Below are 143,191 nucleotides of genomic sequence, written 5' to 3'. Positions count from 1 at the left end.
GATATGCCCCATTACAGTATCATACAGAGTAGTCGCACTGCCCTAAAAATCCTCTGTGCTCCAGCTAGTCATCTGCCCCTCCCCAGCCCTTGGCAATCACTGATCTTTTTTACTGTCTCCGCAGTTTTGCTTTTTCTGGAATGTCCTATAGCTGGAATCATATAGTATATAGCCTTCGCAGATTGGTTCTTTCACTTAGTAATTCACACTTAGGGTTGCCCATGCCTTTTCATGGCTTAATAGCTCATTTCTTTCGAGTGCTGAATAGTATTCCATGGTCCAAATGTACCTATCCTTTCTTCCACTGAAGGATAACTCGGATACTTTCAAGTTTTCACAATCGTGATTCACACTGCCATAATCATCCATGTGCGGATTTTTGAGCGGACTTAAGTTTTCAGCTCCTTTGGCTGTATACCAAGCTGCATGGTTGCTGGATCATATGGTGAGAGTGTTTCTAGCAAAACAGTTTTGTAAAAAACTGCCAGCTGTCTTCTAAAGTGGCTGGGCTGTTCTCTCTCCCCACTGGGATCTCATGGTGGTTCACATCCTCGCCAGCATTTGGTGTTTGGGATTTAAGCCATTTTAATAGGTGTGTAGTGGAATCTCATGGTCATTTTAATTTGGATAGTATGTTCTGCATCTTTTTTAACGCTTTTTTGCCATGTGTATAATATGTTTTCTTTTGTGTCTTCTTTTTGCCCATTTTTTAACTGGGTTGTTTGTCTTTGTATTGTTGGATTGTAGACTCCTACAATTGATATATCTTGGGTGACAGTGATTTATCAGATATGTCTTTTGCAGGTAGTTTCTCCCAGTCTGTGGCTTGTCTTAGTGTCATCAGTGTCTTTCGTGGAGCAAAAGATTTCATTCTGCAGGGATCTGGACTGGGACTAGATTGGACCCATAGGTCAATGTGTGTTGATAATGGGTCACAGGGGAGAAGCCTCTAGGCATCACTGAAGGACACACTGAGGGACAGTCTGCCACCATACGGGATCTGGGAAGGCTGATGTCTGGCTGGCCCAGGAGAGAGGACTGATCTTTGCGTTCACGGGTGCTGTCTCCTCTTCCAGCCACCGTTGGGCCTGAGTCATAGCGTCGTGCTCATACGTCTCCCTTTGCATCCTCGGTGCAGCTGCGAACACACCTCTCTACACAGACACACTCCCACACGGGGGCACGTCACTCCAGACACCCAGCGAGGCTTCCTGGGACACCACGTCCTCCGGCCTAGACGCTGCCCGCCCAAGGAAAACGCAGTCAGGGTTCCCGCCCAGACCGACCAGACTGATTAGTCCTTTCTGCTCTGAAGGCAGAGACCTCATTTTATGGTTACATACCCAGGCAGAACAAAAATAAGGTACGCATTCCAGAGAGTTGTGTCACCCTGCCCAGAGCTGGGTAAATACGGTCACTGGGTGGTGGCCTAAAATATTGTCACTCAAACACACGGGGCCTTTTGTGGGTTTGCCCACATGGAACCCTCCCTTTTACCTCGTGTGCTCTCCAGGGGCCTGGAGTTCCTGGCTTCCACCAGCCTCCTTCTCCCAAGCGAGGCTTCTGTATGTTTCCTTCTAAATCCACATTTCTCCAGGATAAAATTAGATCAGAGATCTGGGGCTGCTGGGAAGCTGTCTTGGGTGTGGGTGGCTGTGGACGGTTGATGGTAAAGGTAAGTTAAACCAACGCTAGTAACGGTTTGATGTGGGAGGCACGCTCTCTTGAGAACCGGTTATGTCTTTCTCTGGCTCCCGCTGATATCTTTCTGTTTTTCTAGTGGATTCTGGCTTCTCAAACCAAAGTCTCAGTTTTCCCTCCTGGATAAATCCCGCCCTCCTGCTGCTGTTCCTGATAAGTAATTCCTGTTCTTGGCTGGCGGCGCGGACCCTGAGGCCCTCAGGCACAATTTGCCCCCCACACCCTGGTGCCCTCTGCCCAGCACAGCCTCTTTGGTGGCCATCAGATGGCCATGTACCGCGGGGTCTCCTGCCCCACTAGACAGCCCTCCCTGCCTCAGCAGCCACCAGACATACTCATTCTGCATTTCACATAGTAAATACCCCCGAACCAGAGCTGTGAGCGGGTGCTTTAAACAAAAGCCAAGGCTAATACACATGTGTTGTCCTGTAGACCGCCCCTGCCAGGTGTGCCTGATGCTGTGTGTGTGTTCATGTGGGAGGGGGCCGTGAGACCTCCTGCAATGAAGCTGTAACCGTTAACCAAGACACAGGCCCCACCCCTCCCTTGGCCCCCAAGAAACCCCAACCAAGAGCCACAGTTTGAGATGGCCTTTGGCCTACGTGACAGCTTTCCTGGGGTGACTGGCCTCCCCCCAGGGGAATCAGCAAGACAGGCGGTCACCCACTCCCTAACCCCAGTCCTGGGAAAATTCGACCTGAAACCTAATTAATGCCCTGGCTTTGTGGGAGATGCGCCCTCCCTGGGACTTCTCCGGGGTTTTCTCCTTAGTGCCCCTCTCATATGACCTGCTTCCAGTTCTGGCCATCCTTCACCGTTTTCCATCAGGAAATTTCCACACACTCAAGTCTTTCATGAGTTGAAGGGACAGCTGAAGGGACATTGAAGTTTCCAGGATCTCAGGAGGAATCACACTGTAGCCCACGTGTGGCCTTCCGTCAGCTCTACGGCTCCACCCTCCTGCTCCCAAAACAAGTTATTTGGCACTAAGCAGTTCACCTTGAACTTGGGCTGCCTTGAGATCTAACCTGCTAGCCCAAGATCCATTTTTTTAAAAAGTTCAAGTTTTCCCACGAAGAAAAGTTCTAGGGGAACAATTCTTCTTTTGAATTAAAAGTGACAGCATAGGAAAGATAAAGCAAGGTTTTGAAAGTAGGAAAGTGTTACATTCGCCTGCCACCAAGAACAATTTGGGGAAGTTATTGTGAGCCTCAGTTTTCTCATCTGTAAAGTGGGGCCAATGATATCATTTTTTTTTCCCCTAGGTCATTCAAGATTCATGGCACATAACAATTCCTCAGTGATGTTTGTTCCTTTCCCCCTTTCCTGGTTAATAAGAATAACACTGTGTGATCAAGAAAACCTGGGGTTTAGTCCCTGTGCTGTCATTACCAGTTGTGTGACTTTGGCAAAACTACTTCACACACCTGAGCATCGGGTTTCTCTCCTGTGAGTGAGAGGTGCAGATGGACTGATCTCTGGATGGAACTTTATTTTACTATTAAAGTTTTGAAAAGAATTGTTTCCTTCCTGGGCATTTCAGTTTTAGGATTAAAAGAGTCTGGAGAGAGAAAGAAAGAGAAAGAGAGAGAGAGGCATCAGCTTTTCAGGGATAGGTCTCTGTTGCTGTCCTGCTGGGGTCTGCTAGAGTCACTCAGCATTTTCGGAGTCAGTCCCTCCACCGTGGGACAGCAAAGAGGTGAAACTAAAGCAGGACAGGGGGGCTCTGATGCTGGAGGTGGGGGGTCTGGACCAAGAAGGGGAGCATTGAAAGGAAGTCAGGAGAGAAAGGTAGGCAGGAGTTCTCCAATGGCCAAGTTACTCTTAGAGTCTCCGAGTCGTGCAGCTAGTCGTGCTCACTGGACACCTGCTCTAATGCTCCCTTGTCACACATGTGGAAATGGCAGTTCCCAGGCTCTGAAGAATTCACCGAGTGAGTGCTCTTTCCTGGGAGCCCGGTGATTCCCCCTCACCGTGTCCTCCCCACGGAAGCAACTTCTCTCTCAGTGGGCTGTGACTCCAAGAAGGGAACCTTCAGCATATGTTCTGACCCCAGCAAACGACATGGCTAGTTTTCTTTAAAAACCTTTCTTGAGGGGCGCTGTTAGCCTCATGAAGTTTCTAACAGAGAACTGTTTCCATTGCCCAGCGCTGTCAGTTGCCATGAGTACAAACTTTCATTTTTAATGTGGCATGATTCACAGCAGTGCTTGGTTTAAAAATGGGAGAACGTCTCTTCTGGCAAAAATCGTAAGAGGGAACTAAATGGGGGTAGGAAACAATCATTTCTTTAAAAGAAATAAAAAGAAATATTGATTAGGCTTTCATTTACTTCAAAAGCGTAGCCCATCAGACCAATCGCCATTGCGATTCAATTTCTCTATATTGTTCTGAGTATTTTAGACATTTCTCCCTCTTTCTGTTCTCTAAATAACCGCGAGCTCTTCCAAAGCAATTAACTGTGTGTGTATGGGGAAGGAGCTAGAAAGATTGTGAGAGAAGCCCGGAAAGGCAGCTGCCGGTACGAGCCATGGAGTCTCCTCTGGCCCTTTCTTCCTTGGGAGACACTGATGAAAGAGACCCATCCCCTTGGCAGTCCCTTCCCCTTCTCCTGCCCCACTCCCTCCCACACCCCCTACTCCCTCTTCTTTTCCACTCCTCAGGGGTGGGAATCCTCCTCCCCAAGCATCGAGCATAGACATGAGTGCCCCACACGGCCCCTAGCTATGGCCAATGACAGAGGCTAACGGGTAGCGGCTTTCCAGGGACCCTAAAGACCACTGCAAAGGCCTCTTGCAGTTTGCTTGGAGTAAGTGTGAGAGCCAGCCTGAGTAGAGTGGTAAAGAGGTGACAAGCACTGTCCTAAATGTACAACAGCCCTGAGAGGATGGGACTATTGTTATTATCCCCATTTAACAAGGGAGAAAGCTGAGGCACAGAGAGGCTAGGGCAGTTGGCCCAGGTCACACAGCTAGTACAATGTGGAGCCAGAAGAAGAAGCCGGGCTGTGCTCCAAAGTCCATGCCCTTTAAGCACCACCTGACTGCCCCCAAATGATCCATCGTCCAAAGTGCCTGGTGCATATACGCTGCGTGTGGGCAAGGAGGAGATGGGGCAGAGCACGCATACGCCGCAGGACGGGGTGGGAATCAGCTCATCCCTGTTGGCAAACTATGGGTCCGTTTCTTGCAAAGTTAAACGTGCGTGTGTTAGGGAACCCAGCGATGCCACTTGCAATCCTGTACCCAAGAGAAATATGCGCATGTAGCTGCCAAAAGACATATATGAGAATGTCCGCATGTTCATAGCATCTGTCACAATGGCTACGTCCAGCAAGCCACCCAAATGTTCACCGACAGATAGTGGGAAATCCGTTATAATAGAGCCATCCAGTGAAGTACTATACGGTGAGAACGGACAGACTACACACAACGGTTAGGGTGAATGTCACCACCAGTGTCGACAGAGAGCAGCCCGACACCAAGAAAGATAAATTGCATGTTCATGTCCATAAACTTCAAAAACACTCCAAGCCAGTCCCTGCTGGTGGAGCTAAGAGTTGTGGTCACCTTTGGGGGGAGGGCCTAGAAAGGGGCACAAGGGAGACTTTTGGGGGTGTTGGTAATTACTGTTTTTGGAGGTGTTGATAATTGCTGTTTACGTGCTAGTTACATGGGTCTGTTTGTGAAAATCCATCAAGCTACGAGCTTATGGTCTGCATACTTTTCTGCATGTATGCGTTACTTGCATCCAGAGTTAACTTTAAAAATAAAATGTCTAGTACAGTGCCTGCCAACAGAGAGTTGAGCAATGTGGGTCTCTTGCTTCTCTCCCTTTTCTTTGCTTGCCTGAGGGTATCTGGATGTTCCTGGCCAGTTCCTCTCCTCCAGGCACTGGCCTTCCAAGGACATCCCAGGGCCTGGGGCCCGGGGGTTGCTGGGAGAGGATGCGCAGAGTCTGAGACCTGACGGGTCTATGTAGGAGACCCTCTGTCTGGGTCAAGGGCAAGAGAACACCCATTCCCACAGTGGGAGCTGTGACGTCCCTGCCTCCACAGGTGTCGAAGCTGGCTGTGGTGCAGTGGAAAGAGTTCACAAGCCAGGAGAGCATGGTTCAAATTTAGGCTCTGCTGGAAACATTCTCTGCCATTCAGTGAGTCACTTCACACAACCAAGTTCTCACTTCCTCCTCATGACCTTCTTAATGACCTAATCTATTTAGAGGTACAGTGTTTGCTCCCAATGCGATATAGACAAGGGGACTTGATAATGACAATGTGGGGTTAGGGTAAAGAGAAGGAAAACCCAGCATGGTTACAGCTGGGCACAGCCATGCAAAGAATCCAGCAGTATCTGTGTTCTCCTGTCTTGGAGTTGCATGCTCCCTCCACTTGCCTGATTAATAAAGGCGTAGGCTTAGCTTTTGTTGCTGTATGCCATCGGTCCCTGCGTGTCCCAACAGATGAGGCTGCAGCCCTCAGAGGCTTTGGGATTTGGGCTTACTGCAAGCCCCTTCATGAATACCACTTCCTAGAGTCACTGAGTCTAAGAGCAGTACCAGTGCGGCGGTTTTATCAACGGTAATGCCCTTGCTTTTGTGAGCGGTCAGAGCTTTCTAAGGGATCTCAGAGAACTCAGAGATCTCAGAGAACGTGGATGTCTCTCCTGTGGCCAAGTCCCCTCCAGAACACCCCGACAAGGTCTTGTTCTGCCTCTGTTTGAAAATCTCCAGTGCTCGTGAACTTGCTGATTTTCCCATACTGCCTTCCGCCCAGAAATCCTGAAAAGAGATCTTGGCCTTATCATTGGAGCAATAAATATGAGACTGTGCCATGATGTTCAGAGGAAGAGGAACTGGGAGGGAAGGATCTGGTAAGAACGGTGTAGCGCTCACCCTGATGCCCCATCTAGTAGAGACTTTCAAATTCCCCGCCATGGGGACCCAGGATGTCCCAGAAAGTACTGCTTCTGAGGATGCTTGTTCTGAGATGGGGTGAGGGAGGGCCTGGTGGGGGTCAGCATGACTGGTAAGCTCTGGTTTTCATGACATCCGTGCAGGAAGACGGCTGGGCTGGGCTGGGCACGGGACCCAACTGTATCAGGAAGGTGCGACTGCCTCCTACAGCTGTTCTGAGGCCTTCTGGTCCCGGAACTCTTTGACACCATTCAAAAGTATTCAAGACTCTAAAGAGCTTCCCTGGGCTCTAGCTATCAGTATTTAAAATAAAAACTAAATTTTTTCCTCCAGTATTTATTTGGTAATGTACTAAAAAGTATAGGATTGTCTGGATTTGAATCCCATTTCTGCCACAAGCAGGTGCTGGACCAATTTTATTTCTAATGCATAAGATCTGGAACCTTCTATGGTAGGATTCAAACCAGGGCCTCGCTTTCAGCAGCGAGCACTACAGGTTAATATTATGACATGCATAGAGGCCTCCCAGGGCTGTTTCACTTTTGCAAATGGGATTAGAAAAGTGCAGATCCTGGTAACAAGATGAACCATTGTTTTAGAAATACCAACTCCCTGGCCTGAGAACAAGTGCCCCCCATCACTGAGAGACCGTGGCCGGTTTTTTGACCTCCCAGCTTCATTTTGCCTTTTCTGTAAAATGAGGTTAATGATAATACCAGCCTCACAGGTTAGCTGGGCAAATTAACCAAGATAAGGCGCTCGGCTCTGTATCTGGCACGCAGTCCACACTGGACAGATGCTATCTATTATGACTTTTAACCAAAGGTTTTTGATAGCAGGTCTGAGTCACACCTCCAGAGCTCAACCTTCTAGAGATACCACAAGGGTACTTGTTGCTGACACGACACTAACTGCCTCAATGAGCCAACCTGTGGGATTCTAGATCACAAGTAATTGTATTGCTAGTATTTTCTTTAGGTGCCTGCGTCATCAGAGGCAAAGTGCACAACTGGCCAGTGTTCACAGACCCTTTGAGGGTGTGGCTGCTCCTTGGACACTGACTGCACCTGTGGGCATGCTGGGTTCCCTCGGGGCTTTGTCACACGGCCCCGGCAGCTCTGTCTCACCGGCCACGTGAGCAGGATGGCGGGCTCTGGCCACACCTGAGAGGGTGAGAGGCTCTGAAGCCTGCCTCACTGTGCCCAGCACAGGGGGGCCCTCCTAGCTGTGGAGAGTAATGGCATCTGGAACTATGACCTGATAAAGTGAACAGTAAAATCCTGAAATCCCATTTTTGGCCATGGTTCATATTGCTCCTACTGCTTCCCCTCTCCTTCCTGATAGTTCCTGTGTATGTTATCTTCCCCCAAGGATCATTGACTGATAATCCAAAAATTAAAAGACACTTCACCCGGCTTTGGGAATTCTTGTCTCCAAGACAGCCCTGGGAACCTCTATCATAGGACTGGCCACTATCGGCTTTGCAGCGAAGTCAGCGTTACTCAGCAATGCCACAAGCATTTGTTGAACTCCACCTGTTGGTCAAACACTGTGACTAGGTACAGGGGTGAAAGGGTGGGCCACATCTAGGCACAGCCCATGGAGCTGGGTCTTGGGGACACAGAGACAGCTGCTCGAACAAATGAACAAATGACCGGAGTGCAGTGGTGGGGGAGGGGAAGTGTCTGCTGGAGGCAGGGGTGGAGCGGATGGCTAGGCCTGCCCCCTCCATGCTGGCAAAGGACAATATCCCACCACCTTGCCCTTGCCTCCACCCCTTCAACCCCTGCCGTGTGGCTGGCTCCTCTGGTCATTGGGTTTCATTTCAAGTGTCACCTCTGCAGAGAGGTGCTCGGGCCCGTGTGGACTGCAGTAGGGCCCTCAGTCCGGTGCTCTGGTACCCTGGCACTCTTTCTTTCTCTTTCAGCATATCTCATTAGTTAAACATCTCATTTATTTGTCGTCTTGGACTTGCCCTCGCGTCCACCCAGCAAGGAGTGGCCGAATGACCAGCAGAGCCTCTGTGTGAATGAATGAACGACAAACTCCGAGCAGTTAAACTAAATCATTAGTTGGAATCACACAGATGATTTGGAAAGGTTAAAAGTAGTTCGTGTGACAGATGTCATTACCGTCTTTGGCCTATGAGAAGTTCTTCATGAAAATCTTAGGGGTCTTCTATGATTCTAGAATAAAGTGGACTAAAATTAACATGAAAGGATTTCGTGACAAGGCCCTATAATTAGAAGCATACATCTTAGTAAATATGTAAGCTCTAGAGACTTCAGGAAAAAGTGACTATAGTTTTGATGGTTTATCCCTTCACCTACGTGAACGCGGGAGGGTCAACCAGCTGGGGGAGGAGATTATAGGATAGCCTGACAGCCACATGATGGAGAACATGCCCACAGAGATACATGTGCATATAACATATTTATATGTAAATATGCACACACACACACACACACACACACACACGGAAAAATGGTAAAACTATGGGGAGACTGTTTAGCCAGTCCAGTTTGAACTGCACAGATATCCTGAGAGGTCATTTATCGCCCCTGTCCTAATTTTTAGGTATACCTGCAATGATGTATTCTGGAACATTCTTACAACTACCAAATAGTGAGTTCAATTAGCTGGCAAAACTGTCAAGGACATTTGCACCATTATTGCTGACTTCGCCATGTTTTCGCAGTTCTGGAGACTTGTTCATGCAGGAAACATATACAGAGCCCCTGTCCAGTGCCGGACCCAGTGTGGGGACCAGGCATGCAGAGAATTTGCACTAATCACAGAGATGGGTAAATAAGGGTTGTGATGCAGGGCGGTGTTGCTCAAGCTCACTTGGGGAGCCAAGGGGGCAGTGGAAGGGGTGGTAGCCATGGGGTTCTTAAAAGGCTTTCTGCAGGTGCTCCCATCAGCGGCACTTGAAGGCTAACACGGGGCTTGCTGGACGTGGTGTAGGAGGGCCTGGGTTCGGGGCGGGGGGACGGCATGGCAGGCGGAAGGAACTGCATGTGCAAAGGCAGTAGAGCAGAGACAGCTTATGGAGTTGAAGGTGCACAGAGGTCGGCAGGAGTTAAAGGTTTGTCTGCAGAGGCAGGCTGGGCCCCACTGGCGGGGACCTTGTGTTTGAAGCAGGGAGTTTGAACAGTGTCCTGAAAGTTAAGGGGTACCACTGAGAGATTGCTGCCAATTTTCCTCTTAGAAAGAAGCTTTTGGAAGCTGGGAAGACCCCCACCATGGAAGAGATCCTCTGGGGAGTGGAGACCCAATAGAGGAGCTATGAGAGGGTCAAAAGGGGGACGGCTCAGCACATGGAAGACAGATGGGATGTGAGCCAGAGGCTAAGAGGAAAGGAGGGGCCATGGTGGGGCAAGGGAGGATGAGAGCCACTGTGCACGAGGCCCATTCTGGGCTCCCAGGCTCCGCAGGGACAGAGCAGATGGCTAGCTCTGCCTTGTGGCTCTGGTATCTAGTGGGAGGACCCAGACAGGAATAAACAAGCAAGTCAGCAGGTAATATAACCAGAGCTAAGTCCTCAGGGGAAAAATAAAGATAGCAGTGCTGGCAAAGGGGCAGGAAATTTGAAATTTTAGACAGGGTATCCTGTGAAAATTTTTAGGGTATGGGGAAGCCAGCGCAGTGGCTCTCTGGAGGGGGAGCATTCCAGGAGGAGCAAACAGCAGTGCAAATGCCCTGGGGTAGAGTTACCTGCCTGTTCCAGGAATTTCAAGAGGCTCATGTGCCTGGAAGAGTTAGGGAGGCAAATAGCAGGTGAAATGAGAGACCAGGGGGTGACGTAGGGACCACAAGGATTGTGAGGGGTCTTATAGGCCATTGTAAGGACTTCAGCTTTTCCTCTTAGTGAAATGGGAACCAGTGGAGCATTGTGAGCTGGGAAGACATGATCTGACTTCATTTTTATAGGCCAGTTCTGGCTTACGGTCAAGGACAGACAGGAAGGGGCCAGGGCAGAAGCAGGGAGACCTGTCATAGCAGTGGAAGTGGAGGGAGTAAAAGTGGTCAGATCTGGGTTTATTTTAAAGGTCAAGGCACCAGGCATTGCTGACAGATTAGATGTATCTAGAAGTTAAGGTTGACTTCAAGAGTCTTGTCCTGAGCAGGCGGAAGATTGGAGCTGCCACCTTCCAAAGTCAAAAGGTCAGAGGCGGAGTTGGTTTCTGAGTGGGGATTAGGATTACTATAGGTTTTGCTTGGGAGAAGTGACATTTGAGATGCCAGGTGGAGATGTCTAATTAGCAGTGAATTAGACAGTCTGGTCTCGTCTGGCCTTCAGATGGAGCTATGGGACAGGACAGGTAGGAAGGCCAAGCAGGCAGCGCCCTGACGGTATCATGATAGGACCATGCTCCCATCTCGTAGGGCGTCTGAAATTCTCTCTTTAATGTCATGGTTCCTAATGGAGCTGCCCCTTCTAATCATTGAGGCTTTTTTAAAGGTACAGATTCCTGGGTCTCCCTTCAAACAGGAATCTCTAAGGTGGAACCTAAACCTAAAAAACTTTTCAAAACCCTCCGCGAGTGACTGTGATGGGCCCCGTGGGATAGGAAGCTATCATGGCGGATGCATGGTATTCTACGTTTGGCCAAACCCATGCGATGCCAGCAGTGAACCCTAATGTAAACTATAGACTTTCCTGGACAAAACAAGAACAAAACTAAGGGGTGGAAGTTTATGGGGGAGGATGGAAAAAAGAACACAGCAATTTAACTCACTTTAGGGTGTTAATGACTTCTCAATGTCATTTGCTTGAAGTGTGCCTTGTAGCAGGCCCTCAGCAGGTGCTAGAATGGGGGAGTGAACAGAATGGGGCAATCATTGCCTCACAGAGCTTCCGTTCTAGAAAGCCTGCTTGAAAAGCCTTGTGAAGGGAGGGGAAAGGCTGAGTGCGTGAGAACTGTGCCTCAGGCTGATCTGTCTCTTCCTGAAGAGAGGCTCCTGGGGCAGAGGCTGGAGGGTAGCAAACCGAAAGCTAGATGCCAGGATACAACCCGGAAGAAGAAGGGCGTCTCCTCCGCTCACCTTCTTGCCTCAGTTGACTATGTACCACCTTTGGCCTGGGTAGCCCCATTTCTTCCTGTACCCCTCCCAGGAGTCTCAACACCTCAAAGAATTGAAAGCAGAGTCTCAGAGGTCGCTGTATACCTATGTTCATGGCAGCATTACTTGAATCGCCAAAAAGCTAGAAGCATCCCAGGGTGTCCGTCGGTGAGCGAAAGGATAAGCGAAATGGGACATTTTCGTACAATGGAATATTATTCAGCCTTAAAAAGGAAGTTCTGACCCATGGAACGACATGGGTGAAACTTGAGGCTCTCACATGAAATGAAATAAGCCCTCCCAGGACAAATACTGTATATGCCTCTTACCTGAGGCCCTTAGGGCAGTCAGACTTATAGAGGCGGGAAACAGCGTGGGGGTAGCCAGGCATTGGGGGCAGAGGAGAGTGGGGAGGTATGTTTCCCGGGCATAGAGCTGCAGCTGCGTGAGGTGGAGAGGGTTCTGGGGGTGGGTGGTGCTGGTAGTGGAACAACGAATGTGCTTCCTGTCACCGGACTGCATCTAAAATGGTTAAAACGGTGAATGGTACGTGACACGACTTTGCCGTGACTGGAAAAAAAGGAGTTAGGCACTTTCACTAAGCAAGCGCAGAGCTCCTATTTCAGGTGGGGCTGGTGGGGGCGCCAAGGCAGGCAGGTCTCTCAGAAATGAAGCCTCAGGGCCTGTGATGGAGAACCCCCACCCCCCGCAACAGCGCAGGGCAGCCATAGAAGGGAGGGGGCTGCTCCCCTTCCAGCCTCTTCTCCCGGCTCTGCCGTGCTCTCTCTCCTGCTGCTCGCCTCCTCATCCCCCAGACCCCGCAGGGTGCTCTATGTACCTCATGCCCTCCCTCAGCTGTTCTTTCCTCTTCAGCCTCCCTGATTGCTGCCTCTTCTTATAGCCCCAAGGTCCAGTTTGGAGGGCGTCCGATGGGTCATCCCATTTGGGGGGAACAAGCATGTTGTCCGTGTTGGATAGGCTCGTGGGTTGGGCCCCTTGACCCAATCAGCTTTGCCAAGTTAGTGGGCTGCCCCCTGCCCTGGCATCCACTCCACTCTCCTTGGCAGAGGCTGTGGGTGGCAGGGATGACAAGCCTCGGTGCTGGGACTTACCAGAACAACAGTAACCTCATGGGAAACCTCCAGCCTAACGCATTCTGTGTTCATCCTGAAGTCAGCCGTTCTGTCCCTTCCCTCCCTCTCTGCACAATCTTCCCATTATTTGTCTGTCTGCTGCTCATTCACTCCAGAAATAGTAAATTACATGCAAGGCGAGGTCTACCTTATTCATTTTTATATTCCTGCCTCACCACATGGTAGCATGCGAATGTTTATTAATAAACTAGTTAATGGGGAAATGAAAACATAGAACGAGCACCAGATTTGGGATCTGAAGACCCTGGTTGAGTCATCCAAGGTCATTTTCTGCCTGTGTGACCTTTGAAAAAAACGTCTAACTTCTCTGGGCCTCAGCCTCAAATTCTGTGAAGCAAACGGGCTAAGAATACATCTGCTGCCTCCTCCAAAAGGAGTTGATTGGCTGTCTTTCCAGCAGAATTTGTCTTTAATATGCTAATGGGCCTTATGAACTTTCCAGAGAAAGACTAAAGTACAGAACCCTTTCCAAGTTCTGCTGGTCCATGTGGTCCTTCAAATATGGAACATCCCATGGGGTTTGGGCTGGGAAAGATGAGAGGCCTAATTTGGGATGCATCTGACCTCTAAGGGCTGATTGAGCCTCAAAGAATCTCAGACTTCATATGAGTCTGTTTGCGGCAATTTGTTTACTCGCCCAGAATAAATTGCTCTGGATTTTAGATTTTGAATGCTCTTAGCTACCTTTGGTCATTTGCTGTCTGTATCATACTCCTAGTTGTCTGGGGTTCATTTCCTTCTGTGTGTTCCTTTGTGACCTGAGGGTAACCAAAGCCACTGAGTCAGATCCTGTGAAGTTTCTACCCCTTATCCCGGGACGGTAGGGTACCTCCTGTTATGGAGCATGATAAGGCACTGACATGGCCCGCCCAGGCTGCTGACACACCACGTGCGGGCGTCTCAGTGGGCAGTTGCTATCTAGGAAGGTCCCTGAGCTATCATTTCGCTGCCAGATCGTTATCTCTGCCATGTAATCAGTGGGAGGCGCTATCTAACTTGTGGGTTTATTGTAGGTAAGTCAATTATCTTTCATGATTCTGATTAATGGCCAGGTATTATAACTGAATGGGGACCGAGGAGCACAGTCATATCAAAATATGGGGCGCTCAGGGCTTCCAGAGGACCTAGGAAGTATTCTCCTGGGGGTGCTCTAAACAAGTATAGTGGAGGTTAGGGCACCCACCCCCCACCATGCAGCTGATTTCTCCAAAACTCAACTACTCACATCCTACTGTTGACCAAAGCCTTACTGGTCATGTAAATGGTCAATGGACCCGTAATTGTGTCCTACAGGCATTGTATACTGTATTCTAACAGTAGGGAAGCTAGAGGAAAATATGGTATGAAGAAAATCATAAGAAAAGGAAAATAATATTATTTTCAACAAATTTGTTGGAAAAAATCTGCTTATCAGTGGACCTTTGCAGTTCAAACCTGTGTTGTGCAAAGTCAAATGTATAATAAACTGGGTGGCGTGAAACAATAGAAATGTCCTGTCTCGGCAGCCTGGAGGCTGGAAATCCAGGTGTCTCAGGGTTGGGTTCCTAAGAGCCTTTCGGGAAACCTGCTTCCTTGGCTCTTCTGATTTCTCCAGCTTCCTCAGCTTGTGGCTGTAACTCAGATCTTTTCCTCCAGCCTCATGTGGCCCTCTTCCCCTTGTCTGTGCCCAGAGTGTTCCCCTCCTCACAAGGACACCAGGACTATGGGGTTAGGGGCCTACCTACCCTGATGACTTCATCTGAACTTGATTATATCAGCAGTGGCTCTGTTTCCAAAGAGGACATTCAATGGTCAGGACTTTGACATATCTTTTGGGGGATGTGATCAGAATTGTAACACCCCTTATAGCAAGGAAAAGCATACTCAGGGGTCAGCTACAGGTGATACGGTATGGTTAGCCCTCGGAGCCCTGCCTATGAATAATGGGTTCAAACCCAGCCTCTCCTGGGTTTCCAGAGGAGAGAGTCTGGAGTTCAAGCATCTTTAGCACAGAAGACAGAGCTGAGGCCAGGAATGTCAAAGGTACTGGAAGCTGTCTTTATAATAAGAATACATTCTCCAGTCACCATTATGCAGGGCTTGGGAGCTACTGGACACCCTCTGAATCCTGCCTCCACTACTTGGTAGCTTTGTGACTCTGAGCAAAGCCCTTAACCACTCTGAATCACGGCTTCCTCATAGGGAGATGGACAAGACACCAATTCTGTACCAGTGGCTCTCACCCAGGAGAGATCTTGTCCCCCAGAAGATGTATGGTAATGTCCGCAGATTTTTTTTAATTGTCACAACTGAGGGGCTGCTCCTGGCATCTAGAGTGGAGAGCCCAGGGATTCTGCTAAGTATCCTACAAGGCAGATGACAGCCCACACAACCCAGAATTACCTGGCCGCGAATGTTAGCAGTACCAAGGTTGAGAAACTCTGCCCGTCCCCTGGGGTTGATAACTGGCTTTGGAAATGAGGCATGCGGGCTGACCAGCACATCCCTGGCATTGAGTCAGCCCAATAAATGGCAGTCCTACACATCGAGAAGCAGGGAGTTTCTGACAACTCCATAAAGACATTTGAAGTCACTAGAGTTTTCGAGTATGAAAAGGAAAAAAAGATTCTCTAGCTTCATGTAGTCCCTGAATTATGAATGTTTGAGAAACATAAGAAAAGCAAAATGTAATTGACTCACATAGATGGTAAGGCATATAGAGGGGATAAAATATTAATGGAGTGCTTATAATATCACATCCTTTTACCCATATCACCTCATTTAATTGTTTTAGCAACATTATGAAGTAAGAATTGCCCACCTCACTGCACCACCCCTCCCTCCACTGCCATTTTATAGGTGAAGCAACTGAAGCTTATGAGAGTTTAGTATCTTGTCCGTGGGTCTATCTTTGAGTGGTAGAGCTGGTATTTGAGCCCAGCTCTCTCTGTTACCAAGCCCATGACTCTCTGTTGCCCCTATCTGACTCACACAGAATCACTGTAACTGACAAAGGTATTAGTCATGAACCCAATGGTTGGATGCCACGGAATGCAGGCAGGGAGACCCCTAGGAGAATCCAGGAAGCGGCAAAGGTGCCCTAGCGATTCCTCAGGATTTCTATCATTCTGAGATCACCTCTCCTCTTTCTTGCATTTGAGGCCAGGCCCTTCTTGATGTTCTCTCTGGTGATCCTCCCAGCTGAACCTGGGCCTGACCTTCAGGAACAGGGCAAAGTGCCAAAAAGCAAGCCCATTTACTTTCCCACAGCTTTCCAAGCTTCCCAAGCTTCCCACAACAATCTTACTCCCTCCAGGTAGCAGAGTCCTGGGGTACTACAAAGAGGAGAGCCTATAATTTAACCATAGATGTGACAACAGCAGGACAGAAGCCAGGAGTGGAAACATCAAAGTGCACTTTGGTAAGGTTGTTGAATTTACATAAAATGATACAAGATCACATGAAAGTAGTCATAAGGATGTGTACTATAAACCCTAAAACAACCACTAAATAACAATACGAAGACTTAGAGCAAATAAGCCATTAGAGAAAAAAAAAAGAAATCATCAACAGTAATAAGTTCACCAAAGACCTACAGATGGCCAGAGAGCACATGAAAAGATGCTCCCCATCATTAGTCTTCAGGGAAATGCGATCAAACCCACAGTGAGATAAGAACTTCACACCCACCAGGATGGTTGTAGGCAAGGAGGCAATCGCTAACCCACATTGGAGAGAATGCGAAGAATCAAAAACACTGACGCTGCACTAGCAGAAATGTAAACTGGGGCAGCCACTCTGGGACAGTATGGCAGGACTCAGAATGTTAAACACAGAGTTAGTCCCTGGCCCAGCAATGCCATGCCTAGGTTCATGGTCAGGAGAAATGAAACATATGTCTACACCAAAATATGAATGTTCACAGCAATAGTATTCATAATAACCAAATGGTAGGAACAGCCCAAATGTTCATCAATAGAAAATGGATAAAGAAAAAAATGTGATAGGTCCATACAGTAGAACTCAACCGTGGAAAGGCATGAAGCACTGGTACATGCTACAAGATGAATGAATCTTGAAAACACTATGCTGAGTTAAAGAAAGCCAGTCATGGAAGGCCATACTATGTGACACCATTTACATGAAATGTTTGGAATAGGCAAACCTACAGAGACAGAATGTAGCTTAGTGACTACCTAGGGCTGGGAAAGGGTACCAGAGGGAGGATTTGGGGGTGATAGCTAAAAGACATGGGGTTTCTTTTTGGGGTGATCAAAATGTTCTATAACTTTTGCACAATTTTGTGTATACACTAGGAATCACTGAATTGCACACTTTCAATGAGAGAAGTGTATGGTATATGAATTATACCTCAAAAAAACCATTATAAAAAAGTATAATCAGTTCAAAAGTAGGCAGAAAAAGAGGGAAAAATGGAAAAGGAATAAGTAGAACAAACAGAAAACAAACAATCAGATGGTCAACTTAAACCTAGTCATATTGGGATACCTGGCTGGCTCAGTCCATAGAGCACAGGAATCCTGATCTCAGAGTTGTGGATTCCAGCCCCACTTTGGGCATAGAGCTTACTTAATAAAACTAATAATGTCAGTAACCACATTGAATTTAAGGGATCTAAATGTTTTGATTTGAAGGCAGAGATTGAGAGATTAGGTAAAAAAAGCAAGAAGCAACTATAGGCTATCTATCCAAGAAGCCCACTTCTAATAGTGGGCTCAAAAGTTAAGTTAAAAGAATGATGGAGAAGGATGTACCATGGTAACACTCATTTACAAAAAAGCTGGGGCAGATATATTAATATCAGACAAAGTAGATTTCAGGGCCAAGAATATTGCCAAGGACAAAGGAGGTTATTTCATAATGATAAAATGGTTAATTCATCAGAAGGATATAACAATCTTAAATATTTATGGGCCTGATAACAGAGCTTCAAATTACATGAAGCAAAAACTGATAGAACTCCAAGGAGAAATAGAAAAACCTCAGTTATATCAGATATTTTAAATTAGCCACTTGTACAATAACGGAGAAGGACGTTCGGACATTGTCTAATCCAGTCCACTCACATTAACTGATAAGGAAAAGGGGACCCAGAGAAGTCAACTGAGTTATCCAGGGTCACAGAGTTTATTTGTGCCAGAGCTTGGCCATTCACCAAGGTGCCAACCGGGGCTGCTCAGTCCTGTGAGAGTCCCTGTAGCATGGAGACTCACAAATTCAGCCTAACATGGCGGTGAGAGCTCTACGACCATGAGTAGGAGGAGTCCCACTAGGTAACCAGTCATGGCTACTGATGTGGTAAGAGACTATCCATTAATTCTTTTTCACAAATATTGATGAAGGCCTAGGCACCACTGGAGGGGTTTGGGATACAGCTATGGAGTCAAACTGCCTTTCCTCAAGGAGGCTACATTTTAGTGAGGAAGAGACAGACAATAAACAAATATCTAAGCAATAAGTGCTTCTAGGATAAGGAAAGTGGGGTGAGTGGGAGGGAGCAGACCCGAGCTTTAGGAAATTGTGCCCACCTAGTATTTCCCCCCAGAAAAGCTAGTTCTGTGAGATGTTCCACATTAAAAGGCAAATAAGTGCTTCCTGTACTCTTTCCTCCCAGAGATTCCCTATGCATGCTAGTAAATTGAAGGCCCTGAGAAGTCCTGCAATGATGAAACTCATTTCAATTTCTTTAATCTAACATTTTCCAACTATAGAATGTCCATGGTACCTCTTGGGCTTGGTATAATATCTCCCTTATGTACTTGTATAATATCTCCTTTATGTACTTTCTGGGAGCCGACTTTCCAACTTTTTGTGTCTCTTAACTTATTCCTCAAAAAAGACTTTTAGCTGGGTTTCTGGGTGGCTCAGCTGGTTAGGTGACTACCTTCAGCTCAGGTCATGATCCTGGCTTCCTGGGATCGAGTCCTGCATCGGGCTTCCTGCCTGGTGTGGAGTCTGCTTCTCCCTCTGATCTTCCCCCTTCTCATGCGCATTCTCTCTCCCTCTCCCCCCCCCCCCATCGTTCTCTCTCTCTCATAAATAAATAAATCTTAAACAAACAAACTGTAGTTTCTTCCAGATCAATCCACAAATGAGGCCCTTACAGCCACCAGAGAGGCAGCATGTGTTGGGAAAGGGGCCTAGGGGGCAATTCCCAGAAAGCTTCTTGGCCTTTCAAGGCCTCAAAGATAAAATGAAGATCTAGACTCTGTGTTCTCAAATTCCCTCCAGCTCTAAAAATCTACGGTTTTTTGGCTGCGTTGTTAGGACTGTGGTCAGTCCTGGTTATTCATGTTACAGACGCTGATCCTGCCACTCTGGTGTGGAAAAGAGGTTCAATCTCGTTTACACTCAGACTTAGGATCAGTTGGAAGTACTGTCTCTAAGCTGAGCACTGAAGTCATCTGGAGGCTTAATAAACACCCTTACTTAGATCCCATGCCCAGAGTTTCTGATGGAACTGGTCTTGGGGAAGGGCCTGGGCTTTGGGATTTTGATAACTACCCTGGGATTCCTAGGTGCTGTGAGGTTAGGAATCACTGCCTTTAAAATGCAGCTTTCCCTGGGCAGCCTTTCTTGTATACCCCCATGGTCTATTACCATATCTGAGTACCATCTGGGCATGGGAATGTATGACTATATGAACAGTTGTATCTTTTTCTATAAATACAAGATAGCCACAAAACAACCCCTCCCCCCAAGATGGAAAGCAATATAATTAAATTCTAGCTAGATCCTAGTGCCTGCCAAAATTCTGAGCCTGAGGTCAGCATTTTCTTATGGAATGAGATGCACAAATGTAAGAACATATTCTAGTCATGGTGGCCCCAAACTGAGAGTTTCCCCCCAACACAACCACAGTGATGGTCAGAGAAATGAAAAGGGACAGATTCCCCAATATATTTAATGATGCATCTGGAACCTCCTCAATTCCTCTTTCTCACTACCACTGGATCACACTTTGGGGAATGCTCTTTAAGGCCTTTAATGTTATTTCTTAAGGGAATTATTACTGGAAGTGGGGCTGTGAGGTCAGGGACCAACTTACCAGGACCTATTTTTCCAGTATTTAGGAGAAAGTGTCCCCCCACCCCCCAACCACCAAAAAGCATCAGAAAGAGAAGACAAGGTGAGAACAAGAAAAATGCCTAGTGAGGTTGAACCTAGCAGGGCATCTACGGTGGGGACCAGCTATAGCCAGGTGAGCCAGAAGGGGAGGTGAGGCAGGGGAGGGCTACCTGCTGCTCCCGTGTGTATGAGAGCCTTTCTCCCAGCTCCAGCCAGCAGTGCACACTCAGCCTGGCCGATGGCCTGGCTGAAGGAGCCTGCTCACCCCACCCCCAGATGTATAGGGTCCAAGGGCATTGCCATGATTTATCCTAAGATAGGATTAGTTGCCTCATTCCCTGTTCTGGCTTTGGAGTGTTCTGTGCTAGGGAGAAGCCTCCTAATTAGGCATTCAGAAACCCAAGAAATAGGCTCTACCAAGAAGAATGTTTTTATAAACCCTCAAATTTAATAAGCAAGAAAGAATAAACTGTTCTGTGAAAAGGGGAAGTCTGAAACTAACTGGAAGTGTTGCTTTCAAGAGGAAATGAAGCAAACGGGAGCACGAGTTCCCAAATGTGATGATGATAATCACATCACCTTTAAAGATTAATGAGTATTATTTTCTGTAACAGCAATAATTCCGGATGGGGAAAAGGGGAAGGCAACACAGTGCTTCTGATGGTAAATGTCCTCCGTCGTGGTATTAATGAAGCCACCTCCTTCTGTTGGGACTTTGCTACAATAACCTCCAGCCAAATGCTCCATAAGGAATCAAAATGCCAGCTGGAGAGGCATTTACCACATCCAGAAAGGACAAAGGCCTTCAATTATCAGCCATGAAATGAAACAATGTATCAGCCAGTAGACTATGAGCTTTAAAGGAGAAATCTGATGCAAAGAAACACAATCGGGTGCTGCCAAAGTTTCATTCCTGCCTTTCAAGCCGCTTGCCTGGGAGAAGGCCAAGTCCAGTGAAGGCAGAAGAAACACTTCTGAATTCCCTGGAAGTTGTGAATGGAGGTGTCTGTTTTTAATTGGTATTGAGCTCTGTCATGGGGGCTGATGCTAAGCCATTGAGTAAAACCAAATCGGATGCAGGTTTGCATGTAAAATTGATTGGAAACTGTTTCCTCCAGTGTCCATGGAGCTAACGGGAAGAAATACGTGCCTCTATTATGTTGGCAGTCAGGGAGGTGGTGGCAAATCTATCAGCAAACAGACCCATGGAACCTCAACGGGGAAACTTTTTTTCACTCTCTTTTTTATTTAGTTTACTGTCATGGAAATGTTTGTATTAATCCTCCCTAAGAACTTCATTTTGGAAAAAAGAAAAAGAAAAAGCTTACACAGAAGTCTGAATAAACCTCTACGTATTAAAGAAGAATCAGTATTCATTACCTACCAAAACAAGAGTACCAGCCCCAGATGGATTCATGGGTGAATTGTACTCAATATTTAGGGAAGAAATGATATCAATTTTCTACAGTTTCTTCCAGAGGATAGAAGTGGAAAGAACGCCCCTTTAACTGATTCTATGAGAGCAGCATTGCCCTCATACCAAAACCAGACAAAAAATTACATTGTTTTATGCAAAGGAACATTTCTGTAGAGTCTTATGATGTCAGTTACACCGGGGCATTATTTTGAGACCAACCAATTGGAGTTTAATGATAAAAAGAATTGAGTATTTCAAGTGTTGACATTGAGCTTTTTCAAAACTGGAATTTTTTTTATGGCTTTTCAAACCAGAGTGGAAAAGCCACTGAAGCATCCTACAGGTTTTAGTTTCTAATAAGGCAAATACCTATTGCTATAATCCACATAAACAAAAGCCCCCCCCCCCTTTTTAATGGAAAAGTGTTCTTGAGACAAAAAGTTAGAAAGCCACTGTGGAGTATCCCTCGCTGTGATAGGTCCATTTCTTGCTATGACTTCATAAGGAGTCATTGTTATGGAATTCCAAGTACCTATATAAGTCCCTGGCTCAGCCTAGATTTTTCGTCCTTCTAGCTTAGGAAGCTGGCTTTTGGTCACCTGAGGGACTTTCACCAAAATTAAGTATTTTCCTTTTTGACATTTTGTTTATTTTTGCTTATTTAATTTTTTTTCTTTTTTATCTTTCTTATTTTTTTTAATCCTTCTAGTTAGAATTTTGTAATTTATATTTTTTCTGTTGCATTTCCCCTTTTATTTTCTTTTTCCTGTTTTCTTATTTTTCTTAACCTTTTACTTTTCCCAATTCCTCCTTTTTAAATTTCATTTTTATGAGTTTTTTCTTTATTCTGTTCCATCTTTCTCATTTTTAAATTCTCTTTTCTTTTTCTAATTTCTTAATTGTGAGAATGCATATTGAGCAGAATATATGATGTTCCCTTCTACATGTCCACGGAATGTGAAAACCTCAAGAAACTCTTTGTCCTCGGTCCCATCAAGGGAGATAGAGGTGATCATGAAGGTTCTGTGAGTGGTCATGGACCACGAGAAGGAACTAATGCTTTGCATAGAACCACTCTCTAACCACAAGGAGCCTGGGCAACGGAGTTGATGGTGTCCATGGGCTACATGTGGGAAAGGAGCAAGGACTCACAGGTGGGTCAGAAGTATGATGAAGTGATGGTAATCTCTGTGCTCAGTCCTGTACGTGATCTGAACCAGATGGCCCCCCCCACCAGCCTGAAGCCCCACCCTTGGGCTGGGCCCACCCACAGCTGCCATTTATACTCATCCTGCAAGGTACGGCATCACACCCGAAGCAGTGGAATTTCAGTAAGCCTGCCATTTCCACCTCTACCTTCCAGTCTGAGAAGAGTCAGGGCAGCAAGACAGAAGAATCGTGGCTTGAGGAAGACCGGGAGTTAGGACAGAAGGCCAGCAGCTCAGCCAAAGCGTCTGCTAGTCCCCTACCTGGCAGAGAAAGGAAGACCATCCCAGCAGAGTCCCCAACATGGCCTTGTAGCCTCCCTAGCATCTACACACCAGAAGCAGTGATGAGTTCCAGATGGAGCCAGCTCCCCCTTCCCTGCCATTGTATCCCCCAAAGGAAATGCCACGCCTTCCACACTGGCAACTGAGATAGGTGCCTGACCACCAGAATTTGCCTGATGGTATAACCCCATCCTCTCCCTCTGGCCATAGCCAGGGCCTGCAGGGGGTCACTGGGAAGGGAAAGGTCCTTCACCTTCCTCCGCACCTGTGTCGGAGGGCCGCCAGAAAGACTTGGCTTGCGTCTGAGCCTGGAGACGACCAGACCTCAGGTAGCCAGAGCAGTGACAGAAACAAGACATGCAGGGAGGGCAGGCGTGCTCCCTGAGCTTCCCATGGGGCATGAAGATCGTGAGCTCCACGGAGCCTGTCAAGGGAGTATGGGAGATGGGCCAGGTACTGGACACAGTGCCGGCAGGAACTAAGCAGGACGTAACTGATGCCATGCGCTCACAGCCTGCCGCGAGAGGACTTTGTGCATCCAAAGAGAGAGGGGCCTACGTGCTCTGCCTTTGCTCACAGGGTTCAGACGAGAGGATGGCTGGCACCTCCACAGCCTTCACAGGCAGTCTCTATTTTATAAGAGAACGGCCCTGAATGCTTCGAAATTCTCTTGTGATCCAGCTGAAAAAAAAAAAAAAAAAAAGCCTTCAAACCACTTTCTTTGAGGGAAATCAAAGCCTGGTGAGATCACACTAAGAATGGGACAGAGGTCAATGAATTGTAAAGGGGACTACCTTTAGGGCTATGACATTGGCTTTTCTTTCTGGAAAAACAAGGCCTGAAGATCACATCTATCTGATCGATATTTCTGGGAGACAACCTTTTCAATATTTATAAACCTCTAACAGTGTGTTCTCTCTCATAGTCCCGTAGAGTTGGCTGGGCTCAGCTAGGTGGCTTTCTCTGCTTCTTGTGGTCTCTCCTGGGCTCACTCCTGTGGGTTCATCCAGCTGGTGGCTGGGCTAGGGTAGAAGGTCCCAAAACGGTCTCTTTCAGCCATGTGAGGCCTTAGTGTTGATTGTGAGCTGGAGTGCCCCTTCCCACAGCAGGAAAGCCAGAACTTCCCTCTAGCATGGCAGTTGGAATCTAAGAGGAAACATTCCATGGTGACAAGATCCAATGGGAAAGTGCTTATCAAATCCTTGCTTGCCTCATGTTAGTGTCCCACTGGTCCTTGCAAATCACAAGGCCAAGCCCAGAGTCAACATAGGAAGGAATCACACAGGGATGAGAGGACTGGGAAACACGACTCACGGGGAACCGTCAATGTCACAGTCTACCCCATATTGCTGTATAGCAGAGCAACAGGCTTATTTAGAGAACCCAGTGAAAATGGTCCTAATGGTAAGTTTTACAGCTGAGGGTCTGTACACAGAGCAGCAGAAGAAATGTGAAGTCTGACAGTATATCCATTGTCACTGTCCATGGGGTCCATCCATGGTCATTCTGGGCCATCAAAAGCCATGACTCCCAGGGAGGCAGGGTCTGATTTAGAAAGTTCAAGTGTACTGTCAATGGCTGTGTTTCATCGGTTTGGGAGCCCAGAAGCTGGCTGCGGTGGAGAGTGACAAAACTACTGTTGATGTCACACGAATATTCAGGACAGAATCTAGCGCGGTCATTGCCCAAGGGTTGGTGCCAGCGTAGATGTCAGTAGCCTGGCCAAACCCCTTGCTGACTGGGAAACTGGGGCCTCTCTGCAAGGACTGAGGTTTTGGGGGTTGGGGCATCTTTCCTTATCCGTCTTCAGGTGTCATCCTTGCCTCCCAAGGAAGTCCCCTACACTCAGTTATTTTTAATGTACAGCTGTACCCTCTTCCCCTTTCCTTTATTCTAACATGTTCTGCTCTTGCTGATTTAATATCTGCATTCTGCTGGCCTCTCAGCCCTGGGAATAGAGAAATCATGTGTTTTCCTCATCACCATATCTCCAGGGCCATGGAAGTTGAAGCTGAACATCGAAAACTGCTTTCCCTTCGTTCCTTCCAGCACCTCTCCCTTCCCCTGAATCACTGTTTACCTCTGAAACCACCCACTAAGAAGCAGGACAGCGACCCCCACCACTCTGTCCCTCTGACCAAGGCCCCTCTGTTGGAAGGAGCAGCGGCCACAGGGTATGGCCCTCAGCAGGAATGATGGGACCCTTGCCCTCTGCCAGACTCCTGTCACACAGATGTCAGCCAGACCCTCGCTTCCTGTCCTTGGAAGCTCAACCTTCCATTCCCTGTGTAGCAGGACCCCAGCCAAGTTCTCAATCTCAGTGGGGATTCGTGAAAGTCAGACATGTCACCAGGTCACCCTGAGGTTTTTGTTCCAGTGAATTCCGGATCTCTCCCTCCTCTTGCATGTTTCAGCTGCCCCTGTCTCGCCATCCCATAGCTGCCCAGAGAGGCTCAGCTCCTCTACCTGATTTCTCCTGAACAGCACTCAGTCAAGGCCATTACCTTTCTTATTAGAGGTTCAGGGTATAAGTGTGGGGGTTCCATCAGAGAAGAGCACAGCAGATAAAACAGACTGTCAGTCATCATTAGTCTTAAAGCCTCTGGCATCCCCTTTCCCTTGGCCCCATCCCTCCCTCACTGGGAATGTTCGCTGCTGGTCTCTTCTGTTTCCTCCAGACTCAACTTCTTCCTGGGTCCCTTTGTTCCCCTTCACCTCCCTCCGCCTCACCCTGGCTCATCTCCTCCCAAAATAATCCTGCCTCCCCTTCTTCCTCCTCGTCTTCCTCCTCTTTCTCCTTCTTCTAGTTCAAAAAGCAGTCTTTTATCTTTTGAAGGTTTTTTCCCAACTTTATTAAGACATGATTGAAGAACACTAAACTGCACACATTTAAAGTGTACAATTCTCTGTTTTGACAGACATACACTCTTGAAACCATGATCTCTCCAACAACATTTCCATGACCTCCCCGCCCAATTTCCTTGTGCCCTTTTTCATCCACTCCTTCATCCATCACTACCCCCAAGCAATTGCTGATCTGCTTTCTCTGCTTATAGATTAGCTTATATTTTCTAGAGTTTTGTGTAAATGGAATCAAGCCATATGTATTTTGTTTGTTTTCTTTTTTTTTTTTTTTTTTGCTTGGCTTCTTTCATTCAGTATGATATCCTTCAAAAATGCGTGTGTTAGAGGTTTGTCTTTATTGCTGGGTAGTAGTAGCCTGTCCTATGGATATTGTTGTTTATCCATTCATCTACTGGTGGACTTGAGTTGTTTCTGGTCTTTGGCTTTAACAAAGCTCCTAGAACATTCATGTACAAATCTTTGGGTTTCATGCTCTCATTTCTCTATGGTAAATACCTACGAGTGGAGTGGCTGGGTCATATGACAGAAACTGCCAGACTGCTTTCCAAAGTGGTTATACTGTGCCACACTCCTACCACCAACGTGTGAGTTTTAATTGCTCTATATCCTTACCAACATTTGGTATGGCCAGTCATTTAGAATTTCATCATGTTGTTGTGGTTTTGTTTGTTTCAATGCACAGTGGTTTTGCTACCTCTTGGCTTCATTTCTACCATATGTTTAGATTAACCAGATTAATATATGCTTAGATTAGCCAGGTTATGCCTGCTGTGCAAGTGAAGTTAATAGTGTCCCTTTTACTCTGTGAAGTGTCCTGGTTTGTATAATAAAATATGTGATTTCTTTACTTCTATTCCAACTGGTCATACCCCTAGGCTGTCTGTCCACAGCCACAAAGGCTCATCAAGGCATTATGCTCAACAAAGACTTTCCTCCTCTACAAAGGATTTTCATGCTTTTTCTGAACATTTGTTCTCCTATCACAACAGGATTCCAGGAGGAAAGGATTGGCATAATGTAGTTTAGTACTAGAGTTGCAGAGTGGGGTGGTGGATGGAGGGAATAAGAGGAGAGAGTCAGACCAGGTCCTGATGACATTTGAGTGGGATGCAGCCATGCTTGACATAGGCTTTATTCCTTAACTTTTGCACACAAGAACACAGAACCCTCACCTTTTTGTTTTGTTTTGTTCTGTATAAGCTAGTGTAACTTGTATTTCAGTCACTTGCGATTAAGCCCTGACTAGTATGCACAGTAGGGGAATGTGCCCCAAAAGTTAATAGCTTTTGCCAAGCCCTGGCTGCCTCTCATTTCACATCTAAAGTGCTTTCTGCCTTCCCTAAGAGTTACTGTTTTTGCTGACCTAGCCCTGGGAATTTAAAGCAGGAGCATTGGTCACATTGGTTGGGGGAATGAAACTTCAGAGGACACTGAATGCCCAGGGTCAAAGTATTCAAAACTATCACCACATGGTTTGTTTAATCGAATACTCCAGCTCCCTGCACCCGCTGTAATTCAGCAGGCTCTTTAATCTTTAACTACAATGTCATTTAGTGGTATGATCCAAAAACTGTTCTGAATTTTGGTAAGCAATCTCCCTTTCCATCTAGCATTTTCTGTCTTAATGATTAAATTTAATCCTTATAGGAACATAACCATATTTACTCAGAGCTATACGTTCAAACCAGCAACCCTATTAAGAGATGTCTTCCAGCACATCTCTAATCGGTGGTTCATGCCCTCTCCTAGCAGGGCAGTGAGTTACTAACGTTGTGAGGACATCTCTCTCTGAGCAGTGCAAAGGTAATTCTCCAGTGGAAGAAAAGAGGAGGTCGAAAGTCTGGGAGGGTCAGAAGTTAAAAAGATCCCACTCAGTCCCCTCTGGAAATGTTCTCAGCTTGACTGCTGAACTGAACTGAGCGAGGCCCCTGACAGGCAGGTCTCCTTCCCCACAAGGAGTACCCAGACCCTGCCCCATGCCCCAAAGATGATGTAAACTCGGGCTATTGGCCTGGTAGTGTTTGAGCCCTGGGCTCTTCTTGCCGTAAAGCAGCTTGCCTGGTCTCCCCTCGGGCAAGACTAAACACCCTCCATCCCGCACATTCAGCCCTGGGTCTCTGATAAAATCACTCCCCCCAACCCCCCAAGAGCTGCAGGACCCAGGGCAACCTCGGTGTGACCGGCAGCCTGAGCATCGGCCCCGCCCACTCAGTCCCTAAATCCCGCCTCCGTGCCCCCGCGGCCCACCCCTCCCGCCGTGGGCCCGCCCCTGCGCTCCCGTATTCCATCTCCACCCCCACGCGCTCGGGCCGCCCCCGCGCACCAGGGCCCCGCCTCTCACACTTCCCGGCTCCGCACTCCACCCACTCGAGTTCTGACCCCGCCCCCTCGGGAGCCGTGGTCCCGCCCCCGGACCCCAGGGCCCCGCCCCAGCGCGCTCGGGTTCCGCTCTCCCGGGCTCGAGTCTGGCGCTCGTGCCCCGCCCCCACGTTCCCTCTGGAGTCCCGGGAGGAGTTGCCGCGCGGGGGGAGGCGTGGCCGTGGTGCCGGCCGAGGCGCGGGCGGCGCGGCCAGGACTTTGGCTTTGACACGGACGGCGAGCTGGAGCTGTGGCTCTGGTGCTGGGCACCGACGCGGTCCTGGCGGATCCCGCGTCCGAGTCGGGAGCAGGACTTTTCGGCTAGATCAACGCAACTGCGGCGACGCCGCAAGTCCTGGTGCAGCCTCGAGACTTGGTGCAGCCACGGCGGCCGCATTTCGCCGCCGCTACCGCCTCCGCGCAGCCCTGCTGCTCTTGCCGGCTCTGGGAGAGCGACTCTGAGAGTTTCTCTCGCAGAAAGAGCTGAGACGCGCGGCTGGAGGCGGCCCAGCTACTGACCATACACGCGCGGGCACCCGTATTGGAGGCAGGGGGCCCGCGCGGTCCTGGGCTAGGCTCAGGCTCCTGAGCCGCAGGTGGAAGGACGCCTCGGGGGAGCAGCGGAGAGGTGGGGCGCGGGGACCGGCGGCGGGTCTGGTGGAGGTCGACAAGTCTGTTCTCGGTACCTGCATTAGTAAGGACGGGATTCCCAAGTTGCAGATGGTGCTGAGCGTCAGGAGGAGGGGTGGGCGTGGGAGATGCGCTCTCCGTTCTTCCTGGGCCCAGGTGGGGGCGACCTAAGCGGGGGATGGCCTCATCGCTGCCAGAGGTGAGAAAGGCAGAGACCAGAGATGTGGGCTGATGAGGGTAGGTCTCTTTCCAAGAGAAGCAGCTCATAGTCTGTTTGGACCTCGATATGACAAAAATCGGACCTCTCCAGAGGAAAATCCATAGGGGCCAGCCTCATTGTGTGTGTTCAGGAGTTCATGGGCAGCCATCAGCCTGGGACTCTCCTGGTTAAAACTCCTGCTCTAGATAGGGAGTGCTAATGCAAACTGATGAACTGATTCAATCGATTTGTGTGTTTATTAATTTGTTTTCCAGGTGGCCAAGTGAAAGGTACTTTTGGACACCCTGAGCATGGAGATTTAGTGTTTGTCTTTGGTAACTGTTTCATTCCCTGCATCCTGAACCTTCCCTCCTTCTGTGCCAGTAAGGTCTATTGGGCTTCCTCCCTAGCCAGAAAGGAGTTCTGCGGTGGTGAGGCCGTCCTGGGCCACTGACCCTGGCCGGCATGGGGAGCACGCTGGGCTGCCACCGCTCCATACCACGGGACCCCTCAGACCTGTCCCACAACCGCAAGTTCAGCGCAGCCTGCAACTTCAGCAACATTCTGGTGAATCAGGAGCGACTGAACATCAACACGGCCACAGAGGAGGAGCTGATGACCCTGCCTGGTGTGACCCGTGCGGTGGCCCGCAGCATCGTGGAGTACCGCGAGTACATCGGTGGCTTCAAAAAGGTGGAGGACCTGGCGCTGGTCAGCGGCGTGGGTGCCACCAAACTGGAGCAGGTCAAGTTCGAGATCTGCGTGAGCAGCAAGGGCAGCTCGGCGCAGCATTCTCCCAGCTCCCTGAGGCGGGACCTGCTCGCGGAGCAGCAGCCTCACCACCTGGCCACCTCTGTGCCCCTCACCCCACGGGTCAACATCAACACGGCCACCCCGGCTCAGCTCATGAGCATACGGGGCCTCACAGAGAAGATGGCAGTCAGCATTGTGGACTATCGCTGTGAGCATGGGCCTTTCCGTAGCGTTGAGGACCTGGTGAGGATGGGCGGTATCAATGCTGCCTTCCTCGACAGGATCCGACACCAGGTGTTTGCGGAGCGGTCCAGGCCCCCATCTACCCACACCAATGGAGGCCTGACCTTCACCGCCAAGCCTCACCCCAGCCCTACCTCGCTGAGCCTGCAGAGTGAGGACCTGGACCTGCCACCGGGGGGGCCCACCCAGATCATCTCCACACGCCCTTCTGTGGAGGCCTTTGGAGGCACAAGGGATGGGCGGCCAGTGCTGAGGCTGGCCACTTGGAACCTGCAGGGCTGCTCAGTGGAGAAGGCCAACAACCCTGGAGTTCGAGAAGTGGTGTGCATGACCCTCCTGGAAAACAGGTGAGGGTGGGAACCACTGGGGGCGTTGGGTGTGAAGGCAGTTCTCGAATGGCCTCACCTGGGCATGCAAACAAGTGGACTTTTGGGGGAATAGGGAGAGGGCAAGACTATTTAATCAGTGTTCTTGAGGACCTAGCGGTACTGTCAATGTGGCTGAGCTCTCCTGCTCTAGAATTTTTTGAATACAGCCATTCGGGCTTGTGGCCCATATCTTGAAAACGAGATATATCCGATATCAGTTCCTAATTTGGGGGTAAGTGGAGATTAGGTTGATGTTATTGCTTTGGAGAATGCTGTTTGACTCAGAAGACTTTGTGGGGTTTACGCCAAATCAGGCACTCAGAGGCCTGGGAACCATTGCACAGTTTTGCATATGAGAAGGGAGATTGTTGGATTTTTTTTTTTTTTAATGAGAGGGAAAGTCACATTTGTCTCACCAAATATGCCTATTTGTGTGCACAAAATCATCTGAAAAGGCAGGTATTTGCAAACACATACGCTGTGTATATTCACCGAAATGCTGTGAATGAATCACTCCTCATTCTTTTTCCTTATTTAGCCTGAAGTTGGTGTTCAGGCCCACAATTGCTGCCCCAAATGTATGTAACCTCTCTTGTCCCCATAGCCAGGAAAGGTCAGGCTTACATGTGGTGAATATTGGCCAGATTTTCCCATTTGAACCACAGGGAAGAGACTTGTAGGAAGGACTCTTACCGCAGCATGTTTACATCATTCACAACACTGCTCTCTGTAGGAACTTCCGTTACTGCCCCCCCCCTATGAAACAAAACAATATCATTGTAGCAGTTAGCTCCTGCTGTTAGTAAAATAGTATAGTGTATCATGTAATCAGCTTTGGGAAGGAAAAGAAATATTTTTAATGGTCTCGTCTGGGTCAGAAATCCTCCGAGCCTGGTCTTGAGGGACCGTACCCCTGCTACCAGATGTAGGGTGGCATGTTTGTGGCCACTGGCTACTTGCCTTTGCATTGGCTTGTCAGTGAGCCTGATGGGCAACAGTTTAGTGACAAGAATTGAGTCCTCAGCGGGCAGTCGCTGTGCGTTGTGGCAGAGCGTCAGGATAAATGAGTGAGGAGAAAACCAGGTCACACCGTTTCCCTGGCACTGTCCCCATGGCACACTCTCCTCACAGGACTGAGGGATTGTGCAGCAGGTTAGAGAACTGGACTGGGAGAGCTCCTGAGCGCTCCTCCTGCACAGCTGTGTCCCCTGTCTTGTGCTGTAGCTTACTCCTTTTGCAGAATCGCCTTGTACGCAGGTGAGAACTAGACTCAGCGCTGGGTGATATTTATCAGGAACGGCCTGATATTTGTTCTCTTTATCCATTAGCAATGTAGGTGCGTGCGGGGGGGTGGTAGGGAGAGGGACGGATGGCTGTTTAATTCCTATCTTGAGTTTTCTTAAGGCTCCGTTTGGGGAGGTGAAGGGGGTTGAATCAGGATCTGAAGTCGCCCCAGAGAGAATGACAGACCAGGCAGCTCTTGCCCATTTACTGTGACAGTGGTTTTTCAAGTGTGGTGTCTGGACCAGCATCAGCGTCAGTGACTGACTCAGAAACCCTGGTTTTCTGTGTTTTCACACACTCTCCGGTGGTTCCAATACAAACTGAAGTTTGAACCCCATTGTGCTGTTCATTGGGTGATCAGCTGTCCCTGTGGTTTTCTCTGTAAAGCACCTCATCAAGGTCCGTGAACTCACACAGACCTTCCAGAACTTTCCAGGTACTATGTTTTCTTAGATTGTTCTGATCATCCCTGTAGTTGTTCAACTTCACGATGCTCTTTCTGGCCAGAGTTTGAGGGGCTTATTCTGCCTCTAAAACAGATGAATGCAATGGGTAGGGAATGGGAGAGAGAGCAAGGGCCGGTTGGCCTCAGAGTGGTCTTTACTCCGCAGTGTAGACCTGGGTCAGCCAAGGGCACACTGAGGAGAGTACTAGCAACTCTTGTCCTGCATGGAATTAGGACTTCTCCTGGTGTTTCTTCTTTGGATTTCCTGGAGGGATGGTGGTTTGTTGAAGTCATTTAAATACTGTCCTCAGGTGAGAGGAAGAACTTACCCAGGCCTGGTAGGGATGGAGAAGGAAACACCTGTAAGTAAGCAGGAAGGTGACCTATATCCCCATCGCATTTCTCACACCTGGCCAGCTAGGTTGTCCTGTGGCTTGGTGGTTTCTTTGGCCTGTTCACAATGTGTTCAGAGTGTTCTGGGCACTCCTAGCATCTTATTAGTGTCCAGTCAACATACATTAATGGGCTTAGGGCTTGGTCCCCTGTAGAGCTGGAGTGGCTCCATTTGTCTATGACTGTCCCAGGGCACCCAAAGATGGCTGCCTGTTCCAGAGTGGGTCCCATGTCCTCAGAACAGAGTGCACATTCCCCAAGAGCTGTGTGTTCGTCCTGATTCACAAAAATCTCTCGCATTCCAGTTGATCCCTTTATTAGTAAGAGGACATACATGTAGTGTGAGCAAGAATGAGTGCTGGTAATCTTCGAGGTGGTTCTTATTTTTGTACATGTGTATGTGTAATACAAGTCTTGTTCATGTTTGCTGATACTTCATATTCATTTGGTTCCCCCATTAGCCTGGGAGGGGGGTAATGCTTGTTTCCCCCATTAGCCTGGGAGGGGGATGATGATGCTCCATCTCTGGGTGAGGAAACTGAAACCAAAGAAGTTAAACGACTTGCCTCCATCCCATAGCTCATTAGTGACTTAGCTGGGACTAAGACTACCTTCTCACTGTAGTCCCATGCTCTTTGCAGGCACACTGTGTTTTGTAAGCACACCACCTTCACCCTGCCTCTTGTTCAGGCATCCCACCCTCTGCCTACAGAGGCACTACACTTGCCAGTTTGTGTGCCAGTCACATTTAAGAAAATAAATTCATTGTAAAGGCACAAAAAAAAGAAAAAAGAAACCACCTTGGCTCCACACTTTCTGTGTAAAATCAGTGAAATTCCTAAACCTTTCCAGGTCTCAGTTTTCCCATCTGTTAAATGTAACTAATGAAAAAAAAAAAAAAAAACCCTTGAAAAAAATGGAAAAAAAGAAAAAAAAAAAAACCTTCTTTTGTAAAGGGAATCGCTAGCTGGCTCTTCATTTTCCTTTCTGTGGGTTTGCTTTCTTCTACTAAAGGGTGCCAGGGTAGGACTTCAAGGTTAGAGACCTTTCTTGCCCTGAAAGGCTGCCCCTGGACGAGCATGTGTGAGCTACAAAACACCGAGTCTTACGTGAAGACCGAGGTAGGACAGCAGAAAACTAGCTAATCATGCAGTCACCAAGAGCCTTCAAGGACATCGCCCTGTGGCACAGAGCTGACGGGTTTCATCACATTCCTTTGCCAAATCTCAGTCTCAGGCAATGTTTCTCCTCATCCAGTGTTTATGAGGCAAGACAGAAAGAGGAATGCTTCTGCTAAACATCCTGGCAAAATTTGGGGACAGCCCACATATGGAATGAAGATTAATTTTTAATTTTCTCTTTTTTGCTGAGTAGCTCTTCTATTCTGAAAAGTCCCTTTGGTTTTTGGAAGCGTAAGCCCTGGAGGAGCAGACGTTGACAATCTCCAAAAATAAATAAATAAATAAATAAATAATAGGTTTACTATCCTACTTGTGCATTTCCCCACGGCCTCTGTCAGAAGGGAACCTGTCGAAGTTTTCAGCTTTATAATGCTCTAAATCTGTTTTCTTGCTACATGTCTGTCTGCAGTATCCAAGCACAAGGTGAATTAGTATGTTGTGCAAGATGGGATTTTAGTTGATCAGACTTGATTAGTAGGATCCATGTAGACACAAGCCGTGTTGTCATTTGATTCATTCATTGAAAACTGTGTGGAGTAGCGGCTGTGTACATGCAGATGCTAAATGCGGGAATCAGGTTGTCCTGTTATTTAACTTGAGTAAAGTAAATGGGAATCAGCTTGTGTGACTTAGCCTCCAAAGAGTCTGAGAAACCCAGATTTGAGGTGGGGGGGGGGGTCATGGAGTGTGATTGATTTCAGGTTGCATCTTTCTCATCCCAATAATGAGCTTATCCTGGGAGACTGAACAGTGAGTAGATGCAGCCAGACATAACATCTGAGGCAAAATGGCCAGCAGTCCTCTTAAAGCAGAAATAATGAAAACTGCTTTGACTGTGGAAACTGAGGCGCAGAGTGATGAGATAGCCTCTGTGTGGCCTTCAGAAATGTGGATTGGGGTCAGGATTTGAAGCCAGGCTCTGTGTGATTTTTAGGGCGGGGAGTGGAAGTGTCTTTTCCCAAACACCGTGTCCTTTTACTGACCCTTGGCCCACCTGCTGTTTCCTCCCTGTCTTGGGCCTCGGGTGGCCAGGCCTCAGAGTTTCACCTAGACTTCTAGGGCTCAGTCAGGCCCCAGGAGGCTTCTGCTCCCTTCCTGTTTTTGTTCCTCTGAAGGACAGGGCTTATGGCCAGAGGTAGAGCCATTCAGAGGGCATCAGGGCCTCTCCACCCGGCCCCTCAAATGTGAGTCTGTGACCTTGGCTCAGCTCCACGGCAGAGTTCCGGTTTTGTGAGCCAAAGAGTTCTGGGTGGTTTCCAGAGGGAGAGGTGGTCTTTAATAAGACTTCTGTGGATTAATAAGAGGAGATGGTGTGGCTGAAGGGAAGTCCTGGGGTGGGCCCGGGGCAGGCTTTATTTCACCAAAGGGAGAGATGTTAGTTTGTCTTACAAGATGGGCCCATTCAGGATCTGATTTTGGAGGTTTGATAGTACTGCTTCTCTCAGGGGCTGTTCAGTCCTCTATTATTTATTTCTTCCACAGATACTTTTTGAGCTCTCATTAGGTACGAGGTTCTGCGTCAGGCCCCCCATAACAAGATACTGTCCCTGCTCTCATGTGAGGAGCTAGACAAGTCAATACATGATGGATAAAGACAGATAATGGCGAATGCTGAAGAGGATGGAGGCGAGCTGAAGAGAAGCCTGCTGAGGTGGATGGGGGTAAAGGAAGGCCTCAGCTAAAGCTGATGGATGAGAAGGACCCAGGCATAGAGAAAGCTCGGGGGAAGAGTACTCACTAGAGGACCCAGCACGTGCAAAGGCCCTGAGAGTGCTTGTTCTAGACAGAAAGCCAGAGTTCTGGGCACGGTGGGTGGCAGGGAGTGGAGAGGGGCAACAGAAGGAGGGGAGGCAGGGCCAGATGGATAGGGCTCTTATTTTAGCAGGAGGAGGCCATAGAGGATTAGAAGCAAAAGTTGGTGACTTACCTGTTACCAGGCTCTTCTAGCTGCCAGAGTAGGGGGAGGCGCTTGGAGCAGGTCCTGGAGTTAGGTAAAGGGTACAGTTTGAGAAGGTTGAGTTGCAGAGTCAAGGTTACAGAGGATAGTGATGGGGTGAAGGGGGAGTGGGTGGTGATGAGAACATCCTTTAGCAGCAAGGACTGGAAGGCCATGCCTGTGTTCCAGATGTTGGGGGGATTAACCATGTGGATTCCTAGAAGGCAGGCTCAGAGGGGGTTAAGGAACCCCAGGCTAGCCCACGTGACTATGCATTGCATTGACGTGATGCAGCTTGCCAGCCTCACCCCTCCCCTCTCTTCTTGCCTCACACTGGATGGGTGCACGGTGCTTCTTCTGGACAGGGAGGGTCTCGGTCCATAGTAGATGGAGGAAAAGGCCTTGTGGTCTGTCTTCTGTGCACAGAAGATCATGTATCTTATGGGGCCGCTTTCTTTACAGTATCAGTTACATATATAACAAGGGCATATTTGGGGGGATTGGGGGTAACTATTTCTATTAAAAGACATTTAAATGAATTTAATTCAACATCAATTAAGAACCCCCTCTTTATCCCCTCCCCCCAGTGGCTTGGGATCACAGGGAGAGACCACCCTGTGGTTAAGGAGTTCACAGTCCGGCTAGGGGACACATCCATTGGTACTTACAGCATGCCATGGGCGGGGCTGTGAGGGAGGAGGTGACGTTTAAGCACAGGGATCTGGTACCTGTCTGCTGGGCTCTGGAGATAGATCAAGTCCTCATACAGGGGAAAGATGTGGGGCTAGGACCAAGTCAGGTGGCTTGGAGGGAGCTAATGTGGAGAGGAGGGTGGGGTCTGGGCGTAAGCGTGTGGTGGTCCTCACAGCGAAAGCCAGCAGCCCCCCAGCAGTTCCTGACACTTTGGGGATCCAGGCTGGCTCGCTGGCTGGGCTTATAATCCGAAATACTCAGGGAGCACAGTAGGTTCCCGAGAACCGTGCCTCACAGTAGGGAATAGTATTGAGGTAGGTGTTATTTGCGGTGTGTTATTTTTATCTCAAAATTACCCTACTTTACACAATTTTTATCTCAGAATTCCTTAATAACAGTCTCTGTGGATAAGAAAAGGATGCATTTCACCAATATTTGATGTGCTTGTCACAGACACCCTGGTCTGAGTGTAGTGATGCACAGTTGAGTGGAAATTTCACACCAGTGACTGCTGGTTATCGAAGCAGCCAGCAGATGCCACACAGAAATGTCCCGCTGCCCCTCCAGATGTGTGGTCCTCCTCAAATATTTAGGAACCCCGGAAGCTTCCTGACCCAGCTGCTTGTGACTGTCTGCAGGCACGGTAGGTATAGCAGCTTTTACAGCAGTATTTTGATTGACAGCTGCCCAGTAGCTGGAGAGGAACCCTGTGGGTGTGTGCTCAGAGTAGAGGTTTCATTGTAACGGAAAGTCTTGAGTTCTTCTACCAAACTGCTGGATAGAGAGACCCTGGGTTTTCTTTCCTGAGCACAGCTCCCCACCTCTGTTGCTTTGGCATTTGTTTCCAGTGGCCCTGTTTCCTGAGAATTCTATTTTGGTTCCATCATTACCTGATTAAGCTGTTAAACTGGGCCTTCAATTGTTTTATCCGGAGACCACGGTAACTCCCGGAACGCTTTACCGCGGCCAAGACAATGTTGTTCATGTTGCCTCATTTAAGGCCGCGTGCATTTGGAGTGCGGTTTTACCGTGTTCCAAGGATCCCAATCCCGTTGGCTCACCCAGATGTTGATAGGTGACGTCTGTACTTTTGTCTTTCTCAGCTTGTGCTAAAAGCACTGTGTCTTTCCAGGCAGGAGGTCTCAGAGGGATTGTTGTTTTTTAAACTACTGCTCTAATATCCTGTTGGAAAAAAAAAACCCAAAACCAAAAACTTCTTCAGAATGTATTTTTGATAAGTATATTCAGTCTGACTTAAATTTTTTTGCTGTCTTCGTTTTCTTAAAGGGCAAAAAAGTATACTTTTTGGTGACCTTGAAGTACCGATGATCAGCTTTAGGTCGTGGACTCCTCTGGGCTTCCTGGCTTGGTGGGCAGCCTCTGCTGCTCAGGCCGCTGTGTTCCTCTACCCATCAGGTTTTTAAAGAGTGGTTCTCAGTTGCTTTTATGTTGAGGACTCATTTAAAAAAACAAAACAAAGCAAAAAAAAAAAAAAAAAATCAGCGAAACACTGCATGTCCCTCCCACCACCCAGTAGTGGTGGTTGTACTTTCAGTGGCTTTGTGGACGTAGTAGTTGTACTAAGAACAGAAACAGTGGTAATTAACATGGTCATTCCTGTGGCTGAGGTCCAGAGCCCAGCAGCTTCACAAGTGGGTATTGCCAGTGGCCCTCTTGTAGAGATGCAGAGAGATGGCTCAGAGAAGTTGCATAATTTCCCCCCAAGATCACACAGCTTGTAAGTGGTGGAGCCTGGACAATAACCCAAGCAATCAGACCCCAAATTTGGATGATAAAAACCACTCACTAATGCTTTCGTATGTACGCCCTCGTCTGCACACCTGCATATGAGAATACATGTTCCTCTAACCAACCTGCTTTGAGTTCCCTAGGCCATGACCTTTCCTAAGTGTGTTGATCTGAGATGTTATCTGTGTGTGTAGCTTGTCCTTGTTTCTTCAGAGTGGAGCAAGGATATTTGCAAAGAAATCTGAGTGCAGGATACTGTATTTTTATGGCTTTTCAGTCTTTTACAGTGGTCTCGCCCACACCTATTATGACAAAGGTTTCTTTAAACAAGTTGCCTTTAAAGAAGCTTTGCCAGCATTTGTCTTAGTTTTCTTGGAAACCACTTCTTTTTCTGCTCACTATTTCATCTCTTGATGTCACGTTTTAGGAGACCACAGTCACATGTCCAACTGACATAAACCTGGGGACAGATACACCTGAGTCCGGGTGAGCACGTGACACACAGTTAATCTAGCCAGGAGTACTGACCATGCCGTGGCCCTCCATCCCTCAGTGGGTTTTTAGAAGGGACTGAGGATAGCCTGCTGGGTCCTGCAAATAGAGGTCAGTTAGGAGAGCATCTATGGGGTATTTTGAAAAATGCTGGTATCAGGGCCCCTGAGCCCACATGATACTATTTCTGTAGTCTAAAGACAAAACTTGCCGTATATGTATATTGCAGACCTCCTGCGGTAACTGCAGGTTGGTACGGACCCACTATTATTTTCTTAGAAGACTGACTCAAACGTTGTAGCTAGTTATAATGTTGGGGACTCATTGTCCCAAAACCCTCACCCCCTCAAAAAAAATCTCGTGCAACTTTTAGAAACAAAAGAGGTGAGGAAATAATGAGGGTTTTTTTGTTTTGTTTTGTTTTGTTTTTTTGACTGAAGACCTATACTAGCCAGCATCTTCTCGGTAACATGGATGCACTGCTTATGACATTCGTGAATAACAGTAAGCTGGGAGGAATTTAAGGAAGAGCCCTGGACTAGATACAGTATCTTTTAAAGTACCTCCCCAAATGTGTACCTCTGTGCTTTCTCTTTTCACTGGTCTGAACTTAATTTAGTTTTCAGGTTTGATTTTTGTTAATGTTAAATACACGCGCAGACATGCGGAACTGAGCAAGACACTGTCATGTTGCTCTGCACACGTGCTGAACTCAGTGAAAGGCCAGGCAAGACTGTCTGGGGTTGGTTCGTAGTCTTCAGTTATGTTACTGTTAATACTTCCAACATTTCTAATAAAAATGCAAGGAGCTGTAAAATATCACTAGAATTTCAACTTAGAATTTGCTTCTGTCTTTAAAACTTTGAGGTAAATTTAATTGAAGAGCTTCTGAGATTATAAGGTGGTTGTTTAAAATGTTACCATTTGCAGCCATTTATCAAAAGAATATCAGGCATTCCTTATTACTCATCTTCCAAAGCAAGGTATAGAAATAAGCTAGATGATGGGAACTCCCCTCCTCTTGCTAGATAGGAAACAACAGGCTGATTAATAAAACCAAAACATCTTGGGGGGGGGGGGGAATAAATGGGATGGAGAGTGAGAATGATTGCAGGATCACCCATAACCTCTGATTTCAAATGCAATGTTTACATTCATCAAATAGCTGTGCTATTTTTATTGGTGGATTGTATGGCTAAAGGTTATATTTTAGAAGTATACGTTTCTTCTAAATCACAAAAGTCTCTTCTTATCCTGAGGCTTTTTCAAGAGAGGGTAAGTGATCACTATTTCTGCCAAATGCCCTTCAAATCTGAGAAGGAAAAGCAATTGTTCCTATGGGTAAGATGTGTATTTATTTGCTATGGCTGTCCTAAAAAGGTACCACAGACTGAGTGGCCAAAACATCAAAAATTTATTTTCTCACACTTCTGGAGGCTGTAGGTCCAAAATCAAGGTGTCAACAGGGTTTTTGTTTTTTAGTTTTATTTGTTTTTCTGAGACCTTCCTCCTTGGCTTGTAGATGACCATCTTCTCACTGTGTCTCAAATTGTCATCCCTCTCTACCTGTGTGTGTCCAAATTACCCCCTCCTCCTCCACTTCCACTGCTGCCACTACTACTACTACTACTACTACTACTACTTCTACTTCTTTTTCTTCTTCTTCCACCACCTCCTCTTCCTCCACCATCACCTCCTCCTCCTCCTCCTCCTCTTCCTCCCCTCCTTCTCCTCTTCTCCTTCTTCTTCTTTTTTTAAGTGGGCTCCATACTTAGGAGCCTAACATGAGGTTCAAACTCATGACCATGAGATCAAGACCTGAGCCAAGATCAAGAGTTGGACGCTTAACCGACTAAACCACATAGGTGCCCCAACCAAATTTCCTCTTCTTATAAGGACACAAGTCATTTTGGATTGCGGCCACTCTAATGGGCTTCTTTAACCTTCATTACTTCTTTGGAGACCCTGTCTCCAAATGCAGTCACATATTTGGGGGTTAGACTTCAGCATATGGCTTTGGGGGACACCATTCATCCCATAACCAAAAGACACAAGAAAAATTGCCCAGGGATTCCTTCTTGGTTCCTTGTGAGGACTCTGCATCTTTGGGTTTTTCCTGGAAAGATGATGATTCAGGATACTTGTTTAACAGTTTAAACACTAGAGAACATTATATGAGAGTCCTGGAGTGACAGTCTGATGGACAAGAGGGATGGCTTTCTTGCCAGCCACAGTCAGCATGGACCAGCTCTTAGGGGCTGGGATCCTCAATCATTTCTCTTTGCAGCTTGCTAATCCTTGGTTTTCTCCTGAAATTCAGCAGTGACCTGAAACCTTGTACCCACCCTGCCAACAGTATTCCACTTTGCTGAGTTCATTGTTTACCCTTGGCTGCAAGGAATGGTGATACTTGAGTGTGTCTGCTCTTTTGAATTTAGTGCCCTTTGGAAGTGTTGGCAAAGGAGAGATTCAGAGGGACCACCATGAAGTCCACTCAAGTTCAGCTGTCCTTGGCTTGTATGGTTAAGCACTGCAGCTGTGGGCTCCCTGGATGGCTTATGTTCCCCTCCCAAATAGTCATTGTGTTGTAATTGCCTGTGTGTTGCCGTCTGCGCTCCTAGACCATAGCACAGCCTACTTTCAGCGCCATAATACTCAGGGATTTGTGGAAAGAAGAAACCACCACTGACATTTATTGACTATTTACTTTACCCCAAGCGCTTCGGCTAAGCCTTTTATCTTCACACCATCCCAGTGAGGCAGCTAAAGTATCCCACCTTGCACATAAGGAAACTTATCTTACAGAATTTGAAGAAATGTGCTCAAGGTCACATGGTTGGTGCATGTGGAGCAAAACTTCAAAGCCAGGAAGAATTACTCAGAGACCAAAGCCTTTTATACTCAAAGGCACAGAATCCATAAACTTGGAGATATCCTAGCCTTTTTGTATTTGGAAAGTATGAAGAGACACATTTAATTGGAGGAGGTACTCCCTGGAGTGGGTCTCAGCTGATACTGAGGAAATCATCCCATTTTATCATCTGGTGAAGTCAGGAATGTGGGGCTTTCGGGGTGCTGGATTTTGTAAAAATCGTGATATAATTTACATAGCAGACAATTCACCCTTCTAAAGTGTACAATACAGTGGGTTTTGGTAGATTCACAAAGTTGCGCAACCCTCACCCCTGTACTAGAACATTTTCATCACCCAAAAAGGAAACTCCGTACACATTAGCAATCACTCCCCACCCCACCGCACAGGGCAACCACCAAGCTACTTTCTTTCTCTCTGGATTTGCATATTCAGGAAACTCCGTATAAATGGGATTGCATAATATGTGGCCTTTTATGTCTGGCTTCTTTTACATAGCATGTTGCAAGGTTAAGCTGTGTTGTGGTGTGTATGTTTCTTTTTTTTTAATGGCTGAATACTATTCCATGATGTGGATATACTACATTTTCTTTATTCAGTTGTCAGTTGATGGACAGCTGTGTGGCTTCTCCTTTGCGGCCATTAAGAATAATGCTGCTGTGAACATTCGTGTGCAAGTTTTTGTGTGGACATATGTGTTCATTTCCCTTGGGTACATATGGAGGAGCGGAGTTTCTGAGTCACATGGCGATTCTATGTTTAACATTTTAAGGAACTATAGACTGTTTTCCAGAATGGCTGCACCATTTTATATTCCCCTCAGTGATATACTGGGTCTCCTATTTCTCCACTTTTCTCTAACACTTGTTATTCCCTTTTTTTCTTTCTCCTTTTCTTTTCTTTTTTTGATTATAGCCATACTGGTGGGCGTGAAATGGTATCTCATTAGGAGTTTGAGTTACATTTCCCTAATGACTAATGTTGATGTTGAACATCTTCTCATGTGTTTCCTGCCTTTTGTAGATCTTTGGAGAAATGTCTGTGCAGATCTGGGTGGGCTGTTTTCACAACTGTTTCCAAGTGGATTAAATACAGGATATTTTTATGTGGTTTCCCTTTTTACTCCACATTCCCCCTCTTCCTTGCCCCTTAATCATGGGGTCATTATACTGGAGCCTAAACTAGAATAATCACTTTGTACTAGGAAAAAGGGCCCACCATCCTACAGGAATAACCTCCCTCCCCCAACCCTGTCTGGGGAGGAATTTTGAGAACACCATGTTGTGCTTCAGTACTCTGGCTGGAGTGGTCTGTCAACACTGCACTTTCAATACTGTCTTTGAGAAGTGCTTGGTGTCTTCTGAGTTTTATATTTAAACTATGTGTTTTGGGAGGAACTTTAGCACTTTTTATCTAAAGCCAAATGTAACATACGCTATGGCAGGGTTTGCAAAGAGAGAGGAGCTTTGGATTGTTCCTGACAATATCTGCAAATCACAGGACCCCCAGCCAGGAAAAGAACCTTGAAGGGGCCCTTTCCATAAGACCCTGCCCAAGTCATCATGGCCAAATGGAAACTTATGTGTATTCTTTTGAGCCCAAAGGTAGAGATTTGAGTCCTTCCTTACACTCTGCAAGGTACGGCACCATGTGTCACCCATCGATGCTAGGCCCCACTTCTGTTTGGTTTTATTTTAAAAATGTCTTTTCTTCTTCCTCCACATCTCCCTTTACCCCCTTCCATAGATCCCCAGTGCAAAGTGTTAAATAAATGTCCTTAGACATATCTTGGAGAAATGGAGTGCCTTTAATCTGCAAACACCTTGTGTTTTTATCGTTGCCAGCTAGCTCTTTGCTGCTGACGGGACGGTTGCTTTGTCCCTGGCCATGTGCAAGGACAGGTGCCTCGTATGCTTACCCATCCCCCAGTGGTGACACACCAGATGGCCTGGGGCTCCCTGGTACCAGTGAGGCCAGCGTCTCCTTCATGTCCTTTTCAGCCATTTGGATTTCCTCTCTGAGGAACAACTTTTCTCAACTTTTGCTCCTTTTATAAACTTTAATATCACCTTAATTTTTTTTATTATTATTTTAGTTGTTCAGAACTATTTATGCACATTCTAGATGCCAGTCCCCAGAGACTGCAAAAAGCTCTTCTCCCAGCCCATCACCCTCTGCTCACTTTGTCTTTGGTGCCTGTCATGCAACAGAAATTGTTCATCTTGATGTGACCGAGTCTGCCAAATCCGTCTCACCCCCAGTTCGCACCTACATTTTCCTCTTCTCTTCTACATTTTATAGTTTGCTTTTGCATCTAAGTGTTTGACCTAACTGCAGAAAACCTTTGTGTGGGGATGAGGAAGGGACCCACTTTGGTTCTTTCCGACTTTCCTAATACCAACCCTACGCAAGTTATCCTCTCCCCCCTGATTTGGGATGCCACCCTTATCACATGTGTCCATCACATCTCATGATCCATTTGTGTGTACCTGTGTCGTTCCCACACTGTTAATACCATGGCCTCTTGTCAGGGGGACTGTCCTTTGTTCTTCTACTTCAAGATTTCCCTAACTATGTACATTTCAGAGTCTGCACATCTCAAACATCCCGTTGGAATTTTGACTGGAACTGCATTAACTTTACAGATGAAGTTTGAGGAAATATAACGTCATTGCAATGTTAACTCACCCTGTCTTTGAACATCTGTATTTTTTCCTTTATTTAAGTCTTCTTTTGGAACATTTAATGGGTCTTTACTCATTTCTCCATGGAGGTCCTGTTGCATTCTTCGTTGGGTCAAATCTTAGATGCTTTGATTCCTTATTTTTAAAATCCCCAGAGCAGGAAGTTCCGTGGTTTTATTCTGTCACTCACGCTATTGTGACAGAGCCCTCTTTACTACTACATTGCTCTTCCTCTACTTACTCTGTGTCCTTCATTTATAGTTTAGGCCCTTTTTGCTGAATCCTTCCTGGTAGAAGTAAACACCGGCCAGCCAGAACCTCTGTGAGGCTCGCTCTGGACATGTGAAGGCCCCCATTCAGCTTCCTTCCACCTTATGGTCTTGCTCTGAATAATGTAACTTCATTTTGCCTTTCTCCACGGTTCACATTTTTCAAGGATAGATCAATACTCTAGACCTCAGATTGTTCTTTTTTTTTCTTCTTAAAGTTTCTTTGTTTCTTTTACTAATCTCAACACTCAACGTAGGGCTTGAACCCACAGCTCCGAGATCAGGGTTCACACACTCTTCTGAGTCAGCCAGGTGCCCCAGATTATCCTTCTTGTATGAGTAGATATACAAATACGAGTGGATTCCATGGAAGAACCTAAAGATATGCCACTGGCTTAACCCAAGCCTCCCCCAAAATACATATATATAGACCCTAAATTATAAATGTTTAAATTTCAAATTAATTTTATTTGTGTAGAACAACTCTAGCAGCGAGTTGCATTTTATTGCGGGTTAAATTTGAGATCAGAGACCTTGGAATTATCTTTAATAGTTCAAACATCATTTATGGAGTCTCATTTTTATAAATCTTATTTGCTTCTCACGTGTCCGTGGATTCCTGTGAGTCTGACCACAGACATATGTCTGTACATGCCTCCACCCACAGAGTGTCTGGGTATGTGTGAGTTATAAATATACCCATCGTTTTAAATAGATCTTTATCTTTAGTGTTAATTGCTTCTTTCTTCTTCCACTTTCTCAGTGAGTAAGCTGAGTTGGGAGGACCTGTACGCAGCTGGCTGTGCACTCCCTTCTAACTAATTATTTGTAAGTTCTCTGTAGTTCGTTTCAACCCAGCCCAATGGTACCTGGCATCTGATTTCACCTAAAAGCAACCCAGGTGAAAATGAGAAATTTTTTTTTCTACAGTCGGCTTTCAGATGGCCTGGGGGTTACCAAAGTCAACGTCAGGTGCCATGACCTAAGTCTTTTTTGTGGTTAGAGCCAAACTGTGTTGTTTCCTTTTGGTGTCCAAGTCAAGACCTTTAGTTTTGATGTGAGACATTTAAAACATACAGAAAAATATAAATAATGCTTGACCATTTTCCCCCTCTTGTCAATGTATCTTGCTTTCTTGAGGACTCAAAGCCCTTTTATCCCACTGTCATCCTTTTGGATTCCTCCCACCCCACCCCTTCTGTGCTTGGAATATTTCCTTCCTTATAAGACTTAGTGCGCAGCAGAGTCCATCCCCCATGGGGACAGCTGGAAATGCAGAGGCTCACTTTCCCAGCATCCTTTGCAGGTAGGGCCTGGGCTCTGCAGGTTGGAGGGGGAGGGTCCATCCTCATCTCTGAGTGGGCAGCCCGTGGGACTGACAGCTCAGGGACACGAAGAGTTCACTCTGGCCCTGGAGACAGTTTACACAGGATCGTGTCCCTGGGACAGCAGAAAGTGTGGCTGCTGGTAACAGTGGGGTCCCTGGGGGGTGCTGTTGACTGCATAGGCTGCAGCATCAAGAGTTTGGAATTGTGGCAGTGGGGTCCTCACACCCCAGTTCTGGGGCATGTTTGCCCCTTGTTCCGTGATTGCCCAGCCCCCGCTTCTTCGTGTCCTTATAATGAAGTACTTTTCTGCCTCAGTCTGTCTATGTCGGTTTCCGTTTCTTGCCATCTAGAATTGTGACTGATACACCCTGATCTAGAGGCCCTCATTGTGCTTTTAAAACACTCTGTAGCCAACAAAACCTGTTTGTAAATGAAATCTCATGGGGAAGCATAAGGCAAAGCCAGTGGAAGGGCTTCTTTGGGGGAGGGGCCTTCACTAGGCAAAGCAGAGTTGAAATCCACAGCCCTGACATTTTTTGACCTTGGATCAGTCACTGTCTCTCTGCCCACATTGCCTAAGCCCTGTTTTCTCTGCCACGCAGCCACTGGACGGGCAGAGGGTGGCGTTGGCTACTGGTTCTTCACTGGTTTGTGTTTCCAGAACCCCAGGACTCTGGCCTTCTCTCTGATGGCTTGCACAGGTGAATGGTTACAAACGTGGCCTGCGTCCAGATCCTGCGCAACCTGGAGCAAAGGACGTTTTTTTCCATGTCTTCCTTGGAGTCTTCTTTAAAACACACATCCATTTTTACAATAAAAAACTTCACTGTCAACTAATTGGTGAAATTCACCCTCATGTGTGAAGAAGGAGGTGCCTTACAGCGGCGTTTCTCAACCTGGGCAATTTGGACTTAAAAAGACCTTTCATTCTGAGGTTATTATAGATCCACACTCTGACATGTTGAGCCAGATAATTCTTGGTTGTGGGGGTTGGCTTGTGCATTGTGGGGTGTTTAATGACATCCCTGGCCTCTAGACTCCAGGAGAACCTTCTCCAGGTGTGGCAACCAAAAATGCCTGTAGACATTCATTGCCAAATGCCTTTCCCCTCTCAGTCCATGTGTAAAGAAGCCTCGAAATATGCTGTGGGGAGCACGGCTCTGCCTGGCAGATTTTCCTTGGCTTCAGTAGAAGTGCTGGGCGGTGGGGCATGGGCTGGATAGGGAAGGAGGCAAGCCAAAGGGGCTGAAAGGTAAACCACCTGGTCTCGGTGAGGTTGAAGAAGGCAGGCAGGTGACCTCTTGTAGCTGGAGAGCTAGGGGAGGGGTAGTGGCTGGGGCATGTAGGTGTCAGCCATGGGGCGGCTGTATGTGGAGTAGAAGGCAGGGTTAGGGAGGTAAGGCCCCAAAACCCCTCTGCACCCCTGACCCTTGCTGGGGCTACTGAGTGAAGAAGGTACTTGGGGGCCACAAACTGATCTTCCTCCCTGGTCATGAGGGTGAGTCGGGGATGCAGGAAGGGCAGGAACACTAAGCATAAGGCCCCATGGAGGAGGTTCCCTAAAGAGGATAAATCAAGACCTTCCCTAGGGAGGCTTATGCACCTGCTGGGCTGTGGATCTCTGCCAGAGCAGCCTGGAGAAAATCCCTTCCCTCACGCAGCCCGGTGCAGTGCAGAACTCTGCAAGAGGAGGAAGGCTTCATTATCTCCCAGCCTCACTTTACAATAGAAAAGTTGTGTCTCACGGGAGCCTAGTGGATTTGGCAAGTTCTCTTATGCAATGCTCCTTGGATAAAATTACTTCTGTCCTCTGGTGCTGGGAGGTATGGTTGTAACTGTTGCGAACATGTAGGGAAAATATTAGCTGGATTTGAGAAGTAGTGTTCGTACTTCTGTGGGGGAAATTATAATTTTCCCTCAGTAATGACCCCCCCCCTTAAAATAAACACGAAACCCTTGTTAAAACAAAGTATTATTTTGTGTGTGTGCAGAGAAACATCTCAAAGAGATAATTGTATTTGACTCTAGATCGTGCTAATTTGATGTGTGCTTGACTGTATCATAAATATAATCCTAAATAAACCGCTAAGGCCGAAGAGCAGACTAAATCATTTTCAGTAAGGAAAAAGACGTGGGAGGAAATAGCATATGGTATAAAGTTGTACAGCCTAAAAATACAGCTGCCCGGTTCTCCTCAAGCAGCTCTGAGGCCCTCTGAGTGTCTTCAGTGGAAAGAAAAATAATGAATCAAAAAATGATAAGGTATATTTTTACTTAAAATGTGAACACTTTGATTTTTAGGGACAGAAAAGGGATCGGTGGTTGGGGCCGGGTTGACTGCAGATGAGCACAAGGAAACTTTTGGGGAGGATGGAAGGGTTCCAAAACTGGCTTGTGGTGACGATCACACTACTATAAATTTCCTAAAAATCACTGGATTGTACATTTGCAATGGGTGGAGTTGACAGGATGTAAATGTTCCTTCGCTAACGCGATCCGAGAGTTCTCGCTCTGTACTGGAGGTAATATCTTACTTGACTTCTCAGTAGTTTTTCTGTGTCTGTGTTTCCTGACCCCTTTTAACAGGTGCCTCACTTAAGGTAGGTCTTAAACTCTCTGTGCCTTGTGCCGTTTTCCTGGAAATGGGGGTGATCCTGTATTTCCCCAGAGGTTGGCGGGACCGGCAGCTTCATTAGTAAGTGTGAAGCCCTTACAGAAGCCCCTCTTCCTGATGTTCTTGTCACCACCACGGGCATCAGCATCAGTATTCAGGCCCGTTGTCATTTCCTACTCTATCCTGGCCCAGGCCTGCCTCTGAGCCTCCCGCATCTTCCTTTCCACAGTCAGACTGCAGCTTCCAAAAGGAAAACCTAATATTTCTGAAAACAGTGCTGTAGGTGGTTCCCCATAGCTCTTTGGGTAGGGGCCAAACCCCCTGTACTAACAGGGACCCCCACCCTCGCTGTGGCCCCTTCTTCATCTCCAGCCTCACCTCCAGCTCTCCAGTTATCTCTCAGCCCTTGGCGTTCCTGTCAGTTGAGAATTCTTCCACTCCCCCATCTGGGCTCTTCCTGGAAGGATTTCCCCACCATTTCTCTTTCTGTAGGTGTTGGCATCCCTGTGGCTTGTGGGGAAATCAGCCTGGAGCCTGTGCCAGGCCCTTCCCAAGCCCTTCAAGCCATTGCTCCTGTCATCCCTTACCTACCTACCGGGAACTCCACAAGGTAGGGCATGCCCATCTCCTCTGTGTTGGGCGCAGTGTCCAGCACAGGGCCTGGCACTTGGTCACTGACCCTTGAAGAACAGTTGTGTTTCTCAAGCGCTAGATTGCCTTGCTGCTTGAGTTGCTCCAGCAAAACGGGCTCCTCCAAGTGTGCATTCTGGTCCTTGTAGGAAGCCGCAGGTCTGGAACCCTTTTTCTCTTTGGGTCTTTGTTCAAGAGAAAGCTTATCTGGTCTTCCACAGGTTTGACTTAAACTGGAAAAGAGATGTGGCCTTGGCATTTCACAGGATGGTGCTTTTCCAAGGCAAAGATCCTGTCTCCGTCTGGTCTCCTGGGATCTTAAAGCCCTAAATTAGAAATGCTTTCTTCGCATGGAATAAAAGAGCTTACCCATTAACCATCTGCTCACCTGCAAACCAGCTTTTTCCTGTGGAGATCTCCTTTATATTTATAAAAATATATTTTTATTTTTATACTTGTGTATAAAAAATATATTTAAATAAAGCAAGGTTTCTGTTTTAATTTGAGGGATTCAGTGGTTTAGCTTCCTCCCTGATAATCAGCCTTTCTCTCTCTTGCCACAGCTGGGCCAGTGGGGGACTGGCAATTCCCTCAAGTTTTATTTTTGTGAATTTTATCTCATCCTTTTAATATTTCTATTTTATGTGTATTTGTAACATGTACAGTATTACTTTAGTACTAATACATAATTGATCAATAAGTTTTATATATATATATATATATATATATATATATATATGAATACCAAGAATACTGGTGATGCTATAAAGATGGCTGAGGCAGTGATGTGTTATTTTAAAAATTAGAAACAGGATTACAGTAACATAAAAACTTATCTAGATGCAGTGGTTTGCAGACTTTTAAAAAAAGCAGAAGCTTTTCATACAAGGAAGTTGTAGGTAGAACTCCAGAACGTATACAACATGCACCCCGCACGTACGCATGAAGGACTGAGGCCCGGAGTCTTGCCCATGTGACTTCCCATGACAGCAGTGCTCAGCCTGGTTTTGTGCTTCCCAACCACCTGAGGAGCTTGGAGGATGTTCCCACGCCCAGTTTCTGCCCCAAGATGCCCCTGTGCTGCCCAGGGTGGGGCCGGGCGTGGGAGTTTTCCTCGGGGCTCCCTCCTGGTGCTGGGAGCAGCCCGTTGAGAACCGCTCCTCCCAGCCCAGTGAGCAATGGCTCCAAGCTCCCTCCGAAGGTGCTCAAATACTGGAACTGTAGAGCAGGAGGAAAGGCTCTATGCAGACTCTGACACCAAGAAGAGATTCACAGATAAAGGAATTGGGTAACTGGCAGGGCCTAAGATGCTTAGGATAATTGTGCAACCACGGGAGGAAGTGACAAGGGGTAATGCCCCACCCATGCAGCAGGTGCCAACAGTTTCCTATCTGATTTGCCATTTGTCTGGTTATTATCTGATGTCATATTTCATTGTTGCCCTTTCCCACTTGGCCCGACCAGGGCTGGCAGAGGAGGGCAGAGGTTATGCAACCGCAGCTGGTTCCTTCCTTCTCTCCTGGCCCTGTCCCCTGCCATTTCCCATTCTGGGAGTAGCGGAGGAGAAGTGTCCAGAGTGGCTGCAGATCTCCCCCAAAAGCCCTTCCCAGAAACCAGGGCCATGGAGCCTCTTTCTGGCTCTGTTTATGGAATGTTGGGGTTTGTGTGGCTGTACTCATAGCTATGGGTTGTCACAGAAAATAGCAGGAGGCAGGAGATGACATACTCGGGACAGAGGCAGGGTGGCTGGCACAGGAGCTCTGGGAGGTTGGGCATGGACCCCCGCCCCACAGCGGGGCTTCTCTCTGCTGTGCCTGCTGGGACAGTGGGCATCGATCATAGGCCTGGTCTGCAAACCCATAATGCCAGCCCGTCAGCGTGCACGTGGCCTCATGCCCTTACTCATCTCGGGGCCTCTTGCCCCTTCTCACTTTGCCAGCTCCACGGTGCCCTGGACTGATTAGGCCTGCTTATACCGCCTGTCATTCCATGCCTCCCTTGCCTTCAGCAGCGTTTCCTAGAGTCAGGTTGGACAATCTGCAGAATTACCCAGAGTGCTTTCTTGGTGCGGATTCTTCAAGCCCTCCGGGACCCACAAGATCTGATGTCTGTAGGTGGGGCCTGGGAAGCATGCGTTTGACAAGCTTCCCGGTGATGCTGGTGCCAGCTGGAGTTTGGGGCCAGTGAGCACAGTCGCCCAGGTGCTCAACAGCAGCCTGTCCACAGGCCCTCTTTATCTTGCATCCTTCCCCTCTCCCCACCCCACTGTCGCCACATCCCGCTGCCCTCAGCCTCCTCGCCACCTCTGTTCCCTCCTACACTTGGAGGGCTTTGCAGTCCGTGTGGCACAAATGCGGGCCAGGGACCCCCCGCCCCCCGTCATGGTCCCCTCCTCCTGTCCTGTATTCCTCTCTCTGTTTTGGCCACTACTGAATTGAACTGCCGCCCACCCCAGGAATGGCTTTTCTGTAAGCTTCTCAAGAGGAGGGGTCCTATTTCTGCATGACCGACCGCTCACATAGTCCGACGTGAGAGGCAGAAACAGACGTTTTGAGCTGAATGTGCAAGTCAAGGGTGTCCAGGGTGTCCAGGGTATGAAGGCGCTTGAGTTGCCTGTATCTTGCACATTTTCCCTGTTCTTAGCCCCCAACCACCCTTCTCGTTTTATTTTTATTTAGTTACTTATTTTAAGATTTTAATTTTTTATTTGACAGACAGAGATCATAAGGAGGCGGAGAGGCAGAGAGAGAGAGAGGAGGAAGCAGGCTCCCTGCCAAGCAGAGAGCCTAATGTGGGGCTCCATCCCCGGACCCTGGGATCATGACCAGAGCCGAAGGCAGAGGCTTAACCCAATGAGCCACCCAGGTGCCCCTCTCCCTCCTCATTTTAGAGGGAAAAAGTGTGGGTACATTTGGAAATACTTTGGTGTAGGAGATAAATAATTCTGGCCACAGAGTTAGAAAACATCCATGTTTCTCTTGGTGCCCCTGAGACCTGAACCCCGAGACAGGCCGGCAAATGGAGCTCACAGCTTCCCCTTTCATAGATGTATTTAGTGCATTTGTTTTCATATCCCTTAAGCACAATTGTTGTTTCCCCAACTCTTTGTGGGTGTTAACAAGAAGGAGGAGGAGAAGAAGGGGCAGGGAATCAGGACAGCCTTGCCACGGTATGTTATCCCTTCCCTAACGTTGCCAACAAAAACAGCTCCTAACACTCTCAGCCCCAATTCCTATCTCTTCTGTTTCTCAGCATTGACTAATTGACTAAAGCCCTTGACAGGAATAAAGATGATTTACAAAAGAGTAGCATCAGGGAGGTGGGGTTAAAATCTGTGATAGGCTTCTGGGAATTTATCCTGCAAACAAACTGAAATACATGTGAGTGAAGTCTGGATTAGACTGCGCATTGTTTGTGACAACAAAACCTGCAAATAGTCTGTGTGTCCACTGTTAACAGACTGGGCACAGCCCCACCAGAGGACTCCGCAGCTGTAACAGAAGAAAGAGAAGGTCCACACAGAAAGATAGCCGTTCTATCTTGTTAAGGGAAGAAAGTAAGGTAGAGACAACATATATACCTTTGTGTAAGAAAAGGAGAGAAAAATAAGACAATATATTTGTGTTTACTTGTAAATGCATTGAGAGATGCTGGGTAGACACCAACGATCCAATAAAATGGTAATCTATGTTGGGGGATACCTGGGGACAGAGACGGGGATGGATTTCTCAGTGTGTCTCTCCATAGTATCTTGATTTTTTTTACGTCTATGAATATATTTCCTTTTAAAAAATTATATACAAATGAAAATACTTCTAATACGGTTCTAAATGTAATGGTACACCAATAGACTATTATTTTGTAATTTAAATGGAATGTTCACATTCCTTCTATTTGGTCTTTGCAAGGAGGTCATGAGCTTTCCTAGGGGCTTGTGGTCGGAAATGGGCAGGCAGGCTGGGAACGCCTGGTCCCCAACCTAGGGCTCAGTCTGTACCATCCTGCAGCAGAAGCAGAGAGCTTCCTTCCCTTCAGCAGATGGCACAGGCATTAAAACGGCTCCCTGGAATTGAGATCCAGCATCTTGGGTCTTCCAACCCTTTCAAAGTTTTGCTTCACTGCTGTAGGTGTTCTTTAGGGTGTCTGTGTGCAGGTACGCTCTACTGCTTATGTGACAATGACCTGAGATGCCTGACCTCTTCCTTCCTCTGAGGACAGCAGGAGCCACGGCTGCCTCCAAGTTCTGGTGTTGGAGAGTCTTCTTGGTTGGATGGGTCCTCGGGAAGGAAGGCCCAGAGGGGTGCCAGTTCTTGTGTGTAAGCCCCAGCCTCTAAGCCAGCACACAGTTCGGTTTGTTAGAACTGTTCTTGTCAGATTCGAGCAGCTGAGTTTGGGCTGCCCCTGAGTGTCTGAGGAAGTGCGGATGGCACACATACATCATCGTGTTCTCCGCAGGGACTGAAATCTGGCTGGCTTGGCACGGGTTTTGTACTTGGCTAATCCACAGTCTAGTTGTGTTCCGAGGAGAAGATGGCGAAGACCCAGGAAGGCTGAGCATGGTCTCTCTTTAAAAGAATCTGGTCGTATCTACCTCGTAGACCATCCTGACAGAGAGCTCCACGGAATTGTGCACTTGGCTTCTGTCATGGGAAGCTCTCGCTGTGGGGATATTGTCAGGACACCACCAGTCAGCGTGGCAGCATCACCCCTGATGGGAGAGCAGCTTTGCTCCAAGTAACTTATGTTTTTGTTCATTTTCCTCAGACTGTGTCAGTTTTTCCACAGTACTGTGACTGCTCAAAACACAGATTGGTATCCCAGTCTTGATAACTGTGTAGGCCTCATCACCTGGATGGTCTGTCTCTCTGGGCCGGCCTCCCCGTTCTAGCCAGATGACTCCTGGTCCTCATATTTAAAATTTATATTCTAGTTTATTATATAGTGTCACAGAAGCCATAAATTCTTTATGGAATGAGCCTGAATATAAGTAAAGAAGCACATTTTGTGTCTCAGGTTCTTTTCTATTTGCCCCGAGGAGGTCTTTGGTTTTTTTTTTTAAACTATTCTCTAGGATGAGGTGGTCACATTTTTTTCTGTGAAGGGTCAGATAGTAAGTATTTTGGGCTTTTTGGGCCATTACCATTTTTTTAAAAAAGATTTTATTTATTTATTTGACAGAGAGAGATCCCAAGTAGGCAGAGAGGCAAGGCAGAGAGAGAGAGAGGAGGAAGCAGGCTCCCCATGGAGCAGAGAGCCCGATGTGGGGCTCGTTCCCAGGACCCTGGGATCATGACCTGAGCTGAAAGCAGAGGCTTTAACCCACTGAGCCACCCAGGCACCCCAGGGCCATTACCCTTTTTGTTGCAATTACTCTGTTTGCTGTTTGTTGTAGAAGGAAAGCAGCCACGATGACACGCAGATGACTGTGGTTGTGTTCTAGTAAAATTCTATAGACACTAACATTTGAATTTTATGTAATTTTCTCATGTTAAAGACCATTCTTCTTCTGATATTTTTCAACCATAAAAAAAATGATGAAATTATTCTTCATTTATAAGCTGTACAGAAACCAGTGGCAGACTGGATAGGGCCCGTGGGTCTGCAGTTTGCCAAGGCCGGCTCTAAGCCAATGGTGGGTTTTGAGCACTTCTAAGCAAAAGGAGCTCATGGTATCTAACCTGGAACCCGTCTTATCCAAGTGACAATCACAGAGTCAAGAATCAAGTGTACCCTGGGAATATCAGATCTGGGACCATGTGAGGGCAGAAGATGCCTCTGGAAGGACAAATCTGTGTTTCTTCCTTCTCCTGAAGAATTCCAGTCCCTTCCGTTTGAAGCTAGAATGACTCTGTAGCTCTCTCTCATAACCAGAGGGTAGCTGTTGACTCCCTTTGCTTTATATTTATTTTTAAGATTTTATTTATTTTTTTTTCAGAGAGAAAGAAAGAGAGGCACACAAGCAGGGGGAGGGGCAGAGGGAGAAGTAGACTCCCCGTTGAGCAGGGAGCCCGATGCAGGTCTCCATCCCAGGACCCTGGGATCCTGCCCGGAGCTGAAGGCGGCCACTTAACTGCCTGAGCCACCCAGGCATCCCTCCCTTTGCTTTTTTAAATAGCATTTTTATAAAACCACAAAAACTTTCACGAAATATCTGTAAGAGGTAAAGAATTAGAGAGGTGGTGTATACCCATTCGCTACCAACCAACTTAAGAAAAAGAACATGGTTCTCTTAAAATTCCCTTTGTGTCTTCCCGGCACAGAGATGATAACTTGGGGAAATTTGTGTTCATCATTTCATTGCTTTTCTGGAGAGTTTGACCACTTGTGTTTTTGTTCATCAACAGATGCATTGTCGAGCTGCATAGACTGGAGTAAAGTGCCTCGTGTTTTTCTGCAGCTCGCTCTTGGTCACACTCAGCCTCACGCTCCTGAGGTCTGTCCACACTTGTGCGCAGAGCCATCTCTCATTCGGCTCGGCCACTGTGCTGTTCCACTCTAGGGGGGGGACCACGGTTCACCTGTCCATTCTACTGCTGATGGACATTTAGATGGTTTCCAGGTTTTCGTTATCGCAGGCAGTACCACTACAGACATTCTTATATATGTCGTGGCGTATGTGGGTGAGAATTTCTCTTGGGAAGAGATGAGAAGGAGACTGGCCAGTTTTTGGTGTCTGATTAATTTTTATTTTATTGATCACACTGGCATCAACCATCCCTTTGCCAGATGTGATTTAACAGTGATTGCTCAGCACATCGATTCCCAGATCTAACTCCTGTGAGCTTGGCCCATCCCATTGCTACTCTAGCAAGATGTTGCCCTTTCCCACTGATGAAGGACACTGGTAGTTAGGAGCATCCTGAGTTGAGGTTAGCTCTTGTAAGAAAAGGAGAATCGTGCTCTCCATCTGTTCATGGTTCCTAAGCAGCTTTGATGTTTTGCTTGGTGCCCTTTGTGTTGGTGGCAGTGTGTTTGTTTGGCATGTTGTTAGGCTTTGCAGGGATCATATGTTCTCTATCAAGTTTCTTTTAAGCTCCATAGAAGGTCTTCACCTTGGCGTAAAAGCGTACAGCACAAATCAGAATATCCTTTTACCCATTGGCAAAAGGGACAATTTAACATGGGAGCAAGTGTAACTGGCTGTTCTAACTAGAAATAGTTGAAGTAACTTTACTCACTTTTTTCTTTCTAGAGATTATATTTATTTTGCTTGGTGGGTTACTTTTTTCCCCTGGCATTTGTAGAAACCAGCAACATCTGATTGTATCTTTGCCTTCCCCAGGGATCCAGAGCCCAGATGGCCAAAACTTTGTTGGCACCCAGACCCGGCTGCAGCACCTCTCTGGGCCCTCCCCTCCCCTGAGTACCGGCACACCAATTTCTCCTGCTGTTTTCCTTCCCTCTGTCTTTTACCCTCCTCTTCCTCAAAAATCTACTGTGTTGTCTTTAGTTTGCTCAGGATTCACAGTGAAGGGTGACAGTGAAGGCAGGTGGGGAAAGGGCTTTAGGAAAAGCTGGCTCTTCTTCTGACCCGGGAAGGTTTATCCCAGGTGGCATCATCCTAATTTTCCGAGGATGATTCCCAGAGAGAAAAGCAGGGTGCATTCCTCTGGCTCCAACGCCAGACCTTCAGTGAGAGTCTTAGAGGCTTCTGTCAGCCTCATTTAAAGACACAAAAAACCACATCACTATATCCTCCTTTTGGATTGTGAAAATACATTAACAGCCTCCTGGAAGGACTCAATAATTGTCTGTTTTTTCCTTTAGGAGTTCATAAATCAGAATGTCTGCATGGATCTAAGGGAAATAGAATGATTCAAGGCAAGCAATTAAAAACAATTCAAAATAAATGTACAGTTAGGGATGCCTAATTGTATACTTGTGTGGGTGGAGGTAAGGCAGGATCATTGCTGTGGCTGGGGCATATGCAAAATTTGGGCTGATCAAAATTTGGCAAGCTAGCCAATCTTTCAGCAGTGTTAGGAGCTATTATTGGAAATGTTAGATACTGAAACGTTTGGCCATATCACGTGTTTCTATGATGTAGGTTAGCTCATACACTATTATAATCATAAATATGGCAATGATGTCAGTATAATGTGGAAGTCAACTATTCCTAGCATATAAATATTTTGCAGCAGTGCACAAATCCAGCAGAACTCTGCAAGCCAAGGAGGAACCCATTCACCTTGTTCTTCTTGGTTCGTTTTGGCTGTGCACTCTGTTCCGGAAGTGACTTTGGGTGGGTCTGTCTGAGCTTTGTGCATTTCACCCTTGTCATTAGAACCTGACATCCCCAATCCCCTCATCCCTCCTCTTCAATCAAGCCACCTTTACCTTTTAGAATTTTAAGTGAAGTCTTCTTTTTTAAAATTTTAGGGGCACCTGGGTGGCTCAGTCGGTTAAGCATCAGCCTTTGGCTCAGATCATGATACCAGGGTCCCTGCATCTGGCTCTCTGCTCAGCGGGCAGTCTGCCTCTCTCTCTCCCTCTTCCTGCTGCTTTGCTCACTGGTGCTCTCTGTCTCTGTCAAATAAATAAATCTTAAAATTATTGTGTAAGACAGATATAACATAAAATTTGTGATTTTAACCATTGTTAAGTATATAATTCATTGGCATTAAGAACATTTGTTTTTATGGAAACATCATCACCAGGCATCTCTAGAACTTGTTTTTATCTTGCCAGACCGAAATTATGTGCCTGTTACACATGAATTCCCCATGCCCCTTTCTTCCTCTGGTCCCTGGCAACAACCATTCTAGTTTCTGTCTCTGGGCATTTGACTATTCTTAAGTGCCTCATGCAATAGAATTATATGGTACTTGTCCTTTTGTGACTGGCTTGTTTCACTTAGCTTAATGTCTTCAAGTTTCATCTATGTAGTTGCACATGTCCAAATTTTTTTTCCTTTTTCCAGCTTAAGAATATTCTATTCTTAATATGTATATAACACATTTGGTTTATCCACTCATCTGTCTGTAGACCCTTTGGTTGTTTCTACCCTTTGGCTACTGTGAATAATCTTGCAAGTCCTGTGCAAGATTAGTGATGTAACTTAACTGTGCTGATAATTTTTTAAATCGGGATGGCTAGTTTCTTTAGTTCTCTGGGTACAAATTTGCATCAGTTTTGAATTGTGTCACTCTCTTTTTTCCTGTAAGCACCATTATTTTTACTAGAGGATTTTTAGAACCTGTGCTTTTTTTTTTTTTGATAGTCAATATAGCAGTAATGATTGTGTGTGAGGAGAGGCCAGACATGAGTAGGAAGAGGCACTTCCTATTCTACTAACATCAGTTATATTGATGTAACTTTATCAGTCATTTTGTGTGTCTGGCACCTGCCGGCATAGAGCTGGGAGCCGTCTGGATGGTGTGGTAATGGTCTTCGATCTCCACAGCATTAGGATGCTGCAGCTAGCTAGCAGTGTGGTGACTGAAACTAAGACAGGTGGGCCAGATGGCTGTCATCTGTCCTGCAAGAACCCAATGGCTAGCAATCAATAATCAGCTTCAATGAAATGCGAGATCTCCAGTAAATAGATGGTGAGGGTTAATTCTACATCCTTTTCCTCTTGTCCTGATTCTTAGTCATCTGTTGAATTGAGTCTATGGTGACACGTGGTAACTAGACTTACTGTGGGGATCGTTTCACAGTGTCCACAAATGTCAAATCACTGTGTCATACACCGGAAGGGAATACATTGTATGTCACTTTTACCTCAATGAAAAGAAATGCCAACTTTAAAAAAACTGAGTGCTGAAATATGAAGTTGGCTGATTATGAATACTTTTAAATACCTTTGGGAAATGAATAGATGAAGTCTTATGGAGCTCATTGGTTACTATACAATGGAAATGCCACATGTTGTCAAGGATTTATATAATTTCATATTTGGAAATGCTTGGTAACAATTTATCAGCAAATGTTAATTTCTGCATTTAAAAATATCTGTTTAAAGCATGACAGATTGTGTGTCCTTTAGTGGATTCAATTGGACAGATACTGTGGAAATACGAATAGTAACCGATCCTATGGAGACATTCCTGGCCTTCACCTTGACCTCTGTGAGTAGGTGGCAGACCCTTTCCTCTGTGCCAGCCCCCCAGGGGACCAGGGATGCAGTGAAGATGGCCACTGGGGAAACTCCAAGGCACCCAGCCCAATACGTGGCACAGTGCAGTCCTCAAAAATATATTTGCTGATTGGTTAACCCAATTTATAAGTTTCAAGATGAGTTCTAATCTGATGTCCAAGGATAGAATATTAGTCAGGTTGAAAATAGGGATTTTTTTTTTTTTTTAGTATTTAGTCTTGAAATATTATTACTGATATAATTATTAAGTGTTCAATAACAATGGTATAACATATTCAACTTCTTTATGTTACCTTATGTTTAATTTTCCTAAATCTCTTTGACGTTCTTTGATTCTGTTATCTTCTTTTTTAAAAATTTTGTTTATTAGAGAGAGAGAGAACATGAACACAAGCAGGGTGGGCAGAGAGGGGAGAAGCAGACTCTTGGCTGAGCAGGGAGCCCGATATGGGGCTCGATCCCAGGACTCTGAGATCATGACCTGAACTGAAGGCAGACACTTAACGACTGAGCCTCCCGTGTGCCCCCTGCTTCTGTTATCTTCTTGAGGTAGATTTTTGTCGAATGTGAGGATCTGGAATTCCAGTCAGTACCTGCTATGGGTAGAAGGCTCTGGTTGGTGTAGGCTTTCAGGGTCAGAAAAAAGTGTGTACCCCATCCGCTCCCACGATGACTGAGAAGGAAGGCTTCCCAGAAATTAGTTCTTCTAGCTCCCTTGCTGAGGTTAATGCTGTGGTGAAGAGTGGAGATCTGTAAATAGTTCAGCTCCTGTGCCTGATGCTTGCCGTGTCTGACATGTTAGACAAAGTTTTAACCTTCAGTGCCTCAGTTTCCCCACCTATAAGATAAAAATAAACATGAGCCTCAGTTTCCCCACCTATAAGATAAAAATAAACATGGGCATCGTTGGTTTTGATGACATGTGGATAAGAAATGCATCTAAGGCTCTGTTGGCCTGGGGCCCCGGTCAGTGCCATTATTTTTAGCTTGGAGGCCTCAATTTGGCTCTTGTGTCAATCTCCCACTCTTAATTCCGTGCATAGTCAGACAAACAAATCAATGTAATCGTGACCAAGAAGTGATTCTTGTTTGATTTTTCAAAGCCTGCACGTGTCGTCTTTAGGCACAGGCCCCTCTTGAAGGTGAAACGGAGCACGGCAGCAGCACATAGGTTGGCCTTCGTGGACTTGCGGAAAGAAAAACATCTGGCACCTTCCATCAGCTTCCTTTGTTCCTTTGGGTTTATTTTCGTTCTCGGAGTCTGATACCTAATGGAAGCCCGACACACAAAAATAACACTAATCCGAGTACAGATATAAAGCAGCCCGCTCTTTGAAGATGGGGGAGTGGGGGATGAAAGCCTGGAGCTTGATTATCCCTGGGTTATTTTTAGAGAGGAGAAACCCACCGTCAAGTGATTGCATATCCTTCCTGGCCTCTGCTTTCTGGGGTTGTGTGGGAGCTGCTGAGGCCGGGGCCAGGAGTGTGACTCGTACCCACCACACCCAGAATGTTCGGGCTTCCTCATTCTGGTCTCTTGCCAGCCGTCTCCTCTGAAGTCATTACAGGTCATTGACCTCTTCCCCAGGAAAATGCTTAAGAGGTTTCTGAGCTTGAAAAGATTTCTACATTCGCTTTGACTCAGGGAACACTGTAGTTTCCTCATTTGGGCCAGGTGGTGTAAAAGCAGCACTTGGAAATGACCATAGTGGTATCGAGTTAGGAAGTGTCCATGGAATGTGTCAAGGAGACATTCTTCTGAGAAGAGTTGGTTTGTGCCAAATCCCATGACCTTGGACACCCTAGCTACTGGTCCTAAAATTAAGCCTGGGCTTAGCCTGCCCCAAGCGAGTTCATGGGACTAGGAGATGAGCTCCTGAGCATTGCGGCAGTAGTCCTCAATGGCTTTTGTCTAAAACCTAAAATTGGTGTGTCAGCCCTGATCCCTTTCTGAGGGTGAAAACTTTGTGGCATGGCTGTATAGGTAAGCACGGGAGAAGGTGTTTGCTGCATACCCAGCAGATGGGGAGAGGGAAGCCGGAGGAGCCTGGAAGCAGCTTTGTCCTCCCCATTATGGCCGAGACCAGAGGTGGCCGTGACCAGGGCTGACTAGCATTTGCTTTGCCCGGTAAGACGTCCAGCCTACCCTGAGTAAGAGAGAGGAGCGCTTGGATCAAGAATGGCTAGTGACCCATTCAGCTGCCTGGTCAAGTGTGAGCCATCTCAGGTGACATACAGGTGGGGCACTTCTTATTAAAACCAGACACGTGCTCATGTCCTGTCTGTCCCAGATGGCAGTGCTGGGTCTCCAACCAGCTGCCCTTCCTGGTGTGGCTCCGGGGCTCCGGGGACCATATCCAGGTGAGTTTGTGGCCAGAGACCATGCCTTTTCTGGAGTCTGGGATCCTGAGGCTGGTTATGATCCCTGTCATGTGCCTGTGAGTAGAATGGGCAGGTTTGGGGGGTCACGCTTCAGGGCACTGAGGCTCTCTCCAGTTGTTGGAACCACAGGTTAAAACACCTCATCAGTACAATCTAGAAGGCTCCGGGCACCCAAGTCTTTCACCCTTTTCTAAAAGTAGAGAGTGTGAGCTTTGCATTGCAGATGCGATTTTTATTTTTAAACGCCAAGAGTGATGGTGTATGAACAGTGACGCATCCCCAGCCAGCTAATCTGTATTGTGTAAAAACACACAAACCACAAATTATTTTTAAAAGGGAAGAAGGCAAAAGAACAGATGCAGAGAAGTCCTCGCGTCACGTGCATCAAGGGAAGAACGCTGCTAGAGGCTTTTCTGAGCAGCGGCAGAGGGAAAACCAGCTCGATGGGAACGGATGGGCAGGAAATTGTCTGCTTGCCTTCTCGGGGGTACTGACACCCGTCTTTGTCTCTAATTTTCAGGGCCTTGATGACAGCCATTGTTAGGTAGATGTGTTCCTTCTTTCTCTTAAAATGAATTTGAATACATTTTTTGTATGTGCTGAAAAGTACAGAAATTGTAAGTATAGAAATTGTAGTATTGTCACAAAGTGAATGGATGTGGGGACTCTAGCAAGAGACCCTCACCAGTCAAAGGCCTGCATCTCAACACTGGGTAATACTGGGCAGCCTGGTTTACTAAACGCAGACTAACAGATCACCCAGTGACTCTTATATCACAAAATATAAATAAATAAATAAATAAATAAATAATCAAACAAACAAAATAAATTTTTAAAATTTGATATTAAACCCTGAGAAGAGAAATGATACTTTTTAGATCAATAACTAAATCGTGTTTCCACGAATGAAATATAAGTCCTTCAGGACTGAGTGGGAGGAATTCTTTCTTCCCTGTCCCTCATTAAAGGGGACTGGTTGCTCAGCACATTCTCCCTGGAGAGGAGTGATGCCCAAATGCTCCTGGGCTGGAGTAGAAGGGCTGTGGCCCAGGGTTCTTTCTGGGCCTTAGTCTCTTATATGGGCTCAGGTCATTGAAGGGGGTCTGGGGAGGGACAGCCTGGCCTAGACCCTTTCTTTCTGCTCTCCAGATAGTCTCAGCCTGGCCCTGCTGGGCCCTGGTCTCTGTCTAGACTGCAGCAACTCCCAGTCTATTGGAGGAAGCAAGCAGAGCACAGAGTGGGACCTTCACAGCATAGACACTCACCGAATCTTGGGGTGAGTGGGGCATTGGGGAAGGCCCCCAGAAGAACTGATGATGAATGCTAAGCTCTGAAGTGCCAACCAGGAGAAGTTAGATGGAGGAAGAGACTCAGGGAACAAAGTTCCAGAGAGAGAGAGAGAGTGTGCAGAGGGCCAGAGCCAGGAGACGAGGGAATGCTTGGAGAGTAACGGAGGCAAAGTATGGTGAGTGTACAGAAAGAGCCATGTGGGGGAAATGAGGGAGAGATGAGGCTACACAGGAAGGGAGGGACCCCCTCATACAGACCGTGAAAGGCCATTCGGAAATGCGGAGTTCCCCCAAGGGCAGAGGGAAATCGTGGAAAGAGCAAAGGACGGCACAGGAAGACCCATGAAGTTCTGAAATTTTCATTATTACGTGTTAATGGAGTTGTGTCCTGAGGTGGCCAGATACCCTCTCCTAGTGGAGATGGAAGTCTAGAAAACCTCCAGGGACCACAGCTTCTAGAAGGCCCTGCCTTGGTACACTGTCAGCTATTGTTCTGTGTTCTGTGAGGGGCAATCTTAAGGACACGTGCCTAGAACTATGTTTTCTGAGACGTTCAGGAATCGAAGCCATCGTAGGAGATAAGTCAGTGATGAGTAGCAGACCAGCTAACACAGTTACTAAGGCTTTTTCAAGAATAATTATCACCTCCCTGTCATGTGGCCTTTGGGGCCATATTGCCATGCTGTGGCAGAGCTGGCAGTCAACTCGGGCCTTGGACAGGAGGTGAGGGGCTTGGAGGGCTTTGCTTAGAGCCGCTCATCTTGACTTGAGTCCTCACGACCAGGCTGCCCCCCAACAATCTCGAGATGGGCCAGTTCTGGGTTTGTGTGGCCTTTGAACTCCACGTTTGGAGTCTTCTTCATTCCAGAAGAATGATGCTACTTCCATCATGAGGGGAAAATAAGATCTGAGTTTATACATGAGGGACCTTTTGGATTTCTTATTCCACATGAGAAAAGGAGCCAAAGTAGTGGATTTATTTGGCTCCCTACAGTGGATGTCCTCTCATCTGGCATGTCTTCCTGGCCTTGGGGACCTCTGTTGGAACAGCTGAAACATATGTGGAGCCAAATTCATGCTGTAGGTTCAGACCCATATCCAGACTTGTTGAGTACATGTTGGTAGAAGAAATCCTGAAGTGAATGAATGAATGAATGAATGAATGAATGAATTCTAGTTCCAACCTGGGGGAATTTTCAGGTTGGTGATTTTTACCCCAGACAGCATCTTACCCTGTCCATTCCTTTGTGCCCACCTCCATGGCAAGTATACCTGAGGGCTTGGGGGGAACCTCACAGAACTTCCCATGTCCTGGGCCCTCCAGGGCACTGTCTTTCCGGGACTTGCTTCCCCCTGTTCCCTTTGCATCATGATTTAATTGTTGTGAATTGAATCTTCCAGGGTCTGTTCATCCTCATCTCAGGTCTTAGTCTCAGAGGAAAAGCCCTCACATGGCTTTCTGGGGGTGCTCTACTAGTGCAGGGATGCCAAATGGGATGGACTGTACGTGATTGTTCTTATTAGAGGGTGGTCCTCAAATGTCCCCCTACTGAAAGCTCACCCGGGCCTCATTGTAGAGAAGCAGATTCCCTGGCCCCAGTCCCAGCCAGTCTGACTCGGTAAGCATGGGATGCAAGCCAGCAGTCATCATCTCTAACGGAAGCTCAGGTACTTGTGAGGTAGGTAGCAGTGGGGGTGAACGGTGCACTTAGGGCGCTGCCTGGAGGCGCCTGGGGCTAGGCGTGGGCTGGCCCAGGAAGAATGGTGGAATTGATTGGGAGTCTGCCATGAGAGAAGTGGATGGGAGAGGCAGTCTTGGGTCCTCAATCAGCCCTTCTCATCCCAGGTTGCCAGCCTCGTTGGTCTGGAAGTGCCCATTTTTGAAATGCGGGCAGTTTATCAGAAATGTGCGTGTCCCTCTATGTGCTAAGATTTGTTACTTGGTTCCAGGTCTGATTTGGATGCGACTTTACCTGGTCTCCAAATGCGAGACGCTAAAACTCATGTCCTTGGTGACTACTAAATCTTTAGTTTTCAAACAAATCCTAATGCCCCAGGTAGAGCTCTTGACTTGCAGTCTGTCTCTCGTCTCTTCTTTTGTTCCTTTCTGTATTCCCTTGGTGATCAGGTGTTCCTGAGTGCATTCTCTGTAGGGACCTGTCCCAACCCTGGTCATATAGGGAGAAGCCAGAGGCAGGGCCCCTTCCCGAGTGTCGCAGGCAGGTACCCTTTCAGCGTGGAACATGGGGCCGAGAGGGCTGACAGGGCTGGGGACCTGACAGACTTTGTGGTAGGAGGAGATGAGGGGAAGCATGTCTGATGTGTTCCCGGGACAAAGGAGGGGACTCAGAGTGGCCAGGCCTCCACAGCCAGCTTCCCGGCTGCAATGCTCTTGGCAGTGATTCCATCCAGGACCTGCTCCTCCCCAGGAAGTCAAGGGTGGGTCTGAAAAATAGTTCCCTTCCTAATGATTCCTACAAGAAGCCAAGAAACCCATCAAGAACGACCTGAGGTCCTTCTGCACTGAGATCATAGTGACTTCTCCAGTTCTCGTTTAAGGCTCTGACAAAGTGTGCAGAGGTGAGCAGGGTACCCTTTGGGTCTGTGTGCAACTTGTAGAGTATGTCACTGCTGGAAAGTTGAGGCCCTTCTTCCCTGAAGATAACAGAGAGAGCTGAAAAAGATGAGACATTCTGTGTTCCTTGGTTTGTGGGAACAGGACGAGTGCTATCTTAAATCAAGGCACAGTTTGAGATTGAAGGTTACTTCGGCCATGATTGTCCCATCCGCAGAGGCCCCAGCCAGCACTGTCTCCCCAAGCATATGTTCATGGTCACAGGGGTGGAGCCTGCCTCCGCCCAGCCTTCCCCATCTTTGGGGATCTGACTTACTGCTGCCTTGTGGCCTGAGCAGTGAGCCTGGTAGAATGAGGGTATTCTGCTGAATGTGCCCGAAGTTCTCGGCAGTGAGGGGAAGACCTCAGGGAGGCCCAGGGGGAGTCTCCTAGCTGTCCTTCTGAGGTCACACACTGCAGGGGTCTCAGGATTGCCTACCCACCCAGCCAGCCCCAGCAGGACACAAGCTTTGCATAATGCCTTCCACTGAAACCCCTGGCCCAGAGATGCAGGTTTGTCCTTGGGGGAGAGGAGACAGGAGTTTTTTTCTCTGTCTGAGAAATTTGAAGAAAGTTCTCTGAGAGTCGCGGTCCCTGCCAATGCTGAGTACATGCTGCCTCAGACCCATATGTTTAGGGTGCTGCCCTCCGCAGCTGTCTCTCCGTGAGGTCTCAGGAAATGCCTCCGTTCTCCAGGGACTGTCTAGATAATAAGAATTTTCTAGGAAGGGGGACTTATCGTTATTAGCATACCATCATTATTAGTATCATTAGTAGTAGAAGCATTAAAAGTTCTTTATCCCCTCCCTTAAGAATTTTAAGTTTCTAATTATTGGCATGACCCTCAGAAGAGGGGGAGACAGTGGCTTGCTAAGAAATGGCAAAACATGGTGTTTGTAGGAAATGAGACCTCATGCCTGGGCTTAATAATAATATAATAATAATGTCTGGGATTAATGAACCATAACTTCTGAAACTTCCAGAACTCCCAGGACCAGCTTTGTAGAGCCTTAGGAGAAATGAGTGCTGTTGGATATGCCTGGGTTCAGACCACTATTTACTGCCTGGGCGATGGCTTCCTTGCTGACTTTCAGCTCCTTCTTCCCTAAAATGGGAATTATAGGCCCTCTCCAGGAGTCACAGTGCCCCCAACATCTGGGGTGGGAGGAAGGCTTCCCCTGGGTGTGGGGAGCTACGAGTAAATCTGAACTTCTTCCCACTCCTTTCAAAGATTTCTTGTTATTTTCTTCCACATCATCCCATGGCTTTAAGCCTGCCCAGTTTTGCTTCAGATGAAAGCCCAGCTCTACAAGGAAGAACTTACTTTAAAGGAATCATTACCTGCACCTTCCAATTTTTTTAGCATGGATTCTCTGCTGTGCTAGATCTGCCCTTCGGAACGTTCTTCTTGGGAAGATGACATCAAGGGACTTGTCCATGTTTTTGTTCTTCCTGTCACTGAGATTACCAGATTTCCCAGGCTAGATCCATGCCCCGGGCTGTTGCCAAGCACTCATTGGAATCTTCTGCACGTCATCTGTTGTGCAAACTGGCCATCAGCAACCACATACCCAGGTTTCCCGAGTCCTGGAGCCCTACCCTGTGACAAATGGCACGTGCTCCAGAATCAGCTGTCCGGACATTTGGGTAGCCTCCGTGTCTCCCCACACCATCCTTATTCATTACCAAGGAAAAAGCCAAAACTTTCCCCCAGAGACACCTGCAGACATCACCACACCAAGACATTGCATGATTGCATGCTCGGGCATCTCCTGCTACGAGGCCCTAACAAGAGCACAAGCTCTCCTCTGGGCTATTTTTGCCCAAGTGCATAACCTCAATTTAATCATGACGAGACAACAAACAAATACACATTGAGAGATAGTCTCCAAATGTCTGGCCAGTACTCTTCAAATACGTCTGAGTCCCGAAAGAGAAAGAAAAGCTATGGACCTGCTCTGTGCCAGGTTGCAGGGGACCGAGGAGACATGGTGACTCGGTGTGGTGTGGGGTCCTGGATTGATCCTGGGGCAGGAAAAATCCCCAGTGAATCACTGGTGAGATGTGCATGTAGCCTGTGGAGTAGTCAATGTATTATTGTGTCACCGTGACTTCCCTGATGTTGATAATTGCCCTGTTTTGAAAGAAGTTAACCTTTTAAGGAAGCTGGGTGAAGGGTTCAGCGTCTCTCCCACACCAGGGTGTGGAGAAAAGCACTCAGGTTTTGGAGCCAGAAAAGCCTGGTCTGGGTTCATGTCTTACCTTTGATAATGATCAGCTAAGTGACGCTGGCTAGGTAGCATTATCCGTCAGAGCTGCGGTCCCCTTCTCGGCCAGTCCCCTGGCGTTACTGGGAGTGTAGAGGCACCTGTTTGCACCCCACTGAGGTTAATGTTCCCTTCCCCAGTGGTAAACCAGGGATCTGTCTTTTTTCCCACCTCCCAGCCCTTCCCTGCCCCGTCCCTTATCTCTACCGACCTCCACCGTGCACCCTCTCGTTTAGAATTTTCAAAAAACCTGCACGTGCATTTATGCCCAAGGCCTGGGAAGCTGGTTCTGTGGGTGAGAAACCCTCTCTGTGGTTCTTGCCAGAAGAAGTCTGAAGTAGGAGTGAGGCCTGGCTCATCCTGCCCTTTTGCCAGCTCTGGTTTCTTTTAGGATTCTCCTTCAGAGGCTTCATGCCCCTGAAGCAGACCAGCAGCCTCAGATTCATCGAAGAGCATGCTAGAAATGCCGAGTTTCAGGCCCACAGGCTGTGACTCTGCATTTTACCAGGTGCTTCGTGATTCAAGCTTGAGAAGTCCTCTGCTTGACCTGTGAGCAGTCTGCCTTCTCGCGTGTGTCTCTGCCATAAAGAGGCCGGACGAGTTTTGATGAGAGAGCTGAGAAATGTGAACACAGGTCAGAAGAGGCTTCAGGAGGCATTGCTCTAGACCAGGCCCTTGTGTGGAATTCTCTCCTGCGAAGACTTCAGAGGTCTGAGATCCTGCCAACTGCCTGGAGTTTTGGCCGGGGCGTCTGCATGGGGGTGCCCGGCCAGGGAATCGCTGGGGAAAGGCTGTTTATTTTCTGTGAAGACTTGGATTTCTCCCCCTGTTTAATAGCCTGTGTCAAGCATGCCTGGTCCCTGCCCCCAACAGGGCTGACAGCATCCAGCAGCCCAGAGGATGTCCACAGGAAAAGGATAATGGCACAGGTTGCTTTGAGACCATTGGCTTATGGCAAGACTTGATACTACGCAGCGTGACAGGTACTGCATAGCTTGTCATTGAAACTAAGCTCACATTTCTTGGATGATCTAGAGTGCCCGGGAACTGAGCCGTGCACTTTATCTGCCTTGTGTTTAGCTCCCCCCGCCCCCCACATAAGGTAGGACCACCATCAGCCCCATTTTACAGTTCTGGACACCAGGACTCAGAAGGGCCAATAGGGGCTCAAGGTCATGTAGCTCGTAAGTGGAACTGGGATTTGAACCCAGAGCCCACTTTCTGAACCCTATATTGTACACACTTGGGTGCTCTTCTGTTGTCTAAAGCAAGACAGCCACACCAGTGCCTTCCAGCAGGCTCCTTCCTGGGATTCTGTACTTGCCCCGAAACCATGTGCCAGGACACAGTGCCCCAGCTCCATGATGAGGCAGGGTATATTGGGTGCAAGGCTTGAGTTCTGGGTTTGGCTGAGAAGGGAGAGTTGTAGGCCGGGAGACCAGGCAGAACATATGGGTCAGGGATGCTCGTCCTGGTGCCATTCCTGAAGGCCAGACCTGAGCCGGCATCCAGGCTTCTTCCCACAGTGGTTGTGAGGCATGACCACTTCAGTTGGGTCTGGAACAGTCACAGAGTGGGCTGAGCCCGGACAGGAAGTAGCTCAGGGAGGCACCGCAGGTCATGCCTCACACCGCCCAGGCTCGTTCCTGTTCTGTGCGCATTTTTCTTCCTTACCCTTCCCTGTCTAACAGATGAGCAGAAGAAAGCAGAAAACCACCAGGGACTAAATGAATGCCCTGCCCGTTCACTTTAGCCCCGGGGACTAAATGAATGCCCTGCCCGTTCACTTTAGCCCCGGGACTCTGCTGCAGGAGAGTCTGGTGTATTTGAAATGGCTTTTCCTTTAGAATCAACTGAAAGGCTCAGAGGTAATTAGCTGTTACAGAAAGACTATATCATCATTTCCAAAAGCTGCCTGGTGGGAGTAATCATTATTTGTAATGGGGTGGGAACATGGCAGTAAAAATAGACCCTGGACCTCATTTGTAGGAGCTAATGGAAAACTGGCCAATTGGCTTAATGAAAATTAGGCAGTGCGACAAAAGTTGTCGCTCTCTCACTTTTAAATGTAAAAAAAAAAAAAATGTCATGAAAAGAATGCATTTTACTGTGAAATTTTAGAGGAGTCAGAAAAGCACAAGAATAAAGAAAAATTACCCTTAATACTACCATTGGGAAGAACTGCTCCTAGTTCTGCATTTCCTATGCTTGCAGATAAAGGTTTTTATGCACAAAATTGGGATCATACTGATGCATTGTCTTATAAAGTACTTCTTTCACGAAATAATATTTCAGTTTTCCCCCATGTCATTAAATGTCCATTAAATGTTCTTTGCATCAAATGACTGCATTAGATAAAGGCATCGTAATTTATCTAAGAACACCAGTGACAACAGCGATGATAAGGAGTGCAAGGTTTTGTATGGAACGCGCTCTGTGCCAGGCACGATTCTGAGCTTTACGTTATGAATCTACTTTATCGTCACACAATCTGTGGATGAGGGTTGTTGTGCTTCCCATTTAATCTTTGCTGTTTGACATTTCAACTTTCTCTTTAAAACGAAAGGTATTTTAAACAACTTTGTAATAAACACATCTTTTTTTTTTTTTTAAGATTTTATTTATTTATTTGACAGAGAGAGAGCACAAGTAGGCAGAGCAACAGGCAGAGGGAGAGGGAGAAACAGGCTCTCTGCTGAGCAGGGACCTGACCTGAGCAGAAGGGAGATGCTTAACTGACTGAGCCACCCAGGCACCCCTAAACACACGTCTGGAAACACAGCCTGTTTTCCCACAGGTTGCTGCTGGGTCAGAGGGTGTGCACATTTTAAAGCTTTGATGCACTTCCCCTTTGTCCTAGAGAGTGAGTCTCCGCTCCTGTCTCTGTTCTTCTTCCCTTTTGTTTGGTCTGGAGGTGGCCTCGTGGTGGCCTGCAAGGTCAGAGAGGGTGAGCGTCTGCCCTCTGCCGAACACTGCAGCTTGTGACTGAGGGGTCTGGAGGGAGAGCGTGTCTTGAGTCCTGGTTCTTTCGGTCCCATTGCCCTGATCACTCTCTTGGCCCTTTATTGCCCCAAGTTAACGCCAGTCTCCTATGTGGTGTCTCCCAATTAGACTGAAAATTCCTTGAGGGCAGAACTGTTTCTCGTGTGGTTTCTCAAAGCTCAGCGTCCTACACAGGCTGCTTGCTCTATAAATATTTGCTGACTGAGCAGAGAGGAGGAGACTAGTGTCAGTAAAGATGGGTGGAGTTTACGAGTGGCTGAAATAGATTTAGGAGGGGGTGAAATCTGATCACTGCCCCAGGTTAAATCCCCAGCCAGCAGGCCTGCTTTGGAAAGTCCATTGGGTTACATGGTGTCGGTCATTTGCTCACCTGAGTAGAGCACCAACCTTGACTCATAGACCACCCCCACCATGCACTTCAGGGCTCTCTGGGGTTCACAGGTGCCCCAGAACAGACGAGGAATGAAGTCTGGGGGTCTGAAGCCTGACCAGCAGATGGGGCCACAGGGGCTGCAGAGGCTGGGGCTGCCACCGCTCTCCGGGTGCGTCTCCCTGCTGCCCGAGTCTGGAGACCCTACATGGAGCTCCTGAAGTGATCCGGCGGCGGTCTAGAAAGTTGCCTGTGCTCTAGGACAGTATAGGAAATACTGGTTGATTCCTTCCCAGGTATCAGCTACATCCTGTGCTGACCCTGGGGGCGTAGAGATGAATAAGTCATGGCTCTTCTCCTCTAGGAACTGGGGAAGACCATCCTGTAATGGTTCCAAGACAGCGTGGAGCTTAGCTGTCCCTGAAGCTGGGAGCAGCTTCTGTTCGCATCAGTGGCCTGTCACACGCAGGTCCTCCCCGGCTCTCCTCCACGCTGATTCCCCACGGGGAGAGGGTTATGTGTGCCTGGAGCCCTGGCCCTCAAGGCAGGCCAGATGGGCAGGGGGAGGCAGGGCCTGCAACCAAACAGGCGAAGCAGACATCAGGTTGCCTCAGAATCCAAAGTTGAGAACAGAGCCCCGGACGTGGCCGCGGGGTGGGCTTTGCCCCTCACTCGCTTCGGTGTTTGGGGGATTATTTTTACCATGAGGATGCAGCCATGTGTTATTGGCATAAACAGAGTTATTTAGAAGGTAAACTGTAGAAAAGAAAATTAATCTTTGACTCTAGACTCTCCAGAGATGCCTCTCCTTTCAAAACTGGATGGTGTCTAAGTCAAGGCTGCTCGATTGTTTGGTAATGAGGAAGACTGGCCTCATAGTTTACGTGGGGGAGGAGGGAGCAGCCTGCAAAGTATTTCTGGCCTCTAGTGAGCTTTGAAAAGGGTTTCAAGTTTCACTGCCCAAGCAGCCCGGATTCCTTCTTGGCTCCAGCCCTGCAAGGGGCCAGGCCAGGGAAAGCCTTTGTCTCTCTCAAGCCTGGTTTAGAAAATTAAGCTGCAGGTGAAAAGCAGGGATTGTGATTCTTTCCCCTCAGGTGAAGTGGCATTAGATTCGGAATGATATTTTTAAGTTTTGAAAAGAGTGACGAATCCCCAAAGGGCGTGGGCCGTTTGATCAGGAGGGGTTATAAGCGAGGAGCACGTGGAAATCAGAACTCTGGCTCTTTCTAAAGTAAGAGTTTTAGTGCCTCTGCAATGTGGTATTTTCTGCAGAGGGGACAAGGGTAGCGAAGAGTATGGCATAGACAAAACCCCATAGAAACTCTCGCTGCGACTCCGGGGTAATGGGGCCACTGAGCTAAATGAGGGCAGGAGCCCGCTGAGTACAATGAGCTCAGGCTGCCAGGATGGACTGAATTGAGGCCGCCGTATCCTCCCATAGCACAGCAGTCCCTGTGCGCTCAAGCCCCAGACGACCTGTGGGGCTGCCTTCCTGGGCCACTGGCCACTCCAGCACCACCCGCACGAGGTTTCCTGGCTCCGGGAGCCTGGCTGAAGGCTGGGTGATAGCAGTGCGAAAATCCCTGGACAGAGGCACTAAGGAATACGGGTTTTCTCAGAAGAACCCTGAGAAGCGAATGAACTGTGTTATAGCCCAGGGCTGGGTTAGAGACACACAGTTCTCGGTGGACCGTCTACAGCAGTGCTGTCCCGTTGAAACACAGTGTGAGCCACATACACAGTTTTTAATTTTCTGACAGTGTAAAATGGTAAGACAAAGCAGGTGGCATTAATTTTCATATTTTTATTTAATTCAGTTATTTCCAAAATGCGGTCAGCATTTATGCACATAATCAATATCAAAAGTACTAATGAAATGTTTTACATTCTTTTTGTGTGCTCTTGGCTGCTGTACTGGAGAGTGGACGTCTAGGAACCGTATCACTCAGCATCTTACAGAGTGAGGGGTGCAAAGCTGCCAGAATGCCCTCTGGGCCATAGGATCATTGCGGCATTTGATGTACAGTTCTCAGAGCGTTCTTTCACCGCTAAAAAACAAACAAACAAAAAAAAACATAACAAACAAAAAAAACTTAAGGGGTGCCTGGATGGCTCAGTTGGTTAAGTGTCTGCCTTTGGCTCAGGTCATGATCTCTGGGTCCTGGGATTGAGTTTTGTACCGGGCTCTCTGCTCAGTGGGGAGCCTGCTTCTCCCTCTACCTGCTGCCCCCCCTGCTTGTGTGTTCTCTCTCTCTGACAAATAAAAATAAAATCTTAAAAAAAAACCAAAAACCTTTAAACCTTAATAACAAGTTATAAATAATAATTCTTTACATTTTCAGAGGCCTTTCCATTATAGGATACTTTAGTATTTTCTCTCTTGCTCCTAAAACTCTAGGAGGGAGGGAGGCAGGGATAATTCATTTGACAAAAGTCTATCAAGGTTTTACTGGGTGATAGGCCCTGATTTCACATACAGCTCCTGCTTGGAGTTCAGATTCCAGTGGAGGAGAAAAACTACTCATTGTGTCAGTATGCTGGAACTATGGTGGGAATGTGAGCAGGGATGATAGGAGACACAGAAGGAACACCTGCATTTCTGCCCAAGATGTCGGGGAAGCTCTTCAGATGTGGGATATTTGAGTAGACAGTTGCAGAATGAGGAGACCTTTGCTAGGCAGAGGCATTCTGAAGGGGAGAGGCATTCTGAACATGATCCCCTGGAGTTAGAAGCTCCAAGCCTAGTAGGTCCATGGTACAGGGTAGACAGAGTAGGCCACCTGCTTGATGTCCTGCTGGGTATACATAGGAGGGGTTTCTGGAGCCCAGGAGGTCAGGGTAGCCATGCCTAGGGGGCGATTTATTTGGAAAAAGTGATTTCTGAGCAGGTTCCTTAGAGAGTTGGTGATGGGAGAGGCCCTGTCCAGGGCCTTTCCTGCCTGTAGCCACCAGGACTTGTTTTGAGATCTGAAATAAGAATGGCCTGTGTGTAACTCTATATTGTCATTATGTTCAAGTTCAGTAAGGACGTGCACTTTAAGTACCATTTGCTGTGGTTCTGTTGGAGTTACTGGGGAGTCTTGGGAGAAAAATCACTATTTCTGGATGATTCTAACCCCAGGTGATCTGACTGCCCATCTGGAATCTTAGTTCACGGGTTTAAACCCAGACAGGGATGTGGGCTCTTGCCTTTTGTCCACAGAAGTCCCTTGGCCCCCATGAGGATAGGACAGAGACGGCACCCACATGCCGGCCGAGGCCCTGCTGCCCTCCAGGAACGGCAAGCCTCTGCTGGGCTCAGCAGTTTTTATTTTTATCTCATCAGCGTGTTCCTCCTTTTAAAGTGTGAATCCTAGCGACCCGAATGAGCTGTCTGCCTGGGCCCGGGCCAGAGGGACCAGGTTATTCCAGTTCAGAGGTGGCCCTGGGCTGGGATTGCAGAGATGGGGGTTTCCTGTGTGGCTGGCTGCAGTGGGGCAGGACGGGCTCCCCCCTGGCCAGGAGCAGAAGTGACCTACCAGGCCAACAAGTTCTCAGGCTGGGCAAACATGATGCTAAATGTAACCTGGGGCCTGTGCTCCCCCCTCCCGCATCCCCTTTATAGCAGTCCTTTAAAAAGAACCAGCAGAGTTTGCAGAATTCAGATTAATGTTTAGAAACACAAAGTCAAAGGTGGGTACCTCTCAGAGCTTGGCTGTGGATAAAATTCAGGCCCGTTGGCTTTGGTGCTCATGCATGTGGGGCTTGGCTGAGATTTTATCTGTGCTGAGGCATCAGAACGACACGGTTTCATATTCAGAGGCCGGACATTGGTGCTGTGCTCTTTTCCTGGAAATGAGCAGTCAGGGGCAGCTGTCCCAGCCTCTTCGGGGAAGGTGTGGTAGAATTTCAGACACAGGAAAGCAGAGACCTGCCCTGCCCCTCTCTTGGCTGATGCTTGAAACCCACCTGAATCAGAAGTAAGAAAAATAATATTTCTGGTCCCCTGAGGCTGTACTAGGACCTGTGTTAAGTGCTCTGCCTACGTATTCTCATGAGTTCCATGCAACTGTTCTGTGAGTTTATCATTGTTAGCGGAAGTTTTCCTTCCACAGGGCAGTAGTTCTCCAGGTGTGGTCCCTGGACCAGGGGCATCAGCCTCACCTGGGAACTTGTTAGAAATGCAGATCCTTAGAGGATGCCCATGACCTTCAGAAATGAGGACTCTGGGGAGGGGCCCAGTTTATCTGTGTTTTTGCAAGTCCTCCAGGTAATCCGGAGGCACTCTAAAGCTTGGGAACCCCACCCAAAAGGTAAAGAGCACAGTCCTGGGGCTAGTCTGGGCTCAGGTCTCAGATGTGTGGCTTTGGGTGAGTTGGGCAAACCACTCTGTGCCTCCATGTCCTCATCTGTAGGTTAGGGGGTGGGTCTTAATAGTGCAGTACACTGACGTGTGGATTCCATTAAATAATTTGTATTAAAACTTAGGAATGGTGCTAGGCATATGCTCAGCACCCCCTAAGTATTTGCTCTAACTTTCTCAGATTCGGCTTTGATCCCAGGTCTGATTGAACTCAGGGCTATTTACTCATTTATTGTACTGGCTGTTTTGTAGAAACACAATTTGTTTAGCATCTCATTCTGCAAAAATGTCAGATGCTCTGTAGGTCCAGGCTAGCAGGGATGTCCCTGTCTCATTGTCAACTCTGGTACCTTAGTAGGAGTTGCTTGAGGCCTGAGAGAAGGATTTTAAGACCAAACCTGATCTTAGCATATGTGTGTTGTTATTGATTAGTGATGGCTGTTCTGGGTGCCCACAGAAGGGTTCTTCTTTCCTGCTGTTGGTGGTTGTCAAGCAACCTAGAGTAAATTTCTTTTGCCTTTTTTTTTTTTTTTAAAGATTTATTTATTTGAGGCGACTGGGTGGTTCAGTGGGTTGAGCCTCTGCCTTCGGCTCAGGTCATGATCTCAGGGTCCTGGGATCGAGCCCCGCATTGGGCTCTCTGCTTGGCAGGGAGCCTGCTTCTCCTTCTCTGCCTGCCTCTCTGCTTACTTGAGATCTCTCTCTCTCTGCCAAATAAAAAAAAATAATAATAATAAATATTTATTTATTTACTAGGGAGAGCAAGCAGAGGGAGGGGCAAAGAGAGCGAGATTCTGGAAGCAGACTCCCCAATGAGCATGGCGCCTGAAGCAGGGCTTGATACCAGGACTGGCAGGTCATGACTTAAGCTGAAATCAAGAGTTAGTCGCTTAACTGACTGAGTCACCCAGGTGCTGGTAAATTTCTTTTCTTTTCCTTTTTTAAAGATTTATATTTATTTGAGAGAGAGATATCGAGAGAGAGCACAAGTGGGAGGTGGGGTGGTGGCGAGAAGCAGGCCCCCTGCTAAGCAGGGAGCCCTATCCAGGGATCATGACCTAAGCAGAAGGCAGTTGCTTACCCGACACTGAGGCACTCAGGCACCCCCGCCTCAGTAAATTTCTGATCCTTTTCTGTTATTGGGTTTTAATGGGAGGCTGTTAAGAGTCACCACTAAGTGCTGCAGGCCAGAAGAATTATTTTGGCATACATGTGTTCAGGGTGGGTTAGCAGGAGTCTGCATGTGGTTTGCGGGTCATGTCTGGCCTAATGTCCTCCTTGGCCTGGTGCTGTCCCTTTTGGCACTTGTGAGTGACCGTGGCGCCAGAAAGGGACCAGTTGAGGATCCGAATGTTCTGAATCTTGGCCAGATACATGTGTATTTTATCATGATTAATAGGAGCTTTTAGGTCCATTTTGCAGATATGGAAAGGGCTCTCACAGCAGAGTACCACAGACTGGGTGGCTTAAACAACAGAAATTTCTTTTCTCACAGTTCCAGGGGCTATAAGTCTGAGATCAAGTTGTCACCAGGGTTGGTTTCTTCTGAGGTCTCTCTTCTTGGCTTATAGATGACTGTCATCTCCCTGTATCTCCACATGGTGTCCTCTCTGTAGCTATCTGTATCCATCTTCCTCTCCTAAGGACACCCACCATATTGGATTAGGGCTACTCTATGGCCTCATTTTGACTTATCCCCCTCATTCAGCACTCTATCTCTAATTACAGTCACATTTTAAGGTACTGGGGGTTAAGACTTCCACATATAGATTGGGGGGGGGGGGGTCAATTCAACCCATAATACCTGGCCTCAGATTATCCATGTGGGTCTTTCACAAAAGGGAATCTTGCGTGGGCAGGTCCGCCTTGAGGTGACTGAGTTCACTGAGTGCAGAGACGAGGAGAGGAGAAGCTAGCTTGGGGGTGGGGGAGCACTCTGGGGAGCACGACTTTTTGGACATCCTGTAAACATGAGTGTTTATAAAGCAGAGAGATAAACTGAGGTAGAGAAGTAGGCAGGAGTGTGGAAGGAAAGGAGGGACCCTGGTTTGAGGAGGTGGTTAGTTGTAATAGCTAAGGCAAGAAATAACGTTGTTGTCATGACTTGCTCAACATCCATTTCCCCCACTAGAAAGGGAAGCAAATAGAGAAGCACTTTGCCTGGTTCCCTGCTGTGTCTTCAGCCTAGAACCATGCAGGGCACAAAATACCAGCTTGGTAAATATTTGTTGAGTGAATACAGGAAAGCATGATGGTAAAACATAATACAAATGCACTGTAATTAAAGTAATGCTAGTGTATGTGTGGAGACAGAGATAAAAGGAACAGAATAATATCTCAGAAGCTAACCCTAGTATTTATGAGCTTTTAATATATGATGATGGAGTATCACCAATCAGTGGGGAGAGGGGATGAATAATTATTCAATGACCGATGCAAAATAATTATATCCTTTCCTCACAACATGTATCAAAATGAATTCCAATTAGACATATCAAATTACCATGAAAAATCCAAGGAAGTATGTGGGACCCTAGTGAAGAGTTGGCTTTCTAAACACAAAGCACTGGGGGAAAATTCAGAATAAAGAGTTGTGGATTAGACTACTTTTAAGAATTAAGTGTATAACTTAAGGCCTGTATCACGTGGCTTAGAAACAAAATTTATCATCGATGTAGAAATATTGAAACGTGACAGGAAAACATGTCTGAAACCTTTAATATGCAAAGTATTACTTATTTAGGTCTATGGGAAAAAAACTCACTAATATCTCAATAGAAAAATTAGCTAAAGGGAAGATATAGATAATGTGTAGAAGAAATATAAGCAACAATAATATAGGGGAAGATGTTTCACTTAACTGCTATCAAAAAATTGCAAAGTAAAATGAGATGTAATTTTTCTCCTGTCAGGTAACCCAGGAAAGGTTGGATTGCAGAGGGCACTTTGCTGAAGTGCTGGTGGTAGTTTAACTGGAGAAAGCTTTTTTGGCATAACATTTTAAAGAGGCTTAACTCTATACATGTCTTTTACCCTACTAATGCCAACTCTAAAATCTAACCCAAGGAAATAATCAGAAGTACATGCAAAGATATTATTAGAAATATGAGCTATGTGAGGGAAAATCTGCATGTCCAGCAATAAAGGAAATAGCAGTTTGGTTATGGTACATTCACACAGGAAATATCACATAGCCTTTAAAAATAATTTTTTATGGGCGCCTGGGTGGCTTTGTCGTTGGGCGTCTGACTTCGGCTTGGATTGTTATCCGAGGGTCTTGGGATGGAGCCCCACATTGGGCTGTCTGCTCAGCGAGAAGCCTGCTTCTCCCACTCCCACTTCCCCTGCTGTGTTCCCTCTCTCACTGTCTCTCTCTCTCTGTCAAATAAATAAAATCTTTAAAAATAATAATAATAAGAATAATAATAACTTTTTAAAAAGACTTAATTATTTATCTTAGGGAGACAGTGTGTATGTGTGTGTGTGCATGTGCAAGCAAGTGGGGGGAGGGGCAGAGGGAGAGAATCTTCAAGCAGACTTCCTGCTGAGCATGGAGCCTGACTCGGGGCTCGATCCCACAACCCATGAAATCACGGCCTGAGCCAAAATGAAGAGTGGGACAAGTAACCGACTGAGCCACTAAGGTTCCCCCCAAATAGTTTTTTAAGATTATTTCATGCAGGAGATTTTAACTAAGGGCCTTTTTTTGCATCATGCTCACTAAAGTCCCATTGGCTAAAGCAAGTCATGTGACTAAGCCCTGACTCCTAAGTAGTGAGGAGTGAGGGCCACCGGCTTGTCAGATACGTTGGTATTATGATTGCATTTTCTAAATACAAGACACACAAAAACACACACGCCTGTGCAAATAGGACAATGTTATCAATGGCTATTTTCTAATTTCTATGTATTTTCAAAATTTTCTGTAATGAGTATATATTTTATCACAAGCAAAAGATATACATTGAATTAGGAGAGTATGGCTATGGCTTCAGAGAACTTAATAGATGATAAAGGTTAGATTCAGAAGATGGTTGGGTAGATAGAATTAACCTGTATCGGTGGCTTTTCAGTGATGGGATATGGCAGGGAGTGGGGGGTTCAAGAATAATGGCGCTCGGGCCTTGGTTGGATGGTGTCTAAGGTGGGGGAAGTGGGTATAGACCAGCTTTGCTGGGAGAGCTCTCATTTAATGTGTTGAGTTTGAGGTCCCTCTGAGGCCTTGTAGTTAAGAGTCTAGCAGATATGGGAAATACAGAGGTGGAGTTCAGCAGGGAAGTAGGTACTGGAGAGAGAAATATTTTTTTTTGAATCACTGCTGGTCATTGTGACAGAGAAAATAGGATTGGGTCTTTGAAAATATGATTGGACCCAACATTCAAGGCACTAAAAAGACAAGGGTCAGGCCAGTTCCCTTTCCAGACCCTGGCTTAGTGTGGCTTCCTTGAGAAGGCCCTTGCTCCAGCCCCAGATTAGATTAGCCACCCCATACCTCGCATCCCCTCATATGCCCTCCGAGGACCTTGTGTTTCTCTTTTGGAGCACTTGACACATTTCTATTGAGATGACCAGTCATGTAGTGTGTTCACCAGCGGGAGTGGGTCGTCAGCTGCACAAGAGCAGGGTGAGCCCTGTCTGTCCACTGTTGTTCATCACTGTGGTCTGGCATGGGTTTTCAGGGAGAATGAATGAACAGAAGCATGAGGCAAGCAAACCAAAGAATAAAAGGGTGAGAAGGATTCAGAGAAGCTGTTAGGGGTCCAGGAACATATCCAGAGAAGGGTTTCAAGGAAGGATCAGGGGCCACTGCCGGGCAGTGGTGAGAGATGGAGAGAGATGGGTTCTAAGAAGAGTGGGAGCAGGTCCGGGGGAGGAGAATACAATCAGTCTTTCAAGAGCACAGGTGGGTGCGTTGGTCTTGGGTAAGGGGAGCAGAAGCTCTTCTGAGTGGCCAGGATAGCAAAGGGGATGGGAGAGGCATAGGAAAGAGCAGGCATGGAGTAATTCAAACGTCGTGGTTCGAGGCCAGCGGAGTTGAGTACTCTGTGACATCTGATTTTTCCAAACTGAGTGTCCACAGGAAATAGGTGCCCTGTTTGAGAAACAATAGTTGTAGTCTTATCTGGCAGCCAAGCCACCAAGAGTCTCCCCAGAGAGCCCTCCTTACCAAGGCTGGTGCCTTGAAAAGTTGTGCCTTGTAAAGTTGTCTGTGTTGAAATCATCATGGAAGTGGCATTCTGAGTGAGAGCATATTCTAATTCAGCGATTCTTCAAGTATGGTTCCCAGTCTGGCAACCCTTGCCTCTCCTGGGAACCTGACAGAAATGCAAATTCTCAGGCTTCCTCTCAGACCTGCTTAAATAGAAAGCTCTAGGGAGGGGGCCGGTGGTCTGTTTTAACACTACAGCTCGAGGACCACTGCTGAACTACAGAATGCAAGCCAGCACCTCTTGGAAACCAGCTCGCTCCACTGACGCTCAAGCAGCATCCTCCAAGAGCAGGGATGTCTGCTTTCTTTCTGCCTGCTTCCTGGAAGAGGAAGTTGTTAACCTAAAACCCACTTTGGAACTCGAGGCCCCCGTCTTGCAGAGGCCCCTTCCGTATTTCATATGGGGCCAGCAGTTTCTGCGGGGATCCCAGGCAGCTTTCTGGGCCTGATTCTGCAACAGGAGGTTCTGAGCCAGCTGGTGGGGGGAGGAGAGATGGGAGGCGGGCTTCTGGGTCTCCCTGATTTCAGTATTTTAAATTAAAGACAGTGAAGAACTGGAGAGGCCTGAGTTAGAGGCTGGAGGATAAGGTTTCACGCTTAGCAGCTGGAATTCATAGCAGCCGTGTCTGGGACGATTGCTTTGAAGACCCCGTGAGATGCTGTTTGACAAAAACAGGTCCCAGCCCCCCAGCCGCTGTCATCACGGTGACTTGGCACCCCGCAGGGACAGACACCAAGCCCCTCTCGCATCTTGGGTTCCCTGGAGATAAAAGCTTGGCAGTGATGGCTGCTGCTGTGACTTTTAAGGGACTTAACTTCTTAGCTGCAGCTCACAGTATGGACATCCAGCCGCAAATGGTAATTGCTAGAGAGATTGAGGGAGTCTTCTCCCTTCATAATTTGGAGGGACAGATATCTGAGACAGACATCCAGAGACTGGCCAGATCCCCACACATGTGGAGCTGACTCTAAAAACCAGGGGCTGGAGTTCTACAGGTAACCAAGGCTTCTGGCAAAGCGTTAAGTGGCCATTTGTCCCTGCAGTGACATGCTCACTCTCCCTCCGAAAGCCTGGGGATGTGCTGTTTTGGAAGCCTTGCTGCCCGGGGTTTGTGTTCCAGTCTGTTCTGCACTGTTGAGTGCAGTATTGTAGTTAGATCCTGAGGACCCGTGGCTGGCACCGGCCCCTGACGTTGGGGTTATTCCCAGGTGGGAAGGCCTGTGGGCCAGTGCCTGTGCTTTTGCTTGGGGGCTCCCTCTTCCCTTCTGGAAAACCACTGGGCCTCCCTGTAGACTGCAGACTTGTGTCAGTCTGACTAAATTCTTTTGCATTGTGCACAGTTGCATTGCTACTTCTTTTGCTGCCCACACTGTAGGGAAGGTGGGAGTCCTCAGTTCCGGTTCTAGTTTACCCAGATGACTTTGAGCCAACAAGATCTTTCAAAATACTCTTTTTTTTTTTTTACTCTCTCTGAAGTAAGTAGGCTTCAGTCATACTTCTTCTGGCTGGTGGGGCGCTAGACAAAATTTTTTTGGCAAAATATTGATAGTAGTTGTTTATCAAGAAGTTGGGGAATTAAAAAGCCTTGTACATACTGTTCTGGTATCTCCAGAGAAATATATCCAATTAGGAAAGGAGAGGGGGGAGACAAATGGTTTGAGAGCTTCCACTGAGGTACAGAGGCCCAATTGTTCATTGATTACCCTGCACAGGGCTGCTGAGCTTTGCCACCCCCCACACCCCCACCTACATCCCCACTCCAGGCTTTCCAGTGTGACTTCTAGGTGCTGCCGAATATTCCCTGGGGCTGCTCCACTCCCTTGCCATCACTCACTGGCTCTGATGAAAGAATAATTAAAACATTCAGTTTCTCTGGTGGACAAATACATGTAAATTTAAACAGCTTCATTACGCCTTTTCCACCTATTGGATTAGGGAGTTTTTACATAAATTACACAGGCCAGGGAAGTGGGTCATACAATGGGTAGCAGAAGTCTAAGTCTGCAGAGCAGTTTTGCAAAAATTATTTAAAATCTTAAAAATACTCATAGTCCTTGACCTCCTGGAAATTTATTGTTAGAAACAAAGTTATACAGAAAGTAGTATGTTCAGAATTATTCACCAAAGTGATCGTTAGAACACTGAAACATTGGAAACACCTGCTGGGGTGGAAAAATGTTTGTTTTACTCTTCTAGGTTCTTTGGCTGATGTGACAATTAAATTGACATAAGATAGATTAATAGGAGAAAAATAAATTTTTAATTTCATACCTCTGAGAATCTCATAAAAATACGAGACCCAAAGGCAAGTCAGGCAGTTGAGGCTTATATGCCATCTTGAGTTAAGGAAAGGGGAAGGGGCCTGGGGCTTCAAAGGGGAGGAGGGTGATTCATAAAGCAGTAGATGCAAGATGTGAGCAGATGTTCGATAATGAGCTGTTTGCTCTGCCATATAGATGGATCGTTCACATAGAAAGTTATCCCTGGTAATAGCTCTCTTTCTGGGCCAAGCTCCATATCTAAATTGTTTATGGTGGTTAAGGGAGAGGTAAAAGTTTTTCTTGAATCTGCTGAGGCTTGATTGCCTTTAGCTAAAACAATCCACACGCCAAAGTGGCACATGGTGGGGCAACCTATTCTGCTCCCTGTCGCAGATTAGATGTCCAACAAAGATTACTAAATATAGCTTATATCTGTATTTATAGCTCTTTAGCTCCATTAAAATTATACCAAATAATACTTAATGACATGGAATCATGCCAACTAATAATGACAATAATTTATAACATAATGATAACTTAAAAATAATAGGAACAGCATGTACAATATAATTTCAATTTTCCAAAATGCATATATTCATCTTTTTCAAGTCTAAAAGGGTAGAGATGAAGTTATTAATGATAATTCCTGCATGGCAGAATTATGGACAATGTTTTTTTTCCCTGCCTCTTTTTGTATTTTCTAAATTTTCTCATATAAATATGTGTTTTGCGAATGACTTCTTTAAAAGAAAAAAAAATGAAAGATTGCTGTGAAATATGCCCTCATAATTGCTACTTTAAACAGTTCCCTGCCCAGAGAATATTACTGGCTCATTTGCAATATAAGGAGGAATGAATGTTTACTCTTTAAGCTGATTAATGAGGCCATTGCTTCTGACAAAACCCAGGGGTGGATTTTGTCTGGCCTAAAAGGAAGAGAAGCCTAGCTAAGAGGTGAAAGGTCAACCTTGAAGCCAGATGAAAAATTTTGGCTGGAACATTAAGTTGGAATCACAGACCCTGCATTGTGTTAGATAACTTTGTAATTTCTAGTATGTTCTTGAAAGTGGAAGTTTTTTTTCTCTTACACATTCAGTTCATCACTCTTACTCTTTCCCAGTAACTAAGTTCTTAAGAAGGTGTCAGTGTATAGCTGAAATCAGCAGCAATAAGCCTCCTTGGGCAGCCATGGCACTCGGGTCACTGAGACATGGGCAGAGGACTGAAAGGGTCACAAGACAAGCCGGTCTTATTTGGTTTTGAAGGGCGCCTGGAGAAATCATACTGAGTACTATGTGAAAATAACACTCATTTCTTGGCTGAAAATATGTGATCAAACATAAAGTGGAGCTTTAGAAATATTCATTTCATGGTGGCTTGATGGAAACATTAAAAGGTGGAGGAGTTGAGCTGGAGGGGAAGAATGGCCATTTAGTCCAGGTTAAGGGAGGCTTTAAGGTTAAGGTTAATGAAATCTTCCAGGACGGCCTTGAGAAAGGCCTGGAGGACAAACATTCATGCTGGTGGACCTTCAGTAGAGCTCCAAGGTGGGCTCCCACACTGGAGTCTAGGAGTCTGCAGGGAGTGGTTCAGCTGAGAATGAGAGGAATTACTTTGAAGCCAGTCTTTGTGTGAAATACGAGACAAATCACTGGGCTCCGGCTTACTTTGAAATGCATTTCAAAAAAAGAAGAAAAGAAAAAAAAGATGGGTAGATGGGTGGTTAGGACAGATGTGTGATAAAGCAAATAGTGTGAAATGCTAATGATTATAGAAAGGGGGTGGTAGGTATGTGTTTACTGTAGAGTTCTCTGAATTTTCCCAAAGGTTTGAAAATTTTCATAATGAAAATATCGGGAGCAAAAAGAGCAACTAGTTGGCGGGAGCAAAAAGAGCAACTAGTTGGCAAAACCTAAACTTGCGGACATTTACAGAAAAACTAGGTAACAAGGAGTCCCCCATGAATCCCAAAATACAAAAAGGGTGGGGACCAAACAAACAAAAAAAGCCCAAAACTCATAATTATTGCTATGATAGCTGGCCAGCCACATAGTACTCAGTATTCATTTCAAAAAGCAAAAGCGTGTGTGTGTGTGTGTTGCTTACTTCCATCTCACAGGATTTGATGCACGTAAGGAAATACATATAATGCAAAAAATTAAAATGTTGGAGGGAAGCTTTGTGAATGGAAAGGGAAGACAGGAAGAGACAGTATGTCAAAGTACATCTCATGTAGTTGTGAAGGAACTGCTAGGGAAGACCATGGGAAAGTAGAAATGTAATGGGAGAAAGGTCAAGCTATACCCCTTTCCAGGTAAGGTCATGCAGGATGGGGATACCATCCCCACAGTACATACAAAAACTTATTTGATCTGGTTATTTCTTTTACCTCCCCCAACGAAAGTCAAGGAGCAACCAAAGAGGATTTAGGAAAAGCCACCTGGAGAGGAGTGTGGTAAAAAATATTTCTTCCTCAAGGAAAAATTATCCTCAGATGATATCTGCAGCATTTTCTGATTTGTGTTGGGCAGGTAGCCCTTCTTGGGTGAAAGTATGTTGAAAAAAATTACGGAAAAAGGTATGAGTTCCAAGAAGTCCCCAGTTTACTTAGATTAGAGAAGGAACAGTACCAGTGTAAGAGCCCCCTTGGTTTAGGGACATCGGGGCCTGCATTTCATCATAACCGCTTGGAGTAAGAATGACCAACAAGAACCTCATGCAAGTTCTGAGGCTCTGTCATTAACTAGTTGGATGCGATAGCAGGTGGGGAATTTGAAGTGAAACCAAGAGGTGCCAGTCAGGGCCCTGAGCCCTGGGTTTGAATGATGGCTTTGCTCTTGCCATGTGGCATAGCCCCACTGTTGTCCTCTCTGAAGCAGAGCTAAGGAGGCCGGACTCTCTGTGATGGACAGACAAAATGGGGACGCTTGCGGGACATCTGGCCCTTTGCATTGCAGATGGCAGGCTGAGAAGAAGATTTTTCATTCTCCTTTAATTCTCTGTCCTCATAATGAACCTCTAGCTATAGCTCAATTCTTTTTTTTTTTTTTTTAAGATTTTATTTATTTATTTGACAGAGAGAGATCACAAGTAGGCAGAGAGGCAGGCAGAGAGAGAGGAAGGGAAGCAGGCTCCCCGCTGAGCAGAGAGCCTGATGCGGGACTCGATCCCAGGACCCTGACATCATGACCTGAGCCGAAAGCAGTGGCTTAACCCACTGAGCCACCCAGCCGCCCTATAGCTCAATTCTTAAAGAAATAGTAAAAGTAGTTGAGCATTTTTCTCTGTTCAATGGGAGAGTTTCACCCTTCAGTGTAAAATAACTTAATACTTAATTTATTTTCAACATTTTATGCAGCTTTATCTTTGAGGGGGTTCTCGTCTTTACCGTTTTGTCCTGAGACTTGCATTCTGTATGAATGGCACAGCTCTGAATGAGTTTAAGAACCAATGCTGTGGTGGAGGCTTTACTTATTTATCTGCATATCCTTTTGTTTTCAGTTCAGAGGAGGAAGGAGAGCAAAACTATGGGGTCTACTCATCCAGAAGAGTTACAGCCTTCTTTGTACCTCTTTGAGGGAGGGTGGTGTAGATTGATTTGGAATTAAAGAGCTAATTATTAAAAAATTTAATTGAATTAATCAATAATAATAATAATAATAAATATGGGGACACTGCAAGTTCTAACATCAGTGTTAGAAGGCCTGGCATTAAGAACTTAGCGACTCCATGTGTATAGCAACATTTCTAGGTTGTTGGTCAGTCATTTAGAACTCGTTTAAGTGGCTAAAATACTAGCTTGATTTTCAGGAATGAAAACTTTATATTCTTATCAGTTCTAAGGAAGATGAGAATTGTGTACCAGGCCATCTCTATATCAGTTCAGATAAATATTAATAGCCATCATTAATTGAGTACCTACTATGTACTTGAAGGGATTATTCTATAGTAAGTGCCATTTCACCCAATCCTTATGATGACACCTTTAAATAGAATCATTAGCCTGACTCTACAGATGGGAAAATCCAGTCTCTGACCCAATGTCATCTCATAGCACCCTTACTACTCCTTTACCCTGCTTAGGTTTTACAAATTCATCACCCCTGGGCACATTACCTAGTTGTATAATTTATTATATATTCAATTTGTAATTAATAGAAAATTGGTTTGTCGTAGATCCCTGCTCACGGTGGTATGCTGGAGCTGGTGTGAAGTGGCGTGTCTCTTGCCGTCTCTGTGTTTAGTCACGTCAAACTGGTGGCTTGAAATGGGCCATAATGGGAGTATATCCACCAGGGAAATCGGGAAATGCTACAGCTCTCCCGTCCCTGCTTCCCTAAGGCCGGTGGTTAAACAGAGGCCAGCAGACCGCTGCTCCCCATCCCTTGGCAGAATGAAAGCTTCACGAGAGTCAAGATTTTGTTTTGTCCATTGCTCTGTCTCTGGTGCCATATGCCTGCCACACAGTGGGTGCTCAGGGAATATTTGTTCATTGAGTAAAAAGTGGCAAGGGCTTTCAAATCATCCAGGCCTGGGTGCCATTCCCTGCCGTTGTGTGGATTTTTCACAAGACACTTGATTTCTCTGAAGCTAAAAAGTAGGAGTTGAAATCCTTTCCTCTTCAGCAGAGAGTAAGCTATCCCACAGCCAGGAGGAAGAAAAATTGATATTGTAGCATGCAAATCATCCATTCAGTCCCCAAATGCTCTTTCGCTTTGGAATCTGCAGTTTGTTAGAACAATGTCCACGAGGAGAAACTTCGAGGTGTAAGTAAAATAATGTCATAAAGGCTTAGTGCAGTACCTGACATCTGGAAGTCGCTCTGTTAATAGGATCCTCTTTCTCCTCTTCATTGGTTCTGTCTACATTTCCGTCTGTTCCTGTGTCTTTTCTTCCAAACTCCCCATGGGTAAAATTGCCCAGTGGACTAGAGCTTTATCTCCTGCAGTTAAAGCAGGCTGTTAACTTTCTAGTGGGCTTTCCTCAGACCTTAGATGATTAGGTTAAATGTTTCCGCGTTTTAGGGAAGTGGCATGAAGTAGGCAGTTTGCTGCTGAGGAAAAAAGTGGAGGTGTGGAAGAGTGATTCCTGGTCTCCATTTGTGAACCAACCTCACTCCCACTGTTAGCTTGTCCATTCTTGGATCTGATCATCTTCTGCTGTTTTCAGTGAAAGTCAGGCTTCCTCACTGCAGGCCAGGCCCCTGGTTTGTGCTTGAAGAGATTTCCAGAAGGTCCCACCCTGATTCTACCCTGTGGACACCCTGCCAGGTGTTCAGCAGCCTTGAGACCTGAAGCCCTGGGAGCTCTGAAGGGCCAGATCAAATGCGGGGAAATGGTTTCTCTTTCGGATACTTTTCCCCACAAGGAGGACGAAAAGCCCTGAAGTTTGAGGGAGCCAGTCTTTCCACATAATGAGCAGGCCATTGCTAAAAACAAGAGACCGGACATTATCCTGCCCTTCAGAGACCCCATCTCTGGAAGGTTTGGCTCAGATACCCATGATGACGCAGAAAAATAACAAAACCTCTCAGGCCAGCAAGAACTGAGAGGAGTGACCAATGGCAGAAACGTGGAGGTGTCAGCTGGTGACAGCGAGGAGGCGGACAGCACCAGGCTGGGGGAGCCTACCCGGGGTATTGCTCGTGACACAAAGAGCCACCGGGAGAAGACCCCACCTCACCGCCACCCCCTTCTGCCTTTCCTGAAAAACAGTGACAAAGCAATTTACACGTTTTTCATCATTTGTTCCTGACTCACACACTTAAAACAAATTCCAGCTGGTTAGTCTTTCCTTTCTATCCTCTGCTACTAGCCTCAGATGTGGGCCCTTCCTCACAGGGCCATCTCTTTGGGATTTTTCTCCATTGCCAAGTAGAGAAAAAAGAAACATCAGACTATAACCAGATGGGAGATAGGGGGAAACTGGCATGATTTCAGTGCACTCTAGTAAATCTACTCCCCAGAAGCAAAGTGCTACAAGCGGGGTGTCCTGGCAGCTGCACGTGTTGGGAGACAGGATGCTTTCTATCTTGAACCGACTGAGAGTCTCTGAGGAGGAGGTGAACCTCTGAGCAGGAGTTGGCCAGGAGCTGTGCCCTCAGCCAGTCCCCTCCCATAGCAGGTCTGGAAAGGAGATCCATCCTTTATGCAGGTGAGCAGAAAACAGCCATGGTCAGTCTGCTCATAATGTCTGTTGAAAATCAACCATTGGTCAGGACAAACCTTTCCTTACTTAAGGATGAATAAGACAAAAAAAAAGACTTTATGGAAAATTCCTGCAGAACAAAGTAAAGGCGGAAGCTTCTGGAGACCCAGAAAGTCATCTATAGCAGGTTACAAAAGAGAATCTGGGGGAAATGTGTGGCATCCTCCACATACTACGGCAAGACATGGCCGCTCTGGAACAGGGACAGAAAAACATAAGGAAAGAATGGGCTAGTGGGAAAAGGCAACAGAAATAAAATTTTAAAAAGAGATGCAGTGAATTAGGGAAGGTCTTGAGGAAACAAAATTTCACAACAGAACTAAAACCCAAATTAGTAGGAGTATAAGGAGTATTAATGTGTGGTAGGCTGAAAAATGGCCCTGAAAAGATATCCATAGCCTAATCCCCAGAACTTGTAAATATTATGACCTTATAAAGCAAAAAAGATGCCACAGATATGATTAAGCTAAGGATCTGGAAAGGTGGGGAGACTATCCTGAATTGTCCTAAGTGCAATCCCAGGTGTCCTTATGAGACAAGCAGGGGCAGGTTTGCTGGAAGAGAAGGCGCTATGATCCAAGAGACGGAGACCCATCGCCAGATACTGGCAGCCACTGGTAGCTAGAAGAGACAAAGAACTCATTCCGCCCTAGAGCCTCCAGAGGGAGTGTGGTAGACCCGGTACCCTGATTTCTGCTCAGTAATCCTGATTGGAGATTTCTGGTCTCCAGAACAGTGAGAGAATATATATGTGTTGGGCTAAGTCATCAACTTTGTGATAATTTGTGAGAGCAGCCCCAGAAAACTAACACAAATGCTATGAGAAATCAGTGATGTGAATGGAGGGGAAGAAAAAAACCAACCTTGAGAAATAGTTCCGGAAAATATAAGAAAGAAAGAGAAAAATAAGAGACAAGGTTATCAATGTGGAAGACAGAACTGACAGCCCCTATTCAGATTGGTGTTGGTGATTACTGGGACCAGTGATCCAGATTTAGCTACCTCCCTGAGTGACAGAGAGATTGGGTCTGGGTATAAGGTACTTGCTCACCATGTTCTGAACAGCTGTTGGAAAAAAGAGGCCTGGATCTGGGTATAGCCCGGAAAACAGAATAACAAGGACAAAATGGGGAGAAATTCATGGGAATCCAAGCAGAGAAAAGAATAACAAAAATCAGGTTGGCTTTAGGCTTGTTCTCTGCAACAGAGAGTCTGTATCTATGGAAGATATTGGAGGACTAGAACACCTGGGAGTTTTGTGTTGTCTTGCCTTTAATTCAGATATGTTCCCAGGCCCTGTATCACTCCTCCCTAGGTGGGATCTGGAAATCTGACACATTAAAAGTTCTTCTGATTATCAAGTAAGTTGGCAAACCAACTCTGAAGTATTGGGGGTTATGTTGTAACCCAACAATTTCACATCACACTCGGCTGAGTTGTCTTTCGTGTATGAAGCCAATCAGAAAGACATTCTCGGGCATGCAAGGGCTTGGGAAAACATAGGAACATACTCCTTACTTTAAAGCTTACTTTGGGGCGCATGGGTTAAAGCCTCTGCCTTCAGTGGGTTAAAGCCTCTGCCTTCAGCTCAGGTCATGATCCCAAGGTCCTGGGATTGAGCCCGGCACATCAGGCTCTCTCCTCTGCAGGGAGCCTGCTTCCTCCTCTCTCTCTCTCTCTGCCTGCCTCTCTGCCTACTTGTGATTTCTGTCTGTCAAATAAATAAATAAACTCTTTAAAGCTTATTTTAAAGATACATTGTAGAAGTTTAAGAGATAAGACAAAATATTGCTCAAGATGAAGTAACACAGGGGTACCTGGGTGGCTCAGTCGGTTAAGTGTCTGACTCTTGGTTTCAGTTGAGGTCGTGAGATTGAGCCCCATGTTGGGCTCTGTGCTCACTGGGGAGTCTGCTGGAGATTCTTTCTCTCCTTCTGTCCCTCCCTCCTTTCACTCTATTAAAAGAAAAAAAAGGAAGAAGAAGAAGAGGTAGCACAAGCCCTAGAATCAATAGAACTAGCAATTTTTTATTTTAAGTTTGGTAAAGAAGCAAATAAGAGTGTCAGAAATTGTTCTTAAGAGCAGCCACAGGACACAGCAGTAGCAGTGGGACTATACTCTGGATCTGTTAACGGGTGTTAATGGAGACCAAAAAGCAAATGGGAGATAGAGAGGTTTGTTGTGCTGCTTATCTGGAAATGGGTTGGTAGCACAAAAAGTTGTTGCTTTCTTTATTCTGATTTTTAGAGAAGTGTTAATAGCTTAAAAAAAAAAAAAAAAACCCTCAATAATATTCATACCAGTATCCACCATTGAAAGTGGTTTACCCTGAACTAAGCAACATGATAAATACTTCCCCTGTGTCATCTATGTTCAAGGTCATAGGGGTGAATGCCAGATTCCTTCCCTGCCTCCTACCTGGAGGTTCTTAAAGTTCTTAAGATGCTGCAATGAGTAGATGATACAGCTTGAACCCAGGCAGAGTGACTGCAGAGCCCTTCCCTAATCCCCCTACAGTAATATGAAAACTTAAAGGTACACACTGGGAGATTGAAAAAAAGTTCTAGAACTACTCAAACCCTGGGAAATAGAGAAAAGCATCATAAAATAGACCAAAAAAGACTATGAATAGATTTTTAAAAGCAGGAAACGTACAGGGTACTTCCTTTAACTTCAGTACATTAGAATTATAGAAAATACAAAACTATACAATTTAAAACCCAATTACTCAGAGATAGAAAAATATAATCCAAAGAACTATCGACTCCAATAAGAGACCAAAATAGCAGCTTCAGACTTGGTGGTAGACAAGAAGGCTACATAATGAGATTGGAAACAAGGATGAATATTTACATAGAGAATGAATTTTTATTCATGGCCTTATAGATAATAAAGAGATCTGAATCATGAATACCTGACTCAAGAAGGTAAATAGAGAAACTGAAGAAAACAATGAAACTTGGAGAAAGGAATTAGTGAAGGTAAATGTTGACCTGCTTAATTAGAAAATAAAATGGTCGACTTGATAAGTTCAGGACCTAATTTTTTTCAGAAGACCAATAAAAGAGACTGATCTCTTACAGATCTACTTTTTTAGATGAGAAAAAGTATCTATACACATTAAAGAACGAGGAAGGGGACATCAGCACAGAAGCAGAGGTTGTTTTTTAAGTTAAAGTGACCACTAGTACCATTCTGTGCTCAAACTTTGAAAATCTGAGTGGATTGGGCAATTTTCCAAGAAATTTCTAAGAAATGGAAATTTCTATAATTGATTCAAGCAGTCGAAAACCTGACTAGAACAAAAACCATGAGATTGTCGTCAGAGAAGTTTCCTGCCCACTGTTTCACCACTAGTTTTCTCTAACCTGCCAAGAATAGCCAGCCAAGCTAAATTCCATGCTGATTGTTCTGATGGTGGTGGTGTGGTTCAGCCCTTGGCTTTGGGAAGGAAGGATGAGAAGGTGAGTGTGTGTTTGGCAGCAATGGGACAAGATGCTGAAGAGGGCGCCTTCCCTGGGGGCCTGCCTTCTCTCTGAGGTGTGCACGCTCACTAGTATCCGGAGGCCGATGTCCACTGTGTTCTCCCAGCCCTGAGTCAATGGTGGAAGAAAATCTAGACTTAGGGAAAACCAGTCTGCATTTAACCTCCGTGGCATCGTCTAAAATTTGATGATCAAAAGAGAACTCTTCCTTCCTTTGTTCAGAAGTTAATGGGGAGCCTTCCTTCAGAGGGAAAGGAGAAGCAGTCCAACGACTGGGTTGACCTAGTTTCTGAATTCGACTTTCGTGAAGTCTTAAGTGGCCCCCATGTCCTGCATGCGGACATATGGATAGAGAATCATCATTGCCTGTGGCTGCTGGCTGTGATTCCATTTTCTCTCCAAATTCTGCTCTCGGGCCCCCTGTCCCTTCCTGGGAGTCTGCCCAGAGTGTCCCCTCTCTAGAGATTCGCATCTGTTCTGCTGAGGATACAGGTGGTAACCATGGCCCCGTACTTGCCTGGTTTCCAGTCCGGGAGACAGTTTGGGCTGGCATGCTGGGTGCAGAGCTCGGGTCTCACTTACTCCATTCTTGTCCCCTACTCCCACTCCACCCCCAAGCCCTTCACACCAGAGCCACTTTATACCTTTATCGGGCATCTTCTGCCCCTTGGACTTTCAATGGCACCACCGCCCTAACTCATCATTAGCTACTCCTTGCCTCAAGATACAGTTCAAACTCCTTAATATGGTTTAACCAACCCTCTAAGCAGGCCTGGCCTCAGTTGTTTCTGCAGAATAATTCTTCGTCACCTATCCCATCCTCCAGACATCGCTGTGGTCCCTGTGGGCATTCAGTCTCTGGGCAGGGTGGAGGGATATGTTCACTCTACCTCCTGGTTCCTTTGCTCATACTTTTCCTCCCACTTGATCTCTCTGCCTCACAAGCCCATGGGCATCAGCCTAGAACAGTCACCTCCCAGGGAGCTTGCCAGCTTTGCACTGCCCTTCCAAAGAGCCCCATGGCACCCTGTGTTTGCCCCTTGAGGGTGCATCTGTGGCTGATGTATGTAACTGGTTCCTCCATCAGACTGAGAAGTTTGAAGGCAGAGGCTGTGTTTGCCCATCACTGCATCTCCGGTGCCCAACAGTGCCTAGTGCGTAATGCATAACCTTAAATATTTTATCTGTGCGGTGAGTGGATCACTCCTCCATGTTACATGTACATCCATAACGCATTTCCAAATGCTGCTATGTCTCACGCACTATACTGTGTCACCTCATAAATGCAGGGGAAGCTCGGTGCCAGAGTCCTCAGAGAGAGGGAGCTGGAGGGAATCCTTGACTCTGGTACCGCGCATGAGTTTCTGCATAGTCACAAGGTCTGGCCTTTAAATGATTTTGCGGCACCTATAGAACCATCTGCCTTTTCTCTTATCTGGCTCTTAGCTGCCTTTTCAGGGGCCATTAAGGTTCAGCCTGCAGCTCCAAGCCACCCCAGACAGCAGTGGGGCGGTGGTGGGGTGGGGGGAGCCCTCCAGCTTCTGTATCTTCAACTTTGTTGCTTTGCTTCCCTGCTTGCCGTGTCTGGTCCTTTCCCCATTGCTACCTCTCCTCGATAGACCTCGCTGGACCAGGCTCTGTGCCGCAGAATAAGGCCTCGGCCCTCAGCTAGCTCATCTCCTTGGGGATTAGTTAAGCAAACATTAATAGCAGGCATCCCCGGTCTACCCAAGTGTTGGCACTTCGACTTCAGAACTTGTCCTTAAAGTTGTCGTTTTTCTACGGAAAGCGCTGCTCTCGGCTGCTCTTGTGTTACCATTTGCCTCCGTTCTCAGCTGGGTGCTGAAAAAGAAATTGCTTGCCACTGAGACTGCTGATGGGAGCTCTGCTGTTTTCAGAGGGTGGTGACCAAGCCCCAGGCCACCATAAAGATATGCCCTCTTTAGTCCAGCCACCAGCCTACAGAACCCGGGAGAGAGGGGCACACTTCCCTCGGCACGTGCCCAAGCAGGATCCTAGCCTCTGGAAGGGCAGGGATAGTGTGGGTTCATCTCGGTCACCCTGATGCCTGGCAGTTTCTGAAATGTAGGAGGCATTCCATACACATTCATGGACTTAGCCAAAGGACAGAAGGAGGATGGGCAGGAGGGAGGGGACAAGGGAGGGAGTGAGGGAAAGACGAGCAAAGCTGGCACAGAGATGGGGGGGGGGGGAAATGAGAGGTCTGAACTGGAGGATGCAGAGAACGGCTTCATACGAGTGACATTATGTCCCAGGGACTCTCGGTATCAGTTTAGAGGAATCTGATACCACACATACTGAAAGAAATACCCCAAACTTGGAGCGTTTCCAATAAGGGAAGAACTAACATTAGGATAGTTATGTAACAGGAAACATCTCATATACTCTTTTTTTTTTAAGCTTTTATTTATTAATTTGACAGAGAGAAATCACAAGTAGTCGGAGAGGCAGCCAGAGAGAGAGAGAGAGATAGGGAAGCAGGCTCCCTGCTGAGCAGAGAGCCCGATGCGGGACTCGATCCCAGGACCCTGAGATCATGACCTGAGCCGAAGGCAGCGGCTTAACCCACTGAGCCACCCAGGTGCCCCAAACATCTCATATACTCTTAAAGACTACAGCTCTAAGGAGGGGAAAAAACCCACAGCTCCCTGAAGAAATCCAATGTTATAAGCAGCTGGGGCAGTAATGTCTCAGTACCATGTGCTGTTTCCATTTTGAAAGATCTGAGTGTCTTTTCCTCTTCCCGTCTTTTCTGCCCCGCCCCGAAAGCAATCTCACCTCACGCTGATGCTTTCGAGTAGTGTGGGAATGCCCCTCTTTTTCTCTGACCCCCTGCATAGGTTAATACTCTTTGGCCTTGGTTGTAGAGCAGGTGTTAAATCAGTTTAATCTGATTTAACTGGAGTGTTGAGGATTCTGAAGCTGCGTCGAAGGTACACGGGAGCAAAGTTCATGGGAAGAGGTGGAGAGGGTTGGAGAGTGGCACTAGACATGCCACGTATTTGCCACATCCCCAGTCAGGAGGAAAGTCAGAGCAGGAAGCAGCATCCTTCAGGCCTTGACTTAAATGAGAGTCAACTGATGTCTTTATATCATTTTTCCTTAGAGCCTGAAACTGTCGGTTTTCAGCTCACGTTCTATAATGGCTTGTGTGTACTATCTTTGCAAGCAGGGAGAGAAGGAGAGTTGACTATCTCAACAGTGTTCAAACCTTTCCTCTCATCGGTCGATGTCTGATATCCAATCCTGAATCGGACTTCAAGACCGTGGACTGGGGCAGAAATGAGAGACTGCTGAAAAATTTCCCCTGGTAGAATTATTTTCCAGTGGTTATTTCAGCAGCAGTTTAAGCTTCTGAAACTTGAGCTCCAGCTGGAAACCCCTAACTGAGCATGTAAGTTGCCATCCAAATCGGTGGCCTGGAATTTAGATTCGTGGGGAATCAGAATGTGCCGAGGAGTAGCCAGGAGCGCTGACCGGCCACTGGATACGTCCCCTTCATAGCAGGCCTGTGCGTACATGCCTGCAGTGCGTGTCACCGAGGGAAAACACACACGGTCATCTTGTTGGAGGCATTCTTCTACAGAGAGAGAAACTGAGGTCCGGCCAGTGAGCCAGGCTGGGCTGCATCAGCTATAATATTGACTGGGCCCTGCTAGTCGTTTAGTAAGTGTTCCTTGAATCCTTTCCATGCCTCAGTCACAGAGCCTGCAAACAGAATGGCGAGAAGACCCTTGAGCTCTCAGCTGTCAGGAGCTTCCTTGCTGTTTGGGAAGGGACAGACCACAGCAGATCTATTAAAGCACCCCAACAAATCAATGCTTTAATGGACTAGGAAGTGGGCTGGAGAAAATGAAATGTGACGATCAGAGCTGCTGCTTGACCTCAGTGTCCAGAGAAGGCTGCTTGGAGGACATGGAGTTCACATTTGGCCTGGAATGACACAGTGTCAGAGTCAGGGTTGTGAAGATGTTGGGCAGGACCCAAGGCAGACGAACAACAAAACCAGTGTCCAAGACATGGAGAGTCAGTGTGGCTGGAGCAGAGGGAATGCCCCGAGTCCTGTCTTTTCACTCTGAGAGTTGTTGAATTGTTAGTCGTGCTGGTAGTGTCCTATAAATTTTAAAACCATTATCGTCCTTCCCCGAGTTGCTGTTATGTAAGCCATTGCACTTGGCTGCCTGGGCTTGCCTTAGGTGCATGGAGAGAGTACGAAGAATTCTGTAAATTAAGGTGAACCTTATCATGAGGAATAACCCCTTTGGAGGGAGGCTCGTCAGCTGGGGAGTATGGACATTTCTGCTCCAGAGAATCCAGGCAGGTTGGTCGGAGGTAGAGAACGCAGTGGCCAGTGACCACAAACAGACTGGCTCCGCGGAGAGGGAGTGTCACGCGCCACCCACGGCTGACCTGCTCCCTAAACGATCTCAGCGAGCACTCGTGCTTCCTCCCATGTGCGCTGAGTCTGGCCTTCTGGCCACAAGTCAAAGGCAGCGTGTCGTGATGGGGAGGATGCCTCCTTGTAAAGCCTGCATCCACTAACGAATTTACGTCTCAGTTGCTGGCTACCGTCCCGGGCTCTGGTCCCTAAACCGGAAACTGGAGGGTTCATACGCTCCACACCTCTCCAATCCCCCCGGTGCCTTTGCCTCTGCTGCCCCTCTGTGGGTGGCCTTTCTCCCCAGTCAAGGCTAGCCCAGACCCTCCTCCAGGAAGCCTTCCTTGTTCTCTGCCAGGACCGGGCTTCTCTTTGCATCTTGGCCCATCCCCGTGGCACCCTGCCTTGTGTTCTGACTGTGGTCTGATTGTGGCCTCCGAGAGGCTGTGAGCTCCTGAGCAGAGAGCGTGTCCTGGTCATTGCACACCCTTGCCCACCTGCACACAGTAGGGCTTGATTACTGTGCGGTCAGCAGCTGAGCAGGCCGTCTTCGTAAGCAGAGGTTTTAGCTGTTGGCTTATTGGCATCAAAAGGACATGAAGAAAAGATTAATACTGAACATGGGCACCTGTTTACTTCTTTATATTCCTCTGAATGTGTTCAGATCCATTGCATAAAGCAGCTGTCATTATTTTTTAGAATTTTTTTTTTTAAGATTTTATTTATTTGTTTGAGACAGAGAGAGCACAAGCAGGGGGAGTAGCAGGCAGAGGGAGAAGCAGGCTCCCTGCTCAGCAGTGACCCCTATGTGGGACTTGATCCCAGGACCCTGGGATCATGACCTAAACCAAAGGCAGACACTTAACCAACTGAGCCACCCAGGCGCCCTATTTTTGGAATATTTTTAGGTGAAATGTACGTAACATAAAATCTGCTATTTTAACCATTTATGAGCATGAGACTATGTGAGTACATTCACACCACCATCCATCTTCAGAACTTTTTGGTCATCCCAAACTGAAGCCGCTAAACAACAGGTCCCCCATCTTCCCTCCCCCTGCCCCAGGCAGCCGCCCTTCTGCTTCCTGTCTCTTTGGATGCAACCGTGCTAGCTATCTGATAAAAGTGGAATGAGACAGCATTTGTCCTTTTGTGTCTGGCTTGTTTTACTTAGCATGATGTCTTCGTGCTTCCTCTATGTTGTATCACGGGCCAGAATTTCTTTTCTTTTTCAGGCTGAATATAATTCCATCATAGGTCTCTGCCACATCTTGTTTATCCCCAGCATTGTCCATTAATGGGCATTTTAGTTGTGTCCCCCTTTTGGCTGCTGTGAGCATGGATGTGCAAATGTCTGCTGCAGGTCCTATCTTCAACCCCTCTGGGTGTAGGCCCGGACGTGAAATTTCTGGATCCTATGATGCCATCAACTGTACAATTTAGAAACATTTTTGATCATTCTGAAGCGGTCATTTCAATTCAAAGCAAAGGTTCCTTTAGATGGGACTCAGCAGAAATGCAGGCTGACAGGTCAAAATTTGTTCTCATGATTTGGCTGATGCTTGGTGATGTGAAATGATTTGTTTTCAATTTGAAATGATTTGTTTTCAATTGGTTTTCAAGCCCAGTTTCATTTTTTTTTTTTTTTTCTTACAGCATCAAGCTTCTAGCTGTGCAGGAACTACTTGACAGAGAGGCTCTGGAAAAGGTAAATCTTTTGTTCTTACCACCCCACCATCACAAACATAGAACAGAGGGCCACACACGGGAAAAACTCAGCTCCCTGTGGTCAGAGATAGCACTTACTGCAAAGTGCATCTGTTATTTTGTTCTTACCAGTCAGTGAATCGTGCGGCATTTTCATCCACTTTCCCACATTGCTCACATCCTGTTAACAGTCTCAGCACTGCTCGGCCACTTCAGGGTCCTGTTGAACGCAGAGGCAGCCTTTCTTTTCCTTTTAACACCAGGCACTGGACCAGACTCCATGCTGGCCCCTTCACTCCCCTTCTGTGTGTGGGTGTTAGTTCCTCTCTAGGCTTGTGAATGATAAAACAAAGGCCCAGTAAACTTAAGTCACATGCCCAAGGAAAATTAACTAAGCAGCAGAGTAAAGATTTGAACCCCACGGTTCCATTTCCTAAATCAGTGCTTTTTCTGTTTAATGGGCGAGTTCATGAGTTTGATCCCCCTTTTAGGCTGGCTCTCTGTGAGGATTAGGAAACTCCCTCCCCAACTCAAACTACTGTTTCACTATGCCCTGGAAGAGATACCCAGTGTTTCAGCTTCCATGATCAAGTCAAGCAGGCAGCCGAGGATCCTTTCCAGGTCAGGAGTTCAAATTCTGTGTGCAAGGTTGGGTAGGCTCTGGAAAACAGATCGGGCAAGACCAAGACCCACCTCTTGGGTCTCTCAACTCATACCAAGCTGCTCTCCTGGGAGTGACTCTGTCTCTTCCTGAGTATGTAGCTATGGGTACTAATTAGAATCTATAACGTTAGTGTAAAAGGAAATGGTTAGAGATATAAACACTCAAGCAGTATTATTTTATTAATAGAATTTTACATGTTTGGATTAGTGGTCAGTCTGCTGGTTGGCCCTGAAGCAGTTTTGAAGCACCAAGTGGTCATGTGCGGGGAGAGGGCTGCTGAACGCTGGCTCTGAATTTAACATTACTTTAAGCTCATTTTGGCCCCGGGTAAAACAGAGATGATGCTGCTTGCCTGACCTCAGAGAGGCAACATGAGAACCAAATGAGCGAGTGCAGCGGAAGGGCTTTCTAAATGCCAAAGCACTCGACACATATTAATTCTTAATTATGTGTATCAATTCTTAATACACATCCAGTCATTAAAATGCAGGAGGCCCGGCTCACAAAGATATCCTTGGGCCAAATGACAATGTTGGATGTGGATCATGGATTAGATTAGAAAGTATTCTATCAACGTGAACTTTCCCTGAAGTCGATAACTGGCACGTGTCAGAGAATGGACTTGTTCCTAGGAATTATGCACTGATGTGTTTAGGAATAAAGGGGCATGCTGTTTGTGCCCTCTTCTCAAATGATTCAGAGAAAAATGTGTGTGTGTGTACACACACACACACACACACACGTTGGTGGGGAAGAGGTTGCGTAGATGATAAAGCAAATGGGGCTGAGTAGGACTGGGTAGAGGAGCGTATGAAGATTCTTTGTTCCAGAAACCTTTAAAAAGTTACCTCTCCACAAACAGTGTTCTCCTCAATATTCTTTATGATTCTTTTGTTTTACTACTTAATTTCAAAGAAACCCAGAGCCCTTCAGACAAAACTCATAAACCCGTGGCGTCCGTACACTAAGCTGTATCCGTATAATAAGAACTCAGGCACCGAGACCATCGGTTAGGTCTTGCAGCTGTGTTAATATTCGATTTGGAGAAGCTGCCCCAGGCAAGCCAGTTTGGGGGACTGACGGTGGGGGGGGGGGGGGGGGGGGGGCCCGGGGGGGGGGGGGGGGCCGCCGGGGTGCCCCCGGGGGGGGGGGGTGGTGCGCCTGCCACGGAGTGGGGTGGGGAGTGTGGGGCTCAGGCAGCCTGGGCCGGAGCCGTCTTCCTCCTTCGTAACTGGGGCGTCCCAGGTCACTGACCCTCTCTGTGCTTCAGTTCCCCAGTCTGTGAAGTGCAAAACTTTATCATCCCCAGTTCACAGAGGGCTTGAGAAGATGGAGTTGACAGTCAGTGTAAAGGACTTGACTCTGTGTCTGACGCTCAGTGATCCCCAGAAGTTAGTGGCTGCACCTCCCCCCTCCCCTCCCCTCCCTCCCTCCCTTTTTCTCCCCAAGTCTGACGGTGGTTTTGTATTATTCCCCGATCTCTGCACGTGGTAAGTACGAAGATTTATGAGATGGTCCAAATATGCACAGAGGCTAGCTGGAGGCCAAGTTCACTTAGCGTCCTTCTTCCTGCCGCCTTCTGTTCATTCGTTCATCCATCCATCCATCCATCCATCCATCCATCCATCCATTCTTTCCTCTCAAGGCTTCTGCTGAGCTTCTATGTGCCAGGCAAGCAGCAAACATTCTTCGGAAAGTCCAGAAGCAACCAGTTGATGCAAGCTGGGTCGTCAGCGGCATTTTGAGGGACACGTGGTCTGTTCCCTGGCATCGTATTATTTTTTTTGCAGCAAGACTGACCTGGTTCCTTTGCTGGCATGAGATAGGCTCCCAAGGTGCCTCATGACATGTGGATTCTCATTCACCTGGACAAGTTCGAGACCCACCTAGGAAGGGGCTTAGTAAACTGCTTAGTTTGCTGTTCAGAGTGTGGTCTGTGGGCCAGCAGCATCGTAAGCTGGTTAGAAAGACAGATTCTCGGCTCCACGCAGACCCCTAGAATCAATCTTCCTTCTAACAAGACCCATTGAGTTGTGTGTGCTAAGGTCCAGGAAGGTGTCCTGAGGATAATCAATTCTGATCACCATCCCTGCTGTCGACGCACCCACCTCCGTAGAGAACCTCTGAGATGTCAGGCATTTGGTTTGGGGGCCAGATAAGCTCTTTTTCTTCCTTTCTTTTTTTTTTTCTTTTTTCTTTTCTTGCACCAGAAAAGCAGCAAACATCATCATTCTATTTGTCAGAACCCAGTTTTTATCTTTAGTTTTCCTGTTTATTCCTTTCATTTATTTTATATATTTTTTAACATAAGGATGATAGTTCAGTTTTTTTTTGTTTTTGTTTTTGTTTTTTTTTTTGACAGAGAGAGACAGCAAGAGAGGAACACAAGCAGGGGAATACAAGCAGAGGGAGGAGCAGTGGGAGAGGGAGAAGCAGGCTCCCGCTGAGCAGGGAGCCCAATGTGGGACTCGATCCCAGAACCCTGGGATCATGACCTGAGCTGAAGAGAGATGCTTAACGACGGGGCCACCCCGACATCCCTTCTTTTTATTTAGAAAATAGTCTTATTTAATTTAATAGTTAGAGCCAGAAAGGCGTCAGCTAGACAAACATCCTGCAAACCTCAAACCTCTTTGACTGTCTTTGGAGATGGGCTTCCAACAGCAATCTGCTTTTGTGGTTTGCAAGACTGAACTCCCTGAGACCCTGCCTCAGTGGAACTGGTCCCCCTCCAGACTCAGGCCCAAGAGCGGGGACCTGTTGCCCTCGTGCCTTTCTCTTATAGTGTGGAAGCTCTTCGTGCATTATCTCCCTCCTAGGGACTTGCAGGTTGAATCCGACCAGTAAACAGTCAGATTATATAAAACATACTGGAAAAGGCTGATGAGAAGCAGTGTTTTGGAGTCTCCTAGATACTAAGATTTCTAATCCTTTTTTCCCCCTCATATTAGGCATTATTATGGTCTTAGTATTCCAGCTTCAGACTACCAGCCATGTGCCTGACTCCTCCTGTCCCAGGTTTTAGGCAGAGAGCCTCTCTGCTGTAATAATGGCGAGGTGTTCCTGGCTTTCACAGGGCCCTGGGGTCAGCTCTGGGGAAGCTCTATTGTTGTAGAGCCAAGGTCCCCTCCTAATCTCACCCCTGTTTGGCTACTGGACCTGGCAAGGGACCTTCCTTGGAGGCCCCAGGCCCTTTCTTCATGCATAAAACTGATCTCTCTCGTGTCCTCTCACCCTAAAATGCTTGGGGTTTACTTTCCTAGTACATCTCTCATCACATCGTGGAGAGGAGGAAATTGTTTTTTCATGCTCTGTTTTCTTGCATTTTCTCTGCTTCCCTGCCCCGGGGGTCCTTACTGGGCTTCAGGACCTCTAAGGCTAACATTTGCCCTACTCACCATTAGAACACCCTTCCTGAGGAGATGTGAACGGTGAGCTCAGGCCTGTGTGTGTGAACCCTCACACACTCAGTAAGGTTCCAGTTTTCACCTCTCCTAACACTGCTCATCTTAAGTCAGGTGCAGTAGTAGATTGGGTTGGAGCTTAGGGATCCCTGGGGGGATTAGGTCTCTGAATTTCTCTTCTCTACAAAGGCTGCAAAAAGTCATTTCCTGGACGAGTGTCAATTACTTGTCTTTTATTTAAAAAATAAGCTATAGGGCGCCTGGGTGGCTCAGTGGGTTAAGCCGCTGCGTTTGGCTCAGGTCATGATCTCAGGGTCCTGGGATCGAGTCCCGCATCGGGCTCTCTGCTCAGCAGGGAGCCTGCTTTCTCCCCTCTCTCTCTCTGCCTGCCTCTCTGCCTACTTGTGATCTGTGTCAAATAAATAAATAAAATCTTTAAAAAAAAAAAAAAAATAAGCTATAAACCACACAATTAATGAACTAAGTTTCTCTACCAATTTCTTGTCTTAAAAAACTGTTGGAACCACGAGAAGATTCCTTAATATGCATACATGTCAGGACATGTGACAGTCCCCTGACAAGAAGTTTTGGATTTTGCTGGGCTTTGTCGTCAAGCATCTATCAGGAGCGGAGATTGAGGACCAACTTCGAGAAGGGTTCATGCCATCCTGTTCTCTCCATTCTCTCTGGTTTAAGTGTGGGATGCTTTTGTTTTTCTGAACTTAAGGCACACAGACTAGTTTCCCAGGCCTTATAAACAGGCCGGTCTAATGCCTTTAAACGTGGCATTGCATGAGAGGAAATAAAAATATTAGTACAGCTTGATTTAGTAAGATCATTTTTCAATGACCCTTTCAAACAGCTTCCTGCAAAGCCGCAAACAATAGTTTGGCCGTTCACTCCAGCTGAAGGTCATCCTGTTGCTGGATGAGCCAGAGGGCAAAGCACCGGCTGACCCAACCCCAGATCCAAGTCGGCCTGAAGACCTGCCTGTGTGAGGTTCAGGCCACCCAGCACACAGCCATCGGCCATCTCTGTGCTACAACACCCCGGCCTCCACAGGCCATGACTCAGCCGTTAATCACAAGCTGGCTGAGCCCACGCTCTGTCCCCTGGGACTCTAGCTTTGAGGGTGAACAGATTGGGGTTGAATCCAGCTCTGATATTTACCAGCTGGGGGTTCTCGTGGGCAAGTTATTGATCAGACTTGGTTTCTTTTTAACATGAAGGGACTAGTACCTACCTCCCTGGATGTTTTACGAGAATTAAAGACGATAACATGTGAGATAAAAGAAATTATGTCTAGAGTGAGCATGAAAGTGATGGTGGCTGGTGCTGTCCCTGCTTAATGAGATTATCCCTGTTGTCACCATCACCATCATCATTGGTATCTCTTTTTTCTCCTTTCTTGAGAAGCCCAACTTGAGATTGAGCTGATGCCTTAGAGGACGTTGAAAAAGGAGTTACCACCCCTCCCTCCCCTTGTTTGGGAAGTTGTCCAGGGCAAACGGCCTGCCAGTCTTCGTGTGTGCTCTTGGACATTTTCCCTAGAATTTCAGCATTGAACCCAGGCTCTGAGTGTAGTTTTCCTACAGGGGGAGCAGAGGATCCCTCAGACCTCTTCTGGCACTTCATGTGGGAGATGAAGTGAATACATTTCACCCACGAGCCTGACCCTAGAAAAATTGAACTTGGTGCTTGCATGTGGTAGCTGGTCAGGAACTTTTGCAGCTGGACCCTGGTGGTGGGCAATGTTGGAATTCAAAGTTAATAGCTTTCTGGGAACTTTCAGAAGGAAATAGGGGGTATATAAGAATCACATCGATGGGTATGAATGAGCTATGGATGCTAAGTGCTTGTGTCTCTAACTGGTGACCAGCTTTCCTGAACATATGCGCAGGTGCACATAAACTTTAGCTCTGACATTACCTGCTTCTGGAGTGTTTTTCGCTGTGATCTGGACTTCCAGTTAATTTAGTTTGTGCAGCAATTGAGTACTTAACATGTGCCTAAGTTGTACTGTAAACCAAGGGAGATAAAGTTACGTAAATACATTTGAATGGCGTGTATAGAAACTCAGAATGCCAGAGCTGAGGGAAACTGTTCAAACCCTGGGTTCTCACCCTGTCATCTTGTAGACAGGGCACAGAGGTCAAAGGAGCTGAAGTGTCCCCTTGACCCAGGGCCAGTTGTTTTGGAACCTGGAGTGCCCCAGTGGAAGGGGCTCCAGTCCAGAACTCCCTTCAAGAGAGCAGCTGCCTGTCTCCTGTGATCTCATTTAATCTGGACACTAGCTTTCCCGCAGGCTTTGTGGAAGCTTCTATCTCTGCATCTTCCAGGAGTGACCCAGAGGGTCAGTCCCAGGCCAGGTGATGGAGAGGTGAGACTCAGGGCTTTTAAAAGAATGACTTGTAGTGAAACAGACACAGGCATGTAGTGTTGGTCTCCCTGAGCCCCCCTTGGGTCCAGGAGGGGAAATAGAGAATATGGGCTGGGGGTTGGAGGGCCCCGGATGTGGACAGGCCCAGGGGAGCATCTGAGAGTGGTGTGAGGGCTGCGGGGGTCTGGGGGCCTGCAAAGGGGGCAACACAGAACGTGCAGCAGACATGCCCTCCACGTGGGCTCAGAGTCAACATGAATAGCTTCAAGAATTTCAACATGAAGTCTACTTAAAAATACCTTCAAAAAATAGCACTCTGTCTTCATTTAAAAATATCAGAATGAGATTCTTCAGCTCCCTTGGTTTATTTTTTTCTCCCGTGCCCCGGTCCTTCGGGTACTTTGAGCCTAATTCAAATACCATCTTAAATGGTCAGTATTCATGTGCCTGTTATTTTTTTTCTTTTTTTAAGTGGGTTGAGCCAGATCAGTGTCTAAGCATGGTTAAACTCATTGTAACCATGTTTCTGGCCAAATCCCTTCCAGCAGGCAGCTTGTTACCTTCCTGAAGGGTCCAGGAAGCAGAAGTGGAGACCCCTATTGTCAGACTCCCCCTGTTGGCTGTGTGGAGTCTGGCTCAGGTGCACGCTGGGCGGCCACAGCCACCCCCTCACCAGCTCTGCTTTACAAACTGCGCACTTGTACCCCACCCCTGTTCTGGAAAGGGCTCTTGGCTGGGGTCCCCCCCCACATACACCTCCGCCCCAGCCCCTCAGCTGCCAGAAAATGGAACATCTTGGTGAATTATGGGCCGGGCCTCACAGTTCATTTAAAAAAAAAAAAAATGTATTTTCTCTTTATTCTTTAAGAATCACCAAGATACCAGGTAATTTTAGGGTCTCCCACCACCTTTCTTTCTTTATGAAAAGCTTTTATTTGAAGTGAGCAAAAAGTAGAATTCCAAAAGGGCTCTTAAATCCCCTTTAGCGTCCTTAGCTATTAAAGAGACGTAAATTAAGCAAAAAAACACTTTTAAATTTATTACATTAGCAAAATTTTTTAAGGAACAGTATAGAATGTTCACGTGGGGATAGAGCCGGGGGGTCCCCATTCATTGCTGGGTGGGGCTGGTGATGAGGTGCCGTCTTCCCATAAGTTCCTGGGTAACATGTTTTATCAGCCTTCAAGATGCCCCTATGCTTTGGCCAGCGATCCTATTCCTGGACTCACATCTTAAGGAAATGATCCATAAAAGCAGAAAATAATAAGCCTGTCATATCATGCTTTATAATTACAATAATGAATGGCAGTTCAGTGCTCTGGGGGAAGGGAGGGGTTAAACAGTCTGTGGTAGCAGTCCCCAAACCTGAAATGTGTGGCTACTTGTCCTACTTTCCTCTTTGGTCCTGTCCTATTTCTCTTCTTTCTTGCACTTGGAGTTTCCTGTACCCTGCACAATCAGCCTTCATCCCTCCTCAGCGATCCTGAACCCTTCAGAGCCTGACCCCTGCCCGTTCATCTACTACTACATCATGGATTACCCTAGCCAGCTTCCCACCCAGAGCATTTTTATTTAGGCTTTTTTATTTTTTTAATTAAAAAACTGTGAACTGATTTTAAATAGAACTTTAAAATTTTATAAGCAGTTATACATGTTTGATAATTTCTGTGTAACTTTGTTTTTGTAATGGATACATAATGATTTTATGTTAAATATTTTGTAACAGTTTGAAGCCATTTAGATACAATGCTAGGAATCTGGGAGTGGGAAAAGAAAAGAAATCATATCTGAGGCTTGTCTTGTCTAGGTGAGTCTGAACCCCCTGCCATATTGTACCTGTGATGGGTTGTCCCTGGGGCTGTTTTTGGTGATGGTTCCCTTACTTTGCCTTCATACCCTAAATTCATTACTTCTTCATCTCCTAATTGATTCTGTATGTATAGAGGAAAAAAGGAGAAATCTCATATCCACGTGAATTACAGGTTCAGGCAGAGGCCCACCCAAGGCCTATTCCAAGAGCAGAAAGATAATTTGATTCAGGACTTCAAAGTGGAGGAGTCCTTGAAAAATCACTGCTCTCTGTTTGGCTAAGAATTGTATTATCAGCCACAAGATAGAGAGTGACTGGCTTCTCCTAGTGGCTTAGAAATGATGGGCCGGTCTTGTGCATTTGTCTAGTCCATAATTTAAACATACTGTGTCCATGTTAATATTTTTCCTGTGCTGAGTCTTGGCTTGAGATGCCTTCTTTCCTCTTCAAGAGGGCATCTGGGGGCCCCAGTTCTAGAAATGGCAATGTAGCTTGTATCAGTATAGCCTTCCCTCAAACAACAACGATCAACTCTGCTTAAAATGCAAAAAGCATTTTAAAACTTGAAATTTCAAAAATTTCAGTAAAATTTTTTTCAAAAAAATTTTAAAAAATTTAAATTTCAAAAAATTTTCAATAAAATTTCAAAAATTTGAAAGCACCAGGAGCTACCCAAATCAGGCAGACAGGGGAGAGCCATCAACCCTGGAAAGAAGGAACCAGCCCCGAGTGAGATCCACATCTGTTTGGCTTTCCCCCTGATCACCTTGACTGGCTTGTGTGCTCAGCTAGAGTTCAGGCAGGAGATCTTTGGGGGGATATCATGAGTCTTCTTTTTCTTTTTTCTTGGTCACTCTAGCTAAAGGTTTCTCTTTTTTCGTTGGATTTTTCAAAGACCTTTTGAGTTTATTTATTGTCTCTGTTATTTTCTTTTATTCTACTCATTTCTGCTCTGATCTTTGTATCTTTCATTCTCTTTGCTTTGGGTTTAGTTTAATCTTTTCCCCCCACCGGTGTCTTCAAGTGGAAGTTTGGGCTATTGTTTTGAGATCTTTCTTCTTTACTAAGATAAGCATCTACAGCTATAAGTGTTCTTCTAAGCACTGCTTAGATGACCCCCATAAGTTTTGGCATGTTGCATCTTCATTTTCATTTATCTCAAAATGTTTTTAGTTTCTCTTGAGATTTCTTCTTCTTTCTTCCCATTGGGAATTCACAAGTGTATTGTTTAATTTCCACTTAATTCTGGATTTCCCAAAATTCTTTCTGTTATGGACTTCTAATTTTTTTCCATTCCACAGTGATCAGAGAACATGCTTTACTTAACTTCAGTCCTTTTAAACTTATCAAAGCTTGTTTTATGACCTAGAATATGATCGATTCTGGGGAATATTCCATGTACACTTGAGAAGAAAGTGTATTCTTCTGTCGTTTGGCTGAGTGTTCTATAAATGTTTATAGGTCTGTTTGGTTCATATTGTTGCTTAAGTCTTTTATTTTCTGTTAATTATTCATTTAATTGCTTAACCATTATTGAAAGTGGGGTATTGAAGTCCCTAAATATTGTTCCTTCCTTCGGTCCTGTCTGATTTTTTTCTCATGTATTTTGGGACTCTGTTATTTGGTGCATATAAATTTATAATAGTTATGTCTTTCTGATAAAACCCTTTTATTATTATAAAATGTCCTTCTTTATCTCTAGTAACAGCTTTAATTTTAAAGTCTATTTTTGTAATATTAGTTTAGGCATTCCAGCTTGCTTATGGTTACTGTTTGCATGATGTGTCCTTTTTATCTTTTTACTTTCAACCTACTTGTATCATTTAATCTTAAGTGCTATGTCCTGTATGCAGCATGTGGTTGGATATTGTTTTTTACCCAATTTGACAGTCTCTGCCTTTTGATAGGGTTATTTAATCCATTCACATTTAATGATATTATTGATATGGTTGAGTTTACAGCTCCCAAAGTTTTACTTTTTGCTTTCTGTATCTTATATCTTCCTTTTTTCCTCTTTCACTGTTTTCTTTTGCATTAAGTGAGTATTTTCTAAGATAGCATTTTAATTTCCAAAATGATTTTTTTCACTCTGCTTTTTGAGTTATTTTCTTCATAGTCGCTGTTGAGTTTACCATATAAATCTTAATGTATCAGATTTATACTAACTTCTTTCAGATCTGTACTAACTTAATTCCAATGAGAGATAAACACATTGCTCCTGTATGGCTGTATTTCCTTTTCCCCTTTTTGAGGTGTTGTTACACATGTTACATCTAACTACTATGCTCCAGACCCAGATATATATATTATACTCATTACTTTATATACTTGTATGTCTTTTGCAGAAGGTGAGGAGAGAAGAAAGGAGAACAAGTAGCTATTTATACCATTAGCTACATTTACCTTCTTATTTACCATTTGTTTCACTTCATTTGTTCCTGTGGATTCACATTACCATTTGGCATCATTTTCTTATTGGCATCCATTATATGTATATACAAATGGATGGATGGATGAGTGTGTAGGTGGTTGGATGAATGGATAGATGGATGGAAACATGGAAACATACATACTACATACATACATGCACAGCTGGCAGGTAGACAAATAGAATATTTATATTTATATATAAATATATAATATATAAATGTAATATAACATAATATAATATAAATATAAATATATTATATATTATATATAAATATAATATTTATATATTATATATATATAATATATATAATATAAAAATATATTTACCGCTATGAGTCATGGTCACAAATGTTTGAAAACTGCTGTCCTGCACTATTGGTTGGCTTGGGGAGAGGAAGAAGCTTGCTCTGGCATTTTTTTTTTTAGTACTCAAAAGGCTTGCCCTTGGGTGTATCCTGAGCACTTTCCCCTCTGACCTTGTTTGTCCCTTGACTCTATGTTGCTTCTCAACTGAGAGAAAAGGTGCTCGACTCACCACATTCCCTTCAAAACTGTAATGTAGCCACCGCCTTGTACAAACATTCACATCATCATGGTGACTGGAGTTACATGCAACTTCCTGTCGTATTTGGTCCACCCTCAAATGCCTCTGTTATCAGGAAATGCTAACAATGAGTTAGTGCTGAGAGAACTTTCAATTCACTTTTTTAGAGAATTCTGAGACGTTTCACGAATGATTCATTCATTCATTTCTTGAGAGCATGACTTTGTACTTAGCAAGTGTGGGTTGCTTTGTCATTTTAAATAAAACAGAAGGGCAGGTAGGTAAAACTGTTTTGCTTAGTTGCTAAAAACATTTATGCTGGGTGTTTTCAGTGGGTAAAATTATCCTGATTGAGCTGGTCACTAGGGCTTGCTTTGTCAGAATTAATTCAATGGAAAAATCTATCAAATTATTAACTAGCCATTTAGAATGAGTAATTCCTACAGCTGATAAAATATTTTTTTATTAACCTTCAGGAGGCACTGAAAAGGTGAGCTTGGGCCTTAACAAGATTCCAAACTTCTGGGAAAGCATTCAACCTGCTTTCAGAGATTTTGATCCATCTTGGTAGAATTTCAGAAAAGTGTACTGACATCCCTTATGAACACAGTCCAAGACTCCTTTCTAGATCCTAGACTTGGTTTCTCTTCCACATTCTGACTGTGCTGCCCGGCACTCCTTGCCTCACCCCCAAAATTCCCACCTAACTCTCATCCATGAGATGTGGTCCCATTTTCACAGGCAGAATTAATTAGGTTGGAAGAAGACAGCCAGAGAAAACAAAGCAGCTCCCCATATATGAATTATTCTAAAATTGCCTGCCCTCCTAGGTATCTGTCAGTGACTTCCTATACCAGTAGCCAGTCCAGAGATTTATTTAAGTGGCTTTGTAGACTCATTACTGAGACAAAGAGCACCTTCCTGATGTGTCCAGCCGTCAGTAGCCACAGGAATCAGAAGTGCCCAGGGCTAAAGCAGGATCCCCAGCATCTATAAGCCAAAGAGCTGAACTTGGAAGGGGAGGTGACAAGCTCTGGTTTTTGGCCTGAATTTCCAGCATTTACCCCAGCTCTGGAGATGGGGGTAGGAGCAGTGGATATGGATTAAAGCCTTTTTGGCCTTAATTACAAAATTATGAGACTGTAGTTTTATATTACTGTGAATCTTTGCTGTCCAGCAAGACTTGTCTTCCCGTCATCTCTTCACCTGGCTGAAACTTCTAGTTGAAGAATAAGTTGCTACATATCAATTTTTCATTTTATCTCTAAATTACCCAGACATCCCTGTATATGCGTTTCATCAGTGGGGCTCTATTTGTGAATAAAAGGAGAAGAAGTACAAGTATTTTCAGGCTTCATTTCAGGATGTGGCAGGGACTTTTTTGATATTGTTTTTGGTGTTTATTTAGCAACAGCAATTAATTTGCTTTTATTTATGAAGAAAATGCAACGTGTGTGTGTACACAGACTGGCACGTCTTCCTGCACAAAGTTCAAGCCATTTGATCCCTATTTATGCAATGGCTAGAGAAGTGAGATTTCTAGAAAACTTGAAAGCAGAGAGAAAAATTAAAGCATAGAAAAGGATTATTTGGTCTCCGTAGTTGAATTTTTTTTTCCGTCCTTCATTTATAGTGTTACCAGATAACCCTTCTAAGATGCAGGAGGGATCATGCAACACCTCTCTTGGTTCTTGCATCAGCAGGAAGCTGAAGGGCATAGTGGGGTCACATAGACGGGGATTAGGGTCCTGGCTTAGCCCCTTGCCCTCTGGGCCATCTTATCCCCTCCAGGCCACACTCTTCATTGTTCCAACCACGGCGTGAGTCTCATCAAGCCACGTGTGCAAAGAGCCAGCCGTCATGTTTGGCTTGCAGTGAGCTGCTTTGGTTGCAGCTCATGAATGTGGACGTCTTTTGGTGCCCTGCAGGACACTGTTCTGGCGTCCCTGGTTTGGTCCTTGCCTGGTAGGCCACTGGATTTGTGTACCACTTCTCTCCGCCCTGTTTGCTTTTACTCCACCCACTCCCAGGCATTTGAAAAGAGCTGGAGAGCCTATCAAGCTAACCTCAGGTAGCTGGGCTCTATTTTTTTTTTTTTTTAAAGATTTTATTATTTATTTGACAGAGAGAGATCACAAATAGGCAGAGAGGCAGGCAGAGAGTGAGAGAGAGGAGGAAGCAGGCTCCCTGCTGAGCAGAGAGCCCAACACGGGACTCGATCCCAGGACCCTGAGATCATGACCCGAGCCGAAGGCAGCGGCTCAACCCACTGAGCCACCCAGGCGCCCCAGTAGCTAGGCTCTTTTTAGTGCCTCTGGCCAAAAGTGTAACAGGAGGGGAGGTTGACTAAAAGATAGTTCAGGGACTTGGCTTTCCATTTTTCCCATTAGCACAGAAAACTGAGAAGTGATGAGCCTCAGGACATTCTCCAAAATGAGGATGCTGTTTCACGAACCGCAGCCTAGAGTTCTTGCTGCCAGAAATGGCCTGCGGTGTGACAAATCGCCCGTCTCTCCATCCCTTGCTGCCCATGCAGAAAAGAACAATCAAATATATGGGGTTTGCCCTGAAATAATTTAGGAAATATGAAGGCTTGAAAGTGTAGGATTTGGCATAATGCAAATCAAAATAAAGTAAGTCATGAATCAGTAATACTTTCACCCACAGCTTCGAAGTCTTTATTTTTATGATTATCGCTGCTGAGGATGGCAGCTTGCATAAACGCTGTTTAGAATAGCTGAAGGCTGGCGTTTTATAAGAAAAATGGCTACCAGAGCAATTTCCCTGAGGGTCCATAAGAACTAATTTTGTTTAATGTGACGGTTCCTAAATAACTCTGGCTTCTTCACAGGAACACACAGGGAAGGTCTGGGAGCTTTGCAGCCGAGACTGAGTCTAGGAGTGAACGAGTTGTCAGTCATTAGGGACTGAGAAAAATCTATCTCTGGGGCTAAAAAGGTGTAGGTGTTCTCGTAGGAGGATAGGGATGAGGAGCTAATGTAAACCGTGGCTTTGTTCTGCTTCTTTTTGGATTGTTTTCTTTGGATTTAAGTACCTAAATAATGGTCTCCGACTTTCTTGTCTTGGCTTTTTCGCTCCTCCCATCTTCCCTTTCCCTGTCCCCACCCTTTCTGTTGCCGTATCTGAAACCTCAGAAGTAAAAAATACTCTTGTTAATCAATTGTACTGTAGGATGGTTTTGGGGGGTCTAGAGACACTCTTTTCCTGATCTGTACCCATCTTTCCTAATCTTTGAGCCTGTTCCCCTGAAAATATCAAAAAGGGAAGGAGATTCTAGAAAGGAAGAGCCATCGTTGGCTACACCAGCATGGCTTGTCTTAGGAAATGTGATTGTTACCTTACAAGCTTGGGACAGATGCCTTTTGCTTCTAAGTGAAACGTTGTAACATGTCTGGATCACATTTGCTATCGAAATTTTGGTTCAGCATTTCATCAGGAAGGGACGAATGAAATCTGTGCTGCCAGCCTCATCACTGATATGTCTCTGAGGTGACGTGAAAATATTAGGATCTGTGAAATGGCATCTTCAGAGCAAACCATGGTGTGACCATCCGAGTGTCTCTGCTCCAACGTGGGGTGCTTCACTCTGCCCCTAAGCTTTCCTACTCTCTCCTAAAATAGCCACAAAATCCTCCAAAACTCATTGCTATTTTCAGACCAGCTTCCACTTGGAATAATTAGTTTCAATCATTACTCACATATTTAATGCCTAATTTGGGACAAAGTATTTATTTTATTTGCCCTAAAACGGTCTTTTTTGAGCTTCGGAGAGCCTCTATTCCATGAATTACCGAGTGCTATGCTCCTCTTCTAGGTGACCCGTAATGTGCCAAGAACCCTGGAGTCACCCCCATTGCAAGGTGGCCTCCCCAGGTCTGGCACTGAGCCCTGATCCTTGCCAGGCAAAGGGCTCTGGGATGGCCCTCACCCTGGTTCGCTCCTGGTGTTTGTGGTCGAACAGAGTGATGTCTCTGCTTTACTTTCAACAGCCAATCCATTGTCCAAGGCACTGTCATTATTATCTACATAAAATTCACATCCCAAAGAATTAACCAGTTCAGAGCTCACGAGGAAGCATGTCATCTGGTGGCATTTAGCATGTCCACAGTGTCAGGCAGCCATCAACTCTGTCTTGTTCTAAGACATTTTGATCTTCAAAAAAGAAACCCAGTACCCCATTACAAGTCACTCCTCCCTCTCCCTTCCCCTGGCCCCTGGCAACTGCTAGTCTGCTTTCTGTCTCTGTGGATTTGCCTATTCTGGGCATTGCATATAAATGGAATCATACAACATGAGGACCTTTGTGTCTGGCCTTTTCACTCAGTATAATATTTTTGAGGTTCATCCCTGGCAGACAGGGATTAAATGTCATGCCTTGTTGGGGGTCACTACCATTGCATTCTGTGGATGTAGCACACTTGGTGTATCATTCATTGCTTGATGGACATGTGGGTGCTTTTTATCTTCGAGCTGTTGTGAAGGGTGCTGCTGTGAACATTCCCATCCTAGTACTGATTTGAGTACCTGTTTTCATTTCTTGGGAGCCAGGTTATGCTTGTTTCATGATTATCTCCCAAACTTGTCCACTGCTCTCCCTTTAGTCAACCACCCTCATATCTTACTGCGCTACCTAACTGATCTGGCCCTTCTCCAGCCTGCATTCTACACTGCAGCTCAAAGGCCTTTTAAAAATGCAGATCTGTTATTCATGTCCTTCATTGATTTTAGGATTGCTCTTAAGGAACAGAGTCCTTGCAGGTCAGGCAGGGTTCTGCAAGCCAGGCCTTGGACATTCCTTTAAGCTCATTTCGCCATTCTGCACCTCACCACCAGTGCTGTAGCCACAGTGACCTTTCTGTCCTACAAATCCTCCATGTCTGTCCCACCTCAGGCCCTTTGCATATGCTGTTCCACTGCCCTGGTTACTCTCCTCTCCTCTTTGCGCAATTAACTCTGTCTCATCCTTAAACATGACCACACTTAACATTACAGCTTTAAGGCACTAGAGTGGGGTAGACATTCCATGGCATTGTGGCCTGGCAGGACACCTGAGGGTCCTCACAGATAGATGGACAGCAGGACAAATTCTCTAAAGAGAAATTTTATTAAAAAAACAAAGCTAGGGGCGTCTGGGTGGCTCAGTGGGTTAAAGCCTCTGCCTTTGGCTTGGCGGTCATGATCTGAGGGTCTTGGGATCGAGCCCCGCATTGGGCTCTCTGCTCGATGGGGAGTCTGCTTCACCCTGCCTCTCTGCCTACTTGTGATCTCTCTCTGTGTCAAATCGGCTCAGGTCATGATCCCAGGGTCCTGGGATCGAGCCCCACATCGGGCTCTGTGCTCTGCAGGGAGCCTGCTTCCTCCTCTCTTTCTCTCTGCCTGCCTCTCTGCTTACTTGGAATCTCTGTCTGTCAAATAAATAAATAAAATCTTTTTTTTTTTTTTTAAACAAACAACAAAGCTAAAGGGAAAAAATAAAGGTGAAATTTATTTATCTGTAGGTGAAAGAAACTGAACTATTTTTGAAGATTCCTATCTCTTATATCAAGAAGTTAAAAAAAGCAAGTGTCACTTCCTCTCTGATTGTACATTCCTGGGGCTTAAGCTTAATGTCTGTGGTCATTCACACTCTAGGCCCTGTGCTGCCGTCTATTTATCACCAGTATGTATATTTAAATAAGCAAAGACCTCCTGATTTATTTTCAGAGCTGAAGATGTTATCATTGTAAACACTAACTTACTGAGGATTTTTATTTAAACCAGTGGATGAAATCACTTTGAGCAAGTGAGGGTAGAACTGGTCTTACGGCTACCTCGTTAGGTGGTTTTAGGATGTTTATAGTGAAACAAAATGAGCCTCAAAAGAGCAGAAATCTCTTCCAACCAAAGAAACCTCCAGCACCGTAGGATGGCACGCCACATCACAAGTATAATAGCATGTGAGACGTCCCACGGAGGGGATTTAGAAAGGTTTCTAATAGCATGGCACAGTATATAGCTTCCCACAGTAAGTGGGAAGAACAGAACACAGAGCCGCATGTGTCTGTAGGAACAGACAGACGTATTGACGAAATCCATAGGAAACAGCCTGCAAGGAAATCCACAAAAGGTTAGCGGTGCTCACCGTCGCATGGTAGCCTTGTGTGGTTCTCTGCTTTACAGGTTCTCCTATAATGAGCTTGTGTTCCTTTATATCCTGACATAAGCCTCGATTTAGAGAAGAGAAAAAACCCCACCACAAAACTATCACAGTCTTCACATCCAAAGACCTTTGGAGAAGGAAAAAAAAAAAAAAAAACAAAAAACCTTTGGAAGCAGCCCTGGAGGGCAGCAGTGAGCGCTGATGAGGACAGTGGGGAGGGCAGGGCGAGGGTGGGTCCCTCCCTTCCCAACCCAGCTTCCACCTCCAGGAATCCTCCCCCTACCCCGTTCTCCATCTTACCATTCCCCCTGCAGAAAAATGTCTCAACGGCCCTTGAAAAGCATCCCCCCCCCCCACTTCTGCATATTTTTAACCATCTTGTTCAGGAAACAAGTGATAAGTAACTTTTGGGAGCACAGAGGAGAGGCTACCAGACCCGCAGCGTTCTGCTGACAGGAGTGCATGTGGGCGTCCCTTCGCCTGACTCTGTAAAAGCAGCTAATGATTAGCTGGTTGTGGAGGCTGAGGAAACGTCTCTTTGTTTGCTCTTTATCCTCCTCGGCATGATAAGAACGTTTAAACAAGGATGAACAGTCACCCAGAATTCCGCTCGGGCCCCCACGGAAAGCGCCTGTTCTTGGAGCTGATGTGGAAGCGCCCCTCCCCCGCCGCACCGCTCCTGGGGAACAAGAGGGCTATAAGGCCATGGCCGCCCTCCACGGGTGATGGAGGATGGGGTCCGAGCTTTAGAGCAGGGGCTGCCTTACGAAGCCCTGAGTGCTTGAGGTAAGTTACAGAACCAGCTCGTCTTGCCAGACCCCGGTGCCCACCAGCAGGAAGTCTGACACGCGGAACTTTCCAGAACTGCTGTGTCCCCACGTCCCCGGGCCCCCTGGGGCAGTGACGATGAGCTCCAGCAGCACTGTGGAGACTGCGCAGGGTCTAGTCCCGGAGAAGCCAAATCCTGGGGTCTGGGGGACACACACCCCCCCCCCCCCACCCCTCCACCCACAGGTTTGGGTTTTCTCAACTTTTCCTTGTCTGTGCCTTTCGGCCTTTGAGCTGCCCATGCCTGGGTTCTTGCCTCACTGGGCCCGCTTGCTGGCAGTGAGTGACCTTGCCGTGTTTCTTTTCCGTCGCCGCTTTCCTCGTGGGTCACAGGAGAGTATTATTACCTGCCTTCCAGCGTTGTCATTAGGATTAAATGTGATAATCTGTGAAAAGTACTTGCCAAATAATTGGCACTTAATAAATGTTGGTTCTCTGCCCTCCCCAATCCTTCCCTCTGGGTCTGTTTTTTATACAGGATTCAGAAGCTGACCTGCTTGTAGATTATTGGCCACCTGTGTTTCCTACTGTTGTTGGATGTAGCCAAACCTAACCTATTAGAATGACTACCTATTAAAACTATGCTCTTAGTCGGGGCAGTTTAGTGAGGGGTCTTTGAGGGGGGCTTAGGGGATGTGAAGGGAAGCTGATGCCATTTTGGGAAGAGGGGAATCCACTCTCCCTGTTCCGGTGCGGCGGGGAAGCCTATGGAAAGTTCACCCAATGTCCTGTCAATGCAGGCAGCTTTTTCGCAGAGTTCATGCAGGGATTATCCCAGAGAAAGAGGGAGAAAGTTCTAGTCTTTGTGAGAATCTTGTACTCCCGCTCCCATCTTTACACTGACCTCACCCGTCCCCCCTCCACCCTTCCCTCACCTTCCTCCCAGGGTTCTAGAATCATACAGTTTTGGAGCCCGAAATGTCTTTGGGCTGGGTCATCTCCTCTCATCCCAGAACTTTATAGGTGGGGAGACCAAGACCAGGGTCCCAGAGTTCCTCCTCTTCTTCCAGCCCAGGAAGGGGGCCCTGAGGAAACTTGCAAAAGTAGGAGGAAACAAGCCCAGTTCTTTCTTTCAATAATGGAAAACTGTAGTTGCTCAGTGAGCCCCCAGGAGCAGAGAGAATGACCTGCTTCTCTCCCTCCGCGGACTCGTGGCCTTCTAGGAAAGGACATGATAGGCAGTGTTGTAGCTGTATTTAGAGAGGGGCTCTGTGCCCTGGAGTCCTCCCCGCCTCCAACATCGCTCTCTGTCCCACATTGCACCCGGATATGTACCTGTGTTTGCACTGCCCTAAGACAGGGCTTCTTTCTTCTATAATGGTCCTGGCTCTGTGGAATAAGCCAATGAGAAAACTTTTTTCTTCTGGGCAGACTGAGACAGAAAGAGGATTTAAAGACTTTTTGCTTTTGCTTTATGTCCTGTTGCATGCTGTGTGTGAGCCCCTGCTCTGCAGAGAGGCATGCCAGGGGCCAGTCAGATCTCGAAGAACCATGAAGGCACTTAGCTCCTAGTTCAACCAAGCGGTGGAACTGAGGACACTGCTGCCCCCATAGGCCTTTAAAACATCAACATCTTAAGGTCTAAGTATCCCAGGAAAACTTTCTAATAGACTTGTTATACTTAGAAGGCCAAACAGAGTTTGGTAATTCATAGGTAATTTGCTTTTGCATTGGTGTTTTCACTTAGAGTAGACTGACATTTTTTAATGACCTTAACCAATCCTTGGTTTCACTTTAAATGTGATCCTTCACCAATACCAGTAGATGTACTGGCTTCTATTATTGTCCCTAACATTTCTACCCTTGAAGATCCTGGCAAATAATAAGCCTTGTTTACTATTAGCCTTACAAAAATGTCTCTGTCCTTTGCTCCAGTTTCTATAGTATTCAAATGAAAGTTCAGTCTCTTGACCTCACACAGTCTAAAACAGGGACATTTGTATTTGATGATGGCAATGTATCTCTTTAAAGGAGAGCTTACCTGTGCTGTTTTATCCATCGTATGCTGCGTTTTCAATGGCCCGCTGCTGAGTGCAGGGAAAATGGGAAAATCATGTCAAGGAGAAGTGACCTCCACACTCTGAAAAGCAAACAAAACAAGGAACTCAAGGCAAAGCAAGTTTATCTGGAAATTTGACCCAGAGGGTTCTGAGTGAAAACACCCTTTCCCCACCATCCCGGAAGCAGGATCAGGGTGGCCGTTTAGAGCTGGCCTTCGAAATGCCTGCCAGCACTCCTGATATTTCATCTTGGGCTAACTGGGTGGTCCCAACTACAACACATCTTTATGCCTAGCTCACAGAACCACAGGTTTCCTTCTGACATAACCGGACAGGGACAATGCAGGGCTGGACAGGCCACCGAGTGACGCTGGAATGCCTTTCCTATTCGTGTTTCTCACTCAGGACCAGATAAGTGAGGATGGGGAGGGAATAGAAGGAAAGAAAAAAAGAAGTCTGGAGGTCTACAAACAAAACACAGTTGGTCTCAAGGCTGGGAACCTTTCTGTCACTGTGGAGATGAGCGGGCAAGAGATGGTCCAGGGCAGACCCAAGCCGCGGCACATCTAAAACAGGGCTGAAGGACTCTTTTCTTTTAGGACTTGACGTACCTAAATGCCAGTGCCTCGGGCGTCGTGTAGATTGGAGTTATCTGTCTGACGTTGAGGCCCCCTGTTGCCGAGCCAAAGGATAGGGTGGGTGTGGAGTTGATGATCAAGTGCACTGCCGACTGGACCTGCTGGTTATGGGGCGGGGGCTACAGAATGGTGATATCACCCCATCTGGTTTGCGGTTAGAAAACAAGTCCAGCCCATGGTCATTCTTGTGACTTATCCTGGGAGAGAGAAGCGGTCCCTGGGATGCTCGGGAGATAGCCCTTTGATTCATTCATTCTTTGGGCCGGTATCTACTGCTTGCCTTCCTGCACCTTGCCGCGGGTGGGCTCCCTTCATGTTATCTCCCAGGATCATCTGACAAGAGCCACAGTCAGAGGCTTTCCGAGTGTGCGGGGACAGCCAACATGCTATGCTTGTTTTGAAGAGTCAAAACCGTCTTTCTAGACCACAGGTATGAAAAATATGAAGGCTGAGTTCAAAATCAGCAATTGTCGAGCCTTGTCTGAGCTTCTGAAACTTTTTTTTAAAGATTTTATTTATTTATTTGACAGAGACAGCCAGAGGGGGAACACAAGCAGGGGAACTGGGAGAGGGAGAAGCAGGCTTCCTGCTGAGCTGAGCAGGGAGCCCGATGTGAGGGTCGATCCCAGGACCCTGGGATCATGACGTGAGCCGAAGGCAGATGTTTAAGGACTGAGCCATTCAGGTGGCTCGAACTTTAGAATTGCTCAGGGGAACTCATGAGAACTGCCCAGACTGGCCCTAACCTCAGTGATTCTGAGTCGGCAAAGAATGAGGTTCGCAAACCTGTGGTTTTAAAAACAGGAACCAGTGTGATTTTGATGGAGACGGGATAGGCTGAACCCCAGAATTTTAGAAACACATTTGAGAGGGCTTGTTTCGGGTTATGCAGGTCAGTTACCTGGGAGAATTCTTCCCCAGCATACACATCTCCCCATTTCCACCCTTTCTGGCCTGGTGAGCCTCTTTTACTTAGGAGAGTATTATCTCTGCCTTCTGCTCTGTGGGCAAAGCAGAAAATTTGAGAACCAACTGTTCTACATAAAACAGTTTCAGGCAGAGTTCAGATAGAGGGCTCTCAGAGGATGCTTTTGTTTTCCTAAGATATTTTTAGGAGAAAGGATGTAAGGCTTCGGTAAGGTGACCGGCCTCCACTGGGCATCTGTCCTACCCCCACTATTTCACCTGTCCAGCCGGGAGGTAGGGCAGCAGGAGGCAGACCTCAGTTTGGACCATCCCCTCACACTTACCCACTGTGTAATCTCGAATAGAAACTCACATTTCGGTTTAGCATTTCTGTGCTGCCCTTCACTTGGGAGTCATGGGTAGGCTGTCGGCCTCAGGCGGGCCAGTGGTGGGGGGTAATAGGGCTGGGGTATACAAAACAAGAAGGCTCTGAGCAGGCTTCTCACATTTGCCGAACTTGTAAATCACTCCAGGATCCCGTGAAAAGGCCTATTTCAGTGCAGGAGGTCTGAAGTGAGCCTGAGACTTGGCATTTCTAACAGACTCCCAGCTGAGGTCAATGCTGCCCATCCGTGGACCACGCTCCAAGTTGAAAGAATCTTTTTTTTTTTTTTTAATCTTTTTCTCCTCTGAGTAGCAAGAATCTCTAAGGTGCTCCTCAGTTTTGCTCAAACCAGGAGTGCCGTCGACAAAGTTAACAAACTGGCAACTGTTTTTTTAGCCCTAGGAATAGAGGACAGTCCTCCGGCTCAACTGGCACTGATCATGTAGATGGGCAGAGAAGGCTTCCAGCCGTCAACAACTTTTTCCCAGTTCCTTCAACTATGAAGTGTGTCTGATAACATAAGAACTACTGAAGAAGGGGACAGAGAGGGGGCTCGTCTGACTGTGTGGGCTGAGAGAGGTTATCAAGATCAAGGCTTCAGATGTACGAGGGAGAGGTGGCCCTTAAGGTTCAGGAATTACGGTTCCTTAAATCTCTTAGGAGTATAACTGCTAAAGAAAGGCTTTTAGGTAGAAAACGAAAGGAGAATGTCTTTCCAAGAACAGTAGCTTTAAATTGTGTCAGAGTCCCCTGCAGGGTCTGTTAAAATGCAGATCACCTGGCCCCAGCCCAGAGTTTCTAATTCAGTTGGTTGGGGCGGGGCCTGAGAACTTGCCTGTTTAATGAGTTCCCAGCCGAACCTGAGGATCCCACTTTGATTAGCAGACTCGAGGCCCCAAAGGCCATCATCTCGGAGAGTGGGAAGCACGGAGCACCGTGCTACGTCTTCACATTCTAACCTTTCTGATCAGAAGGGCGTTGCCCGGAGCGCAAAATGTTTACATAGAGCCGGTGGCTGGCGTTTGCAGTGTCAACTGGAGCTCCTCGTGTCTTCAGGTGTCGGAAGGTCCTGTGAGGGTTAGGAAACGTGGGATGTGTAGCACCTACATGTAGCTCTTTCCAGCGTGATGGGACCCCCCAAGGACTGGGGCTCTCTAATTTGGCTGGTTGGCTAATCATCTTATGGGACTTTTGAAAAATGGAGCCCCTTCCCCCAGCTGCTTCCTGGGAGATCAGGGAGCAGCCAGATGTGCGGGACTCCCCCCATGGGGAGGGGCGAAGCACCAGCCTGGCATTAGGAGCTGCTCTCCTTTTTAATGATTCTCAGATTCGGCTCTGGTGATCACTCAGCAAGCAAATGATTTCCCAGCAGGAAATCAGACCCTTTATGGAGTGCATTTCCTTGCTGGATCCCTGTAGTCATCGTCGATACATTCCGGCTGCATTTTCCAAAGGGCTTCATTTCCCATCCAAGGATGGCTTCCAGCCAGGACCATCTGGCCAAGGGGACCCATCTGCGATGAAGGCCCCATTAAGAACAGCGCTGGCCACAGCCACTCAGCCCCGATAAAAGCCCCGATGACCAAACCCCAAAGAGAATACCTCTCAGGCAAACTCAGAATCACATTCAAATTGAGGCAATTATTTAGATAAGGAGCTGCAAGGAGACGTGTTTGTCATACCCGGGTTTGAGGTGTGCTGGCCTCCCTGGGGTTCCCTGGTTCACCAGCAGATGCTCAGATGCCCAGAGCATGCCCTGGGCGCCATGCTCTGTGCCAGGTGAGCTTGATAAAGGGGGCTTGGGAACAGTCCCTGCTCTTATGTTACCTGTGGTCAGGAAAAGACAGACACTTAATTGCCTACCTGTCGGCACAGAACCCCGAGAACAGCGTGTCTCTAGAGTAGACCTCCTGTCATACATCCTCCCTTGCCCGGGGAGGGGTGCCCCCTTTTCCCGCCTGAGGCATAAACCAGGTGAGGGCCCTCCCAGGAAGGGCCAGGAACGCAGCGCCGTGCGGTGGAACTGTTTCTGCAGGACTGATGGCTGACAGCTGTTTGCCCCCGCCTCTGCGCTGCGTGCGGGGGTGGGGGGCGGATGCCTCTGAAGTCGGGGCAGGGCAGCCGCCGTGGCTCTCCCACCTTGGCGGGCATCAGAATCACCTGGAGGGCTTGTTAAAAACAGGTCGGTGGGCCTCCCTCGCCATTCTGATCCTGTAGGTCTAGGATGGGGCCAGAGGATTTCTAACAAGTTCCCAGGTAAGGCTGAAGCTTGTGGGCTCCAGGCCACACTTGAAGAACCAGAGGGGTAGCATGTGAGCATGGCCATCACAGCTTCCCCAGGGACAGATGGAGGGAGGCAGGAGCCCATCACAGCTATGCTGCTGACCCAGGTGAGAGAAGATGGGGCTCTGAAACGGGCCACAGCCGTGGGACTAGAGAACAGAGAGAGGGAGCTCAGGACATGTGTGACAGTAGAACAGGTGGGCCAGGCCCAGTGAGGGAGGGGATCCGGGAGGGGAGGGAAGAGTCTGAGTAGCTGCAGGGATGGACATGACAGGACCTGAGATGGGAATGGGACCAGGAGAGGGGGGATGGGCTCGTCTCTTTGTGACCTGCTGGGTTTGTGGTTCGTGGAGACCTTCAGGTGGAAACGTGAAAGGGGCTGTTAAACTGCCCTTCAAGTCTCAGGAGAGAAAGCCGAGCTGCAGACCCAGATGTGGGGGACGAAGGTTTAAGCTAAAGCTGAGGAGTTAAGTAAGACTAGTTAAGGGCAGCTCCTAGAGGAGAGAGTGGTGAGGGCTGGGCAGAGAGAGAAAGAGGGGGCTGGCATTGCTCTGAGTGTAAGAAGCAAGCAGACAGACGGGGTCACCAGGAAGGAGCAGAGCCAGATGTTGGAGCACCTCAAAAACTGACACATTGTGGGGACCCCTCAAAAGAACAATCCTCCCGAGTGTGGGCTGCGTTTGAGGAGAGAGTTGGAGGAACGGATCCCCATGTTTTGAAATAGCTTCTTAACTCCTCATTGTTTCTTGACTCCCCATTGACTTGGCCTGGGCAGTTTTCCTCGGCCTTGGTGACCCAGTGGCTTCACAGGTCCGCCATTTTGGTGGAACAAGCATAAGCAAAAAGAAGCAGACCCTGCGAACACATGTGTGGTGCAGTAGCCATGGTAGGCTTCCTTCTCCGAAGAGCGTCAAAGTGAACAGTATGGTAGTTTGGGGTGAAGCTGGGGGTCCGTTTTTCCACCTCTAAGCAGGCCTCCGGTGAGAAAAGACACTGAATTCCTCTTCCTTCCTCCCTCCCCATTTGATACCCACGTGGACCCCCTCTCACATCCCCCTCTCCCCCTTGAAGACCTTGAAGCCACTGGTTTTACAAGGTTAAAAAGGATTCTGACCGCTAGTTTTGTGCAAGTTGTGCGAGAATACTACAGAAAGAATTGATTTCTATGAACTAAGAGCCCGCCAGGTGATAATTGTATAATTTATAGTTTGCTTTTTTAATTTGTGAGGCTTTTGAGTCCTCTGGGTCTTCACAATCCCTAAGAACACAGAGAAAGTCCGAAAATCTTTAAATAAAGCCGATGAGTCTGGGTCAGGCACTTCCTGGCCCCTCCTGTTGCCACCAGCTATTAGGAGCTTTGGGCAGGAACACACACCGACTTGTTGCTCTGTCTTTGCAGTTCTGTGCGGAGTTAAACCAGCCTATCCTGCCCAACATCCGCAAGTGGAAGGGGCCCCGGGGATGCTGGAAGGCCATTGTTGCTGAGATGCCCTCCACTCAGCTCCAGAAGGTACCCTCCCTCTGCAAAACCTGGATTTTGTCTGCATCTTACTGAAACCTCCTTTTTTCCCTAATCACAGGAATTTGCAAATTTCCTTTGCCAGCATCCTCGAAGCAATTCTGTGTTTCTGCACATTTCTTAGCTCTTTGCCATTCATTTCAAAATGCCCTGGTTCCTGTTTCATGTTTAGATCAGGAATGGACCGCTGCCCAGACGGAAATGGGAGTTTAGGGTGTTGGGAGGAGAGGAGAAATCCTGTCTGGAGCCAACGCTGCAAATGGGGTATTTCTGTCCTTTGTCCTCTTAATCCCGTCTCCACAGTTCCATCCTCTGCCAAGTTTGTGGAGAGCCCATTGTTCATTGAGTGAAAACTTCAGATTTGCTCAATTCATACACAAAGCATTTGCTTTCAGTGGTAGAAATTGCGCGCGTGGAAATGTTCTGTGGACATTTTGAGCAGATTCTCATTTTGAATGTTCTTTTGCTGGCATTTCCCCTGTGGCTGTGGGTAAATTATGGAAGGGGGACCTGTCACTCATACAGGTAGATTCACAGCCGGTTTTCACTCATTTGGAATGTCTGATATTAGTGGGATTTTGATCTTAAAATAGACTTCCAATAGTTCATCATGAGTCAGAAACTGTCAGTACATAGTTTTTCTATAAATGCGCATGTCATATTTTTTTTTCTCTCTAGTATACCTCACATGTTTATAAACACATAGGAATTGTATTTATGTGAGTGACCCCGAGACATGGGGCTTTAAATTACACATACATACTGGATTAAAAGTATGTTAAGGACATTAAGCTCTCATTTGTGGACAATAAGCTCTCTTTTTAAAGCTACTATTTAAAAATGTGATCTAAATCTGATTTCTCTGGGTTTTATGTTTAGGACTATAAATGGTTACTATAGCTGGCAGCCAGTGTCTGTTTCCCCACAGGCTGGAAACTAAGCCAAACTGGGAGGTATCTCGTCTTTACCTCTGTTGCCCATGGCTGTCGCTTCTCAGTCCATATAGAAATAATTCCACCTTGCCTTTTTTTAAGAAAAAAAATAGCATGTTATATGTATGTAGGGTCACAAGGCTCTCCTAGTCCCTCTATTTATCCACTGAGAAATTGTTAGAAATGTTCCCACGTGCCAGGCACTGTGCCACATGCCAGATACACATCAGTGAGAAGCGCAGCCCCAGGGACCCAGGCCTGCCTGTTTGTAGTCCTTGCAGAGTCCAGGGGGAGAATCCATGCTGAGCTGATGGCGCCCCTCTCAGGAGCTCACAGCCGGCTGGAGGCACAAGGTGGGAAACCCTGCTCCAGATCAGGGTGGCAAGGCTGTTGGAGAGTGGTGTGCTATTGGAGGGAGACCCGTGTTCAAGCCACTGCAACTTCTCAGCCTCAATTCCTTAATCTCTAAAATGGGAGCAGTTTTTCCTTCCTTCCGCCAGTCACTGGGTGGCTGTAGGATTTACTGCAATGCCCCATTAACTGAACACAGGCCAGGCCTGGTGGGGCCCACAGGAGGCAGCAGGCTGGCCGGGCTGTGCCAGCTACAAGTCCATGCACCTGTCTCGGGGAGCGGCTGGCTCATCGGGGCCTTGCTGCCATGGAAGCTGGAGGGCCTCTTGGGGACAAATCTCCCAGTCTCTCAAAAGATGCAAATATCTAGATTTTAATGTGAAATTTCCTGACTTTTAAATATGGACAGATAAGCAAAAATGTTTCTAAATGCTGTTGAACAAATTGTATCTGCAAGTCTCACACGTTCCACTTCTACCTGGACAACCATGGGCAAGTGGCCGCAGCAAACCCCGTTTCCCGAATGCCTAAAATGGCATCAGGCGCCTCTGTTCGGGTCTCCAGTCCTCGCCCTATAGCCAGAGGGGCGTCTCCGTAGATAAGAAAACGGAGCTCAATTTGCCCCAAGGTCTTCCGGTGGCGACATGGTGGGGTCAGGCCCGCACCCAGCTGTCGCTCTGGTTCTAACGGGATCTCCCGCTGCCCCTGAAGGGGCTGGGCCAGTTCTTCCCGAGCCAGGGGCTGCCTGGGTCCAGGGGATCGGGAGAGCCTCCCAGAAACGCCCCGTGCTCACACAGGTGAGCAAGTGTGAAGGGCGGACCGAACAGGCAGGTGCCTGGCTGGCCGGGTTTTTCGGGCAGGGGCTAGGGCACACGGGGAGCCACAGGAGCGTCTGAAGTGGGGCTGAGCACCTGCGTCCTACCTTGTTGGGGGATCAGTACATGGGAAGACGACCCTCCACAGCAGAAGGGGAAAATCCCACTTCCGTCACTATATACCCGAGGAGACACATTGAGAAAAACAGAGGGCTCCGTGCCCCCACGGCGGAGTGACGCAGGTGGCCCTGAGATCCGGGTCATCCAGTTCTTAAACTAGGGCTCTCTCCAGGGGGCAGGCAGGCCTGCGGTTCTAAATCTCAACCTGCACAGTTTGCAGAACACGGTTGCCCATTGATGCTTTCCCTCCTCACCTCGAGTCGGGCTAGTGGAGGTGCAAGCCCAGCAAAGCATGGCGCTGGGACCGTGCGGTGCCGGGGACTCAGCAGAGGCCACTTAAGCTGTTCAGGGTCGCTGCCTCTCCTTCAGCAGTAAGTGTTGCTGGCCTCTCCAGTGATGCCACAGATCCTACTGCCCATCTCCAATCTCCTCCAGCTGCTGGGGTGGAGTGGGGAGAGGAAGCTTTTCCCTCTTTCCAGAAGGGATAGCGGCGAGAAGCTGGCAGACTGACAATGGCCCATCTGTAGCCAGAGAGGGTGGTGGTTAGCACCAGGACCCAGGACATTCCTGCCACCCCCTCGCTGACCCTCACAGGCCTCCATCCCGGGGCTGCAGGCTCCTGTGTGGGCCCCGTCCACCCGCAGAATGCCCTTGACAGATTCTGAATCGCGGGGACTGCTAGCGCTGACCGCCATCTGCCCAGCAGGTATTTATGGAGGATCCAGGAGGTGCCGGGTACTGGTGATGGGCAGCTGCAGCTCATCAGTAAGCAAAGCCCGGCCTTCGGAGTCTTCTGCTTCATTCTCAACATTGCTGTTTACCAGCTGTGGGATTTTAGGGTAGTTACTTAACCTCTCTGAGCAGCTGAGTCCCTGCCTGGTGGAGAGGGGTATGAGTGTCCATCTCATGGGTTGTGATGATTAGGAAGATGACTCTCTGCTTAATCAGGGCTTCCCCTCCTTTCACTCCCCAAAAGATAAGAGCCCCCGCCCCCCTCTCCTGCCCCAGCTACACCTAAAACAAATTGGCAGCATGGGAAATCTGGGGCAGCAGGCAGGAAGGAACATGCTGTGGCTTTTGGCGTATGCTTGTGTTTCAGAAGCGGTCCCTGCACATATGATCTCAGGACCCAGTGCAGAGTCCCCCTGCCTCCTCCCTGCTTCCCCGCCTCTCTCCCCAGGTTGGGGCTGAGCCCTTCCAGGAAGGAGACTGGTCTCCAAACTAAGTGATGCCTTCTCTTCTCCTGCAGGGGGCTGGGTTCTCTGGATTCCTGTGGGATACCACGGCCGGTGTGGAGCTGAGAGACGCCAGCTCGCAGGAAAATTCGCCTGGTAATGGGCATGGGAAGCCGCTGGGGCCCAGCCCGTACCTTGCACGGTTCAAGGTACCATTTGTGTTGCTGTGAAGGTCTACTTCTAAAATGGGGTTGGGGTGGGGGGGTGGTCCCATTCTAAACTGTGATCCAGAGCAGCCTCATCTACTCTGTCCCACGGTCAGGTCAGCACATACTCTTGGGGTTTCCTTGGCTGATGAACCTGTCCAGGGCAGGAATGAAGAGGATTCTGGGGGACTCTGACAACTCTGGCATCTGGACAGGAAGGAGAACAGGCGGCTGGCTCCCAAACCTAATACACATCAGAATCACCTGGGGAGATTTTCTTAAAATCAGGGATTCCTGGGGCACCTGGGGGGGCTCAGTCAGTTAAGCAGCTGCCTTTGGGCTCAGGTCATAATCCCAGGGTCCTGGGATTGAGCCCCACATCAGGCTCCCTGCTCAGTAGAGAACCTGCCTTTCCCTCTCCCTCTCCCTCTGTCTGCTGCTCTGCCTACTTGTGCTCTCTGTCCATCCCTCTGTCAAATAAATAAAATCCTTAAAAAAATTCAGGGGTTCCTGGACCCCACCCCAAACACACGGAATTTCTGGGTTAGGGCCCGGGATGGCCCATTTTTCAAAGACAACTTTAGGGCTTCTTCATCCCTCTGACATTTAGAAATCACTGGATTAGAGGACAGCACCCTTGTCTGGGGACCCCTTCTCCTGACTATGGGGAAGGGGCTCACCTTCAAGGGGTCACTGGGTTCAGAGGGGATTCTAAAGGAGCTTCTGGGCTGTGGGGTCAGGGAGAACAGGGGGAGCAGCAGGGAGACTGATCTGAGGGCTCTCTCTGATACCCCCCCGCCCCCATCCCTGGGGGGTGTACCTGAACAGCGAACACTCAGGAGGGAGAAGAGGCTGGCAGGTCGGCACTCAGCTGACCTGAGCCCCATGGCACTTCCAGTGAAATCACAGGGCAGGGCGGGAGTGGGCCCCCAGCACAGAGCCTAGCAAGCCACTGCTGGGTGTTTGAGCTCCCCCCTCCTTCTGTGTGCTCCAGAGGGGCTCTGGAGCCTGCGCATTCCCTCCAGCCACAGCGTGGTGTCTGGCAGCCCCTGGCTGGGGAGGCCCATGTTTGGGGCACCGCGTTGGCTCTGGTGGGGGTCTAGCCCTACTCTTGCTCCTGGCTGCAAGGCTGTTGGGGTTCTGTGTGTGCCCACACACCTGGGGCGTCTGCAGGTTGTGCTTAGGAGACTGAGGTGGAAAATCAGCCACTTACCATATTTAGGTCCCCCTCACACCACACTGGGTTTCTCATTTACGTAAAGTGGTGATGCTTGCTCTGACCTGACAAGGCCACAGCCGGACCAACCAGTGTCTCTCACAGGCTGGCTGCTTCTAGTGGCCAACGAGAAAATGCTACCGTGTCCTCATTTGCTGGCGCAGATCCTCCAAAGTGCGTAGACAGGCCTTCAGCCCCCCGCCAGGCTGGATTTCCCAGCCTGTGGCCTCGTGGTGGTTCCTCTGTGGTCAGAGCCACCGCTGCTGACAGCGGTCCAGGCTGGGGGAGGGGGGGCGGTGGGCAAACCAGGGTCACATGTGTAAGATGAAACTGGCAGGCTCCACTTCCCGGGGGCTCCCCCTACACCCCCTTCCTCCCCGGCAGTGTTTCGTGTTTGTTGCCACGACAAACGGGAGGGCGGGATTGCCAAAGCCTGAGCAGCTGAGCAGCGCCGCGTACTCAGGAGACCGGCTCTGAGGGCGTGTGCCTGCACCTGCCCGCCGTGGCACGCACCCCGGGGGTGCAGACTGGGCATAGCCTGTGCTGCCGAGGCTCGGCCGCCTTCCCCATTTGACACATCTGAAATCCGGTGAACGTGAGCATCAGGGCAGAGCAGTCTCTGGAGGGAAGAGAAGGCAGAGGGGTGGATGGGCTGGCTGGGGAAGGAAGTGGGTCCCAGAAGAGGGTCCTGGCAGAGGGACCTCAGCCTGTCCTAGAGGGTAAGAACCCAGTCTTGGTTAACAACCAGCTGCTGGAACTGCCGCCGCCTCCTTCTCTGTCGTTGCTTAGAAGGAAAAAAACAAAACCCCAAACCTGATATTTCCAGATGTTCCTGGTTTTCCAGACCCTCAGCTGGAGTAGGGGATGTGCTATGGTGGGGGTGGGGGGTGGACTGACAGAACAAGATAGGTTTCGGTCCTCCGGGTGCCTCAGAAAAAAAATCCAACCCTGGACCACCTTAACCCTTGGGGTGTAAGCCAGCCTGGGCTGCGTTCACCGTTGTTGGCATGGTGCGAGAAGCTGTTGGTAAGTGGGGAGCCACGAACATGGGCAGCAGGGACGTCTAAGCCTGTGCCTGCTGCTTTGTCTCCCCTCGCCTCAGGTGGGAAGCAACGACTTGACCCTTGTGAACCTTCACCTGTCAGCCTTGATCCTGCCGGGGAGTGAGAATCCGAGCAGGAATCACAGTGACAGCCACCGCTTGGCCAGCTTTGTGCAGACCTTGCAGGAAACCCTGAAAGGTAGGAAACACTCTTTCTCTGTGACTGGGCCCACGGCTCCCACTTCTGAAGGGCAGGCACCGAGTGGCCTCTTCCAAGCATCTCTCCCACCCCTTAGGCTGACCCAGCTATTGGCAGTGGTGTATCTTGAGGGCACAGAAGACCACCATCCCTGGGCAGGGTGACATCTGTCTCGGTGGGTCTACCACACATGTACTGTGGTATCAGCTTTGGGGTCCTTCTAACCTCCCTTTGATGGAAAGATTGTGGGGGGAGGATACCTTCCCTCGTGACCCGTCCTCCTGGTTCAGCTGCCCCTGTGGGGGTGCCACCTGCAGATTCACACGTGCTCGTCTTGTGAGAGAGAGACCATGGGTGACAGGGGACCGGGAAAGTACTGATGAGCACCTGTAGGCTTTTTCTTCCTCGTGGGGTGCAGGTGACCCTGAAGGAGCCCTGGTGCTCTCAGGAAATCTGCTTGTTCATCTTTGCTCCTTCGTAGTGGTAGGACCTGGATGAGCCCCCCACACCACTTGAAGCCTGTCTGGTCGGGGGATGGCCGGTGCCCCCCTCCCCGGGATGCCTGGTGGGCACGGTGACTGTCTATGGATGAACCAGGCACATAGTAGGGGCTCAGCAGGCAGGAACTGACTCAGAAAATACCAGAACACTGAGAAGAGCAGAGCTTCGGGAGGAAGTCGGTTCTCTGGGTCCAGGCTCTGGCCCAGCCTTACAGAAAGTTCTTGTGTGCAGGGTTTACCGGGAAGGAAGCGTTGTCACTGCTGCGAAGACTGGGCTGTTGTCAGCTTGGTGGGGTTCTTCAGAGCCCTGCCCTTCTCTAGGTGAGGGTTTCTGGCTGGAGGTCTGGAATTCTCTTCCATGCTCGCCGATATTCTCTAGTTTTCTAAGCCTATTGCATGCTAGATCAGCCCCTCACATGGGTGATTCATGAGCATCCGGCTATAAAAATAATTAGGTCGGGGCGCCTGGGTGGCTCAGTGGGTTAAAGCCTCTGCCTTCAGCTCAGGTCATGATCCCAGGGTCCTGGGATGGAGCCCACATTGGGCTCTCTGCTCAGCAGGGAGCCTGCTTCCTCCTCTCTCTCTGCCTGACTCTCTACCTACTTGTGATCTCTCTCTGTGAAATCAATAAAGAAAATCTTTTTAAAAAATAATTAGGTCCTATTATAAATTTGCATCTTAAAAAGGTGTCTTGGTTATAGTAAAGTATATCTGACATGACAGTGACCTTCTTCACCATTTTTAAGTGTACGGTTCCGTGGTGTTAAATTCATTTACATGGTCTTACAACCACGCCCTCCATCCGTCTGCAGAACATTTTCTTCTTTCCAAACTGAAACTCTGTGTCCATTCAGCACCAACTCCCCGCTGCCCCCATCCTCAGTCCCTGGCGACCGCCCTTCTCCTTCCTGGCTCTGAATTCGGCTACACCAGGTACCTCTGCTAAGTTGGAATTGGGCAATGTTTGTCCTTTTCTGGCTGGCTTCGCTTACATTAGGTCTTTATGGTTCGTCCATGGTGTAGTCCGTGTCAGAGTTTCCTTCCTTTTTCAGGCCGGATACTATTTATTCTGTTGTCTGTCTACTGAATTTCGTTTATCCACTCGCTGGCTGATGGATGGATCCCTGGGCAGCTTCAATCTTTTGGCTGTTGTGAGGAATGCTGCTCTGAGCATTGATGGACAACTTACATTTGAACCAGGATATGCCGTGGCCAACATTCTATTTAGGAGTTTGGGGGGCTAAAAAAAAAAAAAAAGCTTAAGCCAAGATACCCCATCCAAGAAGCAACCCTATGGGAAATTGTTTACACACAGCTGGTTTCTAACCTATTAAAAAGGATGACCTGATGGCTTTTAAAATCTGTGGACGTTTCTGTCCTTCTCCACCTCAAGCCCTTCTTTGCCTGTATGTAGGAGTAGAAAGCAGAAATTCCGGTTCATAACTTCTCTGGTAACGTCTCACTGCTTCTTTCTGACACTTAGGAGTACGCAGGTCATTGTACCAAATTGCCAAGGGGACTGTTGACCTACAGCCTGGCTCACCTTGGCTTGTCCAGGTATGGACGGTGACTCCTGTTCCCTGCGCCCTTGTGTTTCTAACTGATAACCAGTGAACAGGTGACACAGCAGACCCAGGGGTTCTGGAAGCCCTCCAGCCTGCCCCAGGTGCAAGGACAAATCCATTATTTGCGGAGGTGGCAGAGCTAAAACAAAGACGAAGCTTTTTTATTCCACATCCTTGCATCAGAGCAAACAGAAGCGATTTGATTAGCAAACGCTGGGCCTTTCTGCCTTTGTCTGGAATGTGTGTCTGGGTTGACATGAGCATGTATGCCAGGCCTCTGTTGGCGTGTTCTTCTTTCAGGGCCTCACTCTGTGAGCCCTGGGGCTCACTCTGTGAACTCCGCTAGACTGAAACACAGTGCGTGGTAATGCCTGGCGTCTGGGTTGGACCATCCCTCAGTGGGGACCAGCTCCTGCTGTTGCCCCTGGCATTCTGCATATCTGTCACTATCTGAGGAAATTGGCCCCAGGCATTCTTCCCTCACTCCTGAGAACCAAGGAGCCCACCCCTGGGGATCCCAGGCAGATGGTGTTTTGGGGGGTTCAGGCCTCCTCTTCTCAGAGGCAAGGACCATGTTGATGTCCTCAGTGCCACCAATTTAAAGGAAAGCAGAGAAGTCGTGGGGGACCCAGATGTGCCCCTTCAGAAAAGGAGCTGTTATTTTCATTCTTGAAGTTACACAGAGCTGGGTTTTTTGACCTTTGACACCAGCATCTCGCCTGGTTTCAGAATTGCCTTTTTGGCCCAGACGTCTTCAGGTGTGCCTCCCAATGAAAACTTCCCATTGTATGGAATGTTCTGCTTCCGTTCTCTTAACCTTCAGTTTTTCTTATCATTTAGTAAATACAGCATCGTTCTTTCCTTTCAAAGAGTCCGTCTGCATTCTGGGGTTTTCCTCACGCCTCATTCACGAGTTCATTGCACACGTGTTTATCAACCGTCTGCCAGGCAGCAGGCCCGTTCCAGGCATGGGGGATTTTGTGAGGAGGACCACCCATGTCCCTGTGGCTCTGCTGTTCTAGCGCTTTGTGAACAGCCGGGGACTTGAGGGCTGGTCTGATGCACTGGAGCGAGCCATTCAGCGTCTCAGAGACTAGCTCCTTACCTATGGAGAGGGGCCTGCACCAGGTGAGGGCTCTTGGATAGGTCTGACCAGTCGGGTAGGCGTTCTGAAGTCTGCTTTCCTGTTGAGGTTGGCCCTGATTTCTCAAGACAGCGAGAGCTTGCCCTGCTCTGGGCACCAAGGTTGTTGAGTTCTGGCGTTGGAGGTACCGTCACACAGTGGGGCGGAGGGAGAGTCTTACTTCCCCTTGGCCTCCTTCGGTAGTGGGGTGACCACTGCAGTGCCCAAGTGCCCTCTGCTGGTGACTTGTGTTATTTCACTTCAGATTTCTTTGCTTCTAGCCATTATTGCTGCAACATATTGGCGTTCAAGAAAAAAATTTGTTGAGTGTCTCAGATACCTTTGGCTCTCATTCATGAACTGCTTTCCTCAAAGCCTCCCTTGCTAGTTAGGACGGGAACCCTGCTCCCCACAATAATGTGTCTTCCCTGAGGGAACCTGAAGACAGGAAGGGATGGTTAGGCCAAGATAATGGGAATCCAAGAGCCTAGCTGGGGTCCAGTGTCTTCTCGGAATGTCTGCTCCATCTAGGAAGTACTTTGTGATGACTCCACTTACTCTAGTGTACATCAAACAATGGTAGAGATGTTGAAAATACTCTAAAGAGAAAACATTTCCACTCTGGCCCTGTATTCGTCGGTTAGGGCCACCATAACAAAATATAGCAGTCTGGGTGGCTTAGACAATAGAAATGTATTTCCTCACAGTCCCGGAGGCTGGAAGTCTGAGAACAAGGTGTGGGCAGGGGTGGTTTCTCCTGAGGCCTCTCTCCTTGACATGTAGATGGCCACCATCTTCTGTCTTTGCACGGTGTTCCCCACCGTGCCCAAGGAGCGTTTGTCAAGCTCTTATGAAATATCCAGTCAAGACCCTCAGGCTTTTTCTGCCATGAAATTTGGATCACATGAGCTGGAACAGGGGTGATCTCTGCATCCTCCAGCTCCCCTTTTCCAGATGTGTTACTAATCTGCTCTAAAGTCTTGTGAGCATGTTGGGAGTTTGTGTTGTTGTTGTTGTTTTTGTTTTCAGTTTTTGGTTTTCGGTTTTTTTTGGTTTGTTGGTTGCACAAGGTATTTAGAAAAAATGGAAGAATGAGAACCAGATAGATGCACTCCTGACCCCGCAGAGTCCAATCAGAGAATCGAGATCCCACTTTGTGGGCTGTGATCAGTTTTGTTTCGACCTCCCAGCACCTCTTAAATGCCTGCTTCTCCTTCTTTCCACCTGCAGGAGAAAAAGACATGATTGTTTTAGGGGACTTCGGCCAGGGTCCTGAGAGCAGTGACTGTGATATCTTGAGGAAAGAAAAATTCTACCACCTAGTCCCTGCCCACACCTTCACCAACATCAGCACCAAGAATCCCCAAGGCTCGAAGTCTCTAGACAACATCTGGATCAGTAAAAGCTTAAAGAAGGTCTTCACAGGTAAAGCAGAAGTCCCTCAGTCTTTCTCCTGCTCAGAAATGTAAGAGAGACTTGTCCAAACTGATCGTGCCAGATCCTTTGGTTTGGTTTGATGACTCTGGTCAGGAGTTCTCCTATGTTCTCTGTGGGTGATTTACAGGATTATATATAGTTTAGGCTCCTCTGTAACCATCATTCAAACAGCCACTCTGAGGAGTGAAGGGGGGCCATGAAAAATGGTGAAAAGGCATTCACTGATCTTCAGCAGGGGCAAACCTGGGTAGAGGCCAGCAGAGTACCAGTTCTGAGAGGAGCCCATACCTTACTCTAATTTTAAGGACACTTGGTCATTTAGCAAACATTCCTCAAGCCTCCTCATATTCAGGCGCTTTATTGTGGCCTGTGGTTTCCCAAAGTGCTATCGGTGCCCCAACGAGCTGCCGTTGAGGACAAGCGGAGACGTCTCAGAGCATTGTGGTAGGATGCTGGACCTGGACCTCATGAGGACTGGGGTGTGGTGGGTAATCTCAGCGCAGCAAAGCAGCCCCAGGAACCCCCAAACCAGTAGCCTGCTGAGCTGACTGTGGGCCAGCAAATATTAGTCAGAAACAGGGCAGTGACAGACAGTGTCTTCTGATGAACAGCAGGAACTGTGGTTCTCCATCCTGCCTGGCCGCTTTGCTAAGTCCCAGCACGTTATCCATATTCTACTTCAGTGAGACATTTAAAATCTGTGAAAGCGCCCGTTCTGGAGTTGGCCTGGGAGCACCTCGTGGGCAGCCAGCACTGAGCTCCTCAGCAGAATTTCCAGTCCAGGCTGCATCACCAGCTTCTTGCACCTCTCTCTGGGTGCTGGTTTCCGTTGGACTGTGTTGGGGGCGGGTCTGCAGGTAAAGGAATGGGTCTCAGGAGGATTGGCTATCATCCAACTCTGTGAGACACGGTTTGTGGAAAGGCGCTGCTCGCCAAAGGCTGGCCCAAGGCTGCCTCAGGATGCCCAGGATGCCGGAAGGGCATGCTCTCATCAAAAGAGAACACAGGGCCAGAAGAAGTTAGAAATGATTTCATCGGTCTCCTTGCTGCGAAATTCTAGAAACTCAGGTGCGGGGAGGAGTGAAAGAACTGAATAGGCAATTTGTAGGACTTCTTTAGAAAAAATGTCACTGTGTACATGAGAAGACACTCACACATCACTCATCGTCAGGGAAATGCAAATCAAAACCACGATGAGATATCATGTCTCTGAGAGACATTTGACCCTGCGTCAGAAATTTATTCTTGTTGCTCAGATCAGAAGAGGTGTATGGTGAGGAGGAGGTCAACCATAGGCCGGTGGGTATGGCAGTGAGTGGGAGGCCAGCCTCCGGGGGACTTCGGTGCCTACACAGTAAGCCCTCGCTTGTCCAGATCACATTGGCCGAAACCTGTTGTTTGCACCGGCAAGCTGAGGGGTATTGACAGGGCATCCTGGCTCCCAGCTGCAGCAGAGGTCTCCACCCGCCGGTCCGTGGCCCCAGCCAACCCCAGGCCTGATCCCGGGGTCTCTCTTCCCTCCCCCTCCAGGTCACTGGGCTGTAGTGAGAGAAGGCCTCACGAACCCTTGGATTCCCGATAACTGGTCCTGGGGCGGAGTGGCTTCTGAGCACTGCCCCGTGCTCGCTGAGTTCTATGCTGAAAAGGATTGGAACAAGAAGGAAGGCCCTCGGAACGGCAACGGGGTCACCTTGGAGCGAAGTGAAGCCAACGTTAAGCACGAGCGATGACGGCACCCAGACGTCTCTCCACCTCTGAGTCTGGAGGGCCCCAGGCAGGGGAATCCACCCTTCCAGGTGAAGACGCGGAGCCAGAACTGCGTCATGGTCTTGGGCCTGACAACACTAGCCCCTGGGCCTCGACCTGCCTGCCTTCTCTGTGGACGTTCTTGGACCTCTCATGGGGCAGATCCCATCAGAAGCACAGTGGGGGACCGAGGTGTCTTATAATCTGGGGCTGTCGTCTACTCCCACAGACGCAGGCTGGCCAGCCGCCGCCCCTGGGTGGCGGCGTGCACAGAACCGTGACAGGGCTGTTGGGGCTGGAGAGGGTGGTCTCAACCTGCTAGGCCGGGTCTGAGTTGTGCCAGAAGCGCTTGTCTCTGACTAATGACTGGTCCATGACGCTCTGGCTGCCGATTGTATAAAGCTTTTAACTGTGACTGAGCTGAGCACTCTTCTCAGATATTTTGAGTGGTGATTTTTAGTTTTGTTTTGAAAAAATAAACAGAGATGAACGTGCCTGGTTGCAGTGAGCGTCCAGGGGGTGGGCCCCCCACCTACGGGTGTTCTGTGCCCAGTTCTGGCACCTCTGTGAGGCTGTGGTCCAGGCAACGGCTCATTTACACCCCCTACTTTGCGGAGATGCCTCCCACACCCCTGTCACCCCCCTGAGTTTACTATAAAATCTTCCTATGACCTTCTCCCTCCCAGCCTGTTCTCTGTCTTCTGACCCCTGAGCGCCATTTGTGTCTCTGGCCGTTCAGTGTCGGTTCCCTGCACTGGGCAAGAATCCCAGAAGGATCCTATTTCCTCCCTCCCTCCCTCCCCACCCACTTCAATTTTCAGTCCGGTTCCTAGCCCAGAGCTGCCCTATGGTGATTCTGAGGACTGTCTGTTGATTCTAGATCCACAGGAAGCTAAGCCTGGGTGTAATGAGGGAGGCTTCATTTTTGTGGGGGTTGGGGAAAAGGGCAGGGAGATGAGCCCATGTTAACAGCCACAAGGTATCCCTTCCTTTGCTGGCATGGTTTTCCCTTAGGTCTCCTGTGAGACCAGATCATAACACCCATTTCCAAAGAAATCAAAGTGTAGAGCACTTAACCTCCTGCAGGTCGCATAACCGGTAAGTAGATGAGATTCAAACCCAGCCTGAGAGCCCGTGCCCACATTTCCAGTCTGTGCTTGCCAGCACCAATGCCGCGAAGGCAGCAACCCTGATAGCGAATGTGTGAGTACTGAGCCTAGATGATGAGTTGTTCCAGGTCACCATGGAAGCCGAGGGTTTATTCCTCCCTCCACGCTGGAAAACCCGGTGTGGACCAGTACCCAGAAACTGTTGTCACCACACAGTGTGAACCCTGGGGCCGGGGCCAGATGCAGTGACAGACGCCTGTTTCCCCCAACGACCATCTTTTGGACCAGCCGGCTACAAGGAGCATCACTGATCGTGGGCTCAGGAAGGAAGTCCTCCAGGTACTCTGGGGGTGCCTGGGCTTTGGCTGGGCCTCTCCTGAGGGACCAACTCCAGTGGGGGAGGGAGGGTGAGTAGTGCCTCTCTCTTGGGCTCAGGCTGTGCCACTGGAGACATGAATGAGCCTGGACCAAAAGCACTCAAGTTAGAAGGAAAGATCATGGCAGGGAGGAAAGGGTGCTCCCCAGCAAAGCAGGCCATTTTTTGGTGCCTCATCTAAAGAGCAGACTTCACCAGCATTCACCAGCCAGCTGCCCCAAATCCTTTTGGCCAGATTGGCTTTTGCACCAAAACTACGGAAAGACAAGTCCTACGTGAAAGTAAAGGAAAAGAAAACCAATTAAATGGCCTTACTGAAGGTCACTCCGTGAGGCAGGGAGGGAGGGGGCGTGGAGTGGAAGGCCGCAGCCACATCCCAGACACAGAGTGCATCCTGGCTTTGGCTCCTAACATTCAAGCAGTTGCTTGGAGGCCTGTTTGCCGGGAGGGGGCACTGCCTGCAGTGGGACAGTCCTGTCTGCAGAGGGAGCTGCTGTTCTAGCCACAGCCTTCTTGGTTTTTGCTTTAGGGGGGATGGTTTTGACTTGGGTTTTATTTTGCTTTTCTTTTTTTCTTTTTTTTTTCTTTTCTTTTTTTTCTTTTTTTTTTTTTTCCACCTTTAATTAATAGATGTTATTTTTAGGAATGGTTTTAGGTTGGTAGGGAACCAGAGCAGAAAGCACAGAGATCCCGCATTCGCGGTAGTTTTCCCTGTTGTGGCATTAGTGTGGTGTACTCGCTACCACTGAGGGACCAGGACTGATACCTTATTAACTGAAGTCCATAGTTTAAGGTTCACTCTTTGTACGTTCCATGGGTTTCAACAAACGTATAAAGACATATATCCCTTTTTCTCTGATCTAAAAATCCTCTGTGCTCTGCCTGTTCATTGCCCTGCCCTGGCAACCGCTGGTCCTTCTACTGTCTCCCTGGCTTTGCCTTTTCTAGAAGGCCATATAGTTGCAATCAGTCTGTAGCCTTTTTCAGTTGGCTTGTCTTAGCAACCTGCATGTACAGTTTCTCTGTGTCTCCTCATGGCCTGATAGCTCTTTTCTTGTTATTGCTGAACTTTTATCTGCTCCCCACCCTTTGGACTCTTTCTAAATCCTCACTTTCTCCAGACTTCGCTCCCACCCCATCCCCAGCTCCGTCCTCAGATGGGACATTTCTCTCCCATTCTTCCTTTCCTTCCCTCTCCATTCTTTTCTTCCTTCCCTGCTTTCCAGGATTGTTCGAGAAGGGCCCTACTGCAAACCCGCTTTGTTGGAAAAGCCCAGTTGGAAAAGCCCTGATGCACAACAGGGCTTCTGGCAGGTGAGTTTGGGCAGGAGATGTGAAGGAATTACATGCTAGGGACACACAAAGTCCTAGGGGACAAGTAGAAGCTCTGCCATCTTTCCTGGGGTCCCTCTATCCTGGAGCACACAGGCAACCACAGCCCTTCCCCTTCTGCCCCAGTGGAACCTTCCTCTCATGACCATTGTCCCACAGAGGTGCTGTGATCAGAGAGCTCCCCTCCTCTCTCTGTGCAGGAGCCAGTCAGCAGGGCCCCGGGGACCATCTCTCCATTCTGCTGCACCAGCCCCATCCCTTACTGTCCCCAGACTTAGCGGCAGAGGGTAGGGGCAGACAGAAGCCCTTCTGTGCTACAAATAATTGGCTCCAGGCTAGGACTCCCTCACTACTGCTTGGAAGATGTCAAAAGAAGCAAAATGGGCATGGCCCTCAAGAGCAGGCTGCATTCTTCCAGAGCCAGAGGGATATCGTTTATTTCTTTGTGTTTCTTTAGATCTAAGGGTTGAGTTCTCCCCGGATGCTCCCATGCAGACCCTGTCCCACCGGAGTGAGAACCCCGCCTGGCAGGAGTCCCCGCCGTCTGTGGGATTGGGAGGTGAGCGCCCATGGCGTCAGAGTGCCACGGGGTCTGCTGGCAAAGGAAAGGAATTCATGGCTTCAGCAGCACTCAGTAATCTTAAACTGGCTCTTGCTTGTAAATCATCCCTGCCCACACTTACTGGCTCCTTACTGTCCCAAGCACTTGACACGTGTAACTGCTTTATTCCTCAGAAGGGTTCAGTGAGGTTGGTTCTATTGTCCGTGCTCCTCCTGCCGATGAAGGAGCTGAGGGACTGAGAAGGGAAGACAGGAGGGGCTCTGGTTTCCCTGGGATAAGGAGGGCGCTTGGTCTGGGACCTGTCAAGCCGACACAGAGGGCTGCGGAAAATAAGTGGCCTTGACAAAGGCAAGTGGGACTAACGCCAAAGGGACAGGCCGGGGAGATTTTGCTGGGTCTTCCAGCTTTCTGGAAACCACCTGGGAGGCTGAGTAGCCAAGGGTGACCTCGGAATTGGTCTTGCCCCAGCAGCACACAGACTAAGGAAAGCAGGTGGGGGAGCCCCAGGGGTGGCCAGGTCCCGCCACCACTGCAGGCCAAGGGTGCAGGTGCAGGACAAGCTTTGAAGGCTGCGGGGTGGTCTGGGGCATCCTGGGACTTCTGACTCTTGCCTCCTAGGGTGTCTCCAGCTCCTCCCTTTTTCTCTGATGGGTGCCCATGGCCCGGTTGGGTTTGGTAACATGGACAGTTCAGGTCCATTAGAGCAGTGAAGTTCAAAGGTCTGAAAGAGAGCATCAGGAAAAAGGGCTTTGTCTCCAGAGCACCATGTCCTTGGGTGGCAGTTGTTCCCAGTGGCTGGGGAAGGAGGGACAAGAGGGAGAGAGACAAAACCTCCGAAAGGCCTTTCGGGTCTGCTTGTGCCTTCCCAAGTCTGGGGTCAAACCACATGAGGCAGGTTTCCCTTGGTGCTTGTGGTTGTGGGGTGTTTAACAGTTAGTCTGCTCAGTGGGCTGGGCTCCAGTCAATGGGCAGTGTTGGGTGAGGGACATGCCTAGGCGCCCTGTTGACCTCCATTATGGTGAGTCATTTAAGTGTATGGCGGGGGGGTGCGAGCAGCAACTGGGACTCAGGTTTTACTGTGATGAGTGAGCACAACTGGCCGGCATTGTGTGATCACATAGAAGCCACGGCCTTGGACAGAGCCCGACTTTGCAGCTGGAAGAAGGTGTCTGGCCCCTGGGCCCAGGCCCACTGTGTTTCCTGTGGCAGTTTCTTCCTTCTGGGCTCTGAGAAGCTGAGGTGGTGGTTTTAAACAGAGATCCCAGAGACAGTTTCCTCTGGAAGGAAGTGCCAACAAGATACTGTCCCTGTTCACTGCTTTAAGGAATCCTGTGAATTTTCCTGGCTAGAAAAATCCACCTTACTCCCCCAATGCTAACTCTAAAACCCAAGGCTAGTGAGTGAGGAAATGCCAGGATGAAGCCAGCTATATCACAGATTTGCTGGGAGCTAGCAGCTACGCTGAACTGCATTTCCCAGGCCTTTCCTTTCCTTTTTGTTCTAAAGTGTTCTGACTGTGTTGTGGAACAAGGAGAATCACTTTCTGGGGCAGTGGGACTCCCACTCTGGCACATGGAAGGATCACCCAGGAGCTTTCTGGCAAGCAGTTTCCTTAGCCCTAACGCAGGGAGTCAGAGAATGGAGTGCTGATCGGTCTGGCCTGTGGCCCAGCAGAATCAATAAAGGTGCCCTGAGTCTCACCCTTTGAGAAACACGAGTGTTGGCGGCAGGGCGGGGGGATCTTTAAGTGCCTAGAAATGTGCCTGAGCCTCCTCTACATAATACTAAAGATAGGACATCAAGAAGAAATGTTGATTAGGGTAGTTGATTAGGATTTCAGTGTGGCTTTTAATGACTAGGTAAGAGATTCCTTCAGTGGGGACAGTAACTGTGACAAGTCTCCGTAGGAGATCCGCGGGAGCTGAGCAAGTGAAGGCTCAGAGCTGACAGGTGGCAGAAGCATTGTTACTGTGACTGTTGGATTAAGTGTCTGAGCCCTGGGCTTGCTGATGTCGCCAGGGCCTTTTCACGACTTTAATTACTGAACACAAGACCAGGTTTCAAAGACCAATGCCAAGTAAATCCTTACTATTTGGTTAACAGCTGGAGCTCTGGGAATTTGTGGAACTTTCCTCCAGAATTTTTCTGAACATCGTTCATCACTTATTCAATTTTAAATTACCGGAGAACTTTTTAGAAGTTTGATCTTCTCACGTTTACCACACGGGGGTCTCATGGGCTTGCATGCAGACTGAGTAGTTTCAGTGCTGAGGCCAACTAGGCTCAGTGAATATATGGGAGCATCAGACCCAAGAGCCTTCGCAGGCAGCTTCCAGACAGACTGATCGGTCTGGCCTGTGGCCCAGTTCCCATCCTCAGCGTAACATACAGTACGTTCATGTTCTCAAAGCCTAGGCTTTCCCTGACAAATCTAAATCTAGTCACTTATCTAACCCCTAAACGCCTCGGTGCTTGGGAATCCCAGTTAATAGGTATGTTACCTGGGGGTATGGGTCATGAAGGAGAAGGCCTCTGTGTGCTTTCCAGTGTTTCATCTAAAGACAGTCCAAAAGCTTATAGGGTTTGAAGGTGCATTGTTTCCAGGTACCTGGGGTGTGGGACAGAAGACCTAGAGTCGCCCTAGAGGTGTGGTACATCAAAGCACTGTGGGTCTTGAGGTCAGAAGTTGTGAATTCCCTAGCCTTGCCTGTGATCCAGAAACAGTGGGGACCTCAGTCTGTGAGCCATGGTTAGCTGTCAAGCTGAGAAATCTCTTTGGCCAGAGGATCTGATGTCTTTCCTCAGTATCTCCTCTTATTTCCCTAAAAGCAAAACACTGGTTGTACTGAGTAGTGTCTTAGGTATTTGTATTTGGAGGCTGTGGTAGGATAAAAGAGCATCTAAATTTCAAATTGTTCTCATCTCACAGATTTGCTTGTTTCAAACACAATGAAATGTTTTTGAAGATATCTCTCAAGACTGTAAATAGTATTTAACATACT

General features: G+C 47.5%; 1 protein-coding gene across 1 annotated transcript; it reads left to right on the top strand.

Moving 5' to 3' along the window:
* Positions 1-28,182: 28,182 nt before the first annotated feature.
* On the top strand, positions 28,183-137,304 carry EEPD1 (endonuclease/exonuclease/phosphatase family domain containing 1). The gene is made up of 8 exons (XM_059396579.1): positions 28,183-28,662; positions 29,139-30,206; positions 98,382-98,433; positions 124,264-124,374; positions 127,851-127,985; positions 130,301-130,439; positions 134,858-135,052; positions 136,595-137,304. Exons 2-8 carry the CDS (start codon positions 29,329-29,331, stop codon positions 136,792-136,794), a joined length of 1,710 nt encoding a protein of 569 aa, XP_059252562.1. The 5' UTR covers positions 28,183-28,662; positions 29,139-29,328; the 3' UTR covers positions 136,795-137,304.
* Positions 137,305-143,191: the final 5,887 nt, after the last annotated feature.

Source organism: Mustela nigripes, chromosome 4, assembly GCF_022355385.1.
Source record: "Mustela nigripes isolate SB6536 chromosome 4, MUSNIG.SB6536, whole genome shotgun sequence".
In the NCBI taxonomy this organism is placed as follows: Eukaryota; Metazoa; Chordata; class Mammalia; order Carnivora; family Mustelidae; genus Mustela; species Mustela nigripes.
This window is presented reverse-complemented; position numbering and strand designations above follow the sequence as displayed.

Excerpts from the sequence above, each read along its gene's own strand:
- EEPD1 (XM_059396579.1), top strand. The coding sequence starts at position 29,329 with ATGGGGAGCACGCTGGGCTGCCACCGCTCCATACCACGGGACCCCTCA. Across the intron at positions 127,986-130,300 it reads CGTACCTTGCACGGTTCAAG|GTGGGAAGCAACGACTTGAC; the intron begins GTACCATTTGTG and ends CCCTCGCCTCAG. Across the intron at positions 135,053-136,594 it reads CTTAAAGAAGGTCTTCACAG|GTCACTGGGCTGTAGTGAGA; the intron begins GTAAAGCAGAAG and ends CTCCCCCTCCAG.